We start from the raw sequence: 144,179 nt of genomic DNA on the forward strand, positions 1-144,179 counted from the left end.
CACTGTTCTAAGACACCGACATTGATTTCTAGCATCGGCGTCTCAACGTTGCACTGACGTCACAAATGTACCATCCATTCTAACAGTTTCATTGCAAATCAAAATAGTCACATGCAATGATTGAAAAAAATTACATTACCTCATGTCACATAGAAAGTAAGCGAAAAGTTCCATCATTTAGAAATAGTACTCTTCAGAGATTTGTCTCTTTTTTTTTTTTTTTTTTTAAGTCCTAGACATTCTTTCAACAGCGTTGTTGGTCTCATTTGGGTTGTAAACATTAGTTACAGTGCCTAGCTTCATTCACCTGGCTGGCTTTGTGTAGCGTCTCTCAAGAGAATTGGTCAATCAATACTATCAATCAGCTGATCGAGAGGAATTGGTCAGTAGTCAATCAATCATACATGGAATTTATCATGGAAGGACATGATCGTCTTTGGGCTCAGTTGGGGGCAACAGGACACCAGTGAAAGACTGGAGAACAGACTGAACAGTAGATTTATAGAAGACACCCTGAGAATCACAACTACGTCTCTTTCATCTTTTCATCGTCTTCCTAACCTCGCTCTCTTCCTCTATCTCTTCTCCTATGGAACGATCATAGTCAGGTGGGCGTGGCCTCGGCAGTTGAGGAAGATGGTTGGTAGGTTGGTTTTTTTGTTGTGGCAGAAGCCGGTTGCCGTGCAACTGGCTCCTCGGTGGTTGGCATGGAGACAGGTTAAGGTGGATTCTGACCTTGTAAGGTAGTATGCAGCACATACAGTAGTATGAACAGTAGAATGTAATATGCAGGTCTGGGGAAAAATACCTCCATTTCCAATAGTTAATTTTTTACGATAAACAGAACAAAAGCACCTTGTTCACTGTAAAGGGCCAGTTCATCCAAAAATGTAGTTTCTCTTTGACCTTTATTTATGGTTCTAGTTTCATCTGCTGAGCTCCGTCAACTTCACAGTTAACCACAAAGAATTAACCTCTGAGCATCCACCAGGAAACCTATTTAAAGGCTGTAGAAGAGCCACGACTGAAGCTACTCAAGTCTGTAAACACAGAAACTAGAGAATGAGGTGTAATACTTAGACTTCTTCTGTTGTACGCCTAAAGCTAAGGAAAAGTTCCAGTTGAGGGTAAAAGTTAGAGTTGAACCTGTTAACAAAGATGTTAACGTTTCAACATACATGACCGGTACCTGATTTAACAGGTACGGTTAAGGGTAAAGTCATTTAGGTTGTGGTTTATCCACATGGAAAACACAGAAACTACAGGATGCTTCCTTTTCAATGAAGCCCTAAACGTCTATTTTGACCTTGTTTAGGCAAAAGTTCCAACCATTAACCCTTTAACCCCTAAGCCTAAAATGGTCTGCCTGGACTTTTTTCTTATTTTGACTAAAAGGTTAGAAAATATGCTGTGAGTCTGTTTTTTCTGAAGCACTTTTTTTCCCCAGATCTTTAAAAATCTAGCAGTCATTTACAATTCACTGCATATTATAATTCTGCTAAAACAGCTTATTCTCCAGCTTCTAGTACAGGCATGAGTGAAACTACCACAAAGACCTAATAAAACCTATAAAGTGCAGTATCTCAGGTTTCAGAAACTGTTGGAATTTTTCAAATTGCATCAACAGTGACAGTTACAGCCATCCAAACTGTATATGTACAGGGTGTGTCAGCGATGACACGTCAGGTTTTAAAGAGTTACAGAGGTTAACCAGTTTTCAGTGGAACTCTGAGGATATTCAGATGCTGCTCTTACGTATCAGCACAAACCAAATCCCTTTCATTTACATTACGATGGATGAACATCAACGTTAGACGCATGGGAAGCGTTTCGGTGGAACTGGCATGACTGACCCTTTACAAATGAAACAACGCGGTGTTGACTTGTTCTTTTATTGAAGGAGCGCTTGGTTCCGTTTCGAAGGTGGAAAAATGCCACGAATGAATGAAACGAACCCAAGCTGGTCCGAGTAGTTGACCCCAGATCTGTCAGCATGTAACAGTAGATCGTGACAGTAGTATGTTATCGATGGAGAACATCACATGGGGCTGACGTGGTGTGCAGCAAAAGGATGGCGCAGGGGGGGAGGCGGTAGTGGTGGACAGTGATTGGTTGATTTGGTTTGGTCAGGTGACTGAGGGGGGGTTATGGACAGTCGAGTTGAGTCAGATCACATGATGAGGGTTTGCAGCTATAACGTCAGGAGGTTCCATCGGGAAGTATGGAAGCCTGACAGGTTTTAGCTTTTGGTGGACACTGGACAGAACACCCACCCGGCCCACTCCCCTCCCACTCATACCCACGCACACGACACTCAAGCACACACATTTAATATATATTTTGCATAGACACGCACAGGTTGTTAACTCACGCATACGTACGTTCACGAACACACTCGATTGCACCCATTCACGCCCCACCCCCAGACTTGCGATGTGTTACTGTGATGATGCAGAGTGTGGTGGAAGGTGAAGAATAAGACAACAGAAGACAGGTGATGCTAAAATGAACATTTATAATGACTGCTGTTGCTGTTGCAAAATAAGAATCCTTAAAAAAAGACCTCATATATATTAGCACTAGATTGCCCACTTCACTGGTAATCCACAAGTCAAGAAACACAACTCACTAGGTTTTTTTTCTCTTTACAAACACAATGCTACAATTACATTAAATATTCAATACTCTTTAAGTCAGTTAATGAATGTTGTTAAAAGCAACCACTAAAATACTAAAAAATAAAAACAAAACAATAATAATATTAATCCACCTTTTTCCAGTCGTTCCCTTTTTCTTGTTGCGTTGTTATTTATTAATAGTATAATAATAATAATAGTCTGAGAAATAAATAGCTCATGTGGTGTTCTCAGGGCGATGGGGCAGGCAGCATAAATCAAAGAGTGGAGCTCAGAGCAATGCGATGAAATGGTGGAGGCTAATCTCACGCTTTAATACTTTCAAAATGTCTGGGATGTCGAGGTGGAGATACGCGACGGGTTTGGTTCTGCAGCGGCGGGGGTCGATCCACCTGCAGAGCTTCTATAAACTATCTATGTCATGTAAACTAGGACTGTATTGCACAAAAGTTAGCAGCTCAGCTTCCTGGTCCGGTCGCCTGGGAGGACGGCGTTCTTTATTTATGTATTTATTGATTGATTGATTTTTTTTTTTTGTTTGTTTTCTTCCAAAAACCTGGAGGAGCTGAGTTGTTTTCCACGATGATATGTCTCTAAACACGATCAAGCATTTTTCTTTTTTTTTTCAATAACTATGGCTTGATGATAAAAGATACTACAAGCGCCACTACAACTCACTGTCAGGAAAACATCAACGAATGTACAAAAACAAGCCTACACGTTGAGAATGGCTCGCACTACTTCTCAAGGTTAGTATTATTACTCCATGAGCACAGATATCTAAAGAGTTTGCTAGCCGACATGGAAGCTAAACAGCGAATACAGTAGGTAAATCAACACTAATAACAACAGCACAGGTTAACACAGTAGAACTAGCATAGCCGATTATACAGGCAGACCTAACTATCAGATACAGAGAATGAAAATGATCATCTACTGCGCCCACGACTTCCTCTTTATGCTGCCGGCCCCGTTCTGCTCAACACTTCTCTCTTTACAGCTCGGCAAAAAATCTGACAAAATATTTACAATGAGAGAGAAAAAAATGAAATCGTGGAGAAACAGTTTAGTGTTTTTTCTCTTTTTTTTGTTTGTCTGCATTTCTTTTTTTTTTTTTTAGATGGTTTTTTTTCTTCCTTTCGTATGTTTTTTTTTTTTTGTTCTTTTTATATCTCAGAGAATTGTCCCCAATGATAAGCAACAAACAAACAAACAAAAAAATCCAATCATATCAGCTAGCATTGCACAGTCTCAGAGAGGTTTTGGGGATGGAATGGAGAGTTATCGTCCAAAAAACAGTTGGATGAACACAGAAGGGGGGTATAGGAGGAGGAGGAAGAAGGTCAATAAAGTTCATGAGGGGGTGAAAGTTCAAAAAGTTCAAGAAGACAGATGGCTGCGCAGCTGACGGTGCGTAAACACTCCCCACACCACCGCACGGCGGCGGTGCATGTGTCGGCGTGCGTGGGTTTGGATGTTAAACGACAACAAAAAAAATCATCATTAGAAAAATGGAGTTTTTGAATCTTTCCCATCGAGAAAAATCAAATGGAGCGAGAGCAAGAGAAAGGAGGGGTTGAAAGATAGAGGAAGAGGTGGGAAGGGGGAGGGGGGGGGGGGGTGAGGAGAGTGAAAGGTGCCCCCAACACTATGGCACACAATCAATGAAGTCCCACAGGCTGAAGAGATGACAGAATTAGAAAGCAGCTGGCATGAGCGGTAGGGCTTTAGGTTGAGAGGCAGGACAGTAGGTAGCCAACCTGCAGAGGGTTAATCCTTGTCGGGTTTAGCTCTGTGGGGGGTGGTGAGGAGGAGGAGGAGGAGGAGGAGGAGGAGGAGAAGGAGGAGGAGGAGGAGGTGGTGGTGGTGGGGGGCAAAAGGTGCTGTTCAGTTGAGGCGTCATGAGCGACATCATGTTATGAGGGCGGAGCATGCTGGCTTCATGGGTGCTTCCAGGATGGATGTCCGACACACAAGAACAACTCAAAGAAACGCTTGGAATGGTAGTTGTTGTTGTTGTTGTTGGTGTTGTTGTCTTTTTTTTTTCCTCTCTGTTCTATTTTGGCACTCGAGAGAAGAGACTCGTGGGAGGCGGAGGAGGAAAGAGTGGGTGTATGTTTGGGCGAAGAGGAGGAGGAGGAGGAAGAGGAGGAGGAGGAAGAGGAGGAGTGGGCAGTGAAAGTGCAAAAAAGAGGGCATGGAAGAGTGTTTTTTTTCATATGTGTGTGTAGAGAGAAGGTAGGGAGGGGTAAACAGGCTACACACAGAAATGGCATTTTTGTTATAACTGGTCTAGGTTAGACAGAGCATACAATACAAATCAAAAACCAGGAAAAAAAATAATCCACAGAGAACAAGAAGAAGGAACAGAGAAAACAGTGATATGACAAATGCAGTCTACAGTTGCTGGTGCTTCGATGGGGCCCGAGTCGGGGCAGGGAGGGGTGGTAGTGGTGGGGGGGTGGGGGGGCGAAGAGAGGGGTCCCATAGTATCTGTTGAGGGGTCGATGGTGGGTGTGGGTGGCTGTGGGTGAGGTGGCAGTGTGTGGATGGGGAGGGGTCGGGCAGAAAAGCAAGATCTGAGGACTGACTGAGAAGAACCACACACCCACTGAGAAGCAATGAGTCCACCTGGCGGGCAGGTGAGGGGGGTGGGGGGTGCGGGGGGAGTTTGCATTCCTCTACACATCACAGAGAAATAAATAAATAGGAAAATCATAAACACATGGCTCGCCGGCTACGTCGCAACACAGACACCAACAGCCTGGAAAGCAGACAGAAAGAAGAAAGAGGAGCATGCACGACTAAATACACAACCTACGGTACAGTAATAATACACATCTACAGTAGTCCTGCACACGGACCCCCCCACGCCCACCCCCCCCCACCTCGGCCTGGCCTGCCATGCACAGTAACAGCACAGAGTTTAGTGCAAACGAGTCGCGAGGAGCAGTCGGGGGTGAAATCGAAGGGTGGATTTGGAGGAAGCGGGTCGTTTGGGTAACCATGACAACACAGCCAAACGAGGCTGGATGAGAACCAGAACGGGAGAGGAGAGACGGAGGTGGAAACCACTTTACAATAAGACCCACGGCGGTCACAGCGGCTCATTACAGCTGCACAAACAGCCGATGAATGAGCCGGCGTCGAAAGAACTGTCGCAATAATCGGTTAATTAATGTAATTAGTCAGGTTCCTCATCAGTCCACAGCTCAGAGACTGGGATCAGCCACCTGAGGAATCCAAAAGGTTCCATATTTATGAGTATTAAATCTTTTAAAATAAAAAAAAAAATTGGCTGTTTTGTAAACACTTTCTAAAGCTAAACTGATGCTCAGCTTAAATCTGCACGTTGTTTTATTTTAGTGCAGTATTATGGGATGTATTCACTGTTTTCACTGTTTTTAATGAACATAAGGTGAATCAACAGTTACAATCAATGAAAAACAGTTCATTATTCACAGTATTTTTTGCCTAAACTTATAAATTTGATAATTTCAGAAAGAACCATTAAGACATTTGGCTATTTTTTCTTTATATGATACACTACTTTTGTGAAGAAAACAAACTGGTAAATCAATCTGTAATCTCCGAATTTCCATTCACACATAGTAAAGGTGCATTTTCATATGATATGTTGCTTTTTTTTCAAATTTGGAATTCTACGTTTTCAGCCTCAGGACCCAATAAAATACAGTTCATTCCACTGAGAGCTTAGATTGTTCTGCACATTTTGATGCAACACTTTGGATATAAGATTATATGAGGTGACTATGAGCAGGTACGGTAAAAACAGTATTTATATTACAGACTCCAAAGGGTTAAATTCCAATAACTCATTCATATATTTGTATAAAATGCTCAGTAACATGTATAATGTATGTTCTGAGTCTAATAATCCTTGTTTTGGTTTGTCTTATTATAAAGTGGTGCTGATTTTGTTAAAGCCAATGGATCTGAGTGAAGTGAAAGGCAGTGGGTGGGGGCTGGGGGTGTGTGTGTGGGGGGGGTCAGGATTCACACCACGACCACTGTGAAAACACTGGCAGAGCTCAGTGTTGTTTCTCTCCCTGAGATCAGAGCCTTGGACTGAACAGGGAGCGAAAACACAATCTGTCCCAGATTCTGCAGAGACGCCCCCGACGGCGAGGCCGATGCAGACGGACAGACCCATGGGGGTGGGGGGGGCGTTGAGTGGGTTGGGGGGCACCTCTGAATCTCTTCTCTCCTGTTGAAACACAGTGGTCGGGGTCGCAGACGCTCCTTCATGTGTCAGATCTGAGGTCAGTTAAGGTGCATAATCAACAACAAGACAAGCCAGAGCTCAGAGCCAGGGGTGGGGGGGTTCAACGAGGGGGGGGGGTTAAAAGGACAAACAACTACTGAGAGCTCGACACAGCGAAGGGTCGAGGGTTAGTAATGTTAGAGTACAAAAACACAGCGAAAAACACACGGAAGCCTCTAGTGCACGTCAATGGTTTCGAGGAGTGATATGCAAACGTATGCAGAGGTGAGTACATTCATGGACATCAGTCACCATGGAAACGCAACTCATACTTATTTATTGTTCTAAAGTTAGACAGTAACTTTTAGTACAAGCTCGCTTAGCAAGTAGTAAAATAGTCTTAGGTTTGTTCGGAAAGGTTTTGTTCGTTTCCCTCTGAGGATGATTTAGACAAAATAACATGAGTCGGAAAACAACGAACATCTGAACGCGTGTAAAACAATATCAAAATGCTCTACCCTTATCGGCATGCAAAGATTCGTCTCCGAAAATGAACGACACACACTGCCTAATTTTTTTTTTTTTTAGTTGTTTTTTGTTTTGTTACTTCTTTGATTTTTTTCCTTTTTTTTTGTCCACGCTTCACTTGGATATCATGCAATATAGACGTGCAAAAAAGATAACATCTATTTCCACAAAATACATTTTCATTGTAACTATAAAAGGCTGTATTTAAGAATGCTATCTAGTCACATTGTTTTTAGCATCGTTATGCTAACCTATCGCTATGTTGATTCCTCTAGCCCCAGAGTCATAGTGCTGTTGCATTCTGGGAAGTGCAGTTTCCCAGAGGACTGGCTAACACATGGCTAACATGGCGGTTCCCTCCTCTTGTGGCAGGAACAAAGAGGGCTTAAACAAACTGCTATACTGAGGCGCTTTGTCCGTTACGCTAACAGGTTCTTAATAAAAACTGTCACGGGGAATATTCCCATTTCCTATGTGAGTTATAAATATGGTTCATTTGGCACTTTTCACATTTTCTTAATATAAAAGTATGTCTTCTCTTATCTAATGTGGTTTAAATCAACACATTTACAGCTTCACTCTGTAAAGACCTATTTTGGCACAAGTTTAAGTCGTTCAGGTTAGAATTATACTATTATTATTATTATTATTATTATGAACTTATCATCAGCTTATAACAGAGCATGTATTACACTGCCACTCGAGACTAGCCTCTGCAGCTAAAGGACAGATTCGATATGTTTTATTTAACCTTGTATTTTTAGTACATCAGTTATTATTAAATAGCAGCATTTTCCACAAATTAAAAAAATTGTCTGGTGTAAACCTATCGAACATCTAAAGTCAGAAGCTCCTACGGCAGACACAGGACACCACGATATGCCACTACGTGTATTGCTTCCAGTACTCGTCACATTTTTATCTCCATGCCCTAACAGTACGATAACAAAAGGAGATTGGCTGCTGTGTAAAAGGACAAAGAAACGCAGGTTCTTCTGTCGTTGAACTGATGAGATGAAGCTGAAGTCTGTCCAGTATTCACCCACTTTCACCTAATCATGAGCTTCTCCTGCTGGAAACGCACTGTGCTGCATCCTGCTCTGGTTTGTAGTGAATAAAAGTAGAAAATAAAAGCCTCACTTTTGCAAATTTGGGTTCATTTTGTTCACATTCGCTCATGCATATGTTGAATATTTTACTGTTAAATATCCTTTGAGTGTTTCTAAAATGCACATTTTCTGACCATAAAGACCTACTGAAAACCACAAAATTCCATCAGGTTTCCCAAACTTTAACCCACGACTATAACTCTTTCCAGCTTTTAATTGTAAAGAAATAACTGGACATTTATTATACGCACATATTAACATTTTTATCCAGCTTTAGTCTCAATTTAACCCTGAAAAACTACATTTTTAGTTCATAAAATGCCCTGAAAAGCCAAAAAATACTAGAAAATGCTTTCAAATGAATCCAACACTTGACAGTAAATGTTATCTGTTAATTTTCTTGCTAAAATCTCGCAGCACAGTAGAGTTTAGCAGCAGTTAGAAAATAAATTCTGTCTTTAGTGATTGGGGTTAATTTTGTTAACATTCTCATGCACATATTACAGTTAAAGATGCTGTGAATGTCTCTGAAATGCTCACGGTGTCTGCATTTTCTGACCATGAAGCCACAAAATTCTGCCTGATTTCCCAAACTTTCACCCGTGATTCCAACTTTCCGTCTTTTAACTGTAAAAGAAAGAACTGCACATTTATGAAACCATCATAGTAGTATCTCTGTCCATATCATCCAGCTCTAGTCTCAGTTTAACCCTGATCAACAACAGTTTAGCTCATGAAATGTCAAAACGCTGCCCCTCACATCCCGTAAAAACACTAGAAAATGCTTCCGAATGAGTCCAACCCTTTAAGGAAAACCTCCTCAGCTCATTTTGTTGCTAAAATTCGGCAGCACAGTGGAGTTCAGCAGCAGAACTGAAGCACATCATCACCTTCAGAACGTCTACAAACAAACAAACGAAGCCAAATCCAGTTAAAATCCACCCTCACCACATGTGCGTGTTCTATCTTCGACTAAATCCAAATCAACACGTTCCTCCTGGGATCGTCCACTGAAACACACCGACCAAAACAACAGGTATTTGCCGCTGGCGCCCCCTGCAGGTGTGGTCGTTTCTACTGCTTTCACACAACGACCCAAAACGGATCGAGGCGTCACCGATAAAAAACAAAAGCCTCAGTCGTCACAATAGCACTAGTAATAATCATCATCTGTGTTTGTCAGGGCAAGCAGCAGACATGCATTGATCGTAGAAAACACCAGACATAGTCACCCATGGAGCGATGTGGTCGGAGGAGAGGGGGGTGTTAGGAATGGGAGTGCAACTGGAGGACTGAGGACGGGTGGAGGGAGGGTGAGGAGAGTGGATGGTGTTAGATGGGAGTAAAGAAGCCTCCTTACCAAGACGTGGAGATAAACCCTCACTGGCGCTCCAACAGAGAGTGACACATTCGTAGAGGATTTCAGGTCAGATTTGCCTGTTTTTGTGTGTGTTTTAATCTTTGACATGTCAGATGGATCATATCAAATATCAAATGCACCCCCTCCTCATTTTTTTTTGGCATGTTCTATGTTTTGTAGCTTCAAGTCCTGTCGAATCCAGGGATTTGCCCTTTGGATACACAGCAAACATTACGTCAATTTATGAAAAAGACACAGCTGCGATAAATTTGGACTTAGTTCCAGTCTTTTTAATCTGCTACTGGACACCTAACACTCACCCGACATCCCGCCCTCGATTCCAGATTCAAAAAAAAAAAAAAAAAAAAAAAAAAAATACCCAACAGTTAAGTAGATTGATCTCAACTCAATTGATTGATCCTCTTCATCGACCTACTCTCTTTCTCCTCCTTTTTTTTTGTACGTCAGATACACATCGATCTGTGGTGAAGTTCTTCATATGCATTCTACATATATTTCATATATGTGTTTGTTTTCCCTGCCATACAGAAACCATCCAGTCACAATGCCGTCTACATCACACATCCCTGACCTCATAGGCCCAGAGAACCGCTCCCTTGCTTCACAGTGCATTAAGACAAAAAAAAAAACAAAAAACAAATAAATTCAGTGTACTCCGATTGTAAAAAAAAAAACCCAACAAAAAACAAAAAAGAAACACGACACAAACAGAAAAAAAATTAACAACAACAAAAGAAACAACAGCATCTTCAGCAGCCTCCGTGGGCAGAAAACCTGTTGCCATGGGAGACCAGAGGCAGAAACGAGCTCGAGTCCCTGGACGTATGTCGGAAACCCCTCGTGTCTGACCTTTGACCTCATCGGGAGGCAGTCGGACGGTCGCTCGATAAGGGCGAAGATCAGCGAGGCCGTTTATCTGCTTTAACTGATATGAACGCTGCCTTAAAATAGTAAGTGTAGTCGCAGCGGAGGCAGATTCAGCGGTCGACCCTGGACCAAAACATTCAGTGTTACCTCTCGCTCATTGTTTGCGTTTGTCAGTAGTACATTGCGTTAAGTGCTTTTGCTTCATCTAGTCTGTGGCTCGGTTTTCCTTCTTTTTTTTTTCATTTTTTTGTTTTGGGGGAAACCACAGGCTGAGCAGCAGCAGTTCATCCCAGTCTCAGTTCGACTCCATTATTCAGCTTGTTAGTCGAGAACTATCGCTGGGGCTTTTTTTTTTTTTTTTTTTACGACAGAGCATCGGAGCATGAGAAAAGCATGAAAACCAGGTCGGATCGAGCGGCTTAAACCGTGCCCTGCAGCCTGTGGTCTGATCCGGTTGACATCAGCCCCCCTTTTCCACCAAAGGAACTTTACCAGGAACTTTGAAAAACGGCCCTCGACCCCCAAACTTTTACTGAAAAAACTTCTTCATAAAGGGTGGATGGGACTTTTCAGATGCCCAGAATTCTTGGGGGCGGGGCTGTATGATGACGGACACTGATTGGTGGAACACATTTGCAGCGTTCCACATTTACATGTTTAATCCAGTGGCGTCTGCAAACTTCGACGTCTACATGATTCACTTCATTTGTGTTTTAACCGTTTGCAAAAGAAGATAAGCGACGAGTGCATCGTAATAATCTGCCCGTCGAATACATTAAAGATCGCATTCAGAAAATACACTCAAAACAGCCTGGACTTAAATGAACCTAATTTGAATTAATTTTCCAGAGCTTTAAGGTGGAACACAAATTACCAGGAGTTTTTTTAACCAATAAAAGTAAGTTCCTGGGAATGTTGGTGGAAAAGGGGCTTGGATTTCCCTGCTCATCTAGAGGATTCACTGCCGTCGGTATTGTTCGTAGATATGGTGGATTCCCTTTTCTAGCACCAGATATGGCATGGTAGTGTTTTTACTTCAGTGTGTCTGTGCATGAGTGCGTTCCCTGTTCTGCTCTTTGACTGGATATATTAGATGATCCTTCACTGTAATTATCTTAATGCCTGGGGCGGCGTTTTTTCTTACTGGACTTAAATAAGACATATATTACACTATGTGACATTACTATTCATCTTCAATCCACTTAAATAAAAGAAAAAACAAAAACAAAAAAAAAAACAAATCAAGAAATAGTCTCATTTACATTCATGTCAACCTGAATTCACAGATTAAAAATAAAAGAAGAACAACTGAGCTCGCATGGGTGAATTCATTAATAAATAACGACGATGGCGATGATTCTACCGTAATAATAATGACATTAGAGACATTAATAAGATCCTGCAAAGATCCTGTGTGTTTTGCCGCAGATTGCACAGTATCACTCTTGTCTTTTCTTGTTCAACACTACATGAGGTCATCAGCGTGCGCCTCGGCATCCTATCTTAAAAACTACAGCCGCGTACAGGGTAGGGGGGGTGGGGTGGGGGTGGGGGAGGGCGGCGACGGCGGGGGAGGGGGTACGTGCCGTAACACCCCTGCGGCGCTGCACTGCTTGTGGGATACATCACAGGGCTTATAGGGGGGTGTCACCGACAGAAGAAACACCCAGCTGGATCTCACCCAGTTTCACTTTATCCTTTCTCCAGGGGGGGTGGAGGGCGGGTGGGGGGGTGGAGGGAGGGGTGGTTTGATAATGATAATAATAATAATAGTAATAATAGGTGTGGGGGGAGTGGGCTGGGTGTTTCTTCTGTCACACATCAGGCTGAAGTTTGCAGTCTTACTCATTATAAAACCTTTGTAAAAGGGCCGAGGGGGCGGGGCAAGGGGCGGGGCAAGTAGTGACAGGGGCTTTTTGGGGTTTTGGGGGTAAGGGGTGTGAGGGGGGGAACAAAAACTAGAAGAAAAACAAAAACCCCACAGGAGGGTGACGGGTTGTGGGCTGCAGGGGGAGGGAGGGGCCAGGGGTGTTTCCATGAAGGGGAAGGTGGAGGGGGGGCGGAGGGCTGCACCCCGTAAACCCTCACCCCCCTCGCCTGCCCCCGTCTAACCCCGCCCCCACCTCCCCCTGCCTCCTGTAGCCTCTGAGGCGTCACAGCCTGTCGACATGGCATTCAGCGTTGTCCACACAATACACGAAACAACCAACAGAACAAAAACCAAACAATAAAAAATCCCCAAAGGTCAAGACGTTAAGTAATAAAACCTTATTTACATTTTACACATTTTTTTCTTGGTTTTTCAGCGTGATATCTCACTCCTCTCCCTCCTCGTCTTCTCAGCACATTTTTGCTTCGCGTCAGATTTTTTTTTTTTAATAGAGAATACTGAAAACACGCAGAAGAAAACGGCAAAGACGATTCCTTCCGACATTCTTGCTCTTCTCTCCTTCCATTATTCGCACTCTTACTATTTTTTAAACTCCTCCCCCAAAGCCCCCACTTCTTTTTCCTCTTTTCCTCCTCGTTTCTCATTGGCTGTCAGGTTTAGCCCACCTTCTGTGGGTTGGTGGCGCGTACCCCCTGCTCGTAGGTGATTCGCTGGCTGATCAGGTACTGTGCGGCCTGCGTGGCGGCCTGGGAACCCGTGATGGTCACCTTCCTGTTCCGGGTTCCGGGGATGAACTCGCCTTTCTTGGAGATCTGGATCCGGGCGCCGGTCAGCTCCTGGTACTCCACTAACGTCTTCCCTCCCTTCCCCAAGATGGCACCGACCAGGTTTTCCGGGACGGCGATCTCCACCACTTCCTTCGCTCCTTCCGCAAGCTTTTCCGTGGCCAGTAGAGACGACGCCACCAGAGGCGACGCGGCGCTCAGGTAGCCGTTGGTGGCGCCCGTGGCAGCGGCGAGCGACCCCAAGGAGAAGCCCCCGAGGCCGGCCGCTGGATGAGCTGCGCTGGTGGATGCGTCACTGGCGTAGGACGCTAATAAGTTAGCTGCAGCGGCCGCTGCAGGGTTGGCGTTAGCTGCGACGGCGGCTAACACCCCTGAGGCGGCGGCGGGGTTGAGCCCCAGGCCGAGGGAGTTGGTGTTGTAGCCGTAGCTCGCCAGGGTGTTGAGGGCGGAGGTGATGGCCAGAAGGTCGTTACCCGAGAGGCTGGACATGGTGGTGGGGAAAGCCCCGACCCCCGCCAGCCCGGCCTGGCCCAGCAGGGACGAGGCTGTGGCGGCGGCGGCGGCAGCGGCGGCCGGCATGACCTCAGTGGAGTTGGCGTACGGGGATCCGGTGGGGTTGGAGTTGGCGACGGGCCCTGTGATGTTGGAGTAGGAGATGTTTAGGCAGGAGGAGCTCTGCGGGTCCTCCTGGATCTTCTGCACAATGATCTCCACGGCTTTGCGGTTCTGCTCGGGCTCGCCACTGATGGTGACCACACGCTCCTGCAGGTTGATGCCCTCGGGCTTCTGGGAAAGCTGCACCCACGCCCCAGACTGCTCCATCACCGCCTTGACTGTAGCTCCGCCTTTACCGATGATGAGCCCCGCCGTGCTGTTGGGGACGATGAGCTTGGCCTGTGGACGACAAGAAGAAGAAGAAGAAAAGAGATGAAAGATGGACTGGGTTCACACAGACCAGAACCACCTGGACCACATAGAACCACCTGGACCACATGGAACCACCTGGACCACATGGAACCACCTGAACAAAGATCTGATACAGACAGAAAAAAGGAACCACCAAAGGAACACGATAAACCAACGTCAGGTTTATTTATGTCACATTAAAACAACAAAAGGGACAAAAAGATATAAATAATAATATGAAAAAGAATATTTCTTTTATTTAATCACTTTTGCTTATTCTTTTTATTTTTCTTGTCCTGGTCTTCATAGTTGCGGTCCTGGTATTGGTCCAGGTCTTACTGTTCCTGGTCTTCGTGGTCTTGATCCTGGTCTTCCTGGTTCTGGTCTTTGTGGTCCTGGTCCAGGTCTTTGTCGTTGTGTTCCTGGTCCCTCTCTTCCTGGTCCTGGTCTTTGTCTTCGTGGTCCTGATCCTGCTCTTACTGGTCCAGGTCCCCCTCTTCCTGGTCCTGGTCCCACTAAGTCCGCCTTTGTGTTCACACATGTAACCTGAAAACCTGCATCGTCTGACCATGTGACCATGTGACCACGTGCCGGTGCCTCATCCTGTCCAATCGCCTTTGGATGCTGCAGCTCTGTTTCCATGGCGACACTGACCCCTGGGAGTCGGTGTTATTTTTCTCCTCCTCTGTCATCTTCCTCCTACTCTCTGCTTTATCTCTTTCACCTCTTTTACGTCCGTCTGTGAAGCAACGGGCGAATAAATCCTCTGGTGACTCGTGATGGAGATGCTCGCCATGGTGCGTTCAAAGACACCTCATAAAGTGTAGGTTTTCCATGAGTTCTTTCTGATTTTTTAATATAGAATTTTGAGTGAATTATTATTATTTATTAATCATTATTTTGTTAAATTTTATTAATCTTTGTTTTTACTATTTTTGTCCATTTTAAAGATTAATTTGATAATTTTTTCTATTTTTTGTAGCTCATTTGATTTCTTTTGTTATTTTATTGACATTTTAAGTAATTTTAGAGATTATTTTTTAACAGTTTTGGTTTGTTTTTGTCCATTTTTTTGTTATTTTATTCACACTCTTCATCTTTTTAAAAATCATTATGATTCGTTTTGTTCATTATTGGTTCCTTTTGGGTCACTTCATTAATTATTTTGTTCATTTTCTTCATCTTTTTGATTATTTTACTGACTTTTGTTTAGCTAATAGCTGTTAGCATGCTAACAACTAGCGCCTCCATGCTGTTTTATCATGTATTTCCACTAGAGGGAGTCTGTCCTCAGTCCAACATGAAGTCAGCTCATGTTTTCAATTTTATCTGTCGATTTCAATATGAAAGAAAAATCATTTGGACTCTGGATAAAAATATTTCTATTATTATTATTATTAATTTGATGCCATAGAAGAACCAACAGTTTTAACCAAAAAAAGATGCATCAATGAGCATTTTCACATTGACCTACAAACAGAACGACACAACAATGAGTTTTAAGTGAAATGTGTAAATTAACGACGAGGCGTTTGAGTGTAATCCGACGTTTCTTCACGTATTTTCGCTTCATCCCAATGAATCCGAACGTCGTTTTCCCATTTCGCAGTTTACCGCTGACTTAAGTCTTGGTTTTCGTTTCATTTGTCAGTGTCTCCTTGTGTCTGAGGAACAAAAACAGAGATGAGGGAGGAAAGGAACAGGCGTTTTATTTATTTATTTTTTACCCATGAGCCCTTTCATCCTCTGCACTTTGGTGAGAATCGGGAGGATAAACAGCGGCGTCTGATCCGAGGCGCTAATGATCACATCTACTGTCGTTAAATCCCACTGATTCTGCGCTAATGAGGCCTCTTCCTCCTCCTCCTCTTCATCCTCCTCCTCTTCATCCTCCTCTTCTTCATCCACCTCCCCTCCTCCTCTTCCCCTCATCCTCCTCCACCTTTTCCTCACGCTCTTCTTCCTCTTCCTTCTCCTTCTCTACATCCCCCTTATCCTCCTCCTCTTCCTCCCCCTCCTCCTCCTCCACCTTTTCCTCATCCTCTTCTTCCTCTTCCCCTCCTTTTCCTCCTCCTTCTCTTCATCCTCTTCTTCCTCCTCCTCCTCTTCCTTCTCTTCCTCCTCCTCTATCTCCTCTTCTTCCTCCTCCTCCTCCTCCCCTCCTCCTCCTCCTCTTCCTCCTCCTTTATCTTCTCTTCTTCCTCCTCCTTCCCTCGTTCTCTTCTTCATCCTCCTCTTCCTCCTCCTCCTTTTCCTTCTCTTCCTCCTCCCCTCCTCCTCTATCTCCTCTTCTTCATCCTCCTCCCCTCGTCCTCTTCCTCTTCACCGTTCTTTCCTCACTTTTCTCTTTTATATATATTCTTTTTCCATCTGTTGAATTTCTTTCTTTTCGTCGTCTTTGTTCACCTCCTCGTCTCCTCCATCATCATGTCTCATGTTCTTTCACAGCTTTAAAACCTTTTATTTCTCCTTTCTTTTTCTCTCTATTCATAAAAACATCCTCGAACACAAGGTCGAACACAAACCTGAACCTGTTCTATCACATGTGACATCTTCATCTCCTGCCTACCCACAATCCCCTGCTCCAGCCACAAAGAACGTGATTATGAGGCAGTCGGCGGCGAATCACAGTAATTTGTTAATTACTGTAATTCTTTAAAATCATGTTTGTTTGTTTGGTTTTTTAGTCACTTATTTGGTTCCTTTTAGCTCATTTTATTGACTGTTTTGTTCATTTTCTTCATGTTATTGATGATTTTACTGATTTTTTAAAAATGATTTTGTTCTTCTTTGTTCATTTTAAAGATGAATGCGATCATTTAAAAAAATATACTTATTTGTTTATGGTTATTTTATTCAAACTTTTAGACATTTTAAAAATAACTGATAATTTTGTGTTCATTTTTGTTCATTTTACAAATGAATTTGATAATTTTTTGCTTATTTTGTGTCTTTGGCATTTTTCAAGGCTTCAAGGTCATTTTGATCATTTCTTTAAATTCTATTTGTTTTGTTGGTTAATTTATTCAAACTTTTGGACATTTTAAAAACAATTCTCATAATTTTGAGCTTATTTTTGTTCATTTTGGGGTAATTATATTTATTACTTGTTCTTTTTTTCATTTTATTGATGATTTTATTGAGTTTTGTTTTAGTTCTGGATTATTTTGTTCATTTTAAAGATGAATTTGATCTTTTTTTTCGCTTATTAATTTTGTGGCTTGTTTTGTTCATTTCTTAAAATTTACTACCTACAGTTTTGTCATTTTGGTTAATTTTATAATTTTGTTTGTTGATTTTTGTGATTTTTTTATGTTTGTTGTTTATACTGTATACGTTTTATTGATCATTTGACTGAGTTTTGTTTTTGTTGTGGATTATTTTGTTCATTTTAAAGATGAATTTGTTGATTTTTTTATTTAGGCCTACTTAGTTACTCATTTTGTTCATTTCTGTTAATTTCATAGGTTTTTTTTTGGTTTATTTTTGTTGTTTGTTTTTTTGTTTGTTGTTTATATATTATTCATTTTATTGATCATTTTACCCATTTTTTTTTCATTGTTGTTCACTCTGTTGTCCGTTTTGTTCATTTTGTTCATTTGATTCCGTTTCCAGTTTCCCTCCGTCCTCCTCGCCCTCGTATCGGTGACAGGACGGTGTTGGCGAACGTCCAGCTGCTGACTGCGATGTCCTGTCGGTGCAGAGGTCAAAGGTCGATGCCAATCTCCGGTTTGTGAACGCACCGGGTCACGGCGACGATGGGAAGTGTCGACTTCAGCACCAACGTTTATCAGCAGATAAACAAGAATCAATGTTCTGGAAAGTGTTCAAGGTTTGACCGCAGAGATTCAGGAAGACGGAGACGAACTGATCAGAGTTTGGATAAAAAACACCCAGAGGACCTTTAATTAATTAATTAATTAGTTTATTTTAGTTCTGTATTTTGTTAATATTTGCTCTTCATTTAAATAACTTGTTTACTGTTCCTCATTTATTTAATTCTTAATTTTCTTGTTTGTGGTTTTTATTAATATGTTCATTTTCTTGATAATTATTTGGGCAATTTCTTGTTCAGTTTATTGATTATTTTGTTGATTATTGCTGTTCTTATTTTGACCATTTTTGGTAACTTTCTTTTTAATCAAACTACTGGTCATTTTAAAAATCATTATAGTAATTTTTTTTTTTTTTCCATTTTTTGGTTCCTTTTGGGTCATTTTATTTATTATTTTGCTCATTTTCTTGATGCAATTATTTTACCAATTTTTTTTTTCTTTTTTCTTATCAATTTTTGTTTTTGGTTATTTTATAAATTTTTGTCCATTTTAAAGATTAATTTTATAGTTTTTTAGGGCATATGAGGTTATCTTTATTTATTTATTTATTTAGTTGTTGGTTATTTTATTCACACTTTTGGTCATTTTATGTATTATTTTGTTTATTATTGTTTTTGTTGGTTATTTCTTTCTTTTTTTTTTTTTATTTATTGATTTGACATTTTGTTGGTTATTTTCAGAAATTTTCATTTGTTTTCGTTAATTATATTAATTATTTAGCTGATTTTTGTTCTTTTTTTTTTAAATCAAATGTTAATTATTTGACCATTATATTGTTAAATTTTGTTTCCTTATATTTATTATTTTATTTGTTTCATTTAATTTTGAACAATTGAACTTTCTTTTTTTTTCAGCAACAGAACATGAAAATACCACATTATTTATCATTTTATTTTATATTATGTCCACATTTGACCTGAAAACTGAATTAAATTAAGACAAATGCAGTTTTTATTCTATTTTTTTAACATATTTCTGTGTCTGTGTCGTTTCTCCATGTTTTCTGTAAGAGCCACTTCCTGTGTAAGGCTGCAATAACAGGAAGTAGGAAACAGGTGTCCCCCCTGGAGGTGAAAGGTCACAGAGGGAGGGGCCGGAAACCGTCCAGACCTGAGGTCAGGTTTGGAGCCGGCGGTGAGAATTTAAAAACCTCAGAATGAAACAAACCGCAGGACGTGAAGCCTTCCACGCCCAAATGACAGGAAGGTCTTATGTAACGAATGGTGAGGGTTAACGAGGCGTCATGTGACCTGAGGAAAACTGTAAACCTACTGAGTAAAATTAAAATAAAGACTAAGACGTTTATTATTGGTTCATTTTTCATGTTTTACTTTGATCATTTTGTATTTATTTTACGTATTTCATTCATTTTTGGTTAATTTTACTGATTGTTTTGCTGATTTTTGTTGTTTGTGTAGATTACTTTATTGACTTTTCATCCTTTTGTTAATTACTGTGATATTTTAATCATTTTTGTGCATGCTGTTGCAAGTAATTTTATTATTATTTCATTCATTTTCTTCACGTTGATTTACTGGTTTATTTATTTACTGAGGTTTGTTTTTGTTGTTGATTATTTTGTTCATATTTTTACATTTTAAAGATTAATTTGATCATTTTTGTTCATTTTGTTATTTATTTTGCTCTTCTTTGGTTATTTTATTGATATTTTTGTTCATTTTAAAGATTATTTTTGATAATTCTTTAGTACATTTTTGTCCATTTTTTTTTATAGTAGTCACACTTTTGGTCATTTTAAAAATCATGATAATTTTTTTTATTTTTACACATTTTTTTTAAAAAAAATTAATTATTTCTGTTCATTTTCTTCAAGTTATCATTTTACTGATTTTTGTTTTACATTATTTTGTAAAATTTTTTTCATTTTAAGAGTAATTTGATCATTTTTGCTAATTTTGTGTTTATTATGTTGCTTATTTTATTCCTTTTGGTTATTTTATTGACATTTATTCATTTTAAAGTTTATTTTTATTATTTTTATGATCAAAATACCCTCTAAAATGTATACTTTTTTCATTAATTTATTCTGATTATTATTATTTATTTATTTGATTCTCATACGACCATGTTTCATTTTCATTATTAACTTTTCTTCTTGCCTCTTTTATTTCCTGTTTTCTGTATAAACTCGTCTTTAACCTCATGTTTTTATCTGACTCCTCGTCGTTTGGACTGAACGTCTCCGTCGTCGTAACCGGAGGACGTGTTGCCGTGTCAACACGACGCTCGCTGTGTTTTTACAAGCGTCGCCACGAGGCGAATAATAAACGTCATAAAATCCTTCAGTAAATTCTTGTCCTGTCGATGTCATGTCAGAGCTCAGGACGATTCAGCCTCGTAAATCAGTTTAAAGACGCCGGCGAATGTTTGTCTTTGTATCAGCAGCTGTTTCCTCCAGTCAGAGGTCGGCTTCCCTTCATTCCTTCATCCCTTCCTTCAGTACCTTCTTCTATCCTTCCTCCTTTCCTCTTCCTTCCTCCTACATTTCTCTTCCTCTGGTTTTTCCTTCATTCCATCCTTATTTCCTTCTTTCTTCCTTCAATCCCTCTGAGCACTTTCTTGTTTTTTCCTCTTCTTCCTTCTTTCCTTCCTCTTTTTGTCTTGTCTTTCCTTCAATTTTTTATCTACTGTTTCTTTCTTTCCTTCCTTCCTTCCTCCTAGTTGTCTTCCCTCCTACATTTATCTTTCCTTCATTCCATCGTTATTTCCTTCCTTCTTTCCTTCCTCTTTATTTCTTCATTCCCTTCTGTCTTCCTTCTTTCCTTCCTCCCTTTGTTTTTTCCTTCCTTTTTTTGTCTTCTCGTCTTTCCCTCAATTCTTTTTCCCTATTTTTTCTGTTTCCTTCCTTTCTTCTATCCTTTCTCTTTCTAGTTCTCTTTCCTTGTAAATTTCTCTTGCTTCATTCCTTTCTTTTAATTTCTCTTCTGTTCATCCTTCCCTGAATTATTCCTCCCTTTTTCTTCCTTCCTTCCATCCTTATTTCCTTTTTGCTCTTTCTTCTTTCAGTGTCTCCTTCCTTCCTTCCTTTTATCCTTCTATCCTTCCTCCTTCTAGTTCTCTTTCCTCCTAAGTGTCTTCCATTCTTCCTTCCTTTCTACAATATCTCTTCTGTTCATTCTTCCCTAAATCATTCCTCCCTTCTTCCCTTCTTCTTCCTTCCTTTCATCCTTATTTCCTTTTTGCCCTTTCTTCTTTCAGTGTCTCTTCCTTCCTTCCTTCCTGTTTAGTTTTCTTCTGTTCTTCCTTCCCTGAATCATTCCTCCCTTCCTCCCTTTTTACTTCCTTCCATCCTTTTTTCCTTCTTTGCTCTTTCTTCCTTCGGTGTCTCCTTCCTCTCTTCCTCTCTTCCTTCCTTCCTTTTGTTTTTCTCTCCATCTGCAGCTGTTTCTTCGCTGTTGACTAATGACACCTCAGATGGTCTTGCGTTTTCCGGACGTTCGTTCCTGGTCGTCCTCATCCATCTGCCACCGTGAAACGCCGCTGTTTTTCCACGTCTGTCTTCGTCGTCCTTCATCCGGTCCCAGAGCTGGACCCCAAACCCCGACGCCACATGGTCCGACAGCCGGTGACAAATGAATCCCAGGCCCAGGACTAGAGGCAGAGCGGTGACGGTTTGTCTGTCGGAGGATGTCTCAGATGTGCGATGTTTGTGGTCGTGGGTCAGATTCAAAGTGAGGCTGGCGTCACATTCAGGGGAAGTCGGTCAGATTTCACCACAACACTTGACCTTCTGACCTTCAGTTCAGACGAAACACTCACATTTATCCTTTAAAACAAACATGCACCTTACGATTATTATTTGTATTTATTCATTCATTGCTACCTCTGCAATAACAATGGTAAATATAAAATTACCCATAATGCACAACGCATGTTTACATTCTGTCACATCCTATTTACATCATCTTATCCATGAAGTCACGTTATTTATAGGACATAGTTGTTCTTTTTATTATTTATTATATTATGTTATGTTATGTTTTGTTGTTCTTTTTCACTGTAGCAGATTCTTTTTCATTTATTATTATTATATTATATTATTTATAATATATTATGAGGCTGAGATAGAGGATAATGTCTTATGATTACAATGATTATTATTATTATTATTGTTATTATTATTATCATTATTATTATTATTTTTGCATACAATGTGGTTCTGCTACTTGAACCTTAATTTCCTGAAGGTCAATAAAAGATTAGTCTAATCTAATTTGTTTTTTCTTTGTTTTCTTAGATTTCTTTAATTGAGTTAAATTGTGCCTGAGAACAACTAAAGTTTTTTGCATTGACTGAATCATAAGCCCGTTGTTTTCTTGTTATTTTCATACTTTATTTGTTGCTTTGTTAATTTTTTTTTTTTTTTTTTTTACAGTATTTTGTGTCTGAAGTTTCTGCTGTTTTTTTTTTTTTTAAATTCTAAGTAATGACGTGGATCCAAAGGTCACCTGGAGCTCTGGATTCCCAGTGCCATTAAACGCACCGGCCCATTTAGCGTCCTCTGTCACATGGTATAAATAGACTGAAGAGTGATGGGGAGGGGTCATTAAGAGGGGGGGGTACCCTCTGTCTACAGACTAAATATCAGCTCTTAGACTCAGGGTCGACCACAACAGCCGCTCAGAATCTGCCTTCAGTCATTCCTTCCATCCTTCCATCCTTCCTTCAGTCCTTCCTTCTATCCTTCCCTCTATCCTTCCTTAGGTCCTTTTTTCCTTCCTAGCTCCAGTTCTCTTTCCTCCCCCTTTCTTTTTCCCCTCAGTCCTCATTTCTTTCTTGCCTTTTTCTTCTGTTCTTCCTTCCCTCAATCATTCCTCCCTCCCTGGTTAATTTTCCTTCCATCCTTCCTTCCTTATATTTTTCTTTCTTCATTCTTTCTTTCCTTGTTCTCTTCTTCCTTTGTTTCCATCAATCCTTTCTTCCTTCCTTCCTCTTGCTTCTGCTCTTCCTTCTTAACTTCCTTTCTTCGTTCTTTTTTTTGCCTTCTTGTCTTTCCTTAAATCCGTTTTCCTACTTATTTCTTTTTGTTTTCTATTTTCCTTCCTTCCTTCTTTCTTTTCTCTTCCTTCAATACCGCCTTCTTTCCTGGTTTCCTCCTAATATAAAGTTGTCTTCCTTCCTACTTTTGTTTTCCTTCTTTCTTTCCTCTTCCCTACTTCCGAACTTTTTATTTCTTTAATCCTTTTTTCCTTCCTCTTTATTCTTTCCTTCCTTTTTTCCTTCTGGTCTTTCCATCATTCTTTTCTAATTCTTTCTTTTTCCTTCCTTCCTTCCCTTCTACCTTTCTCTTCCTTCCTTTCTTCCTTCCTTCCTTCCTCTCACTCTTTTCTCCTTCCTTTCCTTTACATTCATCACCTTTTACATTTTACTCATTAGACTAAATTTTTTTTCTGGCTGTAGATTCTTTTCTTTTTTTTTTCCTTCCTGCTCTGTTTGGACCAGGTATTTTTAAAAAACAACAAAGAACAGGATTCATTTTAGTCTCATTTTTTCCGTTGAGTTAATTTCGCAGCTGATTGTAAAGTCAATCTAAGCGGCAAAAACACAAACACAATTAGCGCAGCCATTGATTACCGTCCAAGTCTGTTTAAAGCATGATTATCATCCTCTCTTCATGATTGCCGTGTATTGATCGGTCCGTCCTGGCATTGTTTCTGTCTATCGACTGTTCGTCTCTGATGCAGAAAACATCGCCACATGCGCCAAAAACCAGCATCCAACGAAGATCCATGGAGATGAATATTTAACAAAAGCCCAGAGAAGTTGGCGTCTTCTTTCTTTGTGTTTGGGCGCTGGTGTTGCATTATTCTTGCGTATGTTTCCCCCTCGCTGGGTGTTTTTTTTTTTCATCCTCTGTGCGTTCCAGGGGATGTGGATGTGCAGGGACGCCATGCCTCCTTCGGGATAATTATAGCGATCAGACGTTTATACAGTCCTCTGAGTTTTTTTTTTTTTTTTGCAGAATCCACATTTCTATAGAGAGATTTATGCATAATTAATCAAAAGTAGGTGCAAACACAGGCCTTGCGCCCACACACTGTAGAACCAAGTCAAAACAGGTTCATAAAATGGCTGAAAACGACGAGATAAAACTGCGATCGCATCATGTTTCTAATTCCATCTTATTTCTGGGTACATATGGATGACTGGATGTGAAAAAACTTGAGAATTTAGGAGATTAGCTGCGACATTTAGGGGTAAAATTACATTAAATATGTCAAAAATCACTGCATTGGAGCCCATTGGACCTAGAGGACGATGCTGTGATGTCAAATATAGTAAATCAGAAATGAGTTTCACATTTTTCATCCTCAGGTTTAGTCAAATTGTCAAAATCTGGTCTGGTTTTTCTGGAATCAGATCTTGAAAATAGTCTAGAATCACACCCTGTGCATTAAATATATGGTCTGCTATTATATTAAGATTTTATCCACAACATTTTGTCCTCAGTTCTTTTCCAGTGTCCACAACATGTACAGTATTTTGCACTAATTAACCCATAAAGCTGCATGTTTATTCAGTTTAGTCACGAACATGTGATTTTTATCCCGTTTTTGTCTTTATCAGTCTCTTCCTACAGAATAAACTCCACCTACTTCGCATTCGATGATTATCATTTAAAGTACTTGAATGCAATTAAAATGAACAGATACTGACTTTTCGCTGAATGATGTTGCCACGGTAACGCAGGAAGCTTTAATGTTTTACCACATGAGGTTTGACCTTGACCTACAAAACTTGGTTTGAGCATGAATCAGGTTCAGATGCATGAATGAACCCCCATCAACCCAACAGGAAGTGCGCTGTTTCTGTTCTGTTTCTGGTTCAAATATGTAATTTTTGCTCTGTTTTGGCCAAACCCGTCCTCTATAAATACATCAAGTTCCTTTAGATTTGGTAAGTTTCATATCAAAACCTCCTGGAGCCACACCTTAAACCCAACAGGAAGTCCTCCGTTTTGGCTTAAATATGTGATTTTTGTCCCATTTTTTTTTTTTTTTTTTTTGCAGTTTGTAACCATCACACTAATGACACAGGACGTAACAGTTAAGTCTTTTACACTACATCTTTTTTTCCATTTTGTCAATTGTTTTGTTCCTTTTTGCTTTTTTTGTTGGTCAATTTGTCCATTTTGTTAATTAATTTTGATAATTTTTTTGTAGTTTTGTCACAAATTTTTAAACTTAATTCTAATTTTGTTTCTTGTCTTTTTTTCTAAAAAATGATGATCAAAAGTTGTTGAAAAGTTTGACACTGGTCATGATGCAACATTTGACACATTTTCAATGTTCTACTGTGAATAAAATACGGGTTTTTAATTCATCGTTCGAATATTTCTGGGAGGTGTTGAGTAGATCCACGAACAGACTATGGTTCCTGTACGTCATGAGTTGATGCAGTAGGAAAATAAAACCCACTGTGTTGAAGAAGACGTTCACAAAAACCCCTCAACAACACCTGCCCCAACATAGAACAGAAAAGAATAGAACAGAACAGAACAGCACAGAAAATAACAGAATAGAACAGAACAGAACACGATAGCATAGAATAGAATAGAATAAAATAGAATAGAACAGACCAGCATAGAAAATAACAGAATAGAACAGAACAGGATAGAATAGAATAGAAAATAACAGAATAGAACAGAATAGAAAATAATAGAACAGAATAGAATAGAACAAAACAAAACAGAATAGAACAGAATAGAACAGAATAGAAAATAATAGAATAGAATAGAATAGAATAGAACGGACCTGCTTGACCCGGTCTGGGTTGACGGTGGTCTGCGGCTGCAGGATGCTGACCGGTTCTGTCTTCTGGGTGCTCTGAGGCATCTCCCTCACCTTCTCGGCGATGAAGTCATGGACGCCGTTCAGAGCCTCGACCGTCCCCTGGATCAGACAAACCCGCTCTGTCGTCCCTGAAAACACAAAAAGACAAACCCGTCAGAGTCCAAATCTGCCGAGTGAATACATAAAGGAGACAAAGACCAGGTGGACGGACACGGGCTGGAAAGGAACCCCAACATCACACTTGAGCTTCTCTATGAACCTGCCAAGTCTTAAACTAAAACAGCGTTACAGATGGTTTCATTCACTTTTCATGTGCACATATTCACATGTTTCCACAGGTGGGTGGAATCACAGTTTAAACAACTGATGCGCTACAGTATATATATAGATACAGATAAAGTCCCCATTTCTTGCTTTTGTTGCCATTATTTTCATGTGACGCTGAATAAAAATGACACCAAACCGGGCTCATTTTCAACATAACTACTGCCAGATAAGAAAAGATACAGGACTGTAATGATCTCCGCTGGGAAATGAGGTTTCTGCAGCAGCAAATAATAACAGCAAAGCAGAAAAAAAAGAGTAAAATAAAGTTAAGAGGAATAATTTTCAATGAAGCATGGTGGAGGATATTAATAGAAGGCAATTATAAATGTATAATTACATATTCTGGAGGCATGTGTGTCTGTGTGTGTGTGTGTGTGTGTGTGGGGGGGGGTTGGACCAGCTGCTTCCATGTTGTAGAAGCAGAGGAGAGTCCAAGCGAACATTAAACATTCAGAGTGTTATTCCTGACCTCACATGCACGGAGCATCTTCCTCCCCTCCACATATCAAAAACAGCCTCTTTATGTCTGTTTCCAGGATCGGTTCCAGCCAGGAAATTAATCCCCCGGTCACATGAAAAATGAAACACACAGCAGCGATTTCCAGAAACTCTTCGCTCCGAACATGTGCCTTAAGGAAAAACTCCACGGTTCAGATTTACACCGACGGCCGATAAACTGGCTAAACTTCACACCACAAATCAAAACCACTGTGGAGGTTCAGAGGATTTACAGTCCACGGCCTCGGCAGCAGGAACATGTGTGTTTGTGTCGACACGCTGTGTGTTTGTGGATTCATATATTCTCCTATTAGTTCACACCGAAGTCAGATTTAACACTGAACTAATGAGGAATAAAAAGGAAACGCATCGATAAAACTAAACGACGATACAAATCCATTAACCATCAAAATAATACCACCAAGTCCAGACACCAGCATGTGGTTTGGGTTAGGAAACGTTCACGGTAAGGGTTTAAAACTCATTTTTCTTTTCTGGTCAGGTTGCATTTTAGGCTCTTAGGCCTTTACTTTATTGTGATAATGTTGCATTTTGTGTTTGTGTTTGTTATTTTGGACAACATGGTGGCGTTTTTGCAGTGACCTCTGTTGACACCAATTAAAGTCATTCAGCCTCTGATAGCATTTATGGTTACATTTTAATTGTATTTACTTATCTATTTTTCTATTATTGTTAACATTGATCTGGTTTAGTCAAATTTTAATGCATTAGCATGGTTAATTAGGTTTATCGTTAAAATTTTGATTATTTTTATTTAAGTCAAATTTTTACTTGTTTACACAGATTTATTTTTATCAGTTTTTCTGTCTATCTGTCTATGCTAAATATGCAAAAAGCTAATCTTAGCATGTTAGCAGGTATGTCTATGAAGTTAAGTTGCTAATTAAATATATTTAAAATAAATCATTTATAATGTAATACAGAAAGTTTGCCTGTTAATGTAATATCAACATTTTACGTATGCAGATAGATAATAGTTTAATATTATTTAACGCATGTGGAACATTAGTGTTTATCCTGTTATCTTGTTAACATGCTAACATAGGTTATATTAATAAAAATTTGTCCGACACTGTAAATTATATGTTATATTACAACAGGAATAATTTTAGAAGTAATTTAATTATTTTGTTACATCTATGTGTTAAGTAGTACAGTTATGTTTAAAATGCTAGCTGCTGTGAATTATAAAACCTAACATGCTAAACATAGCCTTTAGCTAATGCCAGCATTTAGCTTTTTCCATTTCACACTAACATTTGTGGACTTAAAGAACATCTATTTCATCACATATTGCACATATTTTGAATTTTTCCCTCCTAATGTTCAAATTTTGCTGCACATTGGAAAGAAGTGAAAGATGTACACAAAAACTTACTAAAAGTCTGTTAAAATGAAAAATTCCATTCACATAATTCCAACCCAGACAGGTTTTATCCACACTGGTGAAGTGAGATGGTTCAAAATGATAAATGTAGATGTATCGGGGCCTTCATTAATGACGATATTGGTCGTTTGTGGCTTTAAATGCTCCTTTATGATCAGAACGTTTCCTTCAGTTATCACCAGAACATTTATAATATTTATAACATCATGTTTATGTGTTTATGATTCATGTTTAGTTGAACAGTGCATGTGGAAGTAGGTTCATCACTCTCCAAAAAGTGTAAAATGTCTGATAATTAGGCCTAATTTAATGTAAAACTAACTCTGATGTGATGTAAATAGTACATGAAGGTGAATGTCTGAGTCTAAGACGTCTGGAGAAAACAGATAAACTGGTGTAGAATGAGTTGGTTTGGTTCTGAAACAGTTCCAGGTTAAAATACTGAGGGTAAATACGTCAGTGTTGAATCCAGACCAGGCACAGGCAGAATCTAGGCCAATGCAAAGCCTCTCAGTCGGCCTGTAGATCAACAGCACACTGAAAACTAAATCTGTCCTCGACCTTTTACCATCTATTGTCTCACTCCTCTTTTCCCTGTCGTCGTTTCCCTAATTTCCTTCTTCCATCTCCCTCGGTTGCAGTTTTTAGCCTGATCTGTTCTTATCTCAGCCCAGCAGAGCGTTAGCCGCCGTTTCCTGCCTCCTTCTGTGATTGGTTCGGCACGGTTCAGCTTGGTTCGGCTGGATTTGGCCCAGATGGATTGAAAACATGAAGCGATGGAAGCACATTTTTACATGGAGGTGAATCTGATGCTTCAACGAAAACCAAAACTATCTGTTCATACATATCATCTCTACACAATCACACAATAATACATTAGCTGATTCCAGTTTTTAGCACAAAACAGACAAACAAAATGATGATCAAATATACTAATATATTCATGTATGTAAAGGATCTGCAGAAGCCTTAAAGGTTCAGGATGTACAATTCTGGAGTTTTCGTGTTTGTTTTTCTCAAGAAAAATGAACCAAAAATGAACAAATATTTAAGAAAATGTAATAATATAAGGTCAATATTAGGTTTGAGATTGAAAAAGGTCCCGGTAAAGGTCAAAATAAACGTACAAAACCACCAGAAATGCAAAGTCCAGTCACTTCAATAATTGACTCACACTGTTCTTTTTCTGGTGATGTTTTTTAGCTGTGACAATAATGTTGTATTAACTCCTTCAGTTTACTCCTGAGGAAACAAAAATAAATAAAGTAGCCAAAAAATTATTAAAATAACACAGAAAATGAACAAAATAATGAAGAAAATGATCTAAATTAGGATTAAAGTAATCAAAACAAAAACTGACCAAACAATAAAAAATTACCAAAATAATGAAGAAAACAAATAAAATAATGAAGCGAATTAAAACAAATGTGGAAAACGAACAAAAATCAATAAAATAATTAATAAAAAGACTACATAATGAAGAAAATAAAGAAAAAAAATTTAGAAAATCAGCAAAATAATCAAGAAAATTAACAAACAAAATTTAAAAAACTGAACACAATCATGAAAAAATGAACAAAAGGAAGAAAAAAATGAGGACAGAAAACAATATTGAACAAAACAATCAACAAAAGTCAAACAAAATGAGTAAAAAACATTCTGATTGAATGGTGTTTCCTGGTTGGAGTTCATTTGAACTCAGTGTTAAATGTATCTGTTCCATCTGAAGACTGGAGTCTATCATTAAATGAGCAGATGTTTCATCCTCAACCTTTAAACCAACGTGTCTCAAACATCAGAGGCTAAAAATAAAACGTGACGCCGCAGTGAGGCGTTCGAGGCCTTCAAGGCGTCCGTGGCGTTCGGATACCTGGTCACGCTGCGTTAACCCCCGCCCTATTTTTACAGTGTGATGACGGCGCTGACAAACGGCGTCTGCTGACAGTGGCCGAATGCCTCAGACAATCAGCTAACGAGAGGCGGCGGCGAGGTCAGCGGCAGCGGTGTGTGGATGGACAGACGACGAGGTGGTCGACCAATCACAGTGCATCCTCCTCAGAGCGTGTGAATGTGCGTGTGCTGATTCTGAGGAAACTGGGCCTCGCCTCCCCCCGACAGCTGGTGCCCTCTGGGTAATCTGGCCCCGTCCAATCAGAGCGGAGGATTAACAGGCCATTGTTTTGGCTCCAGTGTCAACGTGTGTTGGTGTTTGTGTGTTTGTTTTGCAGTCGTTGTGTTTTGTGACGGCGACTGTCAGAGCAGATCAACCTGAAACTGGACGATGGATGAGACACACAGCGGCGGCGAGGAGCTCAGTCTGAGTCACAGTCTAAGTCGGACACATCCAGGTGTTTGATTATCAGTCAGTTACAAAAGATGGTGATCAATAATAACCCTTTAGACACTGGAGTTAAAAAATAATATTCAATTTTGATACCTAGATTTTAAAAAGCTGTACCGTAGAAGTGGTTAAAGTCACACTGTAAAGGAGAAAAATATGACCCAAAGTTCATGATGGGAGTAAATGTACTCATCTAATTTGCATATTGTGATGTCACAGGGCGGTGGCCATATTGGACTATGTAACTTTTAGTAAAATTGAACTTTGAATATATTTACACAGAACTTTTCTTTGTGTTTTTTTTTTTTTTGTCATTTTATCCTTTAAATAAATGAACTTAAACATTAGCACAAAGTAAAATGCAGTAAGTTTTAGGATGTTTTCACACCTGGATGGATTGAAGCCGGTGTTTCATAACAAGTCTTTGGTTCTGTTCGACTGTTCATATGTGAAAGCAGTAATTGCGCTCCGTTTCAAAACAAAACAACCGAGCTGAGACCACTTGGAAGAGGTGGTCTTGGCTTGATTGCAATCACTCTGTAGAACAGTTCGTTTAAACGTTAAACGTTTCGTTTAAAAGTGTAAACATGAAAACAGTGATAGAAACACACAACTCCAGTTCTCTACCACTCTGGGTCTGATATGCTGCACTGTTGCAAACATTACCATCAAGCAGAGTGGCTGTGTCGAAAAAGTGCAAATGCCAGACGTAAACAGACAGTCGACTAATGAGCTTAATGAGCTTCATACCTTTGGTCAGCTGATAGATAAGCAAGTGGAGAAATTTGGACGGAGGAAGAGATAGAATATAGAGATAGAATGTCTCATTGGCATTTGGGAAGCCGAGCGGACATGAACCAAAACAAGGTGATGCACAACACTGGAACACATCAGCCATTTCTCGCTATCAAGAACGCAGAGTATGGTCTTGGTAGGAACGATCTCAGAGAACGGCCTTCCTAAGAACACAAGTGTATCTGTAACTGAACAGCTGCATCCTTGTGAACTTTCCTCCATGTCTCTGCTGTATTTCTGTCATCTGCTCCATAATGTATTTCCCTCAAATCACCACAATGTCACTGATTGGATTTCAATACATTTGTACTCGTATTTACATGTCGTTTATACATTTTGTATATTTTTCCAAACTGTAATACAGTTTGTTGAATCCCATATCACGATAATAAAGACGTATTTTTCGCTATCCTGCCTCTCGCTCGTGTTCTAACATTATATCACATCATCTCGTTACAGTCTAGTCTACAGTCTACAGTCTAGTCAATTAAACCTTCCTGAATTAAGTTATCAGAAGCCGCTGTAGCATTTGAGAGTAGTACGAAGTGCATCTTGGGATATTTTCCAGCCAAGTCTACACGACTCACCAACTAGTGTAGAGCTGCACAATATACCGTTTGAGCATCTCCATCGCAATGTACGTGTGCGCAATAGTCACACCGCAGGTTCTGCAATGTAGGAGGTAAAGGAACTCAACGTGTTCTCAACTAAGTTGAGGCTACTAAGGCTACCTGACACACGCTGTGCACAGCCATCCACCAATCACAGTCATTCTTAATCAGTTTGCCGAAGCAGACCACGCCATGCCTGGTAACAACATTGAAAAATGGGCAACGAACAAGAGAAAATCCCCGACAACAAAGACTTGGTGCCAAAAAGAAAAGCGACGTCAGTTATCGGGAATTATTTCATCTACAAGAAGGATGAAACTGAAACACGTGTTCTGTCGACAGTGCCTTAGAATTGTTGCAAAAACGAGACAAAAAACAACTAATTTGTTTGACCATTTACGTCAGCATTACACAGCTATTTCATATCACAATATATATTGCATGGTTAAAAAAATCGCCATGCCAGTTTATTCCAGTTTAGTACAGCCCTAAAACCAACGCATCCTTTGTTTAAGCTAGCTGACAAGAACAACATCTGAAATATTCCATGTGTTTTTGGTTTATGCGAACTTGCAATTGGAACAGTACTTGGGCCACGACTGATGACGTGTCACGAGAACGGAAGAACAGAAAAGAATGCATGTTGAGAAATGGCTATTTTAATATATTACTCCCTGAATCGGAACAAAATTCAGGGTGAAAACACCTTCAGTATCTTTTTTATCCAAACAGCAGAGTCGACAAATCTGTCCTTATTGATCCGAACTAAAACTAAATAAACTGTACTTACTAAACCAGTTCAGGACCACGGCTTTAAACTGGATTTTCTTCTTCACTTTGTAGAGAAACATGTACTGGAATGGTGTTAGGACTGAAGGGGCACATGCCCGCCTTCTACTGGTGGGAGGTGGTAACAAGATTTGGAAACTATCTGGAGTTATTATGGTCTGTTTGTTGGAGCTTAGAGTTAATGTTTAACACTGAGGAATTTTCAGTCAATTCTCTGGGTTTGTTGTGTCTATTTCTTGATTTTTAGAAAAATGTAAGATTTAGCTGATGAAGAAGAAGAAAATGATGAAGACGAGGATGAAGCGGTTTCCTCCTCGGAGCCAAATACTGAAGTTAAGTTTGTCCAAGTTTTTCATATTTGAGAAACATCAGCATCGTCTCAACAGGAAGAAGAGACGAGATGTGACATCATGGCCGGAGGTCTGGCGTTCACAGGTACATGATGTTCATCTCCTGCTACGCCGTCACATACAGCTTTTACACCCCACCCCACCCCAGAAAAACATCAGCGAGGGGGGGTCCAGAGATTCACACGACTTCTGTCACATCCAAACAGCGTCAAGGACGACAACGAGACAGAGAAACCGGCGGGACTGGGACGAGGGATGGCAGATACGACAGGGGTGTCAAAACAGAGAGGGACAAACCTCAGACAGACCTGTCACAAAACGGACCGGAACCAGAACCACAGACCAGAACCAGAGACGAAAACCAGAATCAGAACTAGAGACCAGAACCAGAACTAGAAACACAAACACAACCCATAAGAGGGAAAACTAATCCAATAACTGTCGCTATGTGTCTCCACAATGAACAAAATAATGAGCAAAAAACTAAGAAAATGTAGAAGAAAATGAACAAATGATTTCAAAATGATTAAAAATGAACAAAATAATGAACTAAAAGAATGCAAATTGACAAGAAAATTTATAGAAATGAGAAAAATGAATAAATATGAACAAAGAAAAATGAACTAAATTAACTAAAAAAAAAGAGTAAAATTTAGAAGAAAATTAACTAAAAAAATTAACTAAAATGAAAAATTATAAAGAAAGAAAATGAACAAGCTATGAATAAATGAATGAACTAAATAATAAACTAAATGGAAAAAAAAACTGACGATCAAATGAATAAAAATGACCAAAACAAGCAATAAACAATAAAACTATAAAATAATATCTAAGTCTAAGTTTTATACGTTTTCTATTAATCTATTCATACTTTACTGCGAATTTGGCTCCAGGTCGTAAAAATTAAACTGTAAGTAAAATTTAAATATAATATGTGAGAAAGAATTGAATGAATGAATGAATGAACCCGTCTCTGAGTCTCATGGATCCACATCGGGACCCGGTTTAACATAATCCCATTAACCAGATCTCCTCAGCCTGCGGATCAGTGCAGGTTAACCAGCACCTTTAGACCAGATCAGGTGGATTAACGACCCGTTAGAGGCGACGCTCGGCGCAGAGTCACTGCGAGGGTTAAACAGCGAGCGGGGGGTTTACGGAACAACATGAACGAAACCAAACTGGTTCCATCCACGTGTCATCAACTACAAAATCCACCCATGAAACACTGAAAACTCAATAGGAACTCAAAAAAACTATATTACCCAAGAGCCTCAGCTGTAGGTACAATGGAGAAGACCCTTTAAATAGTTTCAACAAAGTGAATTTTACAGCTTTTTAAACTGAAAGTGATTGAAAACACACCAGTTTCATCTTTTTATTCTAATCTGTTACTGTCAACAAAGTTTTACTAACTATAAGAGAATAGTTTCTTCAGTGAAAATGCAAAAAACAAACAACTTCAAAAGAAGAAAATGACAAAAGAAGACAATATATATAAATAAAACTAAAATGACTTAAAAAAACAGAGACGAAACTGGTGAAAATGCTGAAGTGAACATAAGATGAACATGTAATAAAAAAAGGACAAAAATACCATAACTGCAAAAATGTAGGTAAAAAATGAAAAATTTGCTAATAAAACAGCTTCATGACTAATAAACAGACTCCAGATCGTAAAAATTAAGCTGAAAATAAAAGCTAAAACGCTGAAAGTGACATGAAAAGACAAAAACAAGAAAAATGTAGAAATGGTCAAACAAAAATAATGTAAAATGATGTAAGACAGAAAGAAAGAAAGAAAGAAAATGATTAAACTATTGAAAACAACATGAAAAATGTTGGAAAAAATGAGGAAAAAAGCTGAATTTATGCAAACAATTAAAAATGACAAAAACAACTGTATCTGTCTGTATATAGATATATAATAGATAGATCCGTAGATGATAGATCTGTATATAGGTATATAATAGATAGATCTGTAGGTGATAGATCTGTATATAGATATATGATAGATCTGTAGGTGATAGATCTGTAAATAGATCTATAATAGATAGACCTGTAGATGACAGATGTTGCGTAACTGCTGCTGTTAACTTTCTGCCTGTAACTGTAAACCAGTGGAGGAGGAGGTCACCATTAACCCTTTCACTGATCCTGCTTTGTTTCCGTGGTAACTGGCGGTCTCTGCCCCCCTCCCCTTCCCGTGTGCGTGCGCGTACATACACATGTGCGCCGGGCGGCGTGCAGCTGGGCAGCTGTCGGTGATGTCATGGCGTGTTATTCCTACAGGAGACGGACTGGGAGATGTAGAAAGTCATGAGTGCATGTGTTGATGTAATCAGGAGCAGTAAGGAAACTTGGACCTGTTCACCGAGAAGCCGACCAAGAGTTCATTAGAGAGGAGGGAAGGAAGGGAGCGAGGAAGGAAGGGAAGGAAGGAAAAGAAGGAGGGAGGGTGGAAGAGAAGCAAAAGCATTAGATGGACAGTGGAAAGTGAAGCAGGGAGCAGTAAAAGGCGCTGGTGTGGGTCCAGCAGTGCAGCTTATGTGGATGAAAATGTGATGGTTGTTTTGGAAAACGCTGGCGTAGATGGGGCTGGCCTCCCCGAGCGCCTGGCGAGAGCTGGAACCCCCCCACCCCACCCCACCCCACTGGCATCCACATCGTTTACACCAGACCAAATCATGGTCAATTAGGAAAAACTCATGAAATGCTGATGTGACTGCGGTCAGCGGGCCGGGGGGGCCCCGCTTTTACTGCACTTTCACTGGATCCAACAAACAACACAAACCCAACAACCTCCACGTTTCCGCGGGTTACCTGTCGACTGGACACCGAGGCGATAACGGGCGCAATATAACGGCTTTATTTCAGCTGCACAAGGTCAAGTTTGGAGAGTTTAGGGGGGGGGGAGGGTCAAACTGATTTGAGTTCAGGGGCCAAATACAGTTTAATGTGATGTAAAAAGGATCAGAGCAGTAGAACAATAATATAATAATACAGAAATAATGACAAAGACAAACTTTCATCTATGTTTTAGAGTGAAAAAAGTTAACTACATAAAGAACATGTTTACATCTACAATGTATCTTTAAAAAAATGTGAATAACAAAAACAACCTGAAATTCCTGCAGAAAAATAAGTGTAATTTAACAATATTCTGCCTCAGTTTATCATTTATATGTACATTTTACATATAAATACACACACACACACACACACACACACACAGATAGATAGATAATTTATTTCTCTTAAAACATTTCAGGTTGCTTCTTTTTTTTATGACCATGCCATGGTGATAAAGGCAGTTTAATGTTTACAGAGAGTGCCTTGGAGTTTTCTTCCAGTTTGTTATCTACTTTATGAATCCCTTTTTCCAAAGAGCACCTCCAACAAACTCTCTTTTGGTCCTAGAAACATTCCTTCCTATGAATTTTTAAAACCAGTGCAGTTGGATCAATGACAGTGGATGGACACACTGGGTTTATGTTCAGTTAATGAGAGATCTGACTGAAAAAGTCCTTTTTTCTTCAGTTTTCTCTGTGTCTGATATAATAACCTTCAACTTTAATCTGAGCTTTAATGAACATCTACATGATCATTGAATTAAATATAGGAAAACACACGATTTACACTGAAAAAACACAAAATACAGAGGATAATATTATAATAAATGGTGACAAATCAGTTAAGAAAAGTCATATATAGAGAAAAAAATGCACAGTTTTGGAAGTGCCACAAAAGCAGCACTGGGTCTGTATGGGTTAATTTGCAAAACAGGATATTTACAAGGTTTCTGTTGCATACGACTGTTGTTTTCTCAGATTTATCACATTTTGCTTCGATTCCAAACCCTTATTTTTCTGTTGTTTGAGTTTCATGTGGTGTCATTAGTCACTTCCTGTCTTTGGTTCTTTCTCTTGTACTTTTTTCCCCTCGTGTTATTGTTGAATTATCGTCTTGGAAACGATGGCGGGATCAGCCTGAACATGTGTCCCTCCCTCCCCTCATGCTCCCTCCCTCCTCTCCTCCCTCCTCCCCTTTATCGTCCGGCAGTGACGGAGCGCTCGGCCTGAAGAATAAGGCAACTCTGGCTCTAAAGAATAACAAAAGGAGCTGGAAGAAAAGGCAGGAATTCCTCGGCTCTGATGTAAGGCCTTTCACTTGGAGAGTCCCGCTGCTCGGAGCCGCCTCCCCCCCATATAAGCTCCGCCCCCATGTCCTTCAACCCACAAAAAAAACAGTCAGAGCAGCTTGTCTGCAAGCCTCAGCTGCATTTATAGGGTCATTTTGACACTAGGAGGGAATGCATTACAACAGGGAAACAAGAAGAAAGTTAATGAAGTTCCTCCTAAAAACCTCCTCAGTCTCCTACGGTTTTACTAGACCAGTCCACAACCAGATCCAACAGACCGAAAACCAGGATAAAGTGCACGTTCATGCAGGAAAAGGACTTATATTCAGATAAATCAACCAACTTCTCCTCATAAATTGGTGTATTTTTTCCTCCTGATGCTAAAAACAAAAAACAAAAATGAACAATTAGCAACAAAAATTAACAAGAAATGACAATTAAATCAACAAATATTCACTGTCCTGTGTCTTAAATGTATTTTACCATTAAACAGACTCCCTTTTTGTAGATTTTCTATGAATTCTGGTCAAATTTGCAACATGAAGATGGAAATATGATGAAGACAAAGTCCTTTTTCTGCAAAATTGGTCTTTTTTTTGCCAATACTAATCTTGTGAATTTTCACTACATGGTATTGATGTTCCAAACTCTGACCAGCAGGGGGCAGTGTGGCACCAGAACACACTTAGTTCTACCAAAACAACTAACAAATCAGCACTAAGTATCCACAGACTGTATCACTCACTGAATAAAATATAAATCTCATTGATAAAACCAGCATAAAAGACAGTAAAAGATGTTAAAACAGGCTAAAATTTGGTAAAAACAAGTCTAAAAGATTGTAAAACCAAATTATTTGATCGTTAACTCAGACTTGAATCTGGTTAAACTAGCCTAAACTATAGTAAAATCAAACTAAGAGATGGTTTAATCAGTCAAAAGGTTTGTAACACTAGCATAAAAGATGGTTAAACTAAATTAAAAGATGTTAAAACAGACTAAAATTTGCTAAAAGGCTGTAAAACTAAATTATTTGATGGTTAAGTGAGACTTTATAGCTCTGTTAGCTTAGCTCTGTTTTTAGACTGAAAACAGCCACAGTGTTTTCTGTTTGGTTTGTGTCGTCAGTAGCTGAACTAAAGATCTGTTTGGAATTGGACTGTCGCAGTTTAGTCTGAACCGTGGATCAACGAAAGGTAACTTAGCAACGATAAGAACAGCCCATAATAACTTTATACCTCCATAAGCCTCAGAATCAAACACCACTCTTTTCATTTACAGCTGTGTCCAGCAGAGGAAACAACGGCTTCTATTTTTATCACTTGGTTTCTTTGATTCTCAGTCTAAACTCAGCCTTTGTATTAGGTTTCGTTGCCGTTGGAGACCAGTGGAGTGACTCACTACTCCCTCTAGTGGTCATGTACACCACCGGCCAATCTTCTATTTAATCACATGTACTCGAAAGGAAAAGGAAAAAGAAAGGAGTGGAGTGGGTGCATCCTCTCCATCTTTTCCTCCATCTTTTCCTCTATCCTTTCCTTCATCCTTTCCTCCATCCTTTCCTTCATCCTTTCCTCCATCCTTTCCTTCATCCTTTCCTCCATCCTTTCCTTCATCCTTTCCTTCATCCTTTCCTTCATCCTTTCCTCCATCCTTTCCTCCATCCTTTCCTCCATCCTTTCCTTCATCCTTTCCTCCATCCTTTCCTTCATCCTTTCCTCCATCCTTTCCTTCATCCTTTCCTCCATCCTTTCCTTCATCCTTTCCTTCATCCTTTCCTCCATCCTTTCCTCCATCCTTTCCTCCATCCTTTCCTTCATCCTTTCCTCCATACACCACCGGCCAATCTTTTATTTAATCACATTTACTCGAAAGGAAAAGGAAAAAGAAAGGAGTGGAGTGGGTGCATCCTCTCCATCTTTTCCTCCATCCTTTCCTCCATCCTTTCCTTCATCCTTTCCTCCATCCTCCATCCTTTCCTCCATCCTTTTCTCCATCCTTCCCTTCATCCTTTCAGCTGTTTGCTTTGGTCACTTGGGTAACACTGACACTGCTGCCAAGGAAAGGAGAGGAGACCAGAGGGGAGAGGGCTGAGGGAGGGGGATTCTGGGAAACGGGGGGAGGAGACACAGCAGACTGTGAGAAAAGAGGTTTTTAATCAGAAAAATGAGCGACACCTCTGCTGTTTGGTAAAATCCTCCACTTCTGCATCTTAATGTTCCTTTTCCCTCCTATTATTTTGTTCTTTTGTTTTCATTTGGTTAATTATTCTATTCACTTTAGTTAACCTTGCTCATTATTTCTTTCATTTTGGTCATTTTTGTTCATTATTTTGTTAATTTTGTTCATTATATTCCTCATTTCTGTCCATGATTTAGTTCTTGTTTATTCACTTTGTTAGTTTTTGCCCATCATTTTGTTCATTTAAGTTCATTTCTATTTGTTTTTCTCTATTATTTTGTTAATTTTTTGTTAATTTTACATGTTTTTGTCCATTATTTTGCTCATTTCTGTCCCTTTTGTTCATTCTTTTATATTATTTTGTTATTTTTGTTCATTTTTATTTGTTCTATGCCCTAATTTTGTTCATTTCTGTCCTTTTTATTCATATTAGTTCATTATTTTGTTCATTTCTGTCCTTCTTATTCATTTTTCTCCATTATTTTATTCATTTCTGTCTGTTTTATTCCTTTTAGTCCATTATTTTGTTCATTTTTGTCGATTTTGTTAATTGTTTTCCATTATTTTGATCATTTCCATCCATTTTTATTGTTTCTTTTCCAATATTTTGCTCATTTTTGTCCATTTTTATTGTTTCTTTTCCATGATTATGTTCATTTCTGTCCATTTTCTTTGTTCTTTTCCAGTATTTTGTTCATTTTCGTTCGTTTTAATTAGTTTTTTCCATTATTATGTTCATTTCTGTCCATTTTCTTCGTTCTTTTCCATTACTTAGTTCATTTCTGTCCCTTTTTTTCGTTTTTCTCCATTATTTTATTCATTTCTGTCCGTTTATTCATTACCCGGTGGTTGTTATCGTAGTAGATGTGTCGCTCTGATGGATGGACGCCGCGTTGTCTCGTTATTTTTTGTCCTAACGTTGTAAGTTCCTGTCGACAGGTGAACAGGTGTAATGAAGCGCCTCAAACAGGAAGTGACGGCGGTGATGAGAATGGACAGCTGCGATAATGCCGGTGCTCGGTCCGATCGCACACGTACACACACACACACACATCTTCATATCCAACACAGACACATTTACACAGTGGTGGAAAGAACGTAGACACACTCGTACACACTATTTAACCACACACGACTAAATATACACACCTAATCACCGCATTCCCATCTGTCCTCTGCAGCGAACACACACCGAGGCGGGCGGCGTCCTCGGAGGGCCCGCCGCCTCGAAACCCGACCTCGTGTGAATTCCTGGCCGACCCAAACAAGTTCAACGCCGTTCTGGTTTTCCTCTCGCCCTCTAACACACATGCACGGCGTGGCCCCAACACAAACGCAGACGAGGCCACGCTAAACGATCGTCAGCGGGTAACAAAGTGACAGCACCGCCTCCGGGCCTGTTGCCACGGTGACGCTTTTCCTTTATGGCGCGTTCATCTGCAAAAACACAACCTCATCCCCAACCTCAGACTGAAAACCAGGTAGATTCAACAGCGTTTCCATCAAACCCCAGGCCGCTGTAGTCCCACTGGTCGTCATGGCAACACAACATCCCCAGCAGCAAGATGTTTTCAGGCTGTGATCGATTCCACAATATGAACCCAACTCAGACAAGTAATTTATGAATCCCTAGTATCTGCCTGTTCTTCGCCAAAGGATTTCTTTTTTTCATTTCACTGATTATTTTCAGGATTTTTGCTCATAGTTTTTGTTGATTTTTACTCTTTTTTTTTTTTATTATTTAGTTCATTCTGTTGACTGGTGGTGGTCATTTTTTGCTCATTTTTGTTAAATTTGTCAATTATTTTGTTCATTTTGCAAATTTTCTTGATTATTTTGCTCATTTTGTGCATTTCATTGATTATTTGCTTTATTGTGTCGATTGATTTCTGCTTGATTTTTGATCATCTGTTTGTTATAATCAGGAGAAATGGAAAAAATACCAAAAATAAACAAACTAATCAACAAAATGAGTAAAAATTAAAACAAACTAATCAACTAATGATTAAAGATCAGCAAGAATGAACAAGGAATGAGCAAAATGACCAAAATAATCAATGATATGAGCCAAAATCAACAAAATAGAGAAAAAGGTTCATTTTCTGGATTTTTTAATTTTTTTATTTCATTGATTATTTTCAGTATATTTGCTCATTGTTTTGTTGATTTTTGCTCATTTTTAAAATTATGTAGTTCATTTTGTTGACTGGTGGTGGTCAATTTTTGCTCATTTTGTTGAATTTGTCAATTATTTTATATTATTTTTGCTCACTTTCTTGATTATTTTGCTTATTTTGTGCATTTTATTGATTATTTGCTTCATTTTGTTGATTGAGTTCTGCATTTTTGCTCATCTGTTTGTTGTAATAAAATACCAAAAAACAAAATGAAGTAAAAATGAAACAAAATAATCAGCTCAATCAGTAAAGATGATCAACAATGAATAAGGAGTGAGCAAAATGATCAATGATGTGAGCCAAAATCAACAAAAATAAACAAAATAATCAATGAAATGAGTAAAAAATGAACAAAAAATGTGCAAAAATGATGAAAATACTCATGAAAATGAGCAAAAATCAAGACACAACCAAATGATGAAAACCAACACAGTGACATTTAATGACCTGATGTGAGTGTAAATGTTGTATTTGTCGTTTGCTGTTTTTCAGTGTGCGATTGTCGATTTAATCCTAAATTCAGTAAATCAGTAGAATTCACACAGACGGTAGAATACAGTCACAGCTGCCGGTTGATTCCCCCGATAACACACTGACCTTCTACACAGCGACAACACGGACACACAACGACACACAGACACACAATAACACACACAACGAATGACACACTCCAGGATATTCTGTCTTCTTGTTGAGCGTTATCTCCCCTGTCGGTATCTGGTGTCACACAACTGCTGTGATACATCCACACCTGTCTTCATACCCATCGCACACACACACACACACACACACACAAACACACACACACACACACACACACACACACACACACACAGACAGACACACACACACAAATTACCCACGCTGCCTTGCTGCATCCACGGTCAAAGTTATCTAAACATTCCATCCGTGTGTGTGTCTTCATTTTCATATTTTTATCTCCTTTTCTCTGTCTATGTTTGGCTGTTTGTGTGTTTGTGTGTGTGTGTATGTGTGTTGTGTGTCGTGGATGGTGTCAGCTGGTCTAAGCCTCTTGGTCCCACCCTCTTACAGCCTCAAATCCCCCAAATCCACCTCCACCTCCCCATGTGACTACAACTGCCCCTTTAGCCCGCCAGCTGCCCCGACTGTCACAACAACACAGACACACACACAATGACACACAACACACACAGACACACAGACAATAACACACAGATGCACATTGACAGACAACAATGCACACACACACACACACAACTGTCGCAGCAACATACAGACACACAACACACACAGACACACAATGATGCACAATGACAGACAATACACACAGACACACACAAAATGGCACACAACACACACAGACACACACACACACACACAATGACACACAACGCACAGATGCACATTGACAGACAATGATGGACACATACACACAATGACTGTCGCAACAACATACAGACACACACCACACACAGACAGACACGCAATGATGCACACAAACACACAACCACACACACACACAGACAGACACACAATGATGCACACAGACACACAATGGAAAACTGCACAAAATAACGCACAACACACACAGACACACAATGACACACAACACACAGATGCACACAGACACACAAGGATGCACAACTACATTACATACACACAATTTGTGAGTTTTTCTCAGTTATTTTTTACTTTAATATGAGAAAATATTTGAAGTCTTTTCTTTTCATGAATTTGCAACTTTAATGCACTTTTTTAATTCATGAGTTTGACAGAGAATTTACAACTGGAGAGAATACGTTAAATTTTTCTTTGAAATTCTACAATTTCAAATTTTTTTCTTAGACATTTTGGAATCTGAAATTTTTAACCTTCTCAAACAAATGTGTAACGTTTTAAGTAGAATTTCTGAGACTTTTCGTGCAGAATGAGGAGAAAATGTCAGAGTTTCTTGTAAATCTACATCTGAAATCATAGAGAATGTATGAACTTTTTCATAAATTCATGAATTTATTATATTTCCTTTGCTTCATAACAGATGGATGTGTTCGAGTCTGTATGTGTGAGTTTATTTCATTAGTGCAGTTTTCTCTGAAAACGTGGAAAAGAAAAGTAAAAATTAAATCATCTGTCATGTGATCAAACAGACCTGACCGAGGTTTGTGATTGGCTGATGAACCACGCGACTGTTTAATGGGCACGTGGACCGTGATCTGACCCCGAACACACGTCGACACACAACGACACACAACATTTACTCAACAAAGCTCGTCATCCATGGAGACCGACATGCCTGGTGTTTTACATCACCTTCATCATCGTCATCATATGCAATCTGGTCCCCATTTGTTTCAGCTGGGACTGTATGTGTGTGTGTGTGTCTATTTGTGTGTCCTGGCTCTGCTTGTAGCCTGAGAAACTGAAAACTGTGCAGAGTTTCACCAAAAAACATCCTCAACTGCATCTGTACTCTGATCTGGAAAAACACCTACCAAAACACAAACTACCACCACAAACACAAACTACCACCGCACCACAAACTACCACCATAAAAACAAACAACCACCGCACCACAAACTACCACCATAAAAACAAACAACCACCGCACCACAAACTACCACCATAAAAACAAACTACCACCGCAACACAAACTACCACCGTAAACACAAACTACCACCGTAAACACAAACTACCACCATAAAAACAAACTACCACCGCAACACAAACTACCACCGTAAACACAAACTACCACCATAAAAACAAACTACCACCGTAAACACAAACTACCACCATAAACACAAACTACCACCATAAAAACAAACTACCACCGTAAACACAAACTACCACCATAAACACAAACTACCACCGTAAACACAAACTACCACCATAAAAACAAACTACCACCGTAAACACAAACTACCACCGTAAACACACACTACCACCATAAACACAAACTACCACCGTAAACACACGCTGACAGTGGTAAATCAGTCCCAGTCTAAGCGTCAGCTGGTGAATGGGCAGAATATCAACCTGTCATCACCACAGGGTCAAAGGTCTTGAACCCTATCAGCCAATCAGCACCTCCCTCTGTGGGAATCCACAACGCCTGTCTGACCCCGACAACGAACGCCCAGAGAGACATGAGAGACGTGCAGAGGACGAGGACACACACACACACACACACACACACACACGAAGAGTTAAACATGCTCATACGAGGACGAACGTCATCTGTGATTTAACGGACGATTCATTAAAGATACGAGATGAAAACCATGTAAAAAACGTGACGAGGTGAAAACAGCTGATGATTCTGTGACTGTTTTCATTTTGTCCATTTTATTCATTTTCATTCAACAAACACAACTATTTTTCTCATAACTTCTTTTTTGTCTTTCCCAGAGTCATTTATTCTCATTTATTACAACATTATCCTCTGTATTTTGTATTTTTTTTTAGTATAAATCAAGTATTTACCCAAATTTAGTTCACTGATCATGTAGATGTTCATTAAAGTTCAGAGTAAATTCAATGGTTAAAAAAACTGAAGAAAATTGACTTTTTTCAGTAAAATACATTATTAACTGAACAGAAAACCAACATCTCCATCCACTGTCTTTGATCCAACTATATGGGATTATTTATTTTTCTTCAATTTCTATCAGTTTGTGGCTTATTTTGTTCTTGTTGTTTATTATGTTTGTTCATTTTTTTCATTTTATTGATGACTTTGGCTCTTTTTGTTCATTTTGTTGCTTATTTTATTCCATTTTTCTTCATTATTATTATTATTTTGTAATTTTTAAATTCATTTATTATTTAATATATAAACCCAGTGTCTCCATTCACTGCCATTGATCCAGGCCTGTGGGTTTTACTGGTGAATCAATGTTGTAGAAGATGACGGTGTTTAATTGTCTTAAATTAATGTGATTTTCGTTTCGATGAGTTTCTTCTTCTTCCTCATAAATCCAATGTGTGGACTTCATCACCTCAGACTAAAACAAACCGCACAGACACAAAGCCAACACACGCTCTGATCCGTCCTGATTGGCCCGTGGGCAACAATGACACTTAGCGTTGGTGGTTGCCGTGGTAACATCCTTGCGGCTGCACAAAGGGGTCAGATCTAAAAGGTCTAAATCTGCTAATGTCTTTGAGTACCTCACGCACACACAGATGTTGGTGTGCGTCCTTAAAGGGGCAGGTACGTCGGTGATGGGTGGTGGGTGGCGGCTTCGTGCCCGGTCCACGTCCCCTTTAAGGTGAGCCAACAAAGAGTCTCATTGAGGGGAGAGAGAGTGGGCGAGAGACATAGAAAATAGACAGAGAGAGAGAGAGAGAGAGAGAGAGAGAGAGAGAGAGAGAGAGAGAGAGGAGCAGTTGTAAAATAGGATTTTTTTCTGGTCTTTCCTCTTAAACACCCCCCCCCCCCCATTTCTGGCAGGGGGACAAAGGTAGCCCTCTGGGACCCCTTATCCGCCCCCCCTCACGCCCCTCCCTCACAAAAGAGCTGGTTCCACAGCTGCCCCGCGTCCCCTGACCCCCCTACTCCCATTATGTTTAATCCCTGAGTGAAAGCTTCCCTGGACCCCCCCCCCCCCCCCCCCCCCCCTTTCTCCAACCCAGAGCCACCATAAAGCGACATATACCCCCCCCCTCCCCAAAACATATCCACCAATACCCCCACACCCCATCCTCATCATTAAACAACCCCCTCCACCCCCCCCGGCCTCAGTCTGAGGGCCCACAAAGCCGTCAGCTGTCGCATCAACTGCACTCTCACTATGATGAAGCCTCTGATCACTGATTATTGATCAATGATTATTGACCTATTATTAGGGTGTGATATAGGTTTATATGTGATTATTACATTTATCTGATGCTCATTTTGAAAAAGAAAACTTAGCAACAAACAGTAAATCACAAAAATCGGACAGGAATGTTTTTGTCTTGAAACATCATGTTTTGTTATTTCCGTCTTGTTGCAGCTTTTACATTGTTTGCATCCCATTGTGACTTTTCTTTTTACTTCATTGTGACTTTTATGCTATTTCTGTCTTTTTTATATTGTTGTGACTTTTACGTAATTTCTGTCTAGTTTCGTCTCTTTTACATCGTTTCTGTCTTGCTGCATCTTTTTTACATTATCGCGACATTTACCTTATTTCCGTCTCATTTTGGACATAACGTAATAACTCGTTTGTATTGTTGCCACTTTTACGATTTTTCTGTCTCGTTTCAACTTTTTAACGTTGTTGTGACTTTTAGGTCATTTCTGTCTTGGTTCATCTTCTTTACATAATTTCTGTCTTGTCGCGTCATTATCGCTTCTTTTACATCATTTGCATTTTGTTATGTCTTTTTTATGTTGTTACTTTTGTCATTTGTTTCATCATCTTTTCCATTCAGGTTGAAATCACTGTTCATATGATGAAGCCAAATAAAATAATCCCTAATTCCCTTCATTATAAAAAATACAAAAGTACAGATGTTTGTGATAAAACATTAGCGTCTTTGTGTTTTTTCACTCCGTTAAAGGCTCCTTGTGGTTTTACTGTTCACTGTAATCACTCATCCTCTGCTTAGATAATATCCCATGATGCCTTGGGAGCTGCTTTACTCAATATTTCGACCTCATACACAATTTATGATGTTATTAAACGCTGACGCGTGAATTACTCGTCCTCAACTTTTTACTGTCGCAGCTCGTTTGACGAGTCTCAAGGACAGAAGGCGAGAGGAATTGGACGGCAACCAGGAGGCGAAGAAAGACGTCCCTCTGTCTGCACTCGCTCGCTTACACCTGCTGGGGGGGGCGGGAAGGAGGGGGAGGGTCCGTCTTTAGGAGAGCTGTCACTTTGATTCTCATCACCACGGCAACGGGTGTGCAGTCCCACAATTCTCTGCTTTGTCTGCTCGGGCTGAGGGTGTGTTTGTGTGTCAAGCTGCACCTTAAAAACCTGCATCTAGAGATGGAAACACGAGGAAAAATCGATCCACGGTGAGCACGGTCACCACGGCAACGACGGCGTCGATCAGGACGGAGGTCAGAAGGTCACGGTCGAAGAGTTTTAAGGACGTTTGGAGCGAAAGTCGAACAAAAAACGACTGCTTGTGGTTAAAAAGTATCTGAGAAAAATGCAACAAGATAGAAATGAAAAAAAAAGTGACAAGATGAAGATGATGAAAAAGGACAAAAAATGACAAATTGAGACAAAAGACAGAAATAATGTAAAAAGTCAAAACGAGACGAAGCTGTGACAATGATACAACAAGACAAAGAAAACATCGGATTGTTGCTTATTTTGTTCATTTCCTCCTTTTTGTTGTCTTTGATTTAATTTAATGTTCATTTAATGCTGATTTCATTCTAAAATTAAACAAAAAACAACATAAAATAACACCCAGTGAACACACAATGATTTAAATATAAAGGTTGAGTCCAAATAAAACCACCTGCAGTCTGTGGTTTTATGGTTTAATCCTGATTTGTCTTTATTTGAATTTTTACAGCATTGAATGAATATAAAAAAACGAGTAAAACCTGATTCAGTGAATGAAAACGATGTAAAATACTGTTAAAGTTTAACACGTTTCACCAGATAGGATGTTTCACAAAACTAGAGCTAGAACATGTAGAAGTATTAACAGGATAAAACTGTTGTCGTTTCAATTTTTGCCTTTTTGTTTCTTATATTATTTGTGTCTTGTTGCAGATTTTAAATTGGTTTCATCTTGTTCCATATTTTTGTGTCTTCAACATTATTTTTGTCTTATTCTGTCCTTGTTCCGTCAACATTTTCACCTTGTTGTGTTTTTTTTTTTTTTTTTTTTTTACTTTTTTGCTGTATTTTTTTAAAAAAAATCTCTTTTAGTTGTAGTTTATGTTTTTGTTTTTTGCATTGTGTGTTCATTGCATCATTTTTGTTTTTATTTTTTTCACTTTTCTTTGTCTCGTTGCATCTTCGATGTTGAACATTAAAAATTGAGATAATGGTGAACAACAAAACAACAACAACATCAAAACATACTGGAATAAATGTAAATAAAACAGCAGAACGCAAATGTTTTAAATTGTTTTGGTTGAAAATGTGAATGATGCCTATGAAATAAAAACATATACTGGCGTTTACTGTAATGTAAAATCCCACGGGTCTGTCCTGTCGCCATGGTGACACAGAGACAAATCCAGCTATGTCGGCTATTTGGGGGGGGGGGTATATTCTGCAACCGAAGCAGCTGAAGCAGCTGAAACAGGACTGTGGATCTGTGAAGAAGATGTTTCATGAAGAGTCCAGATTCAGACACATCTGGGACGTCTTTGACCTGATGCATCTGAACATGTTCGGTTTTTTTGAATATCTTTTTTTTAATGTTTTTGTTCCTGTTTTTTGTCCAGTTTTGTATTTTACTGTGCTTTCATGCAATTTTTTGACTTGATTGTTGCTTTTGCCTGATCACATTTTTTTTAAAATAAATGTTGTTACTTTTTTATTTCATTTTCTTCTTCAAAGTCAGAATCAGATTTATTTGACATAAAGACATATAGCTACTGTGCCAGTAGATGTTGTAAATTATAAATTACAACTGATTTTGACATATAATATTGAATTATTATTATTATTATTATTATTAACATTATACTTTTATAAATAATCTCAAACCAGAAACAACCATCTCACACGTTTTCATCTTTCATTCGGGATCAAAGTTCATCCTTTAAACTGAAGAAAAATGAAGATTTCTACACATAATAATTGATGTAAACGATGGAAAAGCAGCGTCTGAACCCAGAGTCCAGATGCACAAATACACTTTCACTACAGAGGCAGATGGGGACGCCCCCCCATTCAAACCCCCCCACTCCCCCACTGGCTTGACCCGGTCAAAGAGCCTATTGTCATCCAGAACCCTTCGCCTCCACCTATTGTCTGTGACGGTTGGAAATCCTCCGAACTCATAGAAACCTCGACTCCTCCTCCTCCTCCTCCTCCTCCTCCTCCTCCTCTCTCTCTCTCTCTCTTTAGTTCACTCTCTCCTTTAGTTCACCCCTCCCCTCTTTCCTCCTGGTTTTTTTCCTTCATTCGCTGACTGAGCTTTTCAATCTGTCAAACACAGTGACACAGCTGGACCTGAAGCCACATAACAACACATTCACATCCACACACAGCAGTAACAGACCGCAAAACAAGAGGAAAATGAGGTAAAATACCACAAAACATGAGGAAAATGAGGTAAAATACTGCAAAACAAGAGGAAAATGAGGTAAAATATCGTAAAACTAGAGGAAAATGAGGTAAGATACTGTAAAACGAGAGAAAAATGAGGTAAAATACCACAAAACAAGAGGAAAATTAGGCAAAATACCACAAAACAAGAGGAAAATGATGTAAAATAATTACAAAATGAGAGGAAATGAGGTAAATACCACAAAATGAGAGGAAAATGAGGTAAAATACCGTGAAACGAGAGGAAAATGAGGTAAAATACCGCGAAACGAAAGGAAAATGAGGTGAAATACTGCAAAATGAGAGGAAATTGAGGTAAAATACCACAGAACAAGAGGACAATGAGGTAAAATACCACAAAATGAGAGGAAAATGAGGTAAAATACCGCAAACCAAGAGGAAAATGAAGTAAAATACTGCAAAATGAGAGGAAAATAAGGTAAAATACCGTAAAAGAAGAGGAAAATGAAGTAAAATACTGCAAAATGAGAGGAAAATAAGGTAAAATACCGTAAAACAAGAGGAAAATGAGGTAAAATACTGCAGAACGAGAGGAAAATGAGGTAAAAAACGACAAAAAAAGAAGAAAATGAGGTAAAATAAGAATAAAATTAGGTAAAATACCAGTAAAATGAGATCAAATAAGAATAAAATGAGATCAAATAGGAGTAAAATTAGATAAAATGAGAATACTATGAAAATAAAGTGAGAAAATGAGATTTGGTGAAATTGATAATGAAATTAGAATAAAACTGGAATAAAATGAGATTAAGACAAGATGGAAAATAATTTAATAATAATATAATAGTTACAATAATAAAGATAAAATGAAAAAAATGTAAAGAATATGACAGAACTGATCTTCTTTTTTGTGTATTTTCTGTTGTTTTAATTTTTCTGTAGTTTTTCTTGTTAATTTTTTTAAATTTGAACTGTTTTTTTGTAGCTGTGTTTAACCATTAACCAGCTGAGGTGGTGCTTTGTCTAAACTCTGACTGTTTCTGTTTTTCTCTTTAGTTTTTCCGTCGTCATCGTATAAAGGCTGGTCGTGCGGCAGTCGAGTCCACGGCGGTCGAATGGAGGCGTTTCTGGAGGAGCGGCGTGCGACTGTGGAAAAGCTTTTTCCATGTGTTAAAACGCACCTGGAAGCCATGAAGCGCATCGCTGCAGAATTCATTTAACAGCCTCAGACTCCAGTCCAGCTGCCGGTTGTCACAGCAGAGGAGGCCCCGGAGGATGCTGGGAGTTCAGCCCCGCCCCCCTGCGCCGCCAACACCCCGCCCCCCCTCGTCGGACTTTACAATGACGCTGCACTTTGAGCATCTGCAGGAGCCGTCGTACGTGCAGATGAACCCTTCGACACAGGATCTGATGAGGCTTTTCTGCATTTTTATTCTGATTTAATCTTCATTTCATTTAATCTGAATTTTACAGTTAAATTCAAATAAAAAAACATGAGTAAAACCTGATTCACTGAATGAAAACCATGTAAAATACTGTTCATGTTTGACACTTTTAACCACATAGAGGATTTCACAAACCTAGAGCTAGAACATGTAGAATTAACAGGATCAAACTGTTGTGTCATTTATTTATTTATTTATTTTTTTTAATCTTTTTTAATTTTTTTGTGGAAACCTTGTCATATTTTACTTTTTACATCATGTTTGTTGCATCTTTCACATTGTTTTCCTGTTATTTTGTTTTGTTATTTTTTTTTTTACAAACTGTTACATTTTCATCTTGTTGCATCTTGTCTTATTTTACTTTCACATTGTGTATTTGTTGCATCTTTTTGTGTTTTGTTCTATCTTTTACATTTTTCAATTTGTTGTTTTTTTAAATGTAATTTTTTTTTTTTTTTACTTTTTTTGTTTGATTTGTGTCTTTTATTTTTGTTTTGTGGAAATTTTATGTAATATTTTACTTTTTGCATCATGCGTTTGTTGTATTTTGTTTTGTCATTTTCATCTTGTTCCATGTTTTTGTGTCTTATTTTTCTTCTATTCCATCCTTGTTCTGTCTGTTACATTTTCATCTCGTTGCATTTTATTTGATTATCTTTTTTAGTTTTGTAGAGACTTTATCATATTTTCCTTTTTGCATCATGCGTTTGTTGCATCTTTCTCATCATTATCATCTTGTTTTGTCTTCTACATCTTGTTACATTTATTTCCTTTAATTGCATTTTTTCTTTTTTTGCATTTTTTTTACTGTCATTTTCCTCTTGTTTTGCCTTTTGCATCTTTTACAGCTTGTTTCATTCAAACATCTGCAGGAAAAATTATGTTTCAGAGGACATTGGACGTAGAAATTAACCCTTACATACAAATACAACCTGGTTCAACAACAAAAAAACATCCAAAAACAAATAACGGACATGCATGAAACGTCGTCAACAGCCTGAAAGAAGAAAATGAACTGAAACCATCTAATTGTGGTCATTTGACTCCATTAAAACCAGATGCAGACTGATTAACTGGCACCGATGGGACGTTCACAAACCATCAGTATCAGCAGCCGATGGATAATATCAGGGTTCTGAACCAGAAATGCTGTAATTTCGGGTCAGATTCGGACTGAGACGGATGAAAAATGACATTCGCTGTGAGGAAAATATGGGAAAAAGTCGACCCAAACACCAGAAAACAGCTGAGGTTATGAAAGGTCCTGGTTAGTATCTGAACCCAAACATGAAGACGATGAAAGACGCTGAAACACTGATATAAAACACACTTTTGGTTGATCATGCATCGTGATTATTGTGTTGGAAAACGTCTGTACGTGGGTTGGTTTTGTGGAGACACTCATAAGGTCAACATGATGGAAATGTGTGAATGTAATATTAAAGGATTAAAGACCACAGTCGTCTCCATCCATCAAAGCAGCACTGTGGATGAACAACAGGGTAAAAAAATAAATAAACATATGAAACAAACACCATGTTTCCACTGTAAATAAGAGTTTAAAGCAGCGGTGTCGAACCCTTTTTAGTCCAGATGTGGGTCAGATCAGTAAAATAATAACATAATAACCTATAAATAATGACAAATCCACACTTTTCTGTATATTTTAGTGTAAAAAAAGGTAAAAAGTACCTGATGAAAATGTTTACACACCTTTGAAAACTATGACTAATATAAACAACCTGAAATTTCTTCAGAAAAATAAGTGTAATTTTAACAATATTCTGTCTCAGTTTATCATTTACACATGTACATTATAACTTACAGGTCACAGAGGATCTACAAATACACTAAATATTGAATAACAGACAGAATATTGGTGAGATTGGAGTGATATTTGGCTTTTTTTTTTTTTTAATGGAATTCTTCATTTTCTAACATTTCCCTGTGCTCTACATAAACTGTAAATGCTCTGCTTGGGTCTGAATTCTTCATTAATTCAACTCCACAGGTCCATCTTCAACCCTATTTCTGAGTAATGACACCAGAAAGGTGGTTTGGAGCACTGGCCCTTTAAATGCACATGGGCCACTTCAGGCCCCGCCCCCTCCAGGTTGTTGGCTGTGCTGCTCTGTCCCGTTCAACCAACAACTGAACATTTGAGGTAATGGGCTCCAAGTTTGGACATATTTTCAGTATGGACTACAACCACTACTGCTGACAAACAATTATGGAGAAATACTGGAGAAATGTTTGTCTGAAGTCTGGACCTTATATGTGAAAATGTCGTGATGTAACTAGTTATAAAACGTAACAAAATAAGAAGGAATTAAAACAGGTTGTAGAAATCCACTCGATTTTTGTCAAAATGAATATAAAAATAGTTTTGCAGCAGCTGGAGGGTTCACATTCAAACTGTATAAACTCTTAGGGTTCAAATACACAAATAAATGAACCACAGACAAATAATAATAATAATAATAATGATAATAATAATAATAATAATAATAATAATAATAATAATAATAATAACAATAATAATAATAATGGACTGGATTTATATTACACTTTTCTATGAACACATACCCCAAGCGCATACAGTGTACAGTAATAAAAGTGGGTTCAGATAAGTATGATCCCTGTAAGACATTCCAGGTTGTTCATATTTGTTCAGATTATAGTGAAATTGTTTGTAAATCTAAATATTTTCATGTAATTTCACTTTTTTTTTTTTTACACTAAAAATCAAAGAGAAAAAAAATAGTATTTGTCATTATTTATAGGTTCTTGTGTTTTTATTTGACTGGTCTGATCCTCTTCAGATCATATTTATCTGTATGTGGAACCTGAACTAAAATGATTTTGACACCATTTATTGTTAATATCTTCATTTCACAGATTCATCCCATGGAACAGTTTGGACTCTTTGGCCCTTAGGCTGTAAGTTTGACACCCCTGGTCTACATAGTGTTTAAAAGAAAATGTTACCTTTAACACATTTGGTTCAGATAATGATACCTTTACAACTTATCAATATCTAAACATAAAATAAAGATCTAATGTAGAAATATAATATCTATAATTACAGCTAATAAAAAGTGAATATCATAGAAAAGGTCATTTTTTAAATAACAGTGACACATTATAATTAACTCATGTAGTTTATGTTCATTATGTTGCCGAAATACTGATTTAAACTAACTTCAAATGAAATATTGTTACATTTTCAGATGCTATTGATTAGCATTTAAGGCTGTAATAAAGTTATCATCAAAATGAACTTTAAAAAATGCTGGAAACATTTTGAGTTTGGAAAATTAAATTGAAAGCAACAGTTTTTTTTATTGTCTCAGACCTCAGATTGGACTGATTTTCGTTATTTTGATGTTAAATTAAGAAAATGATCCAAAATAAACATGATGTGACACATGATCACTTGGAAATGTAGCTTTGTTTCTATCATTTATTTCTGTTTTTATAGATAATGTACGAACTATGGAAGTGTTTTAGTTCACGGTTGCACATTTTCAGTCTATGTGACTTAATTTTCATAATGTTGTTGATTATTGTTGGCAGACGCTTCAATAGAGACTGAACTAAAGTCAGTGAAGTCCAGGCTGACGTGACCAGTTCCACTCTCACTCATTGATCTGTGGTTTCTCCTCCATGTTCCTGCTGTTCTATTTACCGCCGTCCATCGCCACTTCCTGATTAAAAGTCTGAACACGAACGCAGCAAATGCATAAAGAGGGAGCTATCGATCGGCGCCGTCTCCATTTTTAACGATCGCCGCTGCCGTTTGATGGACGGACTTACAGCAGGACGAGGAGGGAAACCATGCAGACCCAGGTAGGGCTTGGACCTGGGCCTGAACGTGACAGATGCAGTGAACAGACTCATTAGCCATGCCATGGGGGGGGGGGTGAAGTGAGGAGGGGGATGGAGAGGAGACACCTGCACCAATGTATGCACATGGACTAAATGACTGCACATGAAATCAGAAAGCTCACAATAAAGCAGCACCGGCTTCACTCTACGTTTCACCCGTAACACACACAGCACGTAGAATTAGCATTAGCACTGGCAATTAGCATTAGCACATCAGGAGTAGTGTGATTCAGCTCAGCAGCAGACTCACTTTAAAGCAGAGGACTCAAACATGTGGTCCGGGGGCCAAATCCAGTCCACCAAAGGGTCCAGTCTGACCCGTGGGATGAATTTGTGAAATGCAAAAATTACACTGAAGATATTAATTATTTTAGTTCAGGTTCTAAATACAGACTAATTCAATCTCCAGTGGGTCAGATCAGTAAAATATTATCATAATAACCTATAAATACTCACAACTCCAAATTTATCTCTTTGTAAATGTAAACATTTCTATGTCGTTTTACTGTATTTACACCTAAACAAATTATCATTTCACAAAAACACAAAAAACCTGAACAAATATGAATATTTTGAAATGTCTGAAGTGCAAGTTTACCAATATTCTGCCTGTTAGTAAATGCTTTGTGTATTTTTAGATCCACTGTGATCTGTAAATTGTAATTTGCATGTGTAGATGATAATCTGAGACAGAATATTGTTAAAATTACACTTAGTTTTCTTAAGAAATTTCATTTTGTTCATGTTATTCACATTGTTTCAAAGGATAGATGGTAGATGTAAACATTTTCATCAGATAATTTTACTTTTTTCGCTCTAAAACAGAGGAAAGTTTGAAGTTGACATTATTTATATATTATAGACCCATCAGAGTAAAAAAAAAGTAGACTTGCTATAACATTAAACTCACTTAAGTCTTAACATTTTATCCATTTTAATACACCCAACACCTAGCATAAGTATTAGTGGTTAGCATTAGCTATTAGCCTTAGCACATCAGGAGATCCAGTTAAAAAAACCTTGGACTAAACCAGCAGACATACTTTAAATATTAACGGTTAAACTCATTATCCCTGAATGTAAATTTATTTTCCACATTTCACCCAGATTACACACAGTACCTAGCATTAGCGATTAGCATTAGCTTAATTCTGTTGCTTATTGTGTTTATGTATGTCAGTTTTCATGCTTAGTGTGGTCATTTTATTAATTATTTTTATCTAACTTTTGTTTATCTCAATTATTTTAACGCTTATTTTGGACTATTCAGGTGATTTGTTGATTATTTCTGGTCTTTTCATCTTTATTTAATTTTCTGGATAATTTTCTTTAGTTTTGTGGATCTCTTGCTTATTGTTTTGATTTACGCCTGTTTTCTCTTTTTTGTGGTTGTTTTATAAATGATCTTTTTTTAGTTTTGTTCATTTTTATCTATTTTGATGCTTTTTTGTACTTTTCAGGTGATTTGTTGATTATTTCTGGTCTTCGTCATTTCATAATTTGCTTATTGTTTAGTTTAGTTTTGCGGATCTCTGTCGCTTATTGTGTTGATTTGTGTCAGTTTTCTTGCTCAGTGTGGCTATTTTATAATAATCATCTCTGTTTTATTTATTTTCTCATTATCTTCTTCTTAGTTCCTTTGTTTTCCTGTTGACATTTCAGAGCGTTAAGGGATTTGGTCAGACATGTGATGGGCGGGGTTGGATGTCGTCGTGGTAACAGCACTACCGTTTTTCGAGGTCGAACTGCGCTGAGGGGTCAGAGGTCAGATCCCGACGGAACCTCGAACACAGAAACCCACTCAGAGAAACACTTCGGAGGGAAGCAGCGAACTCCCACCACCCTCCATCTGACCTTCACGCCTTCACAGTCGCTCGGAGGAAAAAGATGCGTGAAGGTCGGACAGAAAATAAAGTCGAAAATACAGAAATGTGGAACATGGTTTTACGTCCATTCACTTTCACAGGTTTAAACATGTTCAGTCATTCTGTGAAATTAAAGACAATATCAAAGGAATCTCACTGAATGTCCCTTATTTTATTATTTTATGGTGGTTGTTTCTCAGTTAAAAACTGAGTCTTCAAATGTGTCAAAGTTAAACTGAAACAAATAATCACCCGTCTTATTCTTGGTTTTTACAGTTTTTCTGTGTTTGTCTTTAGAACTGATAGAGTCGATAATATTTGTCCTCTTTCCATAAACTGAAACTGAGACTATTTCAATAAACAGAATTATGTATAAACGTCAAACTGTTTATGGCATTAACATGGATTTAACTTGTTATTATTTTGATATTTGCAATGTCCCTTTTTTGGTGATTTGAAAAAAAGAATGTTTCCATCTTTTCCTTTTAAAAAAATCATTAAAAAAATCTAATTCTGCTCCATTCTGTTCATTTTTGTTAATTTTAAACTTTTTTGTTTGTTTTTTGTCCACTTTTGTTTTACTTTATTTATTGATTTGCCATTTATGCTAACCTTTGTTGCTTAATTTGTTAAATTATGTCTATTTTCTTGTTTGTTTTGTTGTTCTTCTGTCATTTTATTGATTTGTTTTTGTTGTTCTGTTTATTTTCTTCTTTTTTTGGTCACTGCCGTCATCTTTTATTCATTTTGTTAGTTATTTTGTCAATTTTTGTCACTTTAGGTATGTTTTGGTTCCCTTTCTTGAATGTTATGTTACTTTGGTCAATTTTGTCTGTTTTTTTTCATCATTTCAAACATTTTTGTTTATTTAGTTAATGTTTTGTTACTTTATTTTCACTTTTTGTTCATGTTAATCTTTATATATATATATATATATATATATATATATATATATATATATATATATATATATATATATATATATATATATATATATATATGTCAGCCTTTGTTGCTTAATTTGTTAAATTGTGTCCATTTTCTTGTCCATTTTTTTCTTTGGTTGTTTTATTAATTTGATTTGTTCATTTTTTCTTCATGCTGTTGCTTTTTTGGTTGTTGTGTGCATAGTTTTTAGTTGAACGGACATATTTCTTATTGTAATGTGGTTCTTCAGGATCTGAAAAAGCTGATATTAATGAACGTATAGAAGCTCAGATGTATGAAGATGGTGTTTGGACGTTTCATCTCATCCAGACCATGTGAAATAAACAGACAAACATGAACACAACATCTGCGACAGACACACAAACCATTAAACCGGCATCAATTTACAGCAACAACTGGACAAATTTAGACGAAACTGAGGCAGGAATCTAATTTAGTGTCATCTCATTATAACTGATGAACAGCCGACATTTGGGACGAATAAGTGGCTTAATGAACAAACAGGAAAGTCATTCCAGTTGTGTGTGCGTGATATAATATTGCAGTTTTCTGTCTGTGGCGGTGAGGCTTAGAACGCCGTAAGAGGCTTAGAGCGGCGCAGGCGGCCATGTTGATAAAGGCCAGTGTGTGGTCAGGTGTGTGTGTGTGTGTGTGTGTAAATACTGAAAAACACAACCATGGGATTAAACACAAAGCTCCAAAATGGAGGACGAGGACGGACAGAGGAGACAGGAAGGAGACGAAGAAGATGAGGAAGGACGTGAGGAAGGAGATGAGGAAGGACGAAAGGAGGAGACGGGATAAGAATCAGTTGGACCACGTTAGACCAGGATGGACCAGTTTGGACTAGGCTGGATCAGGTTGGACCAGGATAGACCGGGTTTGGACTAGGTTGGACTGGGTTGGACCGGATTGGAACAGGTTGGACAAGGTCAGACCACATTAGACCAGGTCAGACCACGATGGAAGGTTTTGGACCAGGTTGGACCAGGTTTGGACCGGGTTTGGACCACATCAGACAGGGATGGATTTTTTTTTTTTTTTAATTACTTTAAGTTTTACAAATTTCATTCACTGTTGTCCAGTTTTGTTTATTAATTTCTTATTTTCATTTTCATTTTGTTCATTATTTTGCTCATTTGTTGTGCATTTTTGTGTATTTCTGTTGTTTATTTTGTTAATTTCTGTCCGTTTTCCTGCTTAGTTTGTTCTTTTGTGGCCACTTTGTTGATTTTTTTTTTGTATTTTATTATTTTTTATAGACTTTGATACTTATTTTGTTCATTTTCGGTTCATTTTGTCATTGTTAAAACTTAAGGAGACTCAATTTCTCTTTTGTCATGATTTTTTGTTCCCGTCTTGTGGAAACTGCTCTGTATCCCAGCTGGTCACCATAGTTACGGTCAGTTTACTTTCTGCTCCGCCTGATGATGTCGCTATAGAAACAAAGCGGACGTAGGGAGGAAGTGGAGGCCGAGGGTCAACCAAACACTGGCCTTAAACACAGTAGGCGACTGTTTCCTGTTTCTGACCGATGGGTCACTGTGTCTGGAGTCGGTGTTTGGTGTGGTAACCATGACAATGAGTCCCCCGACCTTTAACGTCTCAGTGGACATCGACTGGAGAGTGGTTTTGGTCTGGACTCCGACTCTGACACAGCTGATAAACTTCCATCCCAACATGTGCTGCTCGTCCCTCGACACGTCTCATTAAAAACGGGTTAAATGCGGCGCTGAAGTCACCGCCTGAGGAACGCAACGCACTGTGGGCGGAGCCACAGACTAATACCGAAGCTATTATCATCCACAAACTGACGCCAGGAGGAGGACGTTGGTTATCCAAGATGTGAACTGGTTTGAATGGATCTGACAGAACTATGGATCAATTTAATCTTTAGAATCAAACTTTTAATTATAAACAATCACAAATACTTGATTTTGTATGAGTTTAATTTTCATTAAAATCCAAGAACAGAAAACTGTGACTGAGCTCATATTTATGTTTAGTTCATTTTTATCTATTTTGCTTATTTTCTGAACATGATTTTTCAGGATTGTTCTAAAAAATTTATTGCTCGTTGTGGTTTATCTCTTCTTTTTTGGGTCGTTTCAGTCAGTTTTCTTTCTTAGTTTGTTCTTTTATGGTCACTTAATTATTTTGATCCATATTTTCTGTGTTTTCTGTTGTTTTTGCAGATTTTTTTTTAATTTATAGTTAATTTTTGTTGTTTATTTTATTCTTTTTGGACATTATCTATATCTTTTGTTGACTTTGCTATTTATTTTGTGACTTTTTACAAATTTCATTCATTTTTTGTCTGTTTATGTTGCTAATTTTGTCTTTTTTGATCATTTTATTCATCTGTGGATTTAACTTTTCATTAGACTGTACAAAGAACCTCTAAGAATGATCATTACAGTCATGATAAATTAACCACATATTGATGGATTAAAAAACCCCACAAAACTTTACAAAAAGTGTGATATTTTGGTTGCGTGACATTTTTTGTTGCAAAATAATTGTATTTAACTCACAGTTTTACCTTTAATAGTTCATATTTTGAAATGGGTTTACTATGTGACCCTTTAATGTCAGTTTCCAAATCAGATTTTAAGGGTTTATGTTGAAATTACAAAAAATCTTAGGTATTAGATTTATAGGTTTGTAATGTGTTTACTGTAAACAAAGACATGTAAGGTCAATGCAGGGGAAGTTATATTAATGTTTGCATGTTTTGGTTTTTTTTTCCCATATTTTCTGCTTTTCTTTACATCCATAAGAATCACAAGTGACTCATGAATGTTTAAAGACTTTAAAGAACAGAGGTAATAGCTCTTTTACTTGATCCAGAGTTTTGTTGGTATTTTAGTTCAAGTTTTCATGTGTCCAGTGGTCAGAGGTCAAAGGTCGTAGGGTTTAAACATGCCTACACTGAGCCCGTTTTACTGTAAAACCTGTTGAAAACGGAGCATCGTAAACTCACCTGCGGCCATGAAAGTGCAACAGAGCAGTAGTGGAAAGTGGGACGGCATCGATACTAATTCATTTCCAGCTTTTAGTTTGTCTTTATGGCTTTGCCTCAGTGACCGAGTAGAGGTCAATACTCTCAGCGGAGAGAAGACGAGGAGGCAAAGCGGTCGATTCTAATTATAAAACAGGTGTCGTGAATGAATATTTTATGCGGAACGATGGCAGCGACTGTTTGTCCTGTTCACAAACTGATGAGGACGTCGGATTTACCGAGGAAACGCTGCAGTCTGGGGAAATAATTATGTACGTTTGTTGAAATGTCAACACTGGCAGCAGAGATTTAATGAGTCTTTACTGTCATTTTATGTTCATTGACATATCTGAAGAAAAACGTACCATCTGTGTTGTGGAATGTTGTTTATTGTATTCAGTCTGCAATGTTTGTTGTTAATTTATTTATTGTTTATTCCTTATTATTACTACTGTTATCATTATTATTATTGTTATTATTATTAATATGATATTATATTTGTTCATAATAATATAAAACCAGAAACCTACTTATTTACTAGTAAGTATCAGTCATACTATGGCATAGTGTATAGCTATGGTTAGACGAGGAAGGTTATTATTGTTATTAGTTATATAAGGAGAAGGGGTGGGAGTTTATAAGTTGTAGTTCTTGTCACTCCTTTTCGAATATGTATTATATGTCTTATGTTTAAGTGTTTTGTTTATTTATTTTCTTCTGTTTGACATTCATATTCAAAATAAATACATCAGTCAATCAATCAAATTATTATTATTGCTATTATTACAACTATTAGTCTTAGTATTATTATTGCAATTTTTACTACTATCATTATTATTATTATTATTATTATTACTATTATTGTTATTATTATTACTTATTACTATAACTATTATTATCATTATTATTATTATTATTTGCATTATTATTACTACTATTACTTGCTTGCTTACATACTTATATTACTTATTTGTTACAACTACTATTAGTTATCACTTTCTTATATTTTTTATCCTGTAATTATTAAACTACATATAAATATATCAGATTGAACCTGGATCGTACTGAAGGTCTCTGGAGACTTGGTGGACGTTATGAGGTTAAATCTCTAAAGTGCGGAAACGTTTGCTCATATAAAAGGGTAATAAAGTGTTTTTTCCTTTGGGCTGGTTAACCACATTATCTTCCACCCACAATGAGTTTTATTTAATTTCCCTGATATCTGTAATGGAGAGGGTGTTTGTTTTCTCGCTGATTGCAGCTCTGCAGATGCCGTTGGGTGATAAAATACTGTTATGTCGTCTGTATCCAATAAGCCCAGAGAGGAAGACCGAGACAAAACAAATAGGGACGAACAGCGAGACGGAGATGAGCTATATTTGGAATCACCGCCGCCGTCGCCTTGTACTGTATGGGAATGTCATAAATCTGCTGCGCCATAATAGTGAATGGTGGCGGAGGATGAATGGCGGCCTGTCTGGTCGTCCATGCTAATTGGCCGTCGAGTTAAGTGCTGCTGCTGCACTATTCTCCAGATAGATGGGATGCAGCCACGGCGGGGGGGGGGGTAAGGGGGGTGGGGGGGTGGAGGTGTGATTTATGAGGGAGGAGCATAGGATGGGTAAAGGAGAACCGGGTGAGACAAGGACGGCGTTTGTCCTCGCCGTTTGGACACCGTCTCCATGACGACGGCATCTGACGGTGCACTGTGAAGGACGATTTTACTCCGAAAGTCATCGTATCATGAAAAGTCGGCATCTGATGTAAAAGGTTTTCCCGTACGGGCACCACAGAGACGTAAATGGAAGTCCACAGATGTTGGAATCAACGAGGACCAGTTGGACCAAAATGTCCACCATCGACCATAAACCTTCTACTGATATAAAATGTTTAAGAACTATTGATCCACTAATCCTATCAAAACATGGAAATAATTGGTGTAAAATACAGTTTGTCATCTTTTCATGGTCATCAGATATGACCCATTTGGACGTTCAGAGGCTCTGTAGTTATTGTGGAAACACCGTCATTTCTACAACATCAATTCACCAGTAAAACCCAAGGAGTTGGATGGAGACATTTGGTTTATATAAATAATAATATAAAACTAATGAAAACTAATTTAAAAAATGTATAAAATAATAAGTAATGTGAAAAAATTTCCCAAAAAATTCATTATAATGAAGTAAAAAATTATAAAATTAGCAACAAAATGAACAAAAATGAATAATAAATCACCAAACATGTACAAAATAAGCCACAAACAGAACAAAAATGAAGGAAAAAATAACATAACAGGCAACGAAATGAACAAAAACAATAAAATATTAAACAAAATTAATGAAAAAATAACACAAAATAATAAATTCCACTAACAAAACACAGTCGTAGATGCAGTTTATGATATATTTTCCAGAAAAAGTCCCTTCGTCTTCAATTTCCTCTGTTCCAATATAATAATTTTTGAATTTACTCAGAGATTTTACAAACATCTGCCTAATCAGTCAATTAAATACAGGAAAATGCAAGATTTACACTGAAAAGTTGTATGAATATGTGCAGGAATAAAGGTCGTCTGGTGTTAAATAGAGACAAACCTTAGAAGGGGGAGGTGGTGGATGGAAAAAGGCTTAAAACTTGGAAGAAAGGCTGTGTTCACTTTCTTTCTTTGCATTAACCGAGCTGTTTTAAACTCAACGATAAACACATATTTGTGTCTGTAACCATGACAAACAACGTGTAAATAAAGTCAACACCCATTTACATCCTGTTACTCTGATTAGATTGTGTTGCTGTTTCGACCTTCGTGCTGTGTTTTTCTTTCATTTCTCCAAACTACATTGTCTCCTGTCGTTTTACTTTTGCTGCCGTGACGATGAATTTTCCCCGAGGGGGCAATTAAAAAAAAAAGAACAAAAAACCCCCCAAAACTTTGATCGATATCCGTGCATTTTGTGTAAAAAAATGATATTAAGAGAATGTGGTTTTTAAGTAAACTGCCCGTCTTATCTGCAGGATCCAGTCTGAGACGATGCCAACGTCCGTACGCTGCCAAAGCCTGTTCAGGTTTGTGATAAAGGACCAGTGTGTGTCAGAGCCAGGGCGCCTTTATTTTAGCTAGAAATGATGATCTCATTTTGGAAAGTAACTCAGTTCGCTTCAGGCCTGCATTTGGATATTAGATGTTTTTGTTGCTGCATCACATCTCGTTTCAGCTCAAATAAACTTTGACTGCAGGACTTTGGCATGACGCGCTGCACTGATGTAGCTTATATTTAGTTTTATTTACGCAGGTAAGACCCACTGAGCCAAAGGTCGCATTTGGAAAGAGAGACCTAGTTCAGATATGAGCAACACATGTCATCCTCTGTATGGACAAAAGTATGTGGACATGTTGAGTTCAGGTGTTTCTTTTGTAACAAGGGTCTGGGATACAAAACATGACATGACAAAAAATGACTAATGTCCAAATATAGTTTTATAATGGGATAAATATATTGATTACTAATATTGATGTTTCTATGTCAAATCATCATTAACAGGACATCAACAGACCAAAATAATCAACAAAATTAACAAAAATGGAGAAAATGATTAACAAAATGAGTAAAAACAGATCAAAATAATTAACAAATCAAACACAAATGAACAAAATAATCAACAAAATGAACAAAAATGGACAAAATAATTTAAAAAATGAGTAAAAATAGATCAAAATAATCAACAAATTCAAACATATTTACCTCAGATACTATTAAATAAGTAGTTTTATGTTATAATGACATGTCTGATGTGTCTCTCACACTCCTTTAACCCTATAACGCCAAATGTATCATATTTGATACGTGAGTTTTGAAGCCCTCTACATGATCAGTGTGATATTTTTTGTCTTGAAAAACCTGATGTATACAATTAGATACATGCAATACACAGAAAATCCACCAGGGGGGAGGAGTTCATTCACCAGAGGCCTTTCCAGTGACACTAGAAGACTGTCATTAATGAGGAAGGAGGAAGAACTTTGACCATTTAGAAAAGGAATTAACAATGTGTTAGACATGTTTGCATTATATTATGTTTTTGTTTGTTTGAAAATAATAATATTTGAGCATTGAGACCTGATATATCAAATATGATACAAAATTGAAAAGCATACATGGAACTGATATTTGGAAAAAAAAAAATTGGGGGTGTTACTCAGAAGGATCAATAAAGGCTCCAGATTCAAAGAAGTGGAATTTTCAGTCAATGATTTAATGGTTCAGACTTCACAGGGTTAACTACACCTTTATAACCTTTATGAGTTTAGTTTGAACTGAATGCAAAATGTTAGTGCAGATCTGACATTAAAGAGTTAATGTAAATGAAGCCTTTGTACTATAGTTTATTCCCTAATCAATAAGAGAATCAGTAATGGAACCTGAATCCCTAAAGTCTTCTCACTTCTTATCCTTAAATGTCTATGAACCATCTTTTATTCTTGCAGAAATTTGGAAGAAGCTCCAAGGGCGACTTTAATATTTTTCCTCGAGTTCTTTATCTTGGGTTTATTTGACAGCAGGATCAAACCTCCCAGGCTTCGCCGACCTCCGCCAGGTTTTCAATGACAGCTGTGACGGGAGTTATGGAGGAGAGGAAAGGAGGAGAATAATGTCTTCCGAGGAGCGAGAGGAGAGGAATGAGGCGCTTTGGCCAAGACACAGCAGTGTGTCTCTGCTGGGTTCATTAGACTGTGGGCCCTGTTGTCCCCCCGTGCACACACATCCACGGCCTCCTGCAGCAGGTGGGCCTTTGGCCTGGACGTCCAGGAAGGACATTAGCATACAGATGCCCCCAAAGCTGCACATGCAACACAAACACTTCCTTCAGTCCAGTCCATACAACAGCCCCTGTTCGACCCACTCATCCTCCTCCTCCTCCTCTTCTTCTTCTTCTTCTTTCCCTGTTTTTTAACTTTACTGCAGTACTGGAGAACAAACACTAAAAGAGTTGAATCTTTCACACTACCATGACACGGTGTCATGTCCTCCAGCCAGGACTGAATCAACATCAGATTACAGTAGAACACCAGAGTCACTACTCACACACTTCAATAACACACTATTTTACATTATATATTTATATACACACAGGGTGGGGAAGCAAAATTTACAATGAATATTTAGTTGTTTTTTCTCAGTAGGCACTATGTCAATTGTTTTGAAACGAAACATATATTGATGTCATAATCATACCTAACACTATTATCCATACCTTTTCAGAAACTTTTGCCCATATGAGTAATCAGGAAAGCAAACGTCAAAGAGTGTGTGATTTGCTGAATGCACTCGTCACACCAAAGGACATTTCAAAAATAGTTGGAGTGTCCATAAAGACTGTTTATAATGGAAAGAAGAGAATGACTATGAGCAAAACTATTATGAGAAAGTCTGGAAGATACTATTAAAGAAGAATGGGAGAAGTTGTCACCCCAATATTTGAGGAACACTTGCGCAAGTTTCAGGAAGTGTGTGAAGGCAGTTATTGAGAAAGGAGGAGGACACATAGAATAAAAACATTTTCTATTATGTCAATTTTCTTGTGGCAAATAAATTCTCATGACTTTCAATAAACTAATTGGTCATACACTGTCTTTCAATCCCTGCCTCAAAATATTGTAAATTTTGCTTCCCCACCCTGTATGCATTCTTTAATATGTGTCTGTATCCTATTGTGTTGGTATTCAGATAGAAGTGAACTGTCACTGGTACAGAACACCTGGCATTTTATTGTACAACTGGTGGAATGACAATAAAGTCTATTCTATTCTGTTCTGTTCTATTCTGCTGTATTCTATTCTATTCTGTTCTATTTTATTCTACTCTACTCTATTTATTATGTGAGCATTAGTTGAGGTCGTGTGTATCATTTTTGCAGATTTATAGATTCTTATTCCATCATATTAGGGGTGTCAAACATAAGGTTCCTGGGCCAGAACTGGTCTACCAAAGGTTCTGACCTGGCCTGTGGCATAAACTTGTAAAAACTGTAAAAATTACACTTTAGATATTAACAGTCAAAAGTGTCAAATTCGTTTCAGTTCCAAATAACAAATTACAAAAGTTTACTTGTAACTAAATGTTTTGTGTCTTTGGAAATCCACCATGATCTATAACCTGTGATCTATGAACTGTTATCTATAACCTGTTATCTATAACCTGTGATCTATGAACTGTGGTTATAACCTGTTATCTATAACCTGTGATCTATCACCTGTGATCTATAACCTGTCATCTATAAACTGTGATCTATAATTTGTGATCTACAACCTATGATCTATAACTTGTGATCTATAATTTTTGATCTATAACTTTTCATCTATAATCTGTGATCTATAACTTGTGATTGATAACCTGTGACCTATCACCTGTGATCTATAACCTTTGACCTATAACCTGTAATCTATAACTTGTGATCTGTTATTACAATTAGTTATAATTTGCATGAACAGACCAAAACTAAAATAACAAATATTAACAGTGTTAAGTATTAAACATATGAACTCGTGGCTGCAGTTGTATTGCCTTAGTGCTTTTTTTTTTCCTCGCTCAGATGTTTTTATACGTATTTTCATTCGTGCATATTTCTGTGTGCATACATATGTGCATGTCGGTGGCTCTTGCACTTCGCATCTGTTCAGTCTTGGCAGAGTTTTCAGGAGTTTTGTGTGCTGCTGTCAAACAACGGCGGCTTGTTTGCAGACCCCAACACTGAGACAACAAGAGTGACAGCTGAATACTGCAGCTTCACAAAAGAACAAGAAACAATGCGAATGCAGGAGAAGGAACCATGTGAACTAAAGCACCACATCTGAGTCTCCTTTTAGCACCTAAATTCACTTCCAAGTGAAATAACACTTCATTTAGCAGCTTTCACTGAAACTTTTATGACTGGAGATGAATTATGGTGATTATTTATCCTGATAGTTGTGTTTTATTGTGCGTAGAAAACATTTGCTCTTGTTTTAAGAAGCAGCAGACTGCAAAAAAGGCCTGTACGAAACTCAGAGAATTCAACTCATTATTGGGTTAGAATGTTTTATTTCAAGTAAAATTATCTGGCAGTGCAGTAAGGAAATTACACTTATCAAGTTTTCTTAAAATATGACAATATTATTATGGATTATAGAATGACACAATTCTTATTTTGAGCAGAATATACTTGTTTCAGTCTTCAGTCTATGTTATATATTTATATGGTCTTATGAAGATGTAATGACTCAACAGATCTGTATTTGGTCAGGGTATCTTTTGGTAATACGATTTTCTTTGCAGAAACAAGAGAAAAACTAATGGTTAATTTGATTTTCACTTTAAAATAGAAGAATTAAAACTGAATTTCAAGGCATTTTTCTTTTTCAGTGTCTAAACAAATAAACCAAATTAAAAACAAAAAACATTGATTTTCGTTTTCTCTTTCTAATAAAAAATAAAGTTACCACTTGACACAAATGGAAAAATGGACCAAAAACACCATTTTTTCCTTTTCTATGACCGGATGTTGTAATTTTCAAGGAAACAGCGCTAATGCCATCGAAGTCACAAAGATTCTTATGAACGATGGGTTTGTACGAATCTTCCAGGTCATACAAAATCTGGAGTTGGTAGACATTCATTGAGGGAGCATGTCTATGATGTCCAGATTTATTTCATACAAAACCATCGTTCTTAAGAATCTTTGTGACTTAGGCATTAGTGCTCTTTCCTTAAAAATGAAAACATCCCGTGTCAGAAAATGAAAAAAAAACAGGTGTTTTTGGTCTGTTTTTCCATTTGTGTCAGGTAGTAACCTTTCTTGTTATTAGAAAGAGAAAATGAAAATCAATCTGTTTTTTAAACTTGGTTTAATAATTTAATAACTGAAAGAGAAAAACACCTTGAAATTCAATTTTAATTCTTCTATTTTAAAAGTAAAATCAATTAACCACTAGTTTTTCTTTTGTTTCTGAAAAGAAAATCCAATTATTCAACAGATACACTGACCGTATTTATCTGCATAAAACAAGTAAACATTTCTTGAGGTTAAACAGTTCCTGTATCTTCCATACTCATCCTCCAACAATGGAGCTGGTTGTGTTATAAGTATTGCTCAAAATTAGTTGCAATATGTCAGTGGGGTAACTCAAGGTGAAAATACTTAGAACAAGTCAAATAATCTGAACAGTATTCAGTCTCAATAAATAAATGAATTTAAAAAATGATCTTTCAAGATAAATATTCCAAATTCAAGTCAGATATTCCTTTTTTGCAGTGTACTTCTAAGTTTCTGACAGAAGCATTAATTTACAACATGAATTTGAGACCAAAAAAAAGGAGAAAAAAAAAAAAAAGCTCTGAAGCATATTTAAGAGCGGTGCACAGTGTGTCCGACAAGACTCTAGCCGAGCTGGAGAAAACGTCATGCTGTGATTGGCTCTAGGGCAGCGATTACATCAGAGACTCTGCAGGCGCTACGACAACACTGGGAAGAGGCTGGTGTTTAACTGGAGGTGGGTTTGTTTAGTACCATAAACACAAAAACACGCCTGTCTCGTTTTACCGTCGGGAAGTAAATAATTATAAAGAAAGCCTGCAGGCTGCGAGTATTATATCAGGAGTAATTATGCGTGATAGTAATAGATTTAGGTCATTTAAATGTTTCACCCACTGAATCACTCTGCCACCTGCCACCGAGTACAAACAGCTGAAGTGGATGCATACGAAGGCACTTAAATCCTGACACACCACGGTTTTTCCACATGCTTTGAGTTTGTATAAAGTCAAGGCAGAGACGGACTCAAACCGCAGGAAGACAAGTCAATACACATTCAGATGAGCGGAAAACCTGCAGTTGTGCCACTTCGTAGCAAGTTTTTACAGTTCCATACAGATGAACACATTCTGCAGGATGTGTAATGTACAAGAGGAAACATGTTGAGTGGTCGCCGTGGAAACAACAACCAGGCCTCGCAGCAGTTCTGTCATATGCAACTAAACTGTCCAAGTATATCCCATAAGGACCCAGAGTGACTTCTGTGGCACTTCTAAAATATGACTTTCTCTATGTCTAACTTTTCTTAAGCCTTCTATGGTGTTTGGGTCTGCGGGACCTGTTTTCATTTTTTATTAAAAGAGAAATGATGAGTAATTAGGTTTTTATGATTTTTTTTTCCTCTCGTATCTTGATTATATTACATTTTATTCAAAAAACTAAAAACGAGTAGCACTTTAATTCATAAATGTAATCTAGCAAAGGCAAAAGGCAAATATTTTATGTTGCTTGTAATTGCATCTGTTGAGTATTTTAACATTAAATTGATTATGTTGAATTAAAAACCCACAAATGCAGTGGGTCTGCCACACCCATGAACACTGGCTGAATAACAAAAATCTGAACATCACACAAGGGTTAAGGGATTCATCACCATTTATTTACAATGATACTGTGAGTATTTTGTGTTTTTTTAATGAAGATCGTGTATTTTCCTGAATTTAATTCACTAATCATGTAGATGTTCATAAAAGCTCAGGTTAAAGTTGAGGGTTATTACATCAAAAACAGAAAAAACTGCTGAAAAAGTGGCTTTTTTTTTTTTTTAGTAAAATCTATCATTAACCCATAAAGACCCAGTGCTACTTTTGTGGCAGGTCCCAAATTAATTTTTCTCTCTATTTAACCTTTCTTAAGTAATTTATCACCATTTATCATAATATAATCCTCTGTATTTTACATTTTTGTCAGTGAAAATCAGGCATTTTCTTATGTTTAATTCACTGATCATGTACTTTAATCATCATGCTAAGATTACATTTGAGATTTATTATATTAAAAAAAGGGAAAACTTAAGAACAAGTTACTTTTTTAGTCAAATATATCATTAACGGAACGTAAACGTAAGTGTGTCCATCCACTGTCACTGATCCTACTCCATAGGTTTTACTGGTGAATCAATGTTGTAGAAGATGATTTTTACTGAAAAAAATGCACAATACAGAGGATAGTATCAGAATAAATGAAGATAAATGTAAAATTCATTTGGGAGCTGACACAAAAGTCACTCTGGGTCTTTATGGGTTAATGTCATGCATGTTTAATAAGTTCATGCAGCTCATTGTCCTTTTTGGAAGCAGTTAAAATTCCTAAGCCTCTATATTTTGCCGTTTTTCTGATTGTAAATGCATGTTAAACAGGTATTTTATACTGATGTGACTGTTGTATGAACTCCCACTGGATTGTATTTCCAGATTTTATGCTCTATTTACGTATGTCTTGAATTTTAAAGCCTTAAATCTAAGCCTTGTTATTTATTTCATGCTGCACTTGTGTTAATTAAGTTCTCTTCTTTTGTGGTGCATTGTCTGGTTTTGCAGAGAAATAAAGTCATATTTTCTTAATCCCTGAATTTGTCCAAGTAGATGCAAAGATTGTAGCTAAGCCTGCAACGCATTTTAGAGTCTGGAAAAGCTGCAAGTTTTGACAGTAAAACAAATTTTGTTTCCGCTGATATGGTTCTCTTAGACTTTTTTTCCCACATGTTCCCACATTGAAAACCAATTATAGACATTTTATTATTTAAGTCTCAAAGAGTTTCATTGGCAAATAAAAGAAAGAGTCCACTTGTGTCACTGCAAAAACGTTTGGCCACGACTGTAGAGTTGAATTAAATGTCCGACTCATCATCAAAATGTGAAGGATCAAGAACAGTTGAACCACTTATACCTGTAAAATGCATATTTTTACAAGCATTTTCACCTGTATTGATGTGAGTTATGTCATAAATTTCAGTTTGCAGCTCAGGAACTTGAAGATTGATTGGCAGATTTTTTTTGCTTAATTGAAGATTTTTTTTTTATTTTTTTTTTTGCTGAATTCAAGTAAAAAATCTGACAATGGAACAAGTGAAAATTATCTTAGTAAGATTTCTTGAAATCAGATTTTCCAGATCTATTGTCTAAAAATCAGTTCTTATATCGCACTGAAAAGTTCCTCTTTAGGTGATTGTCTCATTTTAAGTGTGATGAGATATTTGGAGTAGAAATGAGAAAAACACACTTGGTAAAATTTAGATAGATAGATAGATAGATAGATAGATAGATAGATAGATAGATAGATAGATAGATAGATAGATAGATAGATAGATAGATAGATAGATAGATAGATAGACAGATAGACAGACAGACAGACAGACAGACAGACAGACAGACAGACAGATAGATAGATAGATAGATAGATACTTTATTGATCCTTTGCAGGAAATTGTTTAATTTTAATTTAGATTTTTTTCCAGTGTAACGACACACTTTAATTGTCTAAAAGCCTGCAGATGTCAACATGTGAACTCCAGTCTATGGCTTTAGTAAATCCACTGCCTCCTGAACACTGAGACTGAAGATGATCCTTCAATACGAGGCACAGATGGCATTTGGAGACGGTGTCACATTTAGAACAAAACAGATTGGATTTGCAATTTAGTCGCTTATGAAAGTAATTTAAGTGAGATTGGGTTGATTTATTGGAAAAGCAATATCTGCTTCCAAACAAGCAAAACATGACAAATATTTCAATTTAAAGCTTTAGAGACTTGATCAAGAAAAGTCGAAAATGAGGCAAAATATGTAAAACATGTGAGCGGCCTGACTATAAAGAATGTGTCCTGGAAAACATTTCTATTAAAGCAAATTATTGTGTGTGTGTTAAGTTATAAATGACACATGTTTTGTCCTGCAAACAAGCAACACAAAGCTGCGGCGTAATAAAAACTAGCCCCTCCCACCGCTCGTCGGTACGGTCACATGTCACATCAGGACAGAATTAAGAGTTTAGACAAATACAATTTCACCTCTGATCCTGTAATCCTGATCTGTGTGTGTCTGTGTGTGTGCGATTGTGCGTCGGTGGGGGGTGGGATGGGGAGGCGGGGGGGTGCAACATGAGAGGCTGTCAACGCTGTCCCCGAGGACACGCAACATCAGGCAACACAACCTCGAGGCCGAACACACACATAAAAAACCAACACAATCTGGATCCATTTGTCCAAAAACAGGCGTCCGACATCAGCAGCAAAAACAGCGCACAACATTTTACAACAGCAGATAAATAATGAATGAAGATAATGAAATGTTTCCATAACAGGGTGAAGCACTGAGTCGTCTATTCATCAGTCAACAAGATGGATGCAGAGGTGTGTGGAAGGCTCTCCTGATCCCAAACAGTTCATGTCCAGGGAAAATACAAAAGAAGATGCAGCAAAACTGACACAGGAGATGGATAAGGACCCGAAACATACTGGGAAAGCAACCGCAGAAGCACAGAACTACAGAACTATAGAACCGCAGAACCACAGAAGCACAGAACTACAGAACCACAGAACTCCAGAACCACAGAACTCCAGAATCACAGAACCACAGAACTACAGAACCACAGAACTACAGAACCACAGAACCACAGAACTACAGAATCACAGAACCACAGAACTACAGAATTACAGAACCACAGAACTACAGAACCACAGAACTACAGAACCACAGAACCACAGAACTACAGAATCACAGAACCACAGAACTACAGAACCACAGAACTACAGAATCACAGAACCACAGAACTACAGAACCACAGAACTACAGAACCACACAGCTTCAGAAGGTAAAGAAATGGGATGTTCTTCAGCCGACCTAAACCCAGCAGAGCAGAGTTTCAGTTCCTGAAGACCAAACTGAGGGCACAAAGACCCACAAACATCAACACCTTGCAAAAGCATCTCTCAGTAGTATTAAAACAACCCTCACATTTGTAACCATCTTAGTTTGTCCAATTACTTTTGAGCCTCTGAAAATAAATGGAATGTGTTTAACCCTTAAAGACCCAAAGAGCCACCGGTGACACAAACCATCTGCCAATCTAATACCTTTAGATCCATTAATCCTATCAATACATGGAAATAATTGGTGTAAAATACAGTTATTCATCTTTTCATGGTCATCAGATATGACCCATTTGGACGCTCAGAGGCTCCATAGTTACCATGGAAACGCCGCCATCTTCTCCAACATTGATTCACCAGTAAAACCCATGGAGTTGGATCAATGACAGTGGATGAACACACTTGTTTTTATATTCAGTTAGCGATATCTTTGCTGAAAAAGTAACTTTTTCTTAATTTTTCTCTGTTTCGATATGATTAACTTTAAATGTACTCTGAGTTTGTTTGTTTGTTTTTTTGATCAGTGTATTTTTATTAAGTCTTTCAAACATGCAAAAAGTAAGACAAACACTAAGACATACAGCAGAGATATAAGATGCCACAAAAAAATTTAAATCATTAAAATTAAAATTAAAAAAATAAAAATGAAAGGGTTCTACTTTGTAATTACCCAATCACTTTGTACACAGCACACATTATCCAGAGTCAAGGTGCACTGTCAGCTGTTCTACATAAGAAGTAAAAGGATGCCATACCACATTAAACTTCCCCATTGATCCATTCAATGTGTATCTAATGTTTTCAATTTTAAGGAAAAACATGACATCACATATCCACCTGCCAAAGGAGGGAGGGTTCGTCATTCTTCCAATTTAAAAGAATGACTCGATATTTACTGAGTTTTCATGAACATCTGCATGATCTGTGAATTAAATACAGGAAAATATGGGATTTATTCCAAAAAATGCAAAATACAGAGGATAATATTATTTTAAAAAATGGTGATAAATCAGTTGACAAAGGTTTAAAAAAAAAAGTCACAAAAGTAGCAGTGGGTCTTTATGGGTTAAAATGGCTGTAATGCAATATTTTTGTTAAAGCCCTTGAATTAAAGTTCAAGTCCACATCTGGATTGATTCCTTCCAGATCTACTGTGGTCATGAACAAAGAAAACATGTATGTCACTATCCAAATACTTATGGACCTGAGTGGAATATAGACACTTCCAACCCAAGACACCTAAAACTAACAAAGAACCTAAATTAAAAACCAACATTCAGCTAAATTACCTCGAAGCTTACCCCTACATCACTAAACGGTCCCAGGATGATATAATCGATACTCATGATAAGTGGAAAAACTGTGTAAGTCGACCCACAGCGGGTTTTTAGGAGGGATTGGACTTTTTCCTGGAGTCAGAAAAAGTCCGATCCAACCCAAAAGCATTTTGACACTGAAAAAGTATTATGTATATTATGCATCATGCGTGCCAAATTCAGATGATATCCATCAATTGGCCCAGTCCATTTACTGTTTCCATCCATCTATGAACCTGTTCCCTCATCCATCCATCAAAGTAAAAATGCACTTTTATTGTCGCTGCACAGAAAAGAAACTCTGCTTTGTTCTATAGCACGTTTTTGCTTCTTTTTAGCTTCAAACGGGTAATATCAATGTGTCTGAAATGATGCTTTCCTTCACTTTACCCACATCCATCCATCCGTCCGTCCATCCATCCATCCGTGCATCCATCCATCCGTGCATCCATCCATCTATGCATCATCCATCTGTGCATCCATCCATCCATCCATCCATCTACTCATCCACCCATCCATCCATCCATCATCCATCTGTCCGTCCGTCCGTCCGTCCATTCGTCCATCCATCCGTGCATCCATCCATCTGTGCATCCATCCATCTGTGCATCATCCATCCATCCATCCATCCACCCACTCATCCATCCATCCATCCATCCATCATCCACCTGTGCATCCATCCATCTGTGCATCCATCCATCCTTCCATTCATCATCCACCTATGCATCCGTCCACCTGTGCATCCATCCATCCATCTATGCATCATCCATCTCTGCATCCGTCCATCCATCCATCCATCTCTGCATTCATCCATCCATTCATCCATCCATCAGCAGCATTAGTGTCTTACCAGGGTAGAAGTCTTTGGATTTGGACAGTTTGATGGTGGCTCCGGTCTCTTTCTGCAGCTGGACGATGGTCTGACCTCCCTTCCCGATGATGGAACCGGCCGCATAACTGGGAATCAAAACCTTCAGGAAGTACTCGCCTTCCTCTGCAGCAGGAAACAGGAAACAGGAAGTCAGAGAGAGAGCTACAACTGCAAGCCTTCACTTCAACTAAAGCTGGAAGAAAAACGCGTTAGAAAAAGCTTCAGTAAACATTATTGGCCTGGTTGGACCTTTGCCCTCATGCCTGCTGTTCATTTGTGTTTTTTCACACATTTATGACGTTTGTGATTCGCCTGCTGTTTGCTGGAGATATCAGGAAATACACAAAGATTAGTTTTACAAACGAGGAGTAAAGCAGCGTGTTCCATTGTGATTACCGCTATGTTTGCCAGTGAAGCGCAGATAATGAGAAACTGAGATTGACGTTGGGAAACCAGTCAAAGTGAAGCTTTGCAGCCTCAAGGGAAATTAAAATCACCAAATTTATTTCATTGCACGGGAAAAGAGTCTCAGACGAACGTGTCGATATCAGTTTTACACAGGATTAGTGTAAATTGTGTCAAAGACGCCAACGTAAAAAGTTAGTTTTTCCAGATTTGAACAGAAATGTTTAATTTATTATTGGGTGTGTTGGTCAGCTGGATGGAACTCCTGTCACTCTGAGGCTCACAGTTCAGGTTCTGGAAGTGTCTGGGCTTTGGTCGTCACATCGTCTGACAGAGGACAAATGCAGCTACATTTATGCTAATTATGGTGAACTGGTTGTAAACAGTCTCAGAGTAACAGCTGATTGAAAGGAGACACTTTGAGTCTGTCTGAATATTACACACAATATATAAAGAACATAAAATCAAAAACAGACGGAAAAAATATGACAATAATATTGAAATTCTGATTGAGGTTAATATAGATTAAAGTCTGGTGTCCTTAAAGTTACATTAAACATGATGATGCAACGTGGCTCCACAGAAGTAGGTTATGGGATGAAACTTGTTTGGAATCAGAATTCATCATATCAGATTGTGTTTAACCCTGTAAAGCCTGAACCATTAAATCTTTGACAGAAAATTCCAGTTCTTTGAAACTGGAGCCTTTATTGGTCCTTCTGAACAGCCAAAAAAAAACATCTTTTCTAATATCAATTTCCATGTATGAGTTTCAATTTTGTATCATATTTGATCCATCAGGTTTCAGTGCTCAAATATTATTATTTTTGAACCAACAGAAACATAATATAACACAAACATGTCTAACAAATTGTTAATTCCTTTTCAAAATTGCCAAAGTTCTTCCTCCTTCCTTATTAATGACAGTCTTGTAGTGTCACTGGAAAGGCCTTTGGTGAACGAATTCCTCCCCCTGGTGGATTATCTGTGTGCTGCATGTATTTAATTGTATACATCAGGTTTTTCAAGACAAAATGTCCCACTGATCATGTAGAGGGCTTCAAAACTCATGTATCAAATATGATACATTTGCCCTTACAGGGTTAATAATTAGAATTTAACAAAACTAATGAGTAAGATATAATATGTCATGTGCACAAACCAAAGATCTCCATATTCTTTGAGTTTTAGGTCCACATATCTGTTAAACATGGCACATCAAATAAACTGTTACTGCAAACCTGAATCAGGTTTCCAGAAAAATAACAGAACCACATTGTGCGACACTAACATGTCTTATTAAATAATACTGACAGAAACATGGAGCCGAACTGCACAACTTCAGAATAGATGAACAAATGAAATCTTTTTTTTTTTTTTAATCAAAATACTTCTACAATCAAGCATAAATGTGTAAAGAAAGGTATGATTTGCAAAAATGCAACATGTGCATCAAACAGAACTATTTACAATAGTTCATCTGTCACAGTTCTAAGTGTTCCAGGTACTGGTTTATTGGATGAACATGGTCTGACTCATAGTTTACTCATAAGTGTCAATTATTAAAAAAAACAAAAAAACAAACAAACAAACAAAAAAACAACACCTTAAGACACTACTGTTCAAGCAGTTTTTTTTAAAATCCAACTGCTACAAACAGACTGCACTTAATGTATTTATTGCCTTTTAATTGTACTTTAATTGCATTTTATTTGTATTTTTACTTGCTTTTTAATTGTATCATGCACTGTAAAGCACTTTGTGAACCCGTCTGTGAAAAGTGCTCTATAAATAAATCTTACTTAATTACATATTTGTCATCACTGTTGTAAAAAGTTAATTTCGATGCACATGCTGACCTCCTGCAAAATGCAAAAAATTTATAAAAAAATACAAAAACAAAAAAAGAATGTATCTCGAAAATTAAGTAATGTAGAGACTCAAAATAAGTTTTCTGTGGTTTGAAAGGATTTTGTGGATCTTTTTTACATTTACAACTTTGAGGGAAACAGCTATGACATTTATGTATTTAGAAAAATATGTGTAAACGCAAAGAAGATTTTAAATGTTTGTGATTTGTTGCACTTCTGTTTCAGAAATGCATTACATAGTGAGGACCTATCACATACATTTTATTAAAATTTGGGACATATGGGTGGTATTGAAGTATAGAAAATGAAAATGTTCCATAAAATGTCAATACAACATGTAAAAATGTAAATATTTGCTCTGAAGGACTGGTTTTATGGTCGTAGGGGGTTAAAGTGGTCCTTTTTTCTGGATCTGTTCCACTATGTTTCGCCTACGTCCATATATATCCAAATATCAGGACAGTAGTTTTCCTCGATGTCAGAAAAACTCACATTCAAGCAAACAGACGGCACCGAAAACAGGCCGTCCTTGGCGGAGGTAACAAGCCTCATTTGGTTGGAGTGAGTATAAACTGTGAAGTGAAAGCGAAGTGTTGTGGGTAATCACAGTCTGACAGCACAGATGCGACCGGAGCTGCATCACTTCACCAAAACACAATCATTTGTCTCCGTCGTCTCCGAGACTTCCCAAAGCCGCACAAATCCACCCCATTGCATCAAAACCATGACTGATATCATGACAACTAATTATTTCCTTAATCTGATGATTCCTCGCCAGCGTTATCACCCCCCTTTTTTTCTCTGCTCGTCCATTTGTGCGAGCCTCTAAACGCTCTCTCCAGATTGGTCTGATCTAATTTCAGCGGCGGACCAGAGGAATCTGGTCCTCGTCACCGCTTTGGCACAAACACAGCGAGAAAGAGCTGAGGAAAACACTGCTCGCTGGTTTTATTATGGAAGATAATCAGATTCAAACAGCGCTCGTGGCATAACGTACTCACCAGTGATGGGAGTAACGCGTTACAAAAGTAATCCATTACAGTAACAGATTACTTTTTGTTTTGACACAGTAGTTTAAGGCATTACTAATCAATTTTCAGTCTTTTTTTTTTTTTACTCGGTACATGTTCAGTAGCGCTTCCATTACAACACACTTTTTGCCCATCATTTAATTGCTGAAATTATTATTTAGTAAATTATTAATTATTAAATTATTCATGAAAACAAAACAAAACAAAACAAAAAAAACAGCAAGAACTTAACCCATAAAGACCCAAATATACACCAGTGACCAAAACCATCTACTGATCTAAACTGTTTAAAACCTGTTAATCCACTAATCCTATCAATACATGTAAATAATCGGTGTAAAATACAGTTCTTCATCTTTCATGGTCATCAGATATGACCCATTTGGACGTTCAGAAGCGCCATAGCTGCTGTGGAAACACCATCATCTTCTACAACATTGATTCACCAGTAAAACCCATGGAGTTAGATCAATGACAGTGGATGGACACACTTGTTTTTATATTGAATTACTGATAGATCTGACTGAAAAACTCACTTCTTCTTCAGTTTTCTCTTTTTTTATATAATAATCCTCAAATGTAATCTCAGCATGATGATTAAGAACATGATCAGTAATTAAATATAAAGAAATAGAAATTTCACTGAAAAAAATGCAAAATAGAGGAGATAATATTAAAATAAATGGGGATAAATCACTCAAGAAAGGTTAAAAAGAGAGAAAAATCCTTTGGGAACTGCCACAGAAGCAGCACTGGGTCTTTATGGGTGATGGAATCCAAAATGCGTCAGTAAAGTTCTATTTCCTGTTGGTGTTCAGCCAATGGGTGAAGACGGCAGAGGACAGTCCATTTTCCACATTGACATACATTCATTTCTAACCCTACACTAGAAAAAAATCTAAACGTTACCAAGTGTATTTTTTGCATTTCTAGTCCAAATATCTGATCACACTTAAAATAAGACATAAACCAAAAGACCTAAAGAGTAAGTTTTCAGTGAGATATAAGAACTGATTTTTAGACAATAGATCTGAATAATCTTATTTCAGGAAATCTTACCAAGATAATTTCACCTCGATCTATGGCAGATTTTTTGGCTTAATTCAAGCAAAAAAAATCTTGTATTAATTTTTTTGACATTTTTTTCCAATGTAACCCTGCTTTACAGAAGCTAGTTAGCATGACCCCTGTGATCAGCAATGACAACGTAAGATAATTTTTCGATGAATAGTTAGATTTCCTGTTTGAACATGTAAAATGTTGGGAAAAAAATGCGTGTGAAGTGTTCCTGCTGGGATTCGAACATCGTAGACCGTAGTGTTACTTACTGAGCTACACTGCAAAAAATCTAAATCTTATATTTGTGTATTTTTCTTGTTTCTAGTCCAAATATCTCATCACACTTAAAATATGACAGAATCACCTAAAGAATAACTTTTCAGTGAGATTTAAGAACTTATTTTTAGACAATAGATCTGGAAAATCTTATTTCAACAAATCCTACCAAGATAATTTTCACTTGTTCCGTTGGAAGGTTTTTTTTTGCTTGAAATAAGCAAAAAAAAAAAAAAATCTGCCAATGGAACAGGTGAAACTTTTCAAGTGAAAATTCAATTTATCAGTTTTTTATCTCTCACTGAAAAGTTACTGTTTAGGTGATTATGTCTTATTTGAGATGTGATGAGATATTTGGACTAGAAATGAGAAATATACATTTGGTAAGACTTAAATTTTTGCAGTGTATCCATCTGCATATACTTTGGGGCGTAAATTTATGCGTCTTAAGGATCTCCTATCTCTTGTATTGGGGGGGGGGGCACCATAATGTGCCATTTATGATGGCAGTCTGTATGTAACTCAAAAGCAATACAGGAGTCATGTAACGCATTACAATTCTGAGACAGTAATATTTTAAGGAAAGGAATTACTTTTAAATAATGCTAACAAGTAATCTGTAATGGATTGCAGTTTGGGGGTAACTTGCACAACGTGTCAAGGGACGATTTGAGTAGAAGCATTTATCTCTGTCGGCCACGTTTTACGACTCGGTATGGCAACCTCGCTAGGACAAACAACTCTGTATGACACCACAAATTTCCCCCAGATTTAGATCCAAACACGTGTCAGCTGCGAAAGAAACCAAAAGTAGGCACAAGTAGGTTGCTGTAGCGACTCGTAACAAAGATGGCCAACAGATAAATGCTTCTATGCATGACTCAAATCATCCCTTGACATCTGGTACTCACACATGCTACGAAACAATGGTAATGATGCTAACGCTGCAGCAGAATTAAGCTAATTTCATAGAAATGTGAACAACACAAACACCAGGAATCTGATATTTGAGTTTTGTTTTTTTTTTACCATTACAGACCAATGAAACACAGAATTCTTTACCGCTATCCTGAAGTAAATTCGGATCATTAGCACCATATTTGTACGACACTGTGCATGTGAAAGGATGAAGAATGGAAGTGTGAGTGCAGACGGATCACAGATGCAGAAAGACTTAAAACAGACCAGAGTTAAAGTACGTCCAGATAACACCTTAATATAAACAAAAAAAAAAAAAAAAAGAAGCTGATAAAACGTCAGTAAAAGTACAACCTGTTATGTTTTGAGGATTTCACACTTATTATTGCTTATGCATTAAATTGATCTTTAACTATGTCAATGGCCTCGTACTAGAAATACTTGTCGAAGTATTTTAATGTGACGAGAAAACAGTGAAAAATGCAAAATATTTAATTTGACTTTTCAGTTTAAAGTCCACAGATAAAAACATCAACTGCTCAAAAGGACAAAATGGTCAAAACTGAATCATACCTGATCTTCTTTTTGCTGTTCTCTTGTGGGGTTTTTTTGCTTTTTTGTCTTAATTTTAGTCTTTATTCTTATAATAGTGTTTCTCGTCTACACATTACATTAACCTTAGTTTTATTTACTTTGGCTCAGTTGCATTGTTTGTAGCATTTATGATAAATAAAATAATATTAAAATAAAAGGCTGTATATATTTTCAGATTACTATGACCAGATTACTCTAATTAAAAACATTCTTGACGAGGCTATTTTTATTATTACATGGATTAAATTCTGTGCAAAAGTCACAGTCACTTCTCTGTAAAACATAATAAAAATGTTTTCGTGTCTGAGTCCGGTTCCTCCACACTTACACTGCAGAAGAGGAATTTGAAGAAAGTAAAAAAAGGCTTCGATTCTAGGAAATGAGAAACAGAATCATTACATAATGATCTCATTAGAAGAACAAATATCAAACTTTGTTCTGATACGTCATGGCAGCTGGAACATCGGCAGAGGAATGAGAAAGACTCACTCGGATTTGAGCATTCCTTCTGGGCTTTTCCATGTTGTTCCTGGAGGAGTTTTTAACACTTTTTCTTTTCCTTTTGACTTATTTTAATTATTACACGTTTTGGTTTTATTTCTTGACAGTTATCGATTTAGTTTACTCCAGTTTCAGTGTGATCTTATGATGTGGAATTAGTCTGTTTAATCTGCTGAGGGAACAATTCGTTAAAGTCAAGACTTCATTGACAAATTCACAGTGAGAAACAATGTGAAATGATCAGACTTATGCAATAAATCTGAAACTGAAGGGAATAATAAACCTAATAAAGTCACATAAATAAAGAAAATGGAGACAAGCAACATATGGGATATTTCTGAATATGAAATCAGTCTTTATATACTGTTAAAATATATTCATGAGCAGCATTTTAAATAAATACAAAAGAAATAAAGCTGTGATTATTATAATATTATCACTGCATATCTTCACATCAAGGCTTATTAAAATAGATAAAATTAAAAATATTGGAAAAAATGTAACTTGCTAAGCCTGCGGTTTCAACCAAAACCCACGAAATGGAATAAAAAATGTCAATGAAAATTATATAAAACATAAAAAGGAGAAAAAGACACACAACAAAAAAATTAAAGATGAAAGTTGATGAAGACAATTTGAAAAAGTAACAAAGAAAAAAATGTAAAAAAAGAAAAAGAAAGAAAGAAAAAGAAAAAAGTAACACAAAAACATGAATAATGCAAACAAAATAAAGACAGTTAATGGACAATGAAATTTAAAAGTACCAAGATGAAATCAACATTAAAAAAAAAAAAAAAAAAAAAAAATAAGACAAATGAAATGTACTATGATAAAACACAAAAGACTTTGACAAAGTAACAAAATTAGAGAAAAAAAATTAAAAAGTAAAGACAAAAACAAAACAATGTGAATTAAAGTAACAACATACAAAATGAAAACAAATAAAAACGCAACAAAATAAATATAATAAGATGGAAAAAACATAAAAGGAAAGGAAATAAAATAAGACAAATTAAAATAAAAATGACAAAAACATGGAACAAAATCAAATTAATGACCTGATAAAAGTGACAGTAAATATGGACGAAAAATGTTGAATACTGACAAATGTGGAAAACCTGAATATGTTGAGTTTATTCTAGTGACACAGTTTAAATGAATGTTAACGTGAGTAAAAATCTGATCTCCAGCGTCGATAAAAAAGGTTGTATTTGCATGTGAGCTGAAAACCACCTCCATCACAGGTGCACAAACCGACTTAATAAGCTGTGACATTTTCAAGCGGATGTTTGTGCTTTTATTTGTTGTCCAGACTCAAAAACCAGCTTCACCATTAGAGTTTCTGTGGAAAATGACTGACTGAAGCCAAAGGTCAGAGCTCACTTTAATCATTTCCACCTGAGGCGACGACGAGACGAACCTTTAGGTCGAAAACCAAAGGACAACTTTACAGGTAGATAAAATTACGATGGAATTAACACAATGAATGTCAGATTTTTTTGTATTTTTAAAGGTTAATTTTTGGTCCTGAGTCAAAGTTATTCATGGTTTTAAATGTGTGAAAGAGGCAACAGAAGAAAAATAATGAAAAGACTGTGATGATATTAGAAATATTGTGATAGAAATCATTTAAATCAAATAATGAACCTGTTTAACCTGAGTTTTGTTTTTTTTTCACGAGAAGGTAGAAAACCTAAACCTAAAGAAAAAAGTAAGATCAAGTACAAAAAAAAGTATTTTATTTGACAAAATAAACAAAATATCCTTGATATCATAGTAATCATAGTGGCAGATCACCAAGGAAAATGATTTAATATAAATTATACTGCAATTACTGCTGGACAACTGCTCTGTCCCATTCAACCAACAACTGAACATTTTAGGTAATCTGCTCAAAATTTGGACATATTTTCAGTTTTTACAACAACTGCTGCTACTGATAAACAATTATGTCATACTCAGAGAAATGTTCATCTGAAGTTTTAACCTTATATGTGCAAATGTTGTGAAGTAACTAGTTATAAAACGGAAAAAAATTAAGCAGGAAATAAAAGAGGTTGTAGAAATCCACTTGATTTTTGCCAGAATTAATATAAAGAGAGTTTTACAGCACCTGGAGGGTTCAAATTCAAACTGTATGAACTATTAGGGTCCAAATACACAAATAATGAACCAAAGACTAATAAAAGTGGGTTTAAATAATATGACCCCTTTAAATAAACTTCCTGGAACTCCGAGACGGAAACACAAACACAATATCAATAATTTTGTGGTGATATATTGGTGGAAAAAGTGGCTAAAATCAGTGATCGCAACGTCAACTGACTGCTTTAACCCCGTCAGTCCAGTATTTACATCAATCAAACACCACATATTCACTGTTATTCTGCTTCAATAAATGCGGTGTCTCTTTAAACTGATTCACTGCACAGCCCCCCCCCCCCCCCCCCCCCCCATCAGCTTTCCTCATATTTGATAATCCAGGACATGTAACCTCAGGAGGCAGATTAAAATAGGATTATTATTACAAGGCCACATTTTCTCACAAGGGCAAATCACGGTGTAACATCACTGTTCTCTGAATCCAACACAAGTGAAACCTGCAGACTCTGACCTCCAGAAATATACGGAATATGGCTGCACACATGGTTTACAACACGGAGCTGCTCAGGGTCTTTTAAAAGCTCTTTAACGCTTACGTTACAGCAGAACAACGGCGCAGCAGAGGCGTCTGAGACACATTGTTATAAATAAATGTATACAGTGAGGTGTTTTCAGTTACGGGCTGAAAAACAGAAAGATGCTGAGGTCAGACGTGTCTATAAAAAGACGACATGGCGATGGCATAAGTGTGAGTAACCTGAGGCGTTAATGAAGCGTCTGCACAAACCTACACCGCCGAAAGTTAACGGAAAAAGGAAGTGAACATCCTCGAAGGAAGTGTAACAGCCGGTCCTGAAAAATGACTCAGTCAAAGCTCTGGGCACAAACTACGCCTCGAAATCCTTACAGTTACGTCAGGACGGCGGACAGATTATGAACCGCAACACCCTGATTAGTTTGGTTTGTTTGGCTGAAAAAACTACAATCTTTCCTCTTACAGGCATGTGTTAAAAAGTCCAACTTTACAGCAGATATAAACATGATCCAGACTGGTACCAAACAGCAGAATGTCTGAGGTAGACATTCAGAGTCAGAGTCTGGTTTCGACCAACTCGATATGTAAAGCATCGTGGGATAACTTTTGTTATGATTTGGCGCTACATAACAAAAAATTTATTGATTTGATTGATTTATGAAACACCTGAAATTGTATATACACAGAAATTAGTGGTAGCTGGTAATTAGCAGGTTAGCTACAAGATGTGTGTGTGTGTGTGTGTGTGTGTGTGTGTGTGTGTGTATGCTGACAGCTGCAGTTTGTCATACTTTTGTATTTTTGGTCAATAAAAGAGACTAGCAAAACAGTGTTGATAGGACCACTATTTTGGGTGTTATTAGTAATTTTGGAATACATTAGCCTTACAATCACGTTACTATGGCGGTCGACCACGCAACATGATGGGAAATGAAGTTTAAAAAAAGAACAACGCATTTACTAACTTCAGTTCCTAGATATTGGGATTAATATATTAACTGTCATTTAAATTAAAGGAGTGAGATTTGTCTTTTTAAAATGTTATTCTTCATTTTCCCACATTTCCCTGTGGTCTACTTAAACTGTAAATGCTCTGCTTGGGTCTGTATTCTTCATTCATTCAACTCCACAGGTCCACCTTCAACCCTATTTCTGAGTAATGACACCAGAAAGGTGGTTTGGAGTGCTGGCCCTTTAAATGCAAATGAGCCACTTCAGACCCCACCCCCTCCAGGTTGTTGGCTGTGCTGCTCTGTCCAGTTCAGCCACTTGTGTTTGCTAATACAACCAACAACGGAACATTTTAGGTAATCGGCTTGAAGTTTGGACATATTTTCAGTCTGGACTACAACTGCTGCTGCTGATAAACAATTATGGAGAAATGTTCGTCTGAAGTCTGGGCCTTGTATGTGCAAATGTTGGGATGGAACTAGTTATAAATAGTAACAAATTAAGACGGAATTAAAACAGGTTGTAGAAATCCACTCGATTTTTGCCCAAATTGAATGTAAAGATAGTTTTGCAGCAGCTGGAGGGTTCAAATCCAAACTGTATGAACTATTAGGGTCAAAATACACAAATAAATGAACCACAGACTAATAAAAGTGGGTTTAGAGAAATAAGAGCCCTATAAAGAGTGATTTACCAAGCAATTTTTGTCAGTACTAATAAAATATAGACCAATATCTTTTCCCAGCCAGTACCCACTGAATTAGCTAAAACAGCTAAACTATACTAACATAATGCAGGGCTTCCCTTGGTTTTCAGAGGTTATATAAATGTGTGAGTGATGTATTTGGGAAAAAAATGACAAAATAAAAGCAGGATATAATTTAACGTCATTCTTGATCATCATTATTACCATATTTACATACAAAAACACAAAAAAAATCACATAATAAATGAACACTGAAAAAGTAAAAAACAAAACAACACTGTGGAGCAACTGTAAATATTAAATCTGGGGGAAATATTGTAGCTAGTTTTAATACTCTGAGCACTGATTTGTACAAGAATTTGGCTTAAATGATGCCTAACCCTAACCCTTATAATAGTAGGAAAATCCTGACACTATTGGTGATTTTATTAACATCCTTCTTAACCACAACAGTCAAGATTTCTATCTGAAAAACATCTTTCGTTCAATGAACATTAGCTTTGAAAGTCTGAGATGTAAAATAATATAATATATTTGAGATTAATCTAAAAATCCAACCCCTCCCACCTCACAACGTACTGAACTTAAAGGATGTGTTGCCAATGTCCTGGTAGCAGACCAAGTTTAAATAGTCTAAATATTCACTCGCTCTAACATGCCCCGCCACTGACAGGTCACATTGTAACAGCATACTGTGTATTATCACTACTTCACCCATCAGTGTTCATAATGTTATCTCTGATCGGTGTACGTTCAGCTCCAGATCAGACTAGAAATTCTATCAGTTAGCTAGCTAATTACCAGGTTAGCTCCCAGATATGAAGGAAGTACCTACTGAATTAGCGAATGTAGCTAATTTTGTGATGACCACGAAGAGTTAAATGAATATATTCTGCTGGAGGTCTTGTTCTGCATTAGCATTAGCATTAGCCTTAGCGTGTCATCTTTAGTTTGAGTTGGATTTGTGCCTCATTTTCTGTTGTGTTGTATTCCGGTTGTCGTACGTTGTGGTTCTGTCTTTGACTTTTTTCAGCCTCGTCAAAGTGTGAACGCCCAGACAGGAAACATGACACGTCCCTGCCCTTCCTCGGCTCCGGCGGTGATGAAACCCAAACTGCAGAGCTCTGGCATGGACATGGACAAGAGGAAACGCTGCTGCTGCTAATCACAATCCAACCAACCAGTATTGGAGGCTTTGTTGTTTTTACTGAGTCAGATCCTGGTTTTAAGGGAAAATAACAATGGCGCTGCTTGCCACATGGGACGGACGCTTCCAACTTTTACTCTGCATAAACATCGTTCTCAACAGATACATCACAGATTTCCCAAATGAAAACATCAGCTCCCATCAATGACTCCCAGAAACTGAGAGAAACGCCAGATCTGATTGGATAATAAGGAGGGAAAAAAAGAAGTTTATCTTTCTTTTAAGATGCTAACAGATCAGCTGGATGGTTCAAGGGCATCTGCCAGAGCAATGCATGATGGGAGCAGTTATTTTAAGGTGTGTTTATAGTGATTCTGTAGGTTCTGACATGGAAAGGTCACCATTTAGTCCATTTTAACCTGCAGCAGTTTGTGACATTTCACTCAATGTGTAACCTCTAGGCTAAAAGGAAGCAAGAAAAGGAAACAAGGATAAGAGGAGATAGAGGAGGAAATAGAGGAAGAGACAGAGGAAGAGAGAGAGAGGAAGAGATAGAGGAGGAGAGAGAGGAAGAGACAGAGGAGGTGCTGAAGGTACCAAGCACAAGTCAGACAGTTTTAGGTCATGATCATGTGACTTTTGAAACATTGTTCAGGTGTTGGTTTCAATCCTCCTATCTCCTTCCCCTCCCGCCTCCTCCACTCCTCTCGCACATCCTCCCTTTGCTTCCTACCACCTCCCTTCGCCTTCTCCCCTCTCGCCTGCCTCCTCTCCTCACCTCCTTCCCTCCTCCCCTTGCCTCCTCCCTTTGCCTCCTGCCTCCTTCCCCTCCTCAACTGCATCCTCCCCTCACCTCCTACCTCCTCCCTTCACCTCCTTCTTCCTCCTCCCCTTGCCTCCTCCCTTCACCTTCTATCTCCTCCCTTTGCCTCCGCCCGTCACCTCCTATCTCCTCCCTTGTGCCTCCTCCCTTCACCTCCTATCTCTTCCCTTGCCTCCTCCCTCCCACCTCCTTCCCCTCCTCTCCTGTATCTTCCCCTCACCTCTCCTTCCTTCTCTCCTGGCCTCCTCCCTTCACCTCTTATCTCCTCCCTTTGCCTCCTGCCCCCCTCATCTCCTCTTCTCCATCCTCCCTTTGCCTCCTCCTTCCTCCTCCCTTCAACTCCTATCTCCTCCCTCGCCTCCTGCCTCCTTCCCTCCTCTCCTGCATCTTCCCCCTCACCTCCTCCTTCTTCCTCCCTTGCCTCTTCCCTTCACCTCGTATCTCCTCCCTTTGCCTCCTGCCTTCTCATCTCCTCTTCTCCATCCTCCCTTTGCCTCCTCCTTCCTCCTCCCTTCACCTCCTCGTCTCCTCCCTTTGCCTCTCCTTCACCTCCTGTCTCCTCCCTTTGCCTCCTCCCTTCACCTCCTGCCTCCTTCTCCTCCTCTCTGCATCCTCCCCTCACCTCCTCCTTCTTCCTCCCCTTGCCTCTTCCCTTCTCCTCCTATCTCCTCCCTTTGCCTCCTTCCCCTCCTCTCCTGCCTCCTCCCTTCGCCTCCTCGTCCTCCTCACTGCAGTGACCCCACTTTGAGTGCGAGGCCTTGGACTGACCTGCTTTAGATGGAGGCTTCAGCTAATTATAACCAGCCTACATTAATAAAGCAGGGGAATCGGTAAATACGACTGTCACATATATTCACACAAACACAATGTCTGCGACACGAAACGCACACACAGCTCGTCACAAACACCTCCTCCACAAACAGACCGTTTCCGACGTCTCATAACCAGGCCTCCACACCTCGGCAACATGACTCACCGAGCGCAGAATGAGCTGTAATGAGTGACTCATGTTCATCACTGGTGCCTGTTGCATGGTAACACATACAAGTGTTACCAATGCAATCATCAAAATCTTATTTATTGTGCAGCGTAGAGAATATCCAAGAACACCCGCAATTTGCATCCTAGCCTGTTTTATTAAAAGAACCAGATCAGGTGCAGCCGACCGAAACCTTCCAGTTCCTCAGTGGGTCGGATTAATTTCTCAGACGGAAAATACTATAGGAGCATTATCTGTGAAAAATGTCGTCTTTACATAACGGGCAGGTGTTCAAACCCAAACTCAGCGCAGATGTTTTAGCCTGAGATTCGATACGTCCTCGAAAACATGTGCATCATTAAAGCACAGTGCAGAGGGTTTGTTAACAGGGTTATGCAACGCAGATTGAGTTACGCGTTGAAAATAAGCTTTTAGCAGAGTTGATAACAGTCATGACTCGATTTTTATGATCCAACTTCCAGATATATAAAAAAAAAAATAAAAAAAAAGAGTTGAAAACTGCGCTGCTCTCTGTACCTCTTCCTCCTACACTGCATCATGCTGCATGTTTACAGGAAGGTTTAATCAGCATTCCTAAACTTTATCAGCTCGATCTGCCGAGGGTTTGAAGAAGCGAAGACCAACCAAGTGATGCTGAACGTTTGCAAAAGTTGAAGACGTCCGTACGCGACATTAAACAGCCTCGAATCAGCAGAAGCCCGACATTGCTGGATTAAAGAGCCGATGATTGGACGCACTTTATCAAAACATTCATCAAAATATATCATGGACTAGAAGGATTTTGCTCATAAATATATAATAACGTGAATAACATTAGGCTGTTTTCACATTCAGGCACTTAATTTACTCCATTTTAGATTTATCATTTAACAGTCATGGTCTGTTGGGGTTTCATGGTCAGATGATGTTGTTATTTGACTTAAATGCACATTTTCACATATTCTCAAACACACAAATGCACAAGAACAATACAAAATATATCATTATGATCACAATAACTGTCATATCTATGCACAAACAGATCAAAAAAAGCTTAAAACTGGGACTAACCCTGACTCAGTCTCAGAGAAGTCTTTTAGTTTTGATGCTTTTTGGTTGAAGTCCTGTCTAAACTGGCTTGAGTGATGCATCTAAACCTGAAAAGACTATGAAGAATTCTGTTGTTATTCCAGAAATGATGCTACATTTGCGGTTTTAGTCACATTTTTGCTGCATAATATTTTTCGTGGACACTGTGGAATTTTGTGGAAAAAGTAAATAGATTTCAATTTTTTTTTACTATTGTAAACATTTTTCTTGTAATTAATGTACAAAAGGCCCTAATTTTAAAGCAGATTTCAGTGAATCTATATGCTCATGCTGATTTTTTTTTGTTTTTAAGTGCTTGACTTTTCTGATAAACTGGTTCATTTGGCTGCAAATGACATTTTTCCATTAAGGAGTTAATTTTTTTTTTTATCTAAAAGTGCTAGAAAAGGTGATACACTGATTCCCAAACTCCAACATGACATCCTCAAATGTTTGGTTTAATCCACAATAAATAAATATTTAGTGTAAAGTCACAGAAAGGGAAAAAAAAACTCGAACTATTCCATTTAAAAAGCTAAAAAAGTGACTCAAATGACTATGCATTATTATAATAGATATTGATTTATGTACAAAGTTTGGTAGTAGTCATAGTTTTATCTGCTTCTGGGACATCTTGCTAAATTCATGTCACATTGTTCTATTTGACCTCATCTATTCTCCATACTGAATTTAATTATGGTTAATTATGGCGCCACTTCTGCCAGGTGATTCCTCATGCGTCATATCTACACGTAATTCGCAGGCACTCGAAGCCTCCATCGGCCACATCTGACTCGCGGCGTCAGCGCTAACCTCCAAATCCGACGGAGGTCACGCAAACGCTCGCCCACGCTCAGCTAGTCCCGTTCGGATCGCGGATCAGCAAATTAAAAAATGATGCTGGAAAACGCGTGGGCGTCGAAGAAGAGAAGTGTCTAGAGGTCAATGCGGGGAAGTAAAAAACAGAAAAAAGTTTTACTTAAGAAAAGAAGCAGATGTTCTTTGGGAATTCAGCATCGGTTCAGAAATAAACAACACAGATCCTGATGTTCTACTGATAAAAACACCTGATGGTACCGAGGAACCAGGCTGAGCAGAACGGCTTTTCAATCAGAATCCTTACAGATGCTAACAGATCAGCTGGATGGTTCAAGGGCATCTGTGAGAGCAATGCATGATGGGAGCAGTTATTTTAAGGTGTGTTTACAGTGATTCTGTAGGTTCTGTTATGTAAAGGTCACCATTTAGTCCATTTTAACCTGCAGCAGTTTGTGACATTTTACTCAATGTGTAACCTCTAGGATAAAAGGAAGCAAGAAAGGGAAACAAGGATAAGAGGAGATAGAGGAGGAGATGAAGGGGGAAATAGAAGAGGGGATAGAGGAGGAGCGAGAGGAGGAGAGAGAGGAGGAAATAGAGGAGGCAAAATGTAATATTCTGATCATCAGGTGATTTTCATGAAAACACTTGATTCAGTCATTTATTTCTGCTCATGTTCGACCAATGAGGAGTTTAGAAAAACAAAACTGACCTAATAAAAGATTTAAGGATGGTCAGAAGGCCCGAAAAGGGCATGGAGGTTATTCATAAATAATAGTAAAGCAGGTTGACAGTGAAATGACGCTAACATTAACCCATAAAAACTCAAACATCCACCATCGACCAAAACCATCTACTGAGCTAAACTGTTTAATCCCTGATGATCCACTAATCCTGTCAATACATGGAAATAATTGGTGTAAAATACAGTTCTTCATCTTTTCGTGGTCATCAGACATGACCCATTTGGACATTTAGAGGCTCCGTAGTTACCGTGGAAACACCGTTATCAAAACTCGAGTCATAGCTTAAGTATCACAGATCCGTTAGTCTTTCTGTGATTATGCACCGAATCATTTCCCTCACAGTGAACAACGTACAAGTGTCCTCCATACATACCAAACTGATATGTCACTCGGGTACTTTTTGGAAATTTTGCTACAAAGTGCATTGTGGGAATGGGAATTCCATGCAGCTGCAGTACGACCACAGCAGCAACAAACACGTAAACGGCTTCATTGCTTCTTGCTGCTACGGCTGCGTAGAATACTGAAAAGACCTGAGTGACGGTTTGGTTTCAGTATGTAAACAAACGGACAGTTTATGATGGAATACACTTTGAAATTGTTCACCATGAGGGAAGTGATTCAGGTGTGTAAGCGCGGAAAGACTAACGGATTTGTGATAGTTAGGCTATCACTCAGTTTTTACAGATTTGATGAAAAATTGGTGACAAATGTCATTCTCTGTTTTAAGTGTAAAAAAAGTAAAATTTCATGAACGTTTTCCATTTACAAACTATCCTTTCACAAAAAATACAAAAAGCATGAATAAATATGAACAACATGAAATGTCTGAAGAGAAATAAGTGAAATTTTAACAATATTCTGCCTGTTACTAAATGTTTTGTGGATTTGTAGAAGTTGTGATGTAAATGAGAAGCAGACATATAATATTGATAAAATTGCACTTATTTTTTTTATATACATTTCAGTTTTTTCATTGTTCATGTTAAAGAATTTTCTGTAAATTCATTATGTAATTTTACTTTTTTCACTATAAAACATAAAGTCTGTAATTGTCATTATTTATAGGTCATTCTGTTATTATTTGACTAGTCTGATCTAGTTCAGGTCATAATGGGGGTAACTGAAATGAGTCGGATAACCCTGCTTTAGACGATTCACAACCAAAATACAGCAACGACCTGATAACGCATTTAACATGAAGATGTCGCAGAACCGATGAGTGGAAGCATTAGCCCCTTTAACTCAGCACTTCTGTTATGGGAATATTTCACCTTTATTCCTGAACGACATCTGTGTAAATGAAATGGAGGATCATTTGGTCCCACCTCTGTCACTCCTCTAAAGGTAATAACAGAGCCTTGATAAAGGTGGAAACAGGATTCAGGAACACTATGGAAAAGGAACGGCTCTAGATCCGCAACCAAGGTGTTGTTTTGATGACGTGTGCCTGCAGCGGGGGGGGTTTAGAAATGAGCGTGGGCCGTGTACAGAAGAGGTTTAAGAAAATATCGGTTCTGTAGTATATCACAATATTTCATTTTACAATACTGTATCGATATTAAAAAGTACTGTATTAATATTTTTAGGTATTTATTCAAATGCAGATATTGTGGAGGTTTATTTTTGTTTTTCTTTTTTGTTTACATTTTATCTATTATTATTGAACACTCTTTTATTAAATAATGTTAGTTCCTTTATTGGGATTGCACAAAAATGATGTTATGATGTTAGTTCTGAACTAATAAAATATGAACATTTGAAAAGGATCTTAAACTGTAATGTCTGTAAAACATCATTTAAGTTTTGAAAGAAGACAAATACCTTTTTAAAGTTCTTATAATTGCTTCCAAAAAGGCCATTACAAGGAACTGGCTCAACACGGACGCACCTCGTGAGGATCAGTGGCTAGTTATAATAGAGGAAATATACTCCATGGAAAGACTGACTTACTACCTACGACTCAAGGAACATATCTTCATGAAGCGCTGGAGAAAATGGCTGGACTATGAATGAAACAATGCTCAATTACTGCTGTCTGTGATTTAAATATTTTGTGTTCAACCAGTGACCTCAGGTTTGTGTGTTTTGTGTGTTGTATTGTCTGTTTGTTTGTTGAAAAAAACAAATAAAAACAAAGTATATATATAAAAAAACAAAAAACATCATTTAAGTTTTCACACAGGAACATTTTGTGATATAGCATTAGATCCTGTTATGATGAAATAAAAATGTGTTTAGTATTTGTGCATATTTCTGGTGTAATTCAATTCTTCAAGGAAATGATCAATAAAAAAAAAATTGCCTTTTAAACAGTATCGTGATACATCATGATATATCATGTCGTGATCCTAGTATTGTGATTTGTATCGTATTACCAGATTCTTGCCGATACACACCTCTAGTGTACAGTCAACAAACATATCAACGCCACCAGAAAGATGTCAAACTGGGGAGATGCTGTCGCTCCAGGCGGAGGACTCTATCCATGCTAACATTTGTAGAACGGTGAAAGACTCTGAAGAGGTTAGCAACACTATGCTTGGGGTATTTCCAACGCGCAAGTCATACGTCACACTATACGCTGCGTTACCGCCTCTGATTCTGGAACGCAGGTCCGCTGTGTAAAAGTCCAGCCTGTCTCACCTCTGTTACTCCTTTGGCTGTGGAAATAAGTCAGTGGTGGAAAAAAGGTGGAATCTGGGGTGCCGCTAGCAATTATTGGCCCTGTGAAAGCTAAACGTTCTGGGCCCTTCATAAAATACAGTATCTTGTTGATTTGTCAGAAAGGGCGGGGGGGGGGGTTGTCAATAAATAGCATAACTAATGCTGGCGTGAAGCGAAAATAAAACTTTACATGCTTTCAACATCCAATTCTATTACACAGCGGACCTTCAATGAAATTTTCATAACTTCTAACCTGTATCCACTGGACCCCCCCCCCCCCCCATGAATTTGTCATGTTTACCCCAGGGTGGGATCACCATCTCACCTTTTTTCCGGATCTCTGTGTAAAAGTGTCAATTAAAGTAACAGACTGAGAGCAGGGACTCAGTTCCATCTTCCAGGCGTCTCCTTTACATCCCTTCATGTTCCTTAAATGCCTCGTACCGACTGAGCTGCGATAACCCGATGCCTCGCTGTTCTTCCGCACCCTGGCAGACATGACGCGTCGCGGCCTCGTGTTGCTGCAGCGACTCCTTCATGGCGCCGACAGCGTAATGAGCGTGTAAATTTTCAGTCCCGACGACAATGAGAAAAACACCATAATTACAGCCGCGGTGCTCGTTACTGATTAGTTGTTAATGTTTTCGCTGTCGGGAAGTGGGGGGGTCGTATGTTTTCCTGAAAGAATACGAGTGGTGGCATTTGGTGCATGTTCGGGGTCAGAGGATGGTTTAAGGCTTTAAGGTGCATTTCGGTCATAGTTTTAGATCAAATTTCTCAGACTTTGGTCATTTTAGTTCATTTATATCACATGTATTCATGCATTTTAATACTATGAAATGCTCTACATCAGGGGTGTCCAACATGCAGTCCGTGGACCAAAACCAGTCCACCAAAGAGTCCAATCTGGCCCACAGGATGAATTTGCAAAGTTTAAAAATTACATTGAAGATATTAACAGTTAATGGTGTCAAACTGGTTTTAGTTCAGGTTTCACCAACAGACCAACATGAAATAATAGTAAGTAAAATAATAACATAATAACCAACAAATAATGATAACTACAAATTTTCTTCTTGGTTTAATGTGAAAAATAACATTACACTATGGAAATATTTACATTTACAAACTATCCTTTAACAGTAAAATGTGAATAACCTGAGCAAATATGAACAACCGGAAATGTCCAGAGAAAATTAAGTGTAATTATAACAATATTCTGCCTGTTACCAAATGTTTCTGTCATACTGTATGTAATGCACATGTATAAATGATAAGGTGAGGCATAATATTGTTAACATTACAGTTATTTTTCTAAATAAATTGACTTTCTTTTTAGGTTATTCACGTATGCTTTGGGAAAGAATTGTTTGTTTTTATATTTTCAGAATTTAATGGGGTTTTTTAACACTAAAATAAAGAGAAAAAATTTGGAGGTGTCATTATTTCTAGGCTATTATATTTTATTATTTTAGGTGTGGGACTCACTTGAGCCTAAACTAAAATGAGTTTGAAACCCGTGTTCCTGGACCTTGAAGAAGAATTTAGAACCACAGATTTGCATGTTCCTGTTCACTTAGATTGCACCTATTTTTAATTTTGATTAAGTTTTTTTTAGGGTTTTTTTTATGTTCTCATCTTGTTTCATCCTTTAGATAATGTTCATCTCTGTCTTGTTGCATGTTATTTGGTTTTTCCGACATTTTGGCCTAGTTTTCTTTCTTATTTTTATCTTGACTTTTATATTGTTTTCATCTTGTTACACTTTTTACCAATAAATTAAAACCACAAACAAAAGTCTGGTTTCGTCTTCTCAGGACCAAAAATCAGCCGCTAAACTCTACAGAAACAAAGATGTGACATTTATCATGGTACGTATATTGATATCAATTTAACATTCTCTTGTATGAAGTAGAGATCAGCTGATATATATTAAGATGGAGGAAAAAGCCAATAACCGACCAATCAGCTGGTATCACCCAGTCAGAAGACGCTAAACATAGAATGTCTAAGTGTTACTTCACATTGAAATAAATATCACACTAAAACAGTCAAAATTCTAGTAAATACTTGGTGCAATTTTTATTTTCAACCCATTATTTACCATCTGAGTCAGTATTTCCTTTTAGTTTCATTAAATTAATCATTATAGTGGAATTTGTAGATGTTGAGAACATGACATTTGACCTTATTTAAAGCAGAGTAGAACATAAATGTGATATTGCGATCCTAAACTTCTATAAAACACATACATGTTGTCACACAAGTATGAGTTTGTCTTTTTAAGGCAGTTGATTTAACTGAAGTTTAAATAAATCACTCCAAACGCTGCTCAAAATTAAATCCTATTTTGTGCTGCAAAAAGGTAAACTTAATTTATTCATATTAGGAAAAAAAGGGAAACTTTCACAATTGTGCTTTTCCGAGGCTAATGCTAATGCTGTCATTGTTTCTGTTTGATCTGTTCTTATCTTTCCTTTGGTTTTACTGAACACATGTTGGACTTTAGAGTCTAATACCAACGAGAATGTTTCTCCAGATGAAGAAGACATTAGATATGGCTACAGAAAGTCTTATTACGTCATCAAACACCTAATTTATACTTGTGTAGGCATGTGTTGCAGTGATTCGCCTTTAAATACCTCAGTTCCGCATCAGGGATGAGTTAAAACCTAATGATAATAACATACAATTTATATCCACACAGCGTTAGTAGAGAGGAAACTCAAAGTAGATGTAGTACACGGACATGGACTTTTCCTTCCATGTTTTTCTAAATACTAAACAAAAGCTAAACTTCCAGACGTCTCATCACATCAGAACCAACAGAGGACTCCTTCACACCAACATGAGACCAGATCAGACCTTATGTTCCACTAAGAAACATCACAGCATGTCACTGTATCTATAGAACATGCTGACGGATGAGCTAACTAGCATGCTAACATTAGCACGCTAGTTTTTGATCATTTCTGCATACATTACAAGACAGTGATAGTAAGAGTTCTACATACATGTTCCTTTCACTTTATGTGTTTTTCTTGTATTTTTTACATTTACTTCTTGTATTTTTTAGGGTTTTTTTTGCCACTTATAGGAAAGAAACTGAATATGGTAACTTTATTGACCTTGATTTTCTACATAACAATAAAAAAATTTGAAAAAGTACACAATAGTAATAAAGTCTTGTTTTGTCCAATAACACACTAAGGTTATTTCTATGAGTGAACTATAAAGGATTAACATTACCCAAGCAAACACGGCTACTTAGGTCTTTTTCATCCTTTTCAGATGTCAGAAGACGTTACACTGAAAAAAATCTAAATTGTACCTAGTGTATTTTTCTCATTTCTAGTCCAAATATCTCATCACACTTCAAATAAGACATAATCACCTAAAGAGGAACTTTTCAGTGAGATATAAGAACTGATTTTTAGACAACAGATCTGGAAAATCTTATTTCAAGAAATCTTACCAAGATAATTTTCACTTGTTCCATTGGTAGATTTTTTTTTTCCTTGAATTCATCAAAAAAAAAAAAAAACTTGAATATGAGAATATGAGATATTCGGACTAGAAATGAGAAAAATACACTTGGTACGATTTTGATTTTTTCCAGTGTAGCAGACCAGTTGATAACCACGAATGGTCTCCTGTTTTGTAATTCAACACATTTTCACTTCGAGGTCATCACATGCTAACGCTTGGTCAGGGCGCCACATTTCAATGCATGCAATAACCCTACGGTGTTGGTTTTCGGTGCACATGCAGGTCGGAAAGACGCCTCAACAAAGACAGGGTTACAGTTTAGTCTGGTTTAGACATAAATCTGCTTGAACACAAAGAGTCTGGGACGGACTAAAATAAGACGAGCAAACGGGGGAAACACCTCAGTGGAGTTTGCAGGTTCTCAGTTTCCCTCACCATCACAAACATTGATGCTAGGTTTATTCTCCTGTCAGTGTCCTTGACTGAGGTATCGGTATAAATGTAGCGCTGATCCCTGGGCTTTACTTTGACTTAATTTAGATATCATGAAACAGGACTAATGTTACTACTACTACTGCATCAACTGGTCCATGTCATTAATCTCCAACATCTGAGGGTTTTTACTGATGTCTGTCTGGTTTCCAGCACATGGAAAACAGATGCTGTCATGAAACCTGGGCGTTGGGAATCCCAGTTACCATCTGGCCGAAGACCAGAGCGTACTCTGACAAACTCGATGCTACGCTAACTGTGTATTTTATTAATAAAAAAGCAGATTAATATTACCTAAGTCTGTTCATTTCTCACATAAATGTAAAGTTAGCTATGACTTAGCATTGACTGTATATACGTCAACTTAGCCAAGAGGCCATATTTGGACAAAAGGGTGGCGCTAAAGCTAAATGTTCTCCCAGACACAGAAAAACGGTAAACTTTATCAAATATTGGATGACAGAGCTATTTTATCATTTTAATATAATCTATTAACCACACATATGTAACTCAAGCATCAAAAATCAGCCCTAAATTCAATTAATGAACGACAGGATAAGTTATTATTAGATCCAAAATAAAACCAATGAAACCAGAATGACTCTTGGAAAAAAAAATTGGTGTGGGATCTTTAGAAAGAAGTTCCATGTACATCTATGAAAGCCAGGATTTTTTTTCTAGTGGCCATCAGTGGTATTGCACTTAAATTAACTAAAGAACAGGACTGAGTTTAAGATGTGGTCTTTGTAAAAAAAAAAAAAAAAAAAAGTTCCTGCAATAAAATATGAAATATTTTTGACAAACACCTGTGAGGGAATTAGTTTGTGTTCATACATTATCATTTATGAAGCTGCAATCGTTATGTCACAGCAACAGTAAATAAAAAGAGGATATAGATAAATAAAAGCTAACTGCACATAGATAAAAACTAACAATTAATAAACAAAACTAGAGCAATAAATAAGTAGTAAATAATGTTGAGTTATTCTCATTAATGTTAACTGATCAGGAAACCAGACGTAAATGTTACACTGTTGCTTTTCCATTGACCCCCAAATTGCACGAATATAACTTGTGCATAAAAACTTACCTAATTGAAAAACGACAATTTCGCCAAAACTCTCTTTTTTTGATTAAAAGTTTTTGCGCTGGCAAGAGGTGGTTTGTTGTGCATAGTGAAATTAGTATATCGTGCAAAACTGCAATGGATAGACCTTTTTCTGCAACTAGTGTCACGTGATTTAAAGAAAAAAAAAACAGATGTTGACGGACATTACAACAAAAGAAGAGTTTTAAAAGAAACGTGGTATGGTAAACAAGTATGTGTGGACACACCAGGAAACACAATCATTTTTAAGTTAGTACGGGATAGAGGGGTAAAATATAAGAATAATGAATATATCTGTAAATCAACACCATATTTACGTTTGTTGTCATGTTTATGGAATGACTTCTTGTGTCATCTCGAGATAATAAATAAACAAATCATCTCATTTGTGATTTAATGGAAAAACTGACATTACACACTTGTGTTTTTCGACATTTAGCAAAAGTCAGTGAAGTTTTGCGCGGATGTCCAATGGAAAAGCAAGTACGGTTTGTCTCCTTTTGTTTATTCTTTTCTTCAGATTCTTCAGATTGAACACTAAACTAGTTTCATTGAGTGTTAATAGATCATATCTTGTTGGTTACAGTAAGTTTTTCTTGGTTCTGGAACTAGTTTTCCTGCCAAGACTCGGCTCCAGATCAGGCATCGACACCAACAAACTGTCAAACTTTGGGTTGAAGATGCTGTGAAATCCACTTCCCATCATCAGTGTTTGGGCTCAGATCGGTGCATGTGCAGCTGAATAACTATCCGGGTTCCCTACTGGCTGCCGGGATCAGGGGCTTTGTTTTTACTCATTCCTGCAGTTCCAGCGCACACACATTTCTTTTTACATGTCAAAGGGATTGGACAAAAACCCAGCCTTTCCATGTATCTGTTTTCTGTTGTGTGTGATGTAATGCGACTGCAGCCAAATCACCACTCCCAGCAACCGAGAAAAGACCGAGAATCAGGCAAAGTCACAGCGTGGACAAACAAACCCCGCTGAACCCGTCGGGTTCTGGGTCTGGAGTCTCTCGGGTCGACGTGGGGTTGGGGGTTGGAGGGGGTGGGGGGTTTGGACACGTGCAGTATAGAGGTCGTTCACGATAAATAATGAATCTCCCTCCACCAGAACATAGTGGTGAGTAAACAGTCCAATCTGTTGCTAAGGCCCCCGCGGACCCGCCAGGCCCAGAATAGGCGCTCCACGCTGGGGGATTGGGAGGCTCAAATCCTGGGATCTGGTGTCCACAGGCCTGGAGGGGCAGAGTGGGAGGTGGGAGGTAAAGGGGAGGGGGGGGTGAAGATCACAGTCTCTCATGTTCAGACTGATTCTCACACACTTCAAACATACGACGGATGAAAGCTTTACAGAGTTAAAAAAAAACCCCACTCCAGACGTATTTAACACTGAACAGTCTGATAAAACACTTCAGTTCGACACATATTTGAACAAACATTAGCCATGAATTTATAACACATGTCTACATGATATAATTAGGTCTCATTTAACACTTAAACAGAGTTAATAGACTTGTAATAGACGCCTGCATTCATGTGTTGATGGATAACTGGATTTACTTACATATTTAAAATCTACGTTAGAGTCATAGTTTCTCTAAAATAAGCCTCTTACGTCAATCAAATGCATTAAATGGTATATTTAACGCTTATTTAACCCTTAACCACAGAAAACAGACATTAAAAATACTATTTTTATTGATGCATGTGTTTATGTGTCTATCATTAACTGGAGTTTAGTTACATATGCAATGACAAAAAAATTTAGGTTGGAATCATATTTTCTCTTAAATAAGCCTCTTATGTCAGTAAAATGTATTACATGATGTATTTAACTCTTAATTAACACTAAATCAGAGTTAATATTCTGTAAAATGTGCACTGATGTGTCCACCGTCGACTGGGTTTTAGTCATATATTCAATGACAAGAAATCTAGGTTAGAGTCTGTATTTCTGTGAACTAAAACTTGATGATACAATGATGCAGATGTGTAGAAACTATTTTAGTTCATTTTATCCTCCTTTTAGTTTAGTTTAAACCATCTTTTATACTAGTTTTACCAACCTCTAGTCTGATTGTACCATGGCTTAGTTTGGTTTTACTTTACTTTTTAGTCTAGTTTAACCATCCTTATGTCTGACTTAAACCATTTAATGGTTTGGTTTTGTAATCTTTCAGATTTGTTTGACCAATTTTCAAAGTTTTACCAAAGATTTATTTATTTTAACCATCTTTTATACTGGTTTTTACTAACATTTAGTCCGTTTAAACAATCTCTTAGTTTGTTTTTTCTATATTTCAGTGTAGTTTAGATCTACTTAAGTCTGGTTTAACTTTCAACTTTTTGGTTGTACAATCTTTTAGACATGTTTTAGTAATGTTTAATCTGTTTTAAACATATTTTAGTTCAGTTTAACTATCTTTTATGCTGGTTTTACCAACTACTTGTCTGATTAAACCATTGAATAGTTTGGTTTTCCCATACTTTATTCTAGTTTAACCATCTTCATGTGTCAGTTAACCTTTGAATTGTTTGGTTTTACCACCTTTTAGACATATTTTACTAATGTTTAATCCGTTTTAACCACGTTTTAGTTTATTTTAAATATCTTTTCATTTGTCTCAACCATATTTTATGATGGTTTTAACCAACTACTGGTCTGTTTAAACCATGTCTTAGTTTGGTTTTCCTATAGTTTAGTCTAGTTTAACCATCTTTATGTGTCAGTTAACCATTATATATTTGGTTTTACAATCTTTTAGACTTGTTTAATCAAATATTAGTCTGTTTTAACATATTATAGTTTAGTTTTACCATCTGTTTTACTGGTTTTACCAATTATTACCTCTGCCAGGAGGTATTGTGATTACTTTGCTTTGTGTGTTTGCGTGTGTGTGTGCATGTTTGTTTGTTAGCAAGATAACTCAAAAAGTTATGGACGGATTTTCATGAAATTTTCAGGAAATGTTGATACTGGCACAAGGAAGAAACTATTAAATTTTGGTGGTGATCAGGGGGGCTGTCTTGGCGGAGGTCTGCGCTCTCCGAGTGTTTTTCTTGTCTTTATACTTTATTCAGCGACTGTGGATACACAGCATTGATTCGTTGGTGTTTTTGGTAGAACTCCGTGTGTTCTGGTTCCAGACTGACCCCTACTGGTCAAAATTTGGAACATTAATACTATAAAAACAAAAAACAGATACTAAAATTTCTCCAAATTCACGTTCTTGGTCAAAATGATGCCTCTAGAATCGACTATGATACAAACATCTTTAACCAATGCTAGAACTGAACCAGCACCGAAACCTTCTGAAAATAAGTGTAATAATAAGTGGAGTCCAGTGTGAGCGGAGTATTAGTGGGAATGAAGTGGGGCTCTGGTATGGAGGCTCAGGGCTCTGGGGACTTGGAAAATATTCATGTGCCCTGAGCAGGGAGAGTTAAGGGGGGGTCGGGCTTTGTCTAACACCCCCCCCTCCTCCTCTGGTCCTCTGCTCTTTGTTGGGAGGTAACACACATAAAGCCCTGAGCAGCTGTCTTCAGTCTGAAAGATGGCCGTCGTCACTCATAAACACTGGGGGGAAGGCCGGCGTGAGGGAATCTCTCCGTCTTTTCCTTTTCCGACGTCATTCTGTTAATTTAGATTTGACATTTTCGAGGCGGCGACTTCCACAGAGCACACACAGCGCTTCATTAAGGCCCCGAACGCTGCCGTGACCCCCTGAATAATGCAATATTTGAGGAATAAATTGGAAAAAGAAGTTTCCCAACGTCGCAGATGAGCTGTTTCACGTCTGCATTTTAATGGGCTGTTCATCTAACTTTTAATATCAGTGACTAGGCCTCGACATAAAGACGAAACAGTACAACTCATTCTAAAATACTGCTTTTCAGAGGCTAACGACTGTTTAAGATCTGGTACTTTCTCTGAATTTGAAGAATCTGGAGCTCCTTCTGCAAGAATATATTATTTTTTATACATTTTCATAGGACAAACATATAATTTAGCATCATTTTGAAACCTTTTTATTATTATGTACATGTAGAAAAATCTAGATCTGCATCCAAAAGCTGAAAAAAAAAAAGCCTTTGACTGCCACTGTTACATCTGGGAAATCTCAGATTAGTTGATTTTCATGATCTCCACATTAATATTTCATGAATTTGGCTCAAGCGTTGCCAAAAATGTAAGTATTATAATAGCGCAGAAAACCCTTCTATAGTAAATCTCTCTATTCTCTCATTTCCCACCAGACACCATTTTGTCAGCAGTTTCTACAATTAAACTTTTGTAATTATATTCATGTTATACTTTGTTAAACAGCTTAGATTGTCCACAATTAAGTCTTTAAGTTTATTTTACAGCATTCCCGAACAACAAAACATAATTAGTGACAGAATTACCCGGATAGTGATAGATGCTAATGGGAAATTCCTTACTTAAAAAAAAGAAGGAAAAATAAAAAGTTTCAACTAAATTTAACCTGATGTAGTTCAGGTTGTATTTTATCCACATACTAAAAAAGGAAATGTTCTGTAATTAGAGGTTATTATCTTTTAAATGAGAGGTTAATTTTGTCCTGCTTCTTCAGTTCTAAGTTTTGGATCTTGGTAAATAGGAGAAAATTAACACTAATTAGGTGAAAGGAACAGGTTAAAACATATAAGCTCTACATACTGTATGTTACATAACGAACAATAAAAGCAAAAAGCAGCACCTCTGATGCTTTCACTGAGCATTAGTTATTAAAAATGAAAGTAATCTTCCATCAATAAAGCTCCAGGATCATATGGGCTGAATAAAGGCCTCCAGATTCACCGACTTTTACATGAATTCAAAAGCTTCAACTCAATAATGAGGATAATCTGATGTATTTCCACCTGTTTAACAAAATAACACATAAGGCTGAATAATCAATAAGTTAATCCCCAACCGTTCTGATACCTGATTAACTTTTTTAAGGGAAATGTCTTTTTAAGAGTGAATATTTCCTCCTCTGTGACATATCGATAAAAGCAAGACATCATGAAAATCTGATCGATGTTATTTTACCCTCACGTCTCTAAACATGTGAAAAACACTTTCTACTCTTCAGGCTAAAGTGACTCATACAGACTCTTGTTTTCATGCAGCTGTTGGTAAAATGTCGCCCATTTTATTTAGACAATAACTCTCAACCATTCGCAGAAAATAATCCAATAATTACGACATCCATGGAAAACATGTGTTTTTACCATGTGGAGGCCAAAGGGTCTTTGGATGTCAGGATGTTTGTGCTCTGGAAAATATTAATTACAGAAATGTTAACTGTTAATTAGAACAAGATCCAGATGACCAAGAGGCTGAAATGCCCCGATACAGAAAACAATAATTTAATAATCGCAGGAAAAACTAGTTGTTTTGCAGGTTATCTCACGCCTCCATCTTTTAACATGACTATCTAAGGTTTGATTTTATTCTCTACAGGAACGGAGATGAGTCATTCAACAGCAGCATCAGCACCGCTGTCTGAGAAGAAAACAGCTGTTTGTAAAATGGACGACATTTTATTTCAAAAACGCATGAAACAGCTTCATCTTTTTGACTCGTGGCAGCTAAAAAGAACAGGCTGAGGTGGATGTTTGGTGGAAGAAAAAGAATGAAGAAGAGAAAAAGAAGAATGGGAAGAAGAAGGAGAAGAAGAAGAAAAAGAACGAAGAAGAGGAAAAAGACGAAAAAGAAGGAAAAAAGAATGAAGAGAAGATGAAAAAGAAGAAGAAAAAGGAGAAGAAAAAAGGAGAAAAGCAGGAGAAGAAAAAAGAATGAAGAGAGAAGAAGAAGACGAGAAAGAAGAAGGAAAAAAGAACGAAGAAGAGGGAGAAGATGAAAAGAAGAAAAAGGAGAAGAAAAAGGAAAAGAAACGAATGACGAGAAGAAGACGACGAAAATAGAGGAGAAAGCAAGAGAAAAAGAAGAAGAAAAAGAAGACTAGGTAAGGTTTTGAAAACATGGCGGCTATGTAAATATTCCAGTATTTAACTTTTTGACGATGGCTCATACATACAAACGCTCGTACGTGTTGCTAAACTCCGTCGGTTTGTCATGACCGACGCTGCTACGACTCCTGCTGCAGAGCTTTTAAAAAAGAACCAATGAAACGCCTCGATACCGAAACAACCCCCGTCATCGGACTTGGAAATCGCCGCGGACACGGCCTTCAACGCCAACAAAGATAAGTAAAGCCGCCGCCTCCCGTCGCAGGCCTCGGTGTGTGTGTGTGTGTGTGTGTATGTGTGTGTGTGTGCAGAGGGTGGTGTGTATTGTTCGAGGCTGTCGGGGGGTTTGCAGGGTGGGGGGGCTTCCAGTCGTCCTTTCATCACCGCCTCATCTTTATTCATCTGCTCTCCTCACCTATCAGCCAGCGAGTCGCTGTGAGCAGCGTATCGCTCCACCAATCCCACGCCTTCCCCTGTTGGAGTGTTCCCGCCCCCCGGCGCCTTCACCCCACCCTGTACAATGGCTTCTGTTTCTTTTTTTCTACTTTGACGCAGTGGCTCGAAAAGAAAAAAAAAAAAAAAATGAGGGAGAGGAGAGGGGTGGAGCAGGACGGTCGCTGATGCCGCCTGCATGATGGTGGCGGCGAATGATCGGCGGCCTCCAGTAACGGAGCAAGTGCGTCGTCAATGGCAGCCGGTGATTGATGAAGGGGGAGGGGGAGGACGAAATGATGGAGGAACGAGGGTGAAGGAGGACAGGAGGAGGAGGAGGAGGAGGCGGAGGGAGAGGAGGAGGAGGGTGGAAGCAGAGCATAAGTATTGATGAGGAGGAATGAAAGGGGGAGAGAAATGCTGAGGGCTGGGAGTGAATTAAAAACAGGCGTCGCAGAGAGAACGCCGTGTTCCGAACGCTAACGAGGCTAAAAACTAGCGTGAGACGCACAAACCCCATTTTTAATCCACCGCTCTGTTTGTTTCGGTTTTAACCATGTACGTTCCTGCTCCTCAGACATCCTTCGCATGGTCATCCCAAAAAAAAAAAACATCAGAAAACAATCAGATCACTATCATCAAAGATCCCTGTCTCGTATCGCTAAGAATCAAATATGTCCAGTTGCCATGTTTATGTAACGCAGTGGGGACTGTGTGTAAACAGGGGAAATATGAGGACCGCCCAGACTGGTTTGTTGTTAGAGTTGGGGTGAAGGGTCCGGTCAGGTTTAGGATTATCTGTTCAGCTGTTATGGTTATGAAAGTCCCCACTGGGTTAGGTAGAGAAACGAACACAAGTGTGCATATGTTAATGCTGTAATCCATCACCTCCTCTGGCCTGTAAACTTCATCTCTGCTTTTACAGAAATAGATAACGGACACTCACAAGACTCGTCCAGATACTGAGAGTCCCCTGATGTCACTTGGCAAGGACACCCCCCCCCCCCCCCCCCGCAACCCCCCCCCCCCCCATCCCAGCATGGCTCTGCCAGTGCATCCATTTACTAAATGAATGTATTATATCTTAGAGACAGAGGAGGAGAGGAGAGGAGAGGAGAGGAGAGGAGAGGAGGAAAGGATGTAGGTCATGTGATTTTCCCTGACTGGTTAAAGCCGTGTTCGACTCGTTCGTATGTTCGTTTTCCGAGCCCCGAACATAAAACCGGACAGAATAAACCCATCCAATTCACTGTGGCGGTGCCTTACATAAGACTCCTCAACGGCTTATACAAGCAGTTTGTTGAACACTGACTGAAGTGAAGGGACTGAAGGCCACTCCAGTCCTGCTTCACCTCAGTCCTGAATCCATGGAACGAATAAAGGCGAAGGTTACAGACGCCTCTGCTTCTGTATTATACTGTTTTCTTACCTGACGTATAATGGACCTCAGTTTCATTGTACATGTTCTAACTGTTGGTCATGTTTATGTTCATTAAAAACTCCAAAATCTAACAACAGTCAGGATTTTCTGCTTTAAAGTCTTTTAAAACACTAAATTAACAATCAAAAATGGTGCATTTGTTCCACTAGGGCTTCATAAGGACTACAACTTCAATGTTATTTCACTAAAAATATACATGTGCATATAAATATACATGATTAGCATCTTCACCTGTATTTGTACCACATATCTGCGCTCTTTAACGCCTTAACGTCCACTTTTTGAGGTTAACGTGTGAGGCTTAAATGCATATATTAGACTTCATTTCAGAGAGAACATAATCAACAAAAACAAAACAAAAACCTGAACCTCATCAGTATAAGACGGTTCAAATATAACCTGAACAATATTTAGACATTTGTTACATTTCTTCCCAATGATTTCAATGATTTAACGTCTTTTTTGGATCATTTCATGGAATATGTGAAATAATGCCTTAAATGAGTCCTGATGCTGTGATCAATTTTTCAGTGTTTATTTTGTTGTGAAATGCATTTGTTTAAAATGAACAAAATAAGAAGTGAGAACCTGTTTCTGTCTCAGTGGATGTTTTAATTGTTATGTTCTTTTATGTTACACCTTAAACTGTTTTTATCTTGTTACAGATTATTACAACTTTCATGTCGTTGATTCTCGTTACACACTGACTTTCACACTAGATTGTTTTCATGTTACATGTTGTTACCGCTGTGTAATGTTGCAAACTCATTTTTGTTGTTCCGTATATTCTGACTTTTAAGATTTTAAACTGTTTTTTTGTCTTGTTATCGACAATTACACCTTTTATGTCGTTGAATCATTTTCATCTTATTAAATATTGATACATTGTTTTCATGTTGTTACACATTAGTTGCTTTTCCATTGGACATCCGCGCAAAACTTTAAGGATATTTACTAAATGTCGAAAAAACAGAAGTGTGTAATGTCGGTTTTTCCATTAAATCACAAATGCAATGATTTGTTTATTTATTATTGCGAGATGACATGAGAAGTCATTCCGTAAACATGGCGATGAATGTAAATATGGTGTTGATTTACAGATATATCATTAGTATTATATATTACCCTCTATCTCATATTACATTTAAAAATGATGTGGTTTCCTGGTGTGTCCATACATACTGCAACATATTTCTTTTAAAACTCTTCTTCTTTGCTTGTTGTAACATCCGTCAACATCCAGTTTTTTTTTTTTGTTTGTTTGTTTTTTTATTCACATGACTCTAGTTGTGAAAAAAGATCTTTCCATTGCAGTTTTGCGTGACATACCAATTGCACTATGCCCAAAAAAGTCTCGTTACATTGTTTTCATTTTGTTATTGTTCTAAAGTTGCAAAGTCATTTTTGTTGTGTTACAGATTGTTTTGACTTTTAAGACATTAAACTGTTTTTTGTTTCAGACTATTACAATTAATATATGTCGCTGAATCTGTTAATATTGCTACAACTTTTACACCGATAAATTGTTTTTATGTTGTTACACATTGTTACATATTGTTCATTGTTTTCATCTTTTATGTCATTTTCATCTTGTTTTTTCTCACAAATAATTACAAATATTCACCTGATTTCTTCATTCTTTGATTCAGGACCAAAATCAGCTCTTTTTTATTAATGGAATAACGATCTGATTTATCGCAACAACATTTTAGTTGTGTTTTTCATGACTTTTTCAGTAGAAATAGAGTCTTAGCTGCCGTCGTGTGGATCCAGATCAAACCCGTCTTCAGAATCAAATATTAACACAGTCTGATCAAACATGTCTGATCACATACGTCCACGACAAGAGGGAAAGTGAGCTCGTTTAATGACAGAGGGGATCCTGCTGAGGTGGGGGCCGGGGGGGGGGGCCGCTCACATAAGAATGGTTGGGGTTGGTGGATTAGGGGGCCGGGGGGTCGGAGGGTTTGGGGGTGGGGTGGGGGGCTGTGAACAGCAGCTCCTCATTGATCTCCCCCTCGTTAAGACCTCCAGCTTTTTACAAGACCTGCATTATGAGCTGCAGAATCCAGGCAACCGTTTCCACGCCGACCACATCCACCACCGCCGCCAACAGGACCCCCGTCCAGAGGAAACAGGACGACCATCAGCCCCAAGAGGTCCAACATCTGACCCCGAACGGCTCAACCCCCCCAACATTCAGAACACAAACATTATTCAAGGCTATTCATTATTATTTATTATGTTGATGCGTTTGTTCCTAGTGTTGTTGTTTTTTTCCATTTTTCTCCATTTTGATTATTTAATTGATCATTTTGTTAATTTCATTGCATATTTTTATCATTATGTTGCATTTATATCCATTTAATTGATTATTTATTTTGCTTCCGTTTATTTCATTGATTATTTTGTTCATTTTGTTGAATTTTTTAAAATTATTTTGTTGGTGTCTTTTTCAAATCATATATTGGATGCATATATGCATATATTCATCATTTTGTTGCTTTTATATCCAATTAAATGATAATTTGGTTTAATATCTGTTCATTTCATTGATTATTTTGTTCATGTTATTGATCATTTATAATTTCATTGCATATTTTCATCATTGTGTTGCTTTTATATCCAATTAATAGATTTTTTTTTCACTTTTGTTTGTTTCTTTGATTATTTTGTCATTTTGTTGTATTTTTTGATCCTTTTGTTGGTGTCTTTTCCCAGTCCAATTAATTTATAATTTTTGTTCATGTTATTGACTATTTAGTTAATTTTGTTCATCACCTAGTACGTTTGTTCATTATGCAGCTTTTTATCCAATCAATTGATTATTTTTTTGCTTTTTGTTCATTTTATTGATCATTTTGTACAGTTTTGTTCATTTTGTCACTTACTGTGTTCAAATTGACAGTTCTGTTGCTTATTTTGTTCATTCTGACAAAACACTGGCTTTCACAACAACTGAAATCCATTCAATTTTCAGTCTGAGTTTTTCTTACTGTTTTTGTTTTCAGCATCAGGAGAAGAAAATAGCGTGTCAGGTGAAGTCGACCTGAGGGGAATAAACTTTTATACAGACTATCATATCTACATGTAAATCTATGTTTCATGATAATGCGTCCAACATGAACAGATTCTTGGTCCTTGTGTGGTTTCTTAGGAGCTGGTGGTTATTTCCAGATGAAGTATCGGTCGATTGGAAAAACTTCACTGTAAAAACTCATTTTCCACTTGAATTAAGACAAATAGTCAAAGCTGCAGTGAAACATGAAAAAGAAAAACATTGAAATAGTCGCATGAACGCACAGCAGCATCATAGATCGTACAGCAAAGGAACATTTCAGCAATTACAACAGCAGTCAAAAACCCAAATGCTTTGATGGTATGGCTAGCATGAGGTCAAAGGTCATCAGGACTCATCTGTGCAGTAATGTCGGGTATCATGACAAACTGAATTTGTACAAAAAGCATGGAAATGGATGTTATGGAACTGATAACATACAATATAACAGTATCAGCATGCATTATGAGTAGAATATGAAGGTGTCAGGCCCTGCAGCTCTTTCCATTCCCTAAAATAATTGTCTTTGTGCATAATTTGGCCTTTTTAAGACAAAGCGTGTATGTGTGTGTGTTGTTGTTGCTGAATCAGTCCTGCATTAAAGAAAGTTACAGTTAAAGATTAGAAAACAGGTAGAAGATCAAAATCAAAGTCTGTCTTACCATGAGTCTCAGTTTCTTGGTGAGGGAATACAATGCCTTCAGTTTCAAATAGGGGCTGCAGGAAGGCCACTACAGAGAGAGGAAGCACAGGGGTGGGGAGTGTGTGGCGTCAACTAATTATACATAGAAACAGTCATATTTAAGAGCTCTTAAAGAACTTTAAAGGTGCAAGCCATCTTAGATCTAAAAAAACATCAACAGTTTCTCAGTGAAAACCAATGTTGGCTTTAATCCACCGGGTCTAGGTTTGGGTGATATGAGGAGTACTAGGGATGCACCGACTGCCAAAGCTGACAAGGACATGTGAAACTGATTGATCTAGTTTGGGTGTTATTTATCGCCTTAACAAAGAAATCTTCATAATAAATATTAAAAATGTGTTCCTGTTGTAAAGTATTTCAGTCCTTCATCACATTATCTTTGAACACAGATGAAAACACCCATGTATTAAAAAAAACAAAACAAAAAACTTAAATATAACACGACACATAAATATCTGAGGCTACCAGTGAAAACACACGATATGATAACAATGTGATAAATACAACGATATCGATATTGGCCAATATCACCAAATAGAGGCCGATATCGATGTTTCAGTCGATGTATCGGTGCATCCCTAATATCGACAATAACCTAAAACAAGATTTGAAATCCTGGAAATCCAGCCGTTGGTAAATTAAAATAATTTAGACACACCTGATCTGATCCACATGTGTGGAAATGTGGCTGCTTCCTGTCCATAGTATGTCTAATTAAAAACAGTTATTTAATTTGTGAATTTAGCTAATTAGTTTTAAAATGTAACACTGAGATTCATTTGTACATTAGTACTAAATAATACAAACACATTTCCTTGTTTAAAGTTATTTATTACAGTAGTGATTAAATTGTTTATTTGTTTGCGATCCTGCAGCTTCAACTGTTTCCTCAAAAAGACAAAATCATTTAACATAACTTTAACTTATTGTTTTGATTTTAATCTCTGGTTAAAATGAGGTTAGCTTGCTAGTTAACATTAGCTGCTGCAAAAAGCACAAAACCAATTCTTTAGACAATACTTTTTCAACCCAACATGCTGAACATGTAGCTCTGCTGATACACAATAATATTAAAAATAGGTTTGACTTACTGGTGTTTGTCTCATTATTAGAAAAAGAAAAGATAAAACTGTGGCACCTTTTGAGCAGCTTCAGTCCAGATTTAGGTCAAACTAGTTCTAATCCTGCAGAATTCTGTTGAACTTGAACATATTTGCTTCCAGGCCTTGTTTATAGACATTCTTGTGTGCAGTTGCAGTTAGCCTGCTAGCTAATGTTAGCTGACGCAAGTTTTTCATCCAACTATGGTTTTCTGCTGCTACACATGAATGTTGCAATGAAGTTCTTAACTATATAAGCTTCTAGTTCAATATATGTTCAGGGGGGTTTATTTTGGGGTTTATTTTGCTGGCTAACATATTAGCTAACATTACAGCTAACATATTAGCTAACAGTAGCTAACATGAGCTAATATTAGCTAACAAAATAAACACCTAAAGAACATATACTTTGCTGCTAATGTTAGCCATAGTTAGCTTGCTAGTTAATAATATTCACTGATATTATTTGAATGATTTGTAAAAACATTTATTTGATGAAAAGATTATTCTTTAGCTTTGTTTCATTTATCAGGTAAAACCACAGAAATGTTCTTTTTATTTTCCAGTGACAGGAAGTCACTGTATTTTCACACATGTGGAACAAATCTGGTTTCAAGCAGTGACTTCAGTCTTAAAACCAGAGGCTGGACTCTACATGATGGACCAGACATTTGCAGTTCATTAAAGATCCCATTGTGATAAAAAAAAAAAAAAAAAAAAAAAAAAAAAAAATTCTAATTTTACAGTTTTGAGCCTTTTATTTTTAACCCAAGTGTTTTGTTGTGTTGTTTTTTGGTTTCTATGGAAGCTCCAGATAAAAGAAGAAAATAATCCGCTCCGTGTGGTTAATTCAAACCATTTTGTACCATTACAATGACGGAGAAATAAAATTACTTTGACATGTTTGAGATGTTGTCCATACCCCCACCACCACCAACCCCCCAACCCGGTCTGTAAATCAACCTGCATCTATTATCAGTAAAATAGAAGCTTCACTTGTGCAAATCAGTCAAATAAAGATAATAAAGACCCAATTTTTAGCTCAGAAAGTGAAAAGACATTTATAAAACATTAAGTTAGTGCAGAATGATTAGAAAAGACCAGCAGCAGCCGATTCCTGTGTGTGTTTATAGTGTGGGGGGGTGAGGTGGGGGGGCTGCATCGTGGTCCTGCTCGGCCTGATGCTGACCTCCACTCTGCCTGAGTAAAAAGCCATCACCATCATCATCATCATCATCCCAACCTTTTCATTTGTCTAAATGGACGAGCTTCCTGCCTGCTGGAGGATGGTCCCTGAGGAGGGAGGGGGTGTGTGGGGGGGTGAGTGGCTTTTTACATACAGCCTTTACTGCATCGATCTGTAAACAGCGGCGGCGGCGGCGTCTAACCTGTGGCTCACCCTCATCTGTCTATTTACAACCACTGAGGACGGGAGGGCCGCTGTGGGGGGGCCGTAGTGGTAGTGTGTGTGTGTGTGTGTGTGTGGGGGGGGGGGGGTCAGGGAAATCTAACATTAACTGGTTTGTTCAATGCACAAAAGGACCAGGTCACCCAAAAATCCACGAGATAAAAGCTTATTGATGGACTGTTCATACCTGTCGACTTATATTTTCATATTAGTTTTCAGTATCATCAGGCCTCGCACTGTAAACATGTTTAAATTATCAATATTTTATCAGACTCAAGTTGAACGCTGCACAGATTAAAACTATTAAATCACCTGTTTCAGTGAAGTGCAAATTCTCTGGTTGCAGCTTCTTAATGTGAATATTTCCTGGTTTCTTTCCTCCTCTGTGAATATAACTGAATATTTTTGGGTTTTGGATCAAACAAGATATTTGAAGAGAAACTAATCGACATTTTTCACACAATAGTCTCTTCATTACGATCAGAATCGATTTGCAGCATCACAAATTCCCTCAATAAGAAGTAAAATCTGTGTGACAGTAATGCATCGTACTATGTGTTTTAGAGGAGTTTTTATGGCCTCAAAGAGTCAAATTGGTGCAAAATACTGAATATTTTTGACCTGACACTAAGTAGTTTGAGGTTTATAAGCATGAATTTAAGGATAATGTCTAATTTAATATACTTTAAAGAGTTGTCGCAACAATGCAACACCAAATTGGAAATTTTTGCACAACTTTTTCTGTAAAGATATGACTTTTTTTTCAGAGACTGCATTTAAGTGTCTGCTCCAATAAAAAAAAATGTGTACATGCTAAATTTTAATTCATTTAATGTCAGATTTTAAAGAATTGGAGAAGATATTAATATCTGAATGATATTAATGCATGTAAAAGTGTTTCAGAGGAGGGTTTTTTTACAGCTTGAAAGAATAAAATGTGGGCGAAATACTGAATATTTTGGACAGTACACTAAGTAGTTTAAGTATTAAATTGTGAATAATGTCAAATGTATTCCTTTTTAATGCAATGTCTCAAATAATTAACACTAAATTGGACATTTTGCACACATGTTACTGTAACCTTATAAAAAAAAATTCAACCACTGTAGTAATACATCACAATAGATCTGTATTAATTCTCTTTCCTCTGGTATGAATCATCTGTTTTACTAAATGTGTACATGTTAAAATTAAATTATAATTAATTGTCAGATTTTAGAGAATTGGAGAAAACATTGAAATCTAAATAATGCTAATGCATACTTATGTGTTTCAGAGGAGTTTTTATGGCCTTCAAGAAGAAAATTTGGGGAAAATACTGAATATTTTTTGACATGACACTGAGTAGATTAAGATTTAGAAGTATGAAATTATGCATAATGTCAAATTTAATGTAATTTAAAAAGCTGTTGCAACTTAATTCAACACTGAATTGCAAACTTTTGAACAAATTTTACTGTAAAGTTATAAACAATGTCAGTAACTATATTAATAAATCCAATTAGATCCTTTAAATCATTCTCAACATCTGTTTCACTAAATGTGTACATTTTGCATTTTAATTATTTCAGTGTCAGATAATAAAATGTAATATTTGACATTAAAATATTAAAATCTGAACAATATTAGTGTAAGTGAATGTGTTTGAGGGATTTTACAGCTTAAAAGAACAACATTTGAGGCAAAATACTGAATATTTTTCACATGACACTAAATACTATAAGTATGAAATTATGGATAATGTCAAATTTAATGCAATTTTAAAAACTGTTGCAACTTAATTCAGCACTGAATTGCAAACTTTTGCAAAAATTTTACTGTAAAGTTATACATTAAAAAAAGTCAGTAACTATATTAATAAATACATTAAATCCTTTAAATGATTCTCAACTCTAATATGAAGCATCTTTTTCACTAAATGTGTATGTTACATTTCAATTATTTCAATGTCAGATGTTAAAATATAATATGTGACCTTAAAATATTAAAATCTGATCAATATTAGTACAAGTGAATGTGTTTGAGTTTTGTTTTTTACAGTGCTGAAGAATAAAATTTTAGGCAAAATACTGAATATTTTTTACATGACACTAGATACTATAAGTATGAAATTACGGATAATGTCAAATCTAATGCAATTTTAAAAACTGTTGCAACTTAATTCAACACTGAATTGCAAACTTTTGCACAAATTTTACTCTAAAGTTCTAAAAAAAATTCAGTATCTTTCTTCATAAATCACATTAGGTCCTTTAAATCATTAAAATATAACATTTGACATTAAAATAATAAAATCTGAACAATATTGGTGTAAGTGAATGTGTTTCTGAGGGGTTTTTATAGCTTAAATACTAAAAATTGAGGCCAAATACTGAATATTTTTCACGACACTAATATTATAAGTATAAAATTATGGATAATGTCAAGTGTATTGCTGTTAATGCAATGTCTCAACTTAATTCAAGACTGAATTGAATTAAATTATAATTAATTCAGTGTCAGATATTAGAGAACTGGCGAAAACACTGAAATCTAAATGATATTAGTGCAGGTTAATGTGTTTCAGAGGAGTTCTATGGCCTTAAAGACAACATTTAGGGTAAAATCATATGTTTTATTTATTCTGAGCTTATGTTTCAAGGTGAGACATTGAGAACGGTTTGTTATTTCCAGTTTCAGCCTGAGAAGAGACAAAAAACACTGTGGATGTGAGAGGAAAGACACTGTGACACTGGTCCAGATTGAGCAGTTTGAGGATTAAAACTCTCCTAAACCCTGATAACATCAACCTAATGACCTGAATTAAAGGCAGACTTTTACTTCTGAGGACTGGACTGGACTCCCTGAACTGATCCAAACCCTGCTGGACCCCCTGAGTCCGGGGTCTTTAAGGAGCATTGACAGCGTATTGTGTGTCCACATGTCCATGATGGGGGGGGGGGGGGGGGGGGGGGTGCATGGCCAGGAGAGGCTACTGATGGTTGGAATGCCGGGTGATGGGAATGCTTTGGCGCATGACAGCATGTAAACAAAAACCAAATATGGTGATTGCCATGGTGACATATCCATATTTCATCCAACCATGAAAAAGCATCATTGGACAAATTTAGAGATTAAAAAAAAAAAAACGTCTCGCTCGTCACTGCAGATAAAAAAAATGAGGACAGTAATGCAAATGCATGCTGAGAAATGTCCAGGCACAGGCATCATCATATACTGCAATAACACAGACTGTCGCATTCCGCCTCGGTCTCCGGCTCTGGCGCGTCAAAGGCCTGCTGTTAATACGACTCTCGCTTGTTTATCCGCTTGTGTAATTGTACACAAAGCGGCGATGGTGGCTGATGTGTGAGATTATCACAAGGTCATCCGTCGACGGGATGAGAGCGATCACGCACCGCCACCACCACCATCACACCAGCCTGATCTGGATTTCACTTGTTTACATCCTTATTTTGGCTCCAGCATGGCCGCTGGAGTGTGGCTGCGCGTAAAAAAAAAAAAAATCTTAAGACGCAGTTTCAAAAACACACACATAATGCAGGCTGATGTTGACTGGGAAGAGCCAGGATGTGCGCTATCTGTGAGGGACCCGGCGGATTCCCTCCAAATCCCATTCTCATTGTTTCCCTTTCATCCACGCACCCGGGATGCGAATTAAAAAAAAAAAAATGTCGCTCATGACAAGGCAGATTTAAGGGGAAAACGCGCTCTGGAAATACCTCCCAATCCCTCCCCGATCACATCAACCTGCACCTCCTTGAATCTGGACGAAAACCACATTGACCCGGACCCGCTCCCCGCATCCCCATCGCCTTGTCCTACCTCCCGTGTTTGTGCGTTTGGTGCTGCTGGCCTCCGTCGGCGTCTCCAGGGGTCTTTTACGCGAATCCGGTGGATCGGACTCCATGTGTGGTTGTTGATTGTGGTGGTGAGGATTTGAGAAAATCCCGTTTTGCTGTACTGCTCCGCCGGCCATCATTTTTCGAGCTTGCTCTTGGATGCTTGTGTTGCGTTTAAATCCCCCCTTTCTTTTCCCGTTGTTTTTCTTTTACGCAGCGCAGCCGTTTACACACACGCACACACACGCACACACAGAGCCGAGTCCTTGAAGAAAAAGAAGAAGAAGAAGGAAGAGAAGGAGGAATAGAAGGAGGCGAAAGCGGGTTCGGAATCGGAGAATACGCCTGTTTCTTTACGGACGGGGGATGATATGCTGCGCGTTTTCTCCGCGCTGTGGCCGTGCGTAAAGAGATGCTGCGCAGAAGACAGAGAGAAAGAAAGAAACTGGCGGAGCGGACGGATGATCGGCTCAAGAGAAATAGGAACCCAACAACAACAAAAAAATCCCAAACCTCTGCAGATGAGGATGCAGATGCGTGTTCTAGGCTACTTTAAAAAACCCGTGCAAAAATCAGGAGCGTCAGTGTTCCATCAACCTTCAGATGTGCGGGTTAGATATGTGTGTCATTCCGCTGCGACCGGATAAAAGCATGTCAGGCGGTGCAGGATGGTGGCGCTCCTCTGCAAACCAGCGGCCAACAGGGCAAGGAAATAAAGCCAAACAGAAAGACAAAGAGGTGAAATGAACCGAAGGGAAGAAAGGAAAGGAAAGGAAAGACAGAAAGGAAAGGAAACACAGAAAGGAAACAAAGGTCAGTGAAGCAAAGAAGAGTAGAAAAAAAATCCCAAAGGGGACTCGGGCAGCAGGCTGGCTTTTCTGTCTGCTTTATCCTGTCCGGGCTCCGGTCATGAACGGGACACCCACGGGTGACGGCGGACGCGTGAGCTGAGGACGGTCCGGAGACGCGCGCGGAGCTGGAGGATGGATCAGACCGAAAGAAAAGACTCGAGCTGTTTTTTTTTTTGTTGTTTTTTTTTTCTTCCTGCTCTACGTTTTGTCCGTGAAGATGCTGCAGTCTTGCGTTCAGAGCATCCCTTCTCTGACTGGCTGATGGAGAGAGCGCAGGGGAGCGGTGACGTCACGAGGCCTTCAGACGCCTTCCATGAACCTCGGATTTTACAACTTCGGTGCGTCGTTACAGACTTGGACAACCCAAGCGTTTAGGTTTGACACAACTGGAGAAGACACTGACATCTAATTGGTATTAACCCATAAAGACCCAGTGTGACTTTTGTGGAAGTTCTCAAATGAATTTTTCTCTCTGTTTAACCTTTCCTAAGTGGTTTATCATCATTACCTCCGCCAAGGAGGTTATGTTTTTGCCAGGGTTTGTTTGTTTGTTTGTCTGTCCGTTAGTGTGCAACATAACTCAAAAAGTTATGGACAGATTTGGATGAAATTTTCAGGGTTTGTTGGAAATGGGATAAGGAAGAAATGATTAAATTTTGGTGGTGATCGGGGGTGGGGGGGCCCACGGGGGGGGCCTCTGATCAGCCTTGGCGGAGGTCTGCGCTCTCCGAGTGCTTCTAGTTTATTATAATATTTTCCTCTGAATTTTGCATTTTTCCCAGTGAAAATCATCTATCTTCCTATTTTTAATTGACTGATCATGTAGATGTTCATTAAAGCTCAGAGTAAATTCAATGGTTATTAAATCAAAAACAAACAAACTGAGGAAAAGGGGACTTTTTCAGTAAAATATAGCATAAACACAGGAGTGCCCAATCCTGGTCCTCAAGAGCTACTATCCTGCATGTTTTAGATGGGTCCCTCTTCCAACACACCTGACAGTCATTATCAGGCTTCTGCAGAGCTTGATGATAGACTGATCATTTGAATCAGGTGTGTTGCAAGAGGGACACATCTAAAACATGCAGGATAGTAGCTCTCAAGGATCAGGAATGGGTACCCCTGCATTAACTGAACATAACCACAGTGAGTCCATCCACTGTCACTGATCCAACTCCATGGGTTTTACTAGTGAATCAGTGTTGTAGAAGATGATGGTGTTTCCATGGTAACTACGGAGCCTCTGAACATCCAAATGGGTCATATCTGATGACCATGAAAACACGAAGAACGGTATTTTACACTAATTATTTACATGTATTGATAAGAGTAATGCAGGGGTGACCAACCCTGGTCCTGGAGAGTTACTATCCTGCATGTTTTAGATGTATCCCTCTTCCAACACACCTGATTCAAATGATCAGTCTATCATCAAGCTCTGCAGAAGCCTGATAATGACTGTCAGGTGTGTTGGAAGAGGGAAACATCTAAAACATGCAGGAGAGTGACTCTCCAGGACCAGGATTGGGCACCCCTGTTTGAGATGTTTCCCTCTTCCAGCACACCTGACAGTCATTATCAGGCTTCTGCAGAGCTTGATGATGGGTTCATCATCTGAATCAGGTGTGTTGGAAGAGGGATACATCTAAAACATGCAGGATAGTGGCTCTCCAGGACCAGGATTGGCCACCCCTGGATTAGTGGATCAAAAGTTTAGATCATTAGATGCTTTTGGTTGACAGTGGACATTTGGGTCTTTATGGGTTAATGCAGGTTATTGTGCTTCAGAAGAGTTTTTAAGGCCTTAGAGAATAAAATTTAATGCAAAAATACTGAATATTTTGGACATGACACCGAGTTTAAGTATGAAATTGTAGATAATGTCAAATTTATTGCTATTTAACGCAATGTCTCAACTCAGTTCAACACTGAATTGGACACTTTTGCACAAATTTTTACTGTAAAGTTATTAAAAATGTTCAACAACTATATAAATGAAGTCACATTAGATCCCATAAATCATTCTCTCAACTGTAAGGAAACATCTGTTTTACTAAAGGTCTGTTTGTTCAAGTAAATTTAAATTGATTGATTTTCAGATTTAAAGTATTGGAGAAAACATTAGAATCTGAACAATGTCAGTGCAGGTGAATGTGTTTCAGAGGAGTGTTTCAACTTTAAAGAATAAAATTTGGTGCAAAATACTGAATATTTCTGACATGACACTAAGTCATTTAAGTATTAAATTATGGATAATATCACATTTATTGGATGTGATCATGCAGTAATGGTGCCAATGATACATCATGAAGCAGACTATACTTTAGCTGTTACTTCACATTAGCTGGAATTTTTACCACATGGGGATGAAAATGAACAGGGAAGATCAGCAAGTCTGACTATTGTACTTATTTTGATAATTTCTTATGCAGCGGCATTCAATTAAAGTGAACCACATAAGCACAAAAATTTAACAAATTATGCAGAAAACAAAGAAAAATGAACACGTGGGAAAAAAAAGTGTCATATAAGCAAAAAAAAAAAAAAAAAACTGCACAAAATGTGAAGTAACAACAAACAAAAACAAACATTAAATCTGAATAAAATAAGGAATAAACCTGAAAAATGAAGAAATTAAACTGCAAATGAAAAATGATCAATAAATCTGATCAAGAATAAACACAATATTTAAAAAAAAAGAAAGAAAGAAAATAATGACTAATATCAAGAAAACATCCTAAAAGAATCTTCTTAGGTGACATGTCCTCAATTAAAGCTGAACTAATCTTTTATGTTGAGATTAGTTTTAATTTTACATCTCATTCGTGTTTATGACTATGACGTAGATACAGATGTATTCTACGACAATGCAGAGGTCGAAGTACATTACAAAAGAATTAACCCATGGCAGTGGCTATTGATTCCTGCTTTCTTTCAGTTTTCCCACGGTCCTTAAAGGCACCACGAGAGCAAAGGCAAATCACGTGACTGGAGAGAGAAAGGGATGCGGCGGCGGGTTTTTCACTCCGTTACAGCCGCGGAAAACGCAATTAGGGCAAGAATGGAAGCCCGAAGGTCTGCAGCGCCGTCATGCGCCAAAATGCAGAGGGAGCCACAAACGCACCAGGAGGTGTTCAGGAGCACACAAAGTTTTCATAAGTGTGACTCCAGCTCCAGATCAAAGCAAGTGAGGATTTACAGTCAGAGGCTGGTTTGGGTTCATCTGAGCTGTGGTGATTCTCTAAAGTCTACGATGTTGCAGGTTTTTGAACCAAACAGATAAAATAAAACCCAAATCTGAACCAGAAAGAACGAAAATGGACAAAATAAGAACTGAGTCAGAACAAAAAATGAGAGCAAAGGTCGACAAAATAAAAGAATCTGAACAAGAAGGAGCAAAAATGGGCAAAAATGGACAAAATAAGAACTAAATCTGGACAAAAAAACCAAAAATTGACAACAACAAAAAGAATCTGAACAAGACGGGACAAAAAATGGACAAATTGAGAAATGAACCTAGACAAAATTGTTAGGATAAGAACTAAATCTGAACAAAAGACAACAAAAATGGACAAAATAAGAACCAAATCTGGACAAAATTGACAAAATCAGAACCAAATCTGAACAAAAGAGAACAAAAATGGACAAAGTAAGAACCGAACATGGACAAAAATGGACAAAATAAGAACTAAATCTAGACAAAAGAACAAAAATGGTCAAAATAAGAACTTAATCTGGACAAAAATGGACAAAATAAATCTGAACAAAAGAGAACAAAAATGGACAAAATATGAACCGAATGTGGGCAACAATGGACAAAATAAGTACTAAATGTGGACAAGAAAGAACAAAAATGGACAAAATAAAAACCAAATCTGAACAAAAGAACAAAAATAGTCAAAATAAGAACTTAATCTGAACAAAAACGGACCAAATAAGAGCCGAATCTGACCCCTAATTCAAACCCTGATGACCTTTAGGCCTTGAGTCCTGGCTTCACTTGTTCAAAACCTACGTCTGCTCTTTCTGACAGACTTTAAAGTGACGATGACACGACCTGATGGGAAGTGACCCGATTACCCATCATGCCTCACCTGTCCCATCATGCCGCTGTGCGACCCACCTGACTGTGCAGCTCCTGACATGTCTGCGGCGCCGTCGCCTGGATGTGAAGAGGGATCCTCCAGCTCTGATCTGTGTGACGGAGTTCTACATCTACAGCCACCTCCTCAGCCCCCCCACCCCCCACCCCTCCCTCCCCCTGCCCCTCCCCCTCCCGTTGCCACGCACACACTCGACAACAGACACACACAAACCTCCGTCCGACGCCGTACTACAGATGCGTGATTGCGCCCTCCTGTAGATCCTCGTCAAGGTGACATTGTGATGCTGCATCTCACACCATTTCATGTCGCCGTGGGAAACGCACCGGCGAGCCCGAGGATCCGGCCTCTGGAAAAGACGGGATAAAATCCAAGGCAGATGGATGTGGATCGAAAAGCTGCAGTCAGAAAAGCAGCAGCAGACAATCAGAGACGACGGCAGCAGGCCCGAAAGACGAAGAAGAACCGAATCTGAAGGAGAAAGAGCAGAAAACGACAAAATATGAGCCAATCTGAAGGAAAAAGAGCAAAAAAACAACAAAATATGAACCGAATCTGAAGGAGAAAGAGCAGAACATGACAGAATATGAACCGAATTTGAAGGACAAAGAGCAGAAAACGACAAAATATGAAGCAAATCTGAAGGAGAGAGCAGAAAATGGTAAAATATGAACCAAATCCAAAGAAAAAAAGAGCACAAAATGATAAAACATGAACCAAATCTGAAGGAGAAAGACCAGAAAACGACAAAATATGAACTAAATCTGAAGGGGAAAGAGCAGAAAACAACAAAATATTAACTAAATCTGAAGGGGAAAGAGCAGAAAACGACAAAATATGAAGCGAATCTGAAGGAGGCAGAAAATGAAAAAATATGAACCAAATCTGAAGAAAAAAAGAGCACAAAATGATAAAATATGAACCGAATCAGAAGGAAAAAGAGCAGAAAATGACAAAAAATGAACCAAATCTGAAGGAGAAAGAGCAGAAAACGACAAAATATGAACTGAATCTCAAGGAGAAAGAACAGAAAAGGACAAAATATTAACTACATCTGAAGGAGAAAGAGCAGAAAAGGACAAAATATGAACCGAATCTGAAAGAAAAACAGCAGAAAATGACAAAATATGAACCAAATCTAAATGAAAAAGAAAAAACAACAAAAAACAGAAAAGGACAATATAAGAACTGAATCAAAACAGGACAAAATCCTCATGTCATCTGAACAAAAACCAGACAAAAAACGATTAAAGGACAAAATATAAATAATGTGAAAAAAATCAGCAATAAATCTGTAACAATAATCAAAAATAAACTGTAAATAATGTAGTAAAAGAACAAAAAAAAAGGTCAAAATAAGAAGAAAATGTAAACAATCACTATTTACAGTATATTTCGATTATTATTACATATTTATTTATATTTTGTCCTTAGTTTAATCATCTTTGTCTGGTTTTTGTTCTAATTACATGATGATTTTGTCCATTTTTGATTAAGTTCTTATTTAGTCCTTTTTTGTTCTTTTTCAGAATCAGTTAATATTTTTTTAAGGGTTTGTTTTCCAACATTCCTTTTTGTATTTGAGTAGATTTCATTATTATGCAAATTTCTGATCATTTTTTGATAACTTTCTTTATATTGTTTACATTTTCTACTTATTTTGACCATTTTTTGTTTTTTTTACCACATTATTTACAGAATATTTTGATTATTATTACACATTTATTGCTGATTTTCTTCACGTTTATTTCTATTTTGTCCTTAGTTTAATCGTTTTTGTCTGGTTTTTGTTTTGGTTACATGATGATTTTGTCCATTTTTGATTAAGTTCTTATTTTTTCCTTTTTTGTTCTTTTTCTGATTCAGTTCTTTTTTTTTTTTCCAACATTCCTTTTTGTATTTGAGTAGATTTCATCATTATTATGCTAATTTTTGATCATTTTTTCTTCTTAATCGTCTTTGCCTGTTTTTTGTTCTGATTAAATGATTGTCCATTTTTGATTAATTTGTTATTTTGTCCTTTTTTGTTTTCCTTCAGATTCAACTCTTTTTTTTTTTTTTTTTTTTTTTTTTTTTTTTTTTGGGCCCAGGGCTAATTTTTGATCATTTTTTGATAACTTTTTTTATATTGTTTACATTTTCTAATTATTTTGACCGTTTTTTTGTTCTTATTATCTATTATTATTACATTATTTACAGCATATTTTGATTATTTTGACACATTATTGCTGATTTTCTTCACATTATTTCTATTTTGTCATAGTTTAATGGTCGTTGGGACGATGGAAACAAACCCTGAATGTGGGTAAAAGTGTATGAAATGGGCGGTGGGAGTGGGCGGGCCTAACGGACACTTTTAGAATAAATGCATTTACACATTTGGACAAACGGAGACAAACGGCGGTGGACGTCGAGCCGAGCGTCGACACTGCTGCTGCTCGTATGGAAAAAGTGAAGTAGCCTCATAAGCAGTAAAACACACACACACACACACACACACACCCCAGCAGCAGCAGCAGCAGCAGCATTCTTGACTTTTTATGAGGCTGGGGGGCACGAGCAGATGTTTGGGAGAATGTTTGCACAGATTCTGCAAAACGCCGGACGGATCCACCTCACACTAATAACTCACTTTTTCCCACTATGTCATATTGGGAATCGAAACGCTGCACCCCCGCCAAAGGCAAATGTTATGTGGAGTCTTTCTCTGTCGTGGAATTGATCAGGAGAAGAGATTTTTCCAGTGGCGCAGTTCTCAGTTTTCTGGAAGCCAAGGCCAGAATTCCCAGTGATGTGACTAGAAATGTTTGGTCACGATTCAGAAAAGGAAAAAAAACGTTGTTGAAAGCAAAAGAAGAGCTGAAAGGTGAGCCAACTGGAAGGTAAAAGTGTCCTGTACATGGACCAGCAGAACATAAACCAGAGACTGGAACAGGTTAAACACCAAAACAAGACCGAGTGATCCTTGACATACAGAAAGCATCAAAACCTATGGAAGGGTGTAAAGTCTCTGCATGAAATGTGTGCAAAAATGGACAAAACGAGCAGTAAATCAACAAAATACGTCATAAAACTGAAATAAATATGTGCAAAAATGGACAAATGAGCAGAAAACCTGCAAAATGCATCATAAACTGAAATAAATATGTGCAAATAGTGACAAAATGAGTAAATTATTGAATACATCACAAATGTGCACAGAATGAGAAAAAAAAATGACAAAATGAGCTGAAAACCAGCAAAATACGCTACAAAACTGCATTAAATACAAAACAAATGGGCAAAAATCAACAGAAAATCAACAAAATACATCATAAATCTGCACAGAACGAGAAACAAATGGACAAAATTAACAAAAAAAAAACAACAAAAAAACACCAAAATGCATCATAAATCTGAAATATGTGCAAAAATGGACAAAATGAGCAGTAAATCAACTAATATCACAGCTCAGCTCACAACTAAGTGCACAGAATGAGAAACAAATGGCTACCATCAACAAAAAACCAACAAAATACACCACAAACCTGCATTAAATACAAAACAAATGGGCAAAATCAACAGAAAATTTCCAAATATGTCATAAATCTGCATTAAATATGCAACAAATATTCAAAATAAGCAATAAGTCAACAAAATAAATCATAGAACTGGAATAAATGTCTAAAAATGGACCAAAAAATCATAGAAAATCAACAAATTTTGTCGAAAAATCTGCAGGAAATGAGGGGACAAAAAGGAAAAAAAAAAAAAAAAAAAAAAAAAAACAACATAAAACTGAAATAAATATGTGCAAAAATGGACAACGTGAGCAGTAACTCAACTAAATACATCACAAATCTGCACAGAATGAGAAACAAATGGATAAGACCACAAAAAAAAAAACAGCAAAATATGCCTCAACCCTGCATTAATTACAAAATAAATGGGTAAAATAAGCAATAAATCAACAAATTACATCATCAAACTGAAATAAATGTGTGAAAATGGACAAAATCAACAGCAGAAGAGCAGAAAATCAAAATATGTCAAAATCCGCAAGAAACAAATGGACAAAATCAAAAGAAAATCAACAAAATCCATCATAAACCTGAAATAAATATGTGCAAAAATAAACAGAATCAGCAGAAAACGAACTAAATGCACAACAAATCTGCATTAAATATGAAACAAATGCTCAAAATAGTAAATAAATGAAGTAAATAAACAAAAAAGATACCAATCTGCATTAAATGAGCAAAAATTGAATTAAATATGAAACAAATGTGTAGTTTTTAATCTTTAATTTAATTAGTTCAATGCACATATTTCATATAGTTTTTATCTAAACAAAAAGCAAAAAAAAAAAAAAAATCTAAATAAATCTTACCTATAAACAAATAGCAAATGAACAAATTGCACTAAGAAAAAAATAAATGGAATTTTTTTTTTTTTTTTTAAAAGCACAAAATCTGGACAAAATGATCAAAATACAGACAAAACCTAAACAGAAAATGTCAAAATGTCAAGTGAATAAAAAGGCACAAAACCAGCCCATATGTCAACAAGATAGGAAAAAAGACAAAATAAAGGACAGGGATCAAAATAACCAAGAAATACGAATAAAAGCAAACAAAATCAGATGAGAATTAATTAAAATAAACAAAATCAGCATGTAATCTGAACAAAGGAAGACAAAACCAGTCAAAATACAGATAAAACAGAAATAATATCAAGAAAAATAAACAGCAAAATGAGCAAAAAAGATCAAATACGCTGAAAATATGATTTTAAAAGGAGGAGAAAACATGAAAAAAAAAAAAAAAAAAAAAAATCAATAAAATAAAACTGAAAAAGCACAAAACAATGGAGAAAACCAACAGTGAATCTGAACCAGACTGAACAGAACTAGACTAGACCAGCAGAACCTGGTCCTGGTCTCCAGGTGTGACCCCCCTCCGCCCTCTACTGGCCACCTCATGGAACTACAGCTCATACAGATGAATGGGCTCATTTCACTTTATTCACATCCTATTATTAAAATGAGCTTTTAACTGAGACTAGACAGCATTTAGGATATGTGTAGTTATACATTCCAATTTACATTTATATACACACATTTCATATTTATATACATCTACATTAACCACAACTTCAACTACTCACAGAATTTGATGAGAAGTTAAAACCCATTAATTCAGTTTATAAAGAAAAATGAGCGCCACAAAATACTGAAATAAATGAGAAATAGTTGGTACACTATGACCAACACAAATGAAAAAGAAAGTAATGTAAATAACATGTGCATATAAACCCAACATATTTAACGTCATTTCATTTATAAATATACATCCATTCATCATATTCAGGAACATTTCATGTAGTTTTCAGACCAAAGACAAACAGAAAATGTCTGAAAACACCAGCATCACAAACATATTTATACAATATGCAAAAAGAAATCACCAAGACTCAAATAATAATGAATCACTCATTAGAGAATATATTTATCTGCAGGGCGTTTCACCACATCTGCCATTTCTAACTCAATATTTATCTGAATGTAATGAGTGATTTAATGACTAATTATTTTACTAATGATTCTAATGTCAGTGTAATCCAAACTCTACCTTCAAAAAGTCATTTAGTGGAATAAATGAAACCAAACACAGTCGTCATGGTTGATTTGTTATTGATCTACATCAGGTTCATTTGAGTTACATTAATAAACTAAAAGAGCAGAATGTAAATATTCCATTGGTCAGTTATATCAGTGACCAAGAATCTGTCCTTGTATTAAAGCAGTGATATTTTGCATTTTTAAAAAGAATTCTTCCTTTTCCCACATTTCCCTGTGCTCTACATAAACTGTAAATGCTCTGCTTGGGTCTGAATTCTTCATTCACTCAACTCCACAGGTCCATCTTCAACCCTATTTCTGAGTAATGACACCAGAAAGGTGGTTTGGAGCGCTGGCCCTTTAAATGCACATGAGCCACTTCAGGCTCCGCCCCCTCCAGGTTACTGGCTGTGCTGCTCTGTCCCGTTTCAACCAACAACTTAACATTTGAGGTAATGGGCTCCAAGTTTGGACGTATTTTCAGTAGGGCTGCACGATTAATCGATTTTAAATCGAAATCGGATTTTTAATTAGGACGATTTTTTAAATAGGGAAATCGTAAAATCGATTTCATCTCTCTCGTGCCAGCGGGCCGCGCGCTTGCGGGCTCCCGTAGGCTCTTCCTCCTATCAGTGACAGCGGTCTGTCACAGAAGTCGTGTAATGACCGGACTTTAAATGTGTTCATGAGCCCGCAGTACTTATACCAATGTAAGCCGTGGCTTCACGCACGGATCCCGCAACTGAAATAGAACTGCATGCGGATCACTCTTCTTACGTTGTCCCGGATCCGTACCGGACTGTCTTCTTCCGAACCGGGACCGGGTCCGGGTCTCGGGGTCATCAGCCTCAGCAGAGGAGCCCACACAGCCCTGTGCCCACACACATCCACCAGCTCCACACATAGAATCCCTCCAGCGTGTCCTGGGTCGGTCTGTCCCACGCACGGATCCCCCAGTTTAAATAGAACCGCATGTGGATCACTCATATTAACGTGGTCCACGCACACACGCACAACTGAAGCCTGTCACTGACTGACATTTGTGTCACTTCTGTGGGCCGAGATACCCAGAGGAAAAAAAAAAAATAAATATATATATATTATATATATATATATATATATATATGTAAAACAATTAATTTAGTCCTCTTACTTGCTAAATTTTTCACTCACAAATGTAAGTTGTGTAACACAAAACCAAATATTTATTTTTTGAAAGATGTTGAACTTTATTTAAAGCTGTTAAATAAATCTGGAACAAAAGGCTATAAAAAACATAAGTATTTGCTCTGATTTGGACATGTATTATAGTGTATTCCCCCTGACAAACTTCTGTTATTTTCTTGTTGTATACATTGTTTGTATACTCTACTTCATTCAATAAAGATTTAATTAAGAAAAAAAACTTCTGTGGGTTCATCACGTGATACCATCACAGATTTGAGGTAGGGAGCAGTGCCTTGCATTGTTGGCTGCTCACAAAAACGACATGCTGACTTCTGTTGTCTTTTGTAATTTTACCCAAAAATCGAAATCAAAATCGAAAATAGAGTTTTTAGAGGGAAAAAATCGGGATTTTTTTTTTTTGCCAAAATCGTGCAGCCCTAATTTTCAGTGTGGACTACAAACGCTGCTGCTGACAATTACGGAGAAATCCTGGAGAACTGAAGTCTGAACCTGATATGAGCAAATGTGGACACGGAACTAGTTATAAAACGTAACAAATAAAGAGGATTGTTGGTAGGTAAATCCGACTTGATATAAATCAGCCACTGGGACAACAGATTCAGACCACAGCACTCTGACACAGAACTGAGAAGTCACATGGCACATCTAACATGTGGCTCCGCCCACCTTCTCCAGCATCTGCCTGCACAGAGCGAGAAGAACACCATAAAACAACATACAGAGCATTTACAGTAATTCCTGTTCTATATACTATCACTAATTCACTGGTTCCAACCTTTTTTTGGCTCGTGACCCCATTTTAACATCACAAATTTCTGGCGACCCCAGACATTCAAAATGGAGACTTTTTTTTTGCTAAAATTAATTTGTTTTGATCATGTAATAGTTTGCTATACTGTGTTGCAAATAAACATTAATTTTAGAGGACATTTAGTCGATATAATGTATATTATTGTGGACGGAGGCAGAAAATCCAGTAGCAGATTACTGCACAAAGGGAGAATTGGACAGGATATGTACAGTCAGTCCAGCTGTGATTTACAAGGAGGACAATTAATACTGAACAAACAACAACTCAAACTATGAATTATGAAAGAGCTGCAGCATCTGAAACCGACCACAGTGAACATTTGACAGATAAACAGAACCACAGTGCTGCAGTTTCAGCTTCAGAGGTTGTCATGTATTTACCTCCGCCAGGGAGGTTATGTTTTTGCCAGGGTTTGTTTGTTTGTCTGTCCGTTAGTGTGCAACATAACTCAAAAAGTTATGGACAGATTTGGATGAAATTTTCAGGGTTTGTTGGAAATGGGAGATAAGGACGAAATGATTAAATTTTGGTGGTGATCAGGGGTGGGGGGGCCACAGGGGGGGGCCACTGATCAGCCTTGGCGGAGGTCTGCGCTCTCCGAGTGCTCCTACTTTATGTATGTGATGTCAACTCACCATATGTTTTTTATTATTTGTTTATTTATTTTTTAAACAATTACTAGAAATTTCAGGCGACCCCATTTGAATTCCAGGTGACCCTATGTGGGGTCCCCAACCCCAAGGTTGAAAAACACTGCACTAATTTGGCATTCCTTCCATCAGTTGCTACAGAACTGTGGTAGAAAAATGCACAATAGAATGAACTGAAGTATACACCATATATGACCACAGTACTGAGGCAACAAGAGGACAGTGAGTTCATGGAACAGTATCTATGACTGGCTCTGGTACAGATGATAACATCTGACCGGCTTCTGTGGTAACAGACAAACCCATATTTTGTGCCACAGTACTGTGCAGTAGACACTACCAAAAAATATATCCACAAACTATATATAAAAAATACAACAAAAACACATGTAAGGTGAAAGGAACATGTTTTTTTTTTTAGAACATTAGACCCCCATGCGTGCTGGTCCAGACCCCTGTCCACATCCACGTGATCCCTTTGAACATCATTCCTTACATTAGTACCATTACTACATGGAACCAAACCAAAGCAGGTCCACTCACTTTTCATGCAGAGGTGGACCTGACAGACCCTGGAGACCACATTGGACCTTATAGACTCTGGAGACCACATCGACCTCAGATTGTGGACTCACTGTCCTCACTGGAACTGCTGATGTCACTGTCTTGTAATGTGTGTGGAAATGACCAAAAATAGTCACTAGCTTGATAAAGGGTTAAGACCTTCACACACAATTCCAGACTTTTCAAGGTCTGGAAAATTTCCAGACTTTTTACTTCTCTTCAAGACCTGCACAAACACCCTGACACAAGACCAGGAAGTAAATACACTCCTTCAGGTATAATGAGTGTATTTCTCATTTAGTCCAGAAGGGGGCACTGCAACACAAAGTAACTGTATCTCCTCAGTCTCACTGGTTCAGTCTGTGTGGAAATGACATGAACGAAATGATCTGCTGCCGTTCTAACATCTGTAGATCATTGGACTCACCTGATCCTCATATCTAATGTGTTTGTTGTTGTTTCTTTGTCTGTCTGGAACTACAGATGGTATATAGCAGTGTGGTGGACTGCTGGTCCCTGCACAAGATGAAGAACATAAATGGATAAGTAAATTTAACAACTGTTACTTGGATCTGTGTACTTTCTTTTGTTTGAAAACTTAAGTCTACTAGAGTTAACATTTTCCCTGTCAAAATAATTTACAGGAAATTCAAAAAGAAGAAATAGTGCTACTTTTTTTGTCTTAAGGTTAGGCTTATTTATTTACTGTTACAGAGACAGGCTTTATTACTTCCTGCAGATCATAACTTTGTGTTAATGAATGATGACAGAAAAAAACAGCCAAAAAGTTAAATGTTCAATGTTTTAGCACCCCTTTCAAATATATACATCCACTCCTAATTTGACTGCCACCCAATCCACATTGTCTGCTATGGTTCCCTCCCTGGGGTAGAGGGAAGTCTGGGCATCCCTGCTTAGACTGTTGCCCCGGATAAGTGGAAGACAATGGATGAACGCTGCTAGTTTTAATGTCTGTACACTATACTTACAGGGAATGCCGTTATGAACAAGCCAAGGGTTAACAACACATAGCATGCTGGTGTAAGTCCACGCCTGTAGTGGATCCGGTCCATTGTGCGTGTGCATTCTGTCACATGGATGTATCACACTTCACCTGTAGCTCTTAAAGGGGCAGCGACACACCCTGAATAACTGAACTGAATATTAAGTCCATAACACACTGGTTCAGTCTGTGTGTAAATGACATAAATCAAATGAGGATCTGCTGCTGCTTTAACATCTGTAGATCATCTGGACTCAGCTGATCCTCACACAGTCCTGATCACACTGACTGTTACAGAGATCACTTCCAACTGAAGAAGGAAGAAAATACAAACAGAGATCAGAAATAAATGTTTACTGAGACATTTCTTAGTTTATTCAAATGACAGAGGAATCAATAAAAAATAATCAAACAGACTTCTAATCATGGAGGTGTTCACCAAACCAGCACAAACTGACATTACTTACTCCAGTTTCTCCAGTTCAAAGTGTGAACTCTGAATAAGGTCCTCCAGTTCTTTAACATCTGAATCCTTCAGGTTGTTGTGACTTAAGTCGAGGTCCATCAGATGTGAGGGATTGGACTTCAGAGCTGCCGCAGATAAGAACAGCTGATCTCTGACAAACTGCATTTATACAACCTGAATAAAGAATAAATGATGGAGATTAAAATTAATGAACATTTCAGCCAAATATATTTAGGTTTTCAATATGAATGTGAAATATTCAACATTCTTTTCAACTTTCAGCAAGAAAACTAAAACATTAAATTGTGTAAACTATAGAGTGGTAACAAAAACTATGTGAACCCTCAAAGTTTTCTGCATGAATTGGTCATAAAATGTGATCTGCATCTAAGTCACCAGTACAGACAAACAGAATGTGTTGAACCCAAAACCACACAAACAATTATAATATTTCAGATCTTAATTGTGCACAGCTCTTAAACCCTCACAGTGGAACTGGAAAAAGGAAGTGAACCCTTAAACTAATGACTCTAAAAAGAGATAACGAGGCTTACGCTGTCAGAGGAGATTAGAGTCCAGAATTCAGAAACATGAATTGTAATCAGTGAAAGCAGATGTGAGCCGTGCATGGAGCCACTGTGACTCATAAAACACTCAGACCTCTGGAGTTGAATTTTCACAAGAAGCATCTGCTCATGTCAACCATATTTCACAACAAAGATCTCAGAAGACCTTCACTCCAGAGTTGCTGATTTGCATGTGAGTGAAGGGGGCTCCCTCTTCTGCCTGGTTTCCTCTTCCACTTCCTGCCTTTTATGCACAAATACAAGATCCAAAAGGACAAACCAGAAACCTGGGAGAAGTAGTGCAGATGTTTCCAGATGCTGCTGTTCAATCATTTCTTGACTGAGAGTAACCTCAAAGACTTGAAGGATTCACCAGTCGAAGTTAGACAAACTGTCCACAAATGGAGAGGATTTAATTCTGTGGCTACTCTGCCTAAAAGTGAACGCCCCCGAGCTGACTGCAAGGACACAACGATGAGTGGAAGAAGAAAAAGAACCATAGAGGAACAGCTGAAGGCTTGAAGGACTCATTGGAAGACGTTAACATCTGTGTTCATGAGTCTATTCCACAGATAGAACAGACACATGTCCAGTGCATGACACCACAGAAGATGATGCTGTTTAACAACAAACATCAGTGCATGTGTAAAAGTGACCAAAGAGCACTGGAACACTTTACAACGAATGGAACCATGTTTAGACTGATGGAACTGGAACTGTTTGGGAAGAACACACAGCACTAGGTTTGACAGAAACCTAGAATATCATCCACACAGTGAAGTATGGTAGAGGAGCATCATCATCAGGGCCTGGACCACATGACATCATAGAATAGAATAGAATAGAACAGAATAGAATAGAATCTTTATTTTGTCAGTAGTAGTTTGTCACACATGTAAACATGCACCACACACCAGTATTTGTCTTCTGCCTTTAACTCATCACTAGATCATGCATCACACACACTGCATACTAGGAGCAGTGGGCTCACCATATCAGGCACCCATGGAGCAAATGGGGGGTTAAGTGCCTTGCTCAAGGGCACATCAGCCAAAAACTCTCTGCCGGTCCAGGGAATCAAACCTGCGACTCTTTGGTCACAAACCGATTCTCCAGCCAATCTAGGCCATGGCAGCTCCAATCATGGAGGATAAAATGGAATCCTGAGTTTCTCAACATATAAACATAGAAGTAAAGTGACTAGAGTGGCTTCAGAAACAGAAAATCCCCTTTTGGAAAGAGCCAGTCAGAGCCCAGACCTGAATCCAATAGAGACGCTGTGGACTGAACTCACCAGAGCCATTCACACCAGACATCCTAAGAATACAGCTGAGCTGATGCAGTTCTGTCAGAAAGAAGGATCAGAAATGTCCCTGGACATTGTGCAGGTCAGATCAGCAGCTCCCAGAAACACTTGTTCAAGGTTATTGCTGCAAAACGAGGTTCAATCATTAAATTCACTGTGTTTTATAGTTGTGCTCAACAAAGACATGAAATATTATTAGTGTTTCTGTGGTATTCAGTTAAACACATTGTATTTGTCTGTACTTGTGACTTACATGTAGATTAGATCATATTTTATGACCATGCAGAAAACTAGAACATTTCAAAGGGTTCACAGAAAATTTCTTGCACCTGTAAGACAACATTATGGATGCCACTTATGTTTGTTCATAAATGAGGTTCAGCTGCTCCGAAAACAGAATTTGATAAAACTAAAACTGAACTGACCCCAGACTCCTCAGTTTACAATGTGGACTCTGCAGAACATCACACAGCTCCTTCACTCCTGAATCCTTCAGCTCGTTTTCACCCAGATTCAGTTTTATCAGATGTGAAGGATTGGACTTCACGCTGAGGCCAGAGAAGAACAGCTGATCTGTGACAAACTGCATCTCCTCATCCTGAACAAAGAGTAAATGATGTAGATTAAATCCATTAAGGATCCAGTTCTATGTGTTTAGAGTTTAATCATGTTTTACACTGTTTTTTTTTCAGATTTATATGTGTAAACTCAAATGTCCAAACTGTCACACAAATGTAAACAGTAAAGAGTGCAATTTACACATTATTTATACATATGTATAAATCTGCATAAAATCGAGGAAATGTTTCCTTATTAATAACATTAATCTCAGTATTTAGTGACTGTAAAACTGTTGGAATAGTTGGAATATGTTTTCATGTTCTCTATTCCATCAACAAAAGTCTAAAGCTTTGACACTGGAGCTGCAGTACTGTCCTGCAGTAAATGCAGATCATTATTCCACCACTGTCACTGATGGAAATGTTTGAGCTAAATATTCACTTTATCTCTGATGTCATATTTGTCTGAGTGAACAAACACTGGAACTATGACTTGTTTTCTTTGGAGTCTTTAGACCTATACATCTGTAGTTTCAGTTCAGAACTCTCATCTCTGTTGTTGTTCATTTGGGAGGTTTGGAATTAATGGCTCAACTTTTCATGTCGGACAGATCATCAGACTCATATGACTGGACTTGTCACTTTCTTGACCTGAACAATGACTGGACTGTGTGATTTTCATCATAGAACCTTCAGACGTTCTACACACATAAAGGTGAACACTCCAGACTTACTTGGAGTTTGGACATAGTTTGTAACTTTCACCTCTGTCATTTTGGCCCATGCTGTTTTACACTCTTTATATTTTCGGTCTTATTTATCTTTTGTCAATCACATGCCTAAAAAATAGGACCAATGGCCCTGTAGCTTACCGGCCGATAGGCAGCAGTTTTACAGCTTTAGATTCAGTTCATATTCTACAATTTCAACTTGATGATAATCTTGTCTATTTTAACAGATGCAGTATTTTATCATGTGTTTATTCTTTATTTGTTGTGAACACAAAGTAAACTCTTCCTCCATGTTTACCTGTTGTCTGAATAAAGTTGGTGAACATTTTAATAACAGTGTCTTCCTGTTCTTGGTGTTCTTCAGTTTCTGTAAATTCTTTGTGTTTAGATACTGATGAATCTGTCATGACTCTATTGTACTGATGGAGTGTATTCTGATGAAATGTACATCATTATATTTCAGATAATTCCATTTTCAGTGTCTGTCAGTGCATCCAGAAACACACACATTATTGTTTATGTTTCTGGTCATTTCAACGTACAAATTTACATTATTATTTTTTTTTTATTTTTTTTTTTAAATAAAATACAATACAGGTATTTTGGATTTCATTTTGATACGTCTTCTGAAAAGTTGTTTTTTTTTTTTTTTTCATTTTATTTTAAGAAGATCCTTCATAAATTTGTTCTCATCTCTGATGAGGCTCTGCCGTTAGTAAAACATATAAACTCTGTAACAGTAACAGTGAACTGACCACAGTCCCTGTAGTTTGCAATGTGGACTCTGCAAGAAACCACACAGCTCCTTCACTGATGAATCCTGGAGGCTGTTTCCACCCAAACTCAGTGTTAACAGATGGAATGGATTGGACTTCAGAGCTGAGGCCAGAGAAGAACAGCTGATCTCTGACAAACTGCATTTCCACAACCTGAATAAAGAATAAATCATGTAAATTAAACATGTTAATGATCCAGTCAGATGTGTTCAGGTTTTAATTTGTGACTTAACTCTACTGAACTTTACACTGTTGTCCAATCACTTTCACATTTGTTTCAGTTCCATGTCTACAGTCACTGTCTTCTTCTACAAACACACGCACCGCGCGCGCGCACGCACACACACACACACACCCACACACACCCATGAATCTGTCATGACTCTATTGTACTGATGGAGTGTATTTTGATGAAATGTACATCATTATATTTCAGATAATTCCATTTTCAGTGTCTGTCAGTGCATCCAGAAACACCACATTATTGTTTATGTTTCTGGTCATTTCAACGTACAAATTTATATTCTCTTTTTTTTTTTTTAAGAAAATACAATACAGGTATTTTGGATTTCACTTTGATACGTCTTACAAAAGGTTTTTTTTTCTTTTTATTGTAACAAGATCCTTCATATATTTGTTCTCATCTCTGATGAGGCTCTGCCGTTAGTAAAATATAAACTCTATAACAGTAACAGTGAACTGACCCCAGATACTGTAGTTTACAATGTGGACTCTGCAGGAAACCACACAGCTCCTTCACTGATGAATCCCGGAGGCTGTTTTTACACAGACTCAGTTCTATCAGATGGAATGGATTGGACTTCAGAGCTGAGGCCAGAGAAGAACAGCTGATCTCTGACAAACTGCATTTAGTCAACCTGAAAAAAGAGTAAATCATATAGATTAAAATTTGTTAATTATCCAGTCATGTGTTCAGGTTTTAATTTGTGACTTAACTCTACTGAACTTTACACTTCTGTCCAATCACTTTCGTGTGAGCTGTGCATGTTCTCCCCCCGTCTGCATGGGTTCTCTCTGGGTTCTCCAGTTTCCTAACATCCTCCTTCTTAATAGTTTCAATGGGAAATCTAAATCACTCATAGATGTGAATGTGAGAATGAATGGTTGTTTGTGTGTGACAGTACTGCAGTGAACAGGGTGGACCCCACCTTCATCTATAGGTAAGCAGGATAACCTCTGGCACCCCCCTGACCCTCAAGAGGAAAAACAGATGGATGTGTTTGCAGTGAACAGTAGACAGTCAGTGAACTAACCACAGAGCTTCCAGTCTGCAGTTTGGACTCTCCAGTCCAGACGCCAGTTTCACTCCTGAATCCTGTAGGTTGTTGTAACTCAGATACAACAATCTCAGATGTGAAGGATTAGACTTCAGAGCTGAGGCCACAACTTCACAGTGAGTCTCTGAGAGTCCACATTCAGAAAGGCTATAAATACAGAATTTACATGAAATTAATTATTAACACATTTATTGAACATCTGAGTCTTACCAAGGTCAGGATATGGTGTTGTGTGACACCAGTTTTGTGAACAATTCTAAGGTTTAAAAAAGACAAGAAAACCAGATTAATAAAATAGACATGCATAAAAGACAGAAGTAATAACAGCTTCTAAACCAGTGGTTCTTAACCTTGTTGGAGGTACTGAACCCCCCAGTTTCATATGTGCATTCACCGAACCCTTCTTTATTAAAAATAAAATATGATTTTTTTCAAATTCAAGACACGGGTATATGTTTTACTGGTGCACAAAATGAACCGTGCATTAACATCACTGTGTTCAAAGAACAAAACCAATGCAGTGCATGAACTTACAACAAATTACATACCTTTCCACAAAGACATGACCTTTTTAATACAACCACACTGAAATGGTTTTAATTTTTAACCTTATGTATTCCAATAATGAACTTACTGTATTTATGCTATTTATCATTTTTAACATTTTAACACACACCCACCACCTAATTTCCATCAGACTACAATAATAATGAATATTTACTGTAAATCAGTGTGACTGACGGCTTTAGCGTAATACGATTTCTCCATCCGCGACGGTGCGTCGGTCATCACATGATTGTAACTGACCAGTGCGGTGACCGAAAAATGTAAACAAACACTACACATGGCTGCCTCCGTGGTTAACAGGAAGTAGCAAAAGTCATAACGTCGATGTGGAAAATACTCAAATAATTCATCGTCACACGAGTGGAAGAGATTCTAAACACTTCCGGATGTGTTGTAGTGCTATAAGCAACAACAATACACAGCGTATATTGGATGTCAATCAGAGAAAGAGTCTCCGAAGCCGTTTGTTTACATACACAGACCTAGCCCGATTTTACCAGGTAAAATCAATTGAGAACAGCTTCTCATTTACAATGATGACCTGGCAAGAGGCCCTAACAAAGACAAAAACAAAACAAACAAAGCAAAAGAAAAACACTTAAAAGGAAACAGTACAGATGAATCTAAGACTCACAACAATGGTGAAGAGACTATGAAGTTAAAAACAACAAAGACCTACTAGAGTGTGGGTGGACCTCACATCCCAGTGTTTCTACTCCGTTGACTCTGATCCTACAACCATCATGGCAGTTCCCATATTTCACTTTTACATAAACAGAAGACAGAGGGTCATGTGATCCATCTTTATATTCAGTCTATGACAGGGATTAAAGCAAAAATTTTTTCATCTGACTGAAATTGTTTCTGGTCAAAATCATTGGCCACTATTAAAATGATGCATGCGTACAAGTTCTATATAGTCAATTTGGCAATACTGTACAACACACTGAATGGGAGAGTGCACAGGTGTAGACGATTAGGTAACATGGATAGAAAAAATGCATGAGTGGTATTGGTGGGGGGTCTGGGGGTCTCCCCAGAAAATTTTAAAGCTACAGGTACAATTTTGGGGCCCTCTGGTTAATTTTAAGAGTATGAAAACCTTTGAAGCAACTAGAAGAAAACTTAACTGCAAAAAATGGAAGTGAAAACCCTTTTTATTAACAATTTTTAGGAACTCCTAAAACATAACTCAAACAGCACATGAATTTTGGGGAAAATGTCTGTGTAAATGCTACTCTAGACCAACTCATACAGAATTTTTTGTGGCACAACTACGCACATGCACGCGCCAGGCTGCTTAATTTTTTGCACCATGATCTAATTGGAGTTCCATCGTCTCCCTTCTCATCAAGCCATGCCCACCTCCCCCTATTTTTCACGCATCTCTCAATTGTTACCACTTCAGCACCTTCCTCTACAAATGTGTCCATGATGTCGTATATGCTAGCCAAAATAATCTGTACGTCGTCAAACCTGCGTCCACAAACCCCTCCCGCCAATATCATGTTCTAACTGAAATTACGTCAACTGAAACAGAAATTCTATTCCGTTACAGATACTCTCTGAGGGTATTTAAAATACAGTGGCTTTGTAAATACCAAGGGTGTTACTCATTCATTCAATTTATCTTCGTACTGTACCACACAGATAGAAAGATGCTAATCGGGTCAAAATAAAGCACTTATGCAGTCGGGCGCATAACCGTGTAAGGCCGCAACGCGCACAGCCGCACGCACGGGAAGGGCACATACACACAACACACACATAGTCATATACGGAAAGAGGAAGATAAGCTATGAACCCAAACATGAAGGTACATGTAGATCAGTTCTGTCTTCTTACCTTTTCGCTGTGGTTCTTTCATAATGAAAGCTACTTGTGTAGCACTAAACTAAAGTTAGCGTCTGGAAGCTGAACTTCGGTAAAGCTGAACTTGTCCATGTGTTTTCGAGGCACAGAATGAGCAGCGTTTCCCTCCAAGTTGTCATCAATCTCTCCTCCCGACATAAAAATAAAGAAGTTATCTTCTTATCCACCACTGTTAAACCTATCAGCCCCCTGTGCGTGGCGTGCCTGTGTTAAACACCTGCAGATTCAGGACAGCAGACCCAGGACAGGATCGCGGTGCTGCACCTGGACTCTGCGAAACACGTGGGGAAGTTACTTCAATATGACTTTTTTCCCCCCTCAATTGTTCCATTTGACGGAAATCCATCGTGGTGACGGAGAACTTAATCCCTGGTCTATGATTAATACTGTTTCATAGTATCATCAGTACTTACTCAGCCTCTCTGCAGGTCCTCACAGCTGGGATCAGTCTCCGTCTTCCTTCATCTGATGTGTTGTACTCCTTCAGGTCCATCTCATCCAGAACCTCCTCTGACATCTGCAACATGTAGGCCAGAGCTGAACACTGGATCTCAGACAGTTTCTCAGTGATCTGTTCTTTGACTTTCAGAACTCTGGATCTCCTGAGGACTGTTTGGTCCTTCATCTCCATCAGACAGTGGAAGATGTTGATGCTTCTGTCAGGACAGACATCCTCAGGTTCATCTCCTTCAGGTTTCTGTATGACTTCATGGATACCTCTCTGGACTGTTCTCTTTTGGACCCAGCAGACCTCCTAAAAGTCTGTGGTTGGACTCCAGACAGAGGCCATGAAGGAAACGAACAAACAGATCCAGTGTCCGTTCTCACTCGTAAAGTATTTTTTCATGGTTCTTCTGAGGAAATCATCCAGGCTGTCACTGACTGTGAAAATTTTCATGAAAGGTGATTCTGATGTCCTTGTCCTGGTCTCCCAGAAACCTCTTCAGAACCTCTGTCTTTTTGCTGGTGTAACAGTGGTAGATGTAGACTGCAGCCAGAAACTCCTGAACACTCAGATGAACAAAGCAGTAGACTATTTTCTGGAAGATCACAGTTTCTTCTTTTAAGATCTCTGTACAAACTCCTGAGTACACCACAGGCCTCTGTGACGTCCAGACCACACTGATCCAGGTCTTCTTGGTAGAACATCATGTTTCTTTTCTCCAGTTGTTCCAAACGCCAGCCTCCCCAACTTCAGTAGGACTTCCATGTCTGCTCTTTGTCATCTCTTCTAAACTTGTTTCATGTCCTTTTTTGTACTTGTTCGTCTTCCTCTTTGTCTGGACCATGATGAAGTGTGAGTACAGGTCTGTCAGGGTCTTGGGCAGCTCTTCTCTCTGCTCCGAATTCAACATGTGCTCAGAACTGTAGAACTGATCCAGCAGAAGACTGGGATTTGACACATGATGTGGAGGCTCCTGGATGTCTTGATGTGTGAGATCATTTTGTTGGACAGATCTTCATCACTGGATCTCTTCTTGAAGTACTCCTCCTTCTGGTCATCAGTGGTGAAGCCTCGGACCTCTGTTACCCTGTCCACACATGAAGGAGGGATCTGATTGGCTGCTGCAGGTCTAGATGTTATCCAGATGAGAGCTGATGGAAGCAGGTTCCTCTTGATGAGGTTGGTCAACAGTACATTGACTGATGACTTCTGAGTGACGTCTGAAACAACCTCACAGTTGTGGAGAAATCCAGTGAAAGTCTGCTTTCATCCAGGCCGTCCAAGATGACCAGAAGTTTGCAGACAGTGGATCTGCTCTGCTGTGACCTCTGTAATGTGGATGGAAACATGGAGCAGCGTCAGCAGACTGTACTGCTCATCTCTGACCAGGTTCAGCTCTCTGAAGGAAGCAGAACCACCAGACTGAACGTCCTGGTTTTCTAAACCCTCTGCCCAGTCCAGAGTGAAACTTCAGCACCGAGAAGGTTTTTCCAACTCCAGCAACGCCGTTGGTCAGAACCACTCTGATGGGTTTCTGCTGCTCGGGTAAGGCTTTGAAGATGTCCTGACACCTGATTGGACTTTCTTGGATGATCTTCTTGGAAACTGTCTCCAGCGTCTCACCTCATGTTGGGTATTACGTCTTCACTCTGTCCCTCTGTGATGTACAGCTCAGTGTAGATCTGGTTTAGACGGGTTCTACTTGCCTGTTTCATCAGTTCCTTCAGTCACACATTCAAATCTGCTCCTCAGACTGAGTTTATGTTCAACTACCAACCAGACAAAAACACTTTAAATAAACACAGTTGGGTAAACATAGCTGTTATCATCTTGTCAGTGAATGCTAATACTATTTCATATTGACAACAGTTTCCAAATGACCAACCACCTAGACCTGTTACTACGGAAACACTGATCAGACATGGATCTGATTTATAAAACAGGAATAATTCCAAAGCAGTTCTTAAACTATGGACAAGATGATTGTCACTGACCAAATACTTCGAATGTGATTGAATTTATAGAGAATCAGTGAGTTACTTCTTAAATCATCATCCACTGTGAACTATTATTTGATCAATGTGAAAATAAAATTGATGTTTTTGTTGATAATTTCCAACATATGATAGAAAATGTAGTTCAGTCTAATGCAGTTCAAATGTTATTTGTTTATGATGCTCAATAAGTGACAGTTGAACACATGTTGTGTTTAGTGACCTGCAGACATGTTCAGACAGATGTCCAGTCTTACTTTGGACAGTGCTGTGGATCTGCAGGTCAGCTCTTGTTCTGGATGTTTCTTCACACTGGGGACAGGAGGAGTCTCCTGATGAACCAGACTGGTCCCAGTATGAAGTGATGCACTGTCTGCAGAACCAGTGTCCACAGCTGGTCCGGACTGGATCACTCTGGACCTTCTGACACAAAGAACAGGACGGTGGGTCCACCTCAGGAACATGAGTCCTCTCCGTCTCTCTGTGGACATCACACATTGTTTAGAAGAAGCTTCTTAAATGTTCTTTCAGATCAGCTGTTCAAAGGATCAGATCTACACTCTGAACTCTGTTGGCTCATTTCTGTAACTCTGTACTGGGTCAAGGACCTGGTCTGGATGGGGATCAGACCCAGAACCTTGTAGCTGAGCGGTGCCAGTGTAAACCACTGAGCCGCCTCGACTCACAGTCTGTATGAAAATGGCAGCTGGAAGGAATGATGAGCCTCCA

The 144,179-nt window shown here is 37.9% G+C and overlaps 2 protein-coding genes across 3 annotated transcripts in view; both read right to left on the reverse strand.

Annotated features, from left to right (window-relative positions):
- Nucleotides 1–2,495: 2,495 nt before the first annotated feature.
- nova2 (NOVA alternative splicing regulator 2) lies at nucleotides 2,496–119,416 on the reverse strand. Of its 2 annotated transcripts, XM_030151202.1 has the most exons (5): nucleotides 118,084–119,412; nucleotides 111,710–111,778; nucleotides 75,805–75,948; nucleotides 25,940–26,106; nucleotides 2,496–14,316 (listed from the first exon to the last, which is right to left on the reverse strand). In XM_030151202.1, the coding sequence occupies exons 1-5, from the start codon at nucleotides 118,238–118,240 to the stop codon at nucleotides 13,294–13,296; spliced, it is 1,560 nt and encodes a 519-aa protein (XP_030007062.1). In that variant the 5' UTR covers nucleotides 118,241–119,412; the 3' UTR covers nucleotides 2,496–13,293. The 2 variants fall into 2 exon arrangements, with proteins under 2 accessions (XP_030007062.1, XP_030007063.1); XM_030151203.1 differs by lacking the exon at nucleotides 111,710–111,778 and having other exon boundaries at nucleotides 118,084–119,416.
- Nucleotides 119,417–143,105: 23,689 nt separating this feature from the next.
- Nucleotides 143,106–144,179, reverse strand: part of LOC115431058 (E3 ubiquitin-protein ligase TRIM39-like) — a 1,906-nt gene continuing 832 nt past the window's right edge. Inside the window, exons 2-3 of the mRNA XM_030151307.1 lie at nucleotides 143,708–143,931; nucleotides 143,106–143,225 (exon numbers count right to left, since the gene is read on the reverse strand). Coding sequence (XP_030007167.1) covers nucleotides 143,155–143,225; nucleotides 143,708–143,931 — 295 coding nt within the window. The 3' untranslated portion in view covers nucleotides 143,106–143,154. The remainder of the gene's footprint in view (nucleotides 143,226–143,707; nucleotides 143,932–144,179) is intronic.

This window comes from Sphaeramia orbicularis, chromosome 13 (assembly GCF_902148855.1).
Source record: "Sphaeramia orbicularis chromosome 13, fSphaOr1.1, whole genome shotgun sequence".
Lineage (NCBI taxonomy): Eukaryota > Metazoa > Chordata > Actinopteri > Kurtiformes > Apogonidae > Sphaeramia > Sphaeramia orbicularis.

What these genes read in the sequence shown, in the direction of transcription:
- nova2 (XM_030151202.1), bottom strand. Translation starts at nt 118,240, where the DNA reads ATGATGGCCGGCGGAGCAGTACAGCAAAACGGGATTTTCTCAAATCCT. An exon ending in CAAACGCACAAACACGGGAG is followed by an intron (nt 111,779 to 118,083) that starts GTAGGACAAGGC and finishes CTCTCTCTGTAG; the next exon opens with TGGCCTTCCTGCAGCCCCTA. An exon ending in ATCCAAAGACTTCTACCCTG is followed by an intron (nt 26,107 to 75,804) that starts GTAAGACACTAA and finishes TTGTGTTTTCAG; the next exon opens with GGACGACAGAGCGGGTTTGT.